A 141310-nucleotide genomic window follows, 5' to 3' on the forward strand; every position below is an offset into this window, starting at 1 on the left:
GTTGCGATCCAGAACGGTGTTCCGTTCCTATATAACAGCATAAGATGTCTACGTGGCATTCTGCACAGAGTAAAAGCTTGATTTGAAGTTGTAGATGTTTGAAGTTCCAACCAAAACGTGCCACGTAGACGCCGTACCTTATTATACAAACAGGACATCGTTCTGGTGCGTAATACGCACATTCCGGAACGCTCTAGCTTCCTCTCTTCACTGTCTTCTTCCTCTAAGAACGTCCCAGAACAATTGGAACCTTTAGCTTTTTTAAATTAACACGCAAAGCCCTCACTTTTTCCTACAATTTATAGATAACACCCTCTCCTGAAACGAAGATACCCCCCTCCCCTCCCCAAGAAACCCTAGGAGAAACCAGATTGCGTTGCAGGAATTCGTTAATGGAGACAATCCACTCAGCTTTCCAGTCCAATCTTCCATCACTGTCGAAGAGTTGCAGCAGAAGAGCTTTGTTCGCTCAGTCTCAGTTTTCTCTGAGCTTAACTGTAAACCCTAGAACTCTAAGAACCTTACAATCTTCAAAAGCTTTGAAGAAGAGTGATTTGTTTCTTAAAAGAGGGGTTGAGAGGTTCGGGAAGAGTTCGTCGCGGTCATTTGTTGTTCGATGTGACACTTCGAGCAATGGAAGGGTAATTGTTACTTTATTTGTGTTTTTTTTTTTTTCGATTTTTAATGGATTTGAGTAAAATTTTTTTTTTGTTTTATTTAATTTTAAGTGAAGTGAAGTGAAGTTGAGAAAAGTTTGGAACTTGGATGAATTTTCATCCAAGTGTTCGTTATTGAATATTACAGAAAATTGTGTATTTTTTTTATGGATATTTGTGAAATTTGTATGCTTCTATGTGTCTGGGTTGCTTGATTTCTTTGTATTTAGTTAGTGAGGAAGAAGATTTGTAAGTATTTATGTGGAAAATTTAGGCATTTTTTCATGGCTGTGATTTGGTTCTCAATAAAGATAGATTTGGGTATGGTTGAATCTTGTTCATCATTGCTGGTAATCAGAAAATGGTGTAATTTTTTAGACTTCGGTGAAAATTTGCATTTTTGATCCAAATATGTTGTAATTTTTAGGCTCCGTTGAAAATTTGCATTTTTTGTTGCAAATGTTTCCTCTAAGAGGAAGATTTCTTATGTTCTTTGAACAACTATGTATCATGTATAACTCACTTGAACTTAGGATTGAACAACATTTTTTTAAATGGTAGATTACTCAACAAGAGTTTACGGAGATGGCTTGGCAAGCAATTGTTGCGTCGCCAGAAGTGGCAAAAGAGAACAAGCATCAGATTGTAGAGACAGAGCACTTGATGAAGGCTCTGTTGGAGCAGAAGAATGGGCTAGCACGGCGAATCTTTTCAAAGGTGGGGGTCGACAATACCCGCCTTCTAGAAGCTACTGACAAATTCATTCAACGGCAACCAAAGGTAACAAACCCATTATGTAGTTTTCTCTAGTTGTATTTCCATTTGTACACAGAAATCTCCTATTGTACTCTGTTAATAAAATGAATAATGAAAGGTCCGTCTTGTCCAAATTCCCAATTATGATATTTTCTCTCCCACTTCACATCACCTTGGAAGGCACTATTCTTATAGGGAGAAATGTGCTCACATATCGTTTTAATGGCTGACTACCAACATAATATTGTGGACATGAGGGAGGTTGGATCGACCATTTGATGGGTACCACTTAAGATAACATCGAACTTCTGTGCCATTCATTAATTAAGTGGACATTGGTGATTTGGTTTTATTGCACCATTAGTCTTGTGATAATTTTAGTAGAAATTCTATAGACAGATGGTAATTATCATGGTAGGTGCCAACTTATATATAATTGTTAAAGGCTCGAGGAGTATTAATCCCAGAATATAGGTTCAAATCCTTGCTTTGCATAGCAAAAAGAAAAAAAAAGAGAGATGGTAATGATCATCCAATCAGGCTATTTTTTGCATCAGAGATTGATTTTTAAGCAAAGAGTGGTTCACTTCTCTGCTTATGTGCCACATGCGCCGGAAAAGAGTTGGTAGATTATCATTACTTTCTGGCGTATGAGTAGTTAATTTTTTTATCAGTTAGTCTGATAAATTGGACCTACATTGTTCTTAAAATGCTTTTAATCTACATCTATGTGAAATCTCTGTCTTTCTTATATCTTTGATCTTGGTGCTTATATCCTCATATTCTCTTGTCCAATCACACCACAGGTTATAAGTGAATCATCTGGTTCTATGTTAGGACGGGATATGGAAGCTCTGATTCAGAGGTCTAGGGAGTACAAGAAAGAGTACGGTGATTCCTTCGTGTCGGTGGAGCATTTAGTACTTGGTTTTACACAAGATCAACGGTTCGGAAAGCAATTGTTTAAAGATTTCCAAATTTCTCTCAAGACCTTAAAGTCGGCCATAGAGTCCATAAGGGGACGCCAAAGAGTTATTGACCAAGGTGATAATGGCTTCCCTTCTTTCATTTCATATGTCTGATCATATCTCATTCCTTAATTCTATTTGGTTAAGATTAGATCAATTGCATGAGGAGAAGAATACTTGCATAAAGAAGGGAGGATAGGGAGAAGTCATCCTCCTTTCTATCTTCACGTGTTGCACATATGGGGGATTGATCCATAATTATGTGTATCTTAACCAAGAGGTTTTATTAGCCGTAAATCTGCATCTTCATATGAATATGTGATTATAACCATCTCTTCTATTTCCTCATTTTTCTTTTCACTTGGTCATTTGTTGAAGTTTTTAGAGTGTGCAAAGTTGCCGTAAGATTTGGTTCTTGAGTAGTCTTTGGTTTAGGGGAATCTCCTAGGTGGAACAATCAAAATTAGGCTTGGAAGTTAATTACACCTAATCAACGAAATTAGGCTTGGAAGTTGTAGTGCTTTGCATGTATTATAATACTGTATATGGTACTCTGGTACCAGAATAGGGAGGGCAAGTTCTCCCAATTATCTGGTGCTGATACAACTAGTCCTTTGTACTTGTAGCATACCTGCGTCGTTAAGAATACTCGCATCATTGTTCTTGGAATGAACCTAGGTTTTAATTCGTCTGTTTGGGGTGTTGGAACGGATGGATTATGCATTTATGCATAACAATTGTTATGAAGCCCACCTATGACGTTGTCTTGCTACTTAAATTTGTTGTGTAGATGCTCTGGTTGACTTGATGTTATATCATTAAGTACTTTTGCATGCATTCAAAACCTTTTATCTTAGCCTTGAAGCATCATATCTTTATTTTCTAATTCTAACAGACCCCGAGGGGAAGTATGAATCCCTAGAAAAATATGGGAAGGATTTGACAGCTATGGCACGAGAAGGAAAGCTTGATCCAGTTATAGGAAGAGATGATGAAATACGGAGATGCATACAGATCCTCTCTAGGAGAACAAAGAACAATCCTGTGTTAATTGGTGAGCCAGGAGTTGGAAAAACTGCGATTTCAGAAGGGTAAGTGCCTACAATATTTGTTGTTCTATTTTTTTTGGTGGATCCGAGCTTGAGGTTCAGGCTTGGTTTGTCAGTAAGAAGTTTAGACATAAAAGTCTTATTTATGGTGAGCTAGCTTGGCTCGCCTGGGCCCATGCACACATTCACAAGTGGTATTTTGTATATGCTAGATGTTTATTTCAACTTTACTTTCCAACAGGCTTGCCCAGAGAATAGTGCAAGGAGATGTACCTCAGGCTTTGATGAACCGCAAGGTGTGTATTTTATCAAGAGTTCTTAGTCATTAGTTTATTGCTAATATTTTCTTATGGTTGCCAGAAAGTTGTAACTCATGTGTTACTTTATTCACTTACCACTAGAGACTTTAAAAACTAACCAAGCTGACAACTTAAAAAAAATAAAATATTATTGTATCTTATTTTTGGTGATTAAATGTTAAGAAAAGGGTCTGCCTCTTTCTTGTAGATTTTTGGGTGTTGGGAATGAGTTAATCATATTTGTTTTGAAAAAAGCCTTTTCTTTTTTGCTGTCATTTCTTCATTTTCCAGCCTTTGAATTATTATGAAATGCTTGAAATTATTAGGCTGTCGTCCTGAGCACCAAAATTCTTGAATGGTGAATAATATGGGACTTCCGGTGATGCACATTGATGGAGGTGCTTGGCGGTAGGGAATTGGCACATAAGCTCTAAAAGCCATTTCCCCCAATGCTTGAGGCACCACAAGTCTTACATCTAACATGTTTTTCAAACTTGAGCAATTCCGAGTTGGATGCCTGAATCAACTTGAATCAGTGTAATCTGGATCGAGAACTCGTCTCTTCGTGTTCATAGATGCCAAAGTCTCTACAGCCCAAATCTCATTTTGGATTTGTTAAAATAATGAGGAAAGCAAATATTACAAATTTTAAATGTTTTGTATGCGATCCACTTTTTTTTGTTTTTGTTTTTTTTGGCTTGCCAATATTTTTAAATCCAATCCAAATTATCATCATCATTATCAAAGCCTTATCCAAAAAATTTGGGATTTGCTGAACGAATCCTGTCCCTCCGTTCAATTCTTTCAAAATCATTGCCTTCTTTCAATTGAAATATTTTCTTATCCACCCTCATCGTCTCAATCCACTTTCCTTTTTAGCTGTCTTCTTGGTTTTTTTATTATTTATTATAACTTTCAACTTGCATGTTCCTTCAGATTGGACGTGTAATCGGTGTTCGTTACACGACCAAACCATTTCTATTGGTTTATCACCTATTGGGGCTACTCTTACATTTTTACAAATGTGTTCATCTATTATTTTATCTTCTCTTGTGTTTGTACTCACCAATCTTAGCATCCTTGTTCCTTGTATCTGTTACACTTAATCTACTAACTTATTTCTTGATTGGACAATGTACCACTCCGTATAGCATAGCGTTTTTGTTACCTACTTATAAAACTTACTTTTAATTTGGCTGGTTGCTTTGGTCACATATCACTCCAGAGCACACTTTCACTTTTAACCATTCAGCTCTAATTCTATGGGCAACATCCTCCTCTCTTAATCCTTATAGACTCCAAGGTAAGGAAAATTGTAGCTTTAGGGTACTTAATGGTCATCTGATTTTACTGGACTTTATTTTCTAAAGATCCCCCACCCCACCCCACCCCACCCACACCCACACACAAAATAAAACAAAAAAAAAAAAAAAAAACAAAAAAAAAAAAAAAAAAAAAAAAAAAAAAGAAGAAAAAGCCTGCAGAGTTATGGTTTTTGTATGTACAAATAACATATACAAAGAGACTTATTCTTTAATATGATCAATTAATTTATCTATAACTACAACAAATAGGCACATGCATTGAAAGTTGATCCATGGTGTATACCAATTGTCATTGGGAACTGATTTGTCACCTTACCTTTTGTCCTTAAACTAGTCACAATTCTCGTACATGCCTTTAATCTTGCAAATATTTTCACTTGGGACTCCATAATACCCACAAAGTTGATTCTGTAGGTACTTTTTCATATACTTCCTTATAGAGATTCTTCTTCTTTTCTCTGATCTTCTTTTTCATTAATTTCTTTGAGGATTTTGTTTTTAGGTGGGGGCATGTGTGTCGTGATGGTATGTATTTGCCAGTGTTTTTGGTTGTAATCCTTCTTTCTTCTTTGTCTTCTTCTTCTTTTTTAATTATTTTTTTTCTGGATCGTCCTCTTCATCTTTTAGGTAGCCCCCCTTAAACCTCCATTTCTCTGTTTTTTGAGGAAATTTTACACATAAGAAAATAAATAAGTTAGACAGGTCCATACACAAACATTGAGGAGTTTTGCTTTGAAAAAGGGAAGTTGATTATTTATGAAATTGTAAAGTTCTATTGACCACTGAGTTGAACCTGTGAATTGACTTGCGGGTTTTTTACTGGATTCCAAGTTCTTGAATGTTTGGTAGCTTCTCTGCTTTGCACTGCTTTGATGTACTTTCTAATTTGATCTGGCAATTTCTAGTTTCTTGTGTTGGCACTTGGCAGGAGTGTTACAGTTGTTAATAGGAGTTGACCACTTTGAGTCTTGATCTGACATGGTTTACTTTTTCAGTTGATTTCCCTTGACATGGGTGCACTCATAGCTGGAGCGAAATTCCGGGGAGAATTTGAGGATAGACTGAAAGCTGTCCTTAAAGAAGTTACTGAATCAGAAGGACAGATAGTTCTTTTCATTGATGAGATCCACACAGTTGTTGGGGCCGGTATGTACTTAGCATGCTTAATTACTCATATGTTTCAGATGCTTGATGGGCAAAGATTCTTTGAAAGCTTTTTGAAGATTGTAATTCATTTTTGACATATAATAATTTGGAAATTAAAGTTTAGATCTACATAAGATGGTCCATTTTCAAGGATGTTATGCTCTTGATGCTGTTTAAGTTCATTGGTTTACGCCTTTGTCAACCACTTAATCTGAGTTTTGATTAGGTTGAGTTGACTCAGCTAATCTCCTTAGTTATCGCCTTCTTGGTTGAGTTCAAATTTACTTTAAACTATATAACTTAATAGGGATTGATACTCTCCGCTTTTATACTTCAGGTGCCACAAACGGTGCCATGGATGCCGGTAATCTGTTGAAACCTATGCTTGGTCGTGGAGAGTTACGATGTATTGGTGCAACGACTCTTGATGAATACCGTAAATATATTGAGAAAGATCCAGCCTTGGAGCGTCGTTTCCAGCAAGTTTATGTTGATCAACCATCGGTGGAAGATACAATCTCTATCTTGCGTGGACTTCGTGAAAGATATGAGCTGCATCATGGAGTCCGCATTTCTGACAGTGCCCTTGTGGACGCTGCAATTCTTTCAGATCGATATATCAGTGGACGTTTTTTGCCAGACAAAGGTAACCAAAGACTTTTTTTTCATGGCACAAGTATCTGAACTGGAACTCATGAGTCACATTTTATGGTTGCCGTTAGGGGTGTGACTTGGTCCAGTTCAAACTGAGAACCAAACCAAACCGATTGCTTTGGATTTTTTTGGTTCGATTGGGAACAAGTTGTGGTTCAGTTCTGGGTTGAGAAAATGGAGAACTGATCAATTTGGTTCGGTTCTCAGTTCAAGGCTTGTATAGAACCGAACCAATTCGAGAGCCAAACACTTGTTGACTTACTACTTTGTAGGAGTTAGAACTTAGATTAAAGACTTTTTTTTGGATAGATAGATGACAATTATATAAAATTTCATGTTCATTATTTATTTATTTTCATTAAAAATATGTTGCTTCCAAGGAGGTTTTATAAGCTATTGGCAACCCATAGAACCAAACCGACCTTAGTTCGGTTTGGTCGTATGGGAAATTGGTTTGGTTTTGGTTCTTATTTAATATTACTGACCTATGTCGGTTCGGTTCCGATTTGGCTGTAAACCAAACCCAACCAAACCGAACCAAGTTGCACCTCATGGAGTGCTAATGTTTTCCATGTCTCTTCCAGCAATTGACTTGGTAGATGAGGCAGCCGCAAAACTGAAAATGGAAATTACTTCAAAACCAACTGCACTGGATGAGATTAATCGTTCTGTACTGAAGATGGAGATGGAGCGACTCTCTCTTATGAATGACACAGACAAAGCTTCAAAAGATAGGCTGTATCGCCTTGAGGCTGAGCTTTCTCTCTTAAAGGAAAAGCAGAAGGAGTTGACCGAGCAGTGGGAGCACGAAAAATCTGTCATGACACGTATTCAGTCCATTAAAGAAGAGGTATTGTATCCGTTCCTTAATTCTTTCTTATTTCTCTTGAATTTATTCTGTAATAAATGCCTTCATCATCTTTTCCTTATTTGGAGAATTGAACCGTTTTGGACGCTCCTTTTTTTAATGCAGATTGATAGGGTAAATCTTGAGATCCAACAGGCGGAACGGGAATATGACCTTAATCGCGCAGCTGAGCTGAAATATGGAAGCCTCAACAGTTTGCAACGCCAGCTGGGAGGTGCAGAGAAGGAGTTGGACGAGTATCTGAAGTCTGGAAAATCCATGCTTAGAGAAGAAGTTACGGGAGATGATGTTGCTGAAATAGTTAGCAAATGGACGGGTATCCCTGTTTCCAAGCTGAAACAGTCTGAAAGAGAAAAGCTGTTACACTTGGAGGAAGAGTTGCATAAACGTGTTGTGGGTCAATACCCTGCAGTAAAAGCAGTAGCCGATGCCATCCAACGGTCACGAGCTGGTCTCTCTGATCCTCACCGTCCAATTGCTAGTTTCATGTTCATGGGTCCCACTGGAGTTGGCAAGACAGAACTTGCCAAGGCTCTTGCTTCGTATATGTTCAATACTGAAGAATCCCTTGTGCGGATTGACATGAGTGAGTACATGGAAAAGCATGCAGTCTCAAGATTGATTGGAGCCCCACCTGGTTATGTTGGGTACGAGGAAGGCGGGCAACTCACAGAGACGGTCCGCAGAAGGCCATATGCGGTTATCTTGTTTGATGAGATTGAAAAGGCTCATTCAGATGTGTTCAATGTGTTTCTTCAGATTCTAGATGATGGGAGGGTGACCGACTCACAGGGTCGCACTGTTAGCTTCACCAACACTGTCCTCATTATGACTTCAAATGTTGGGTCACAGTACATACTTAACACAGATGACGAGAACTTGTCGAAGGAATTAGCCTATGAGACCATTAAAAATAGGGTGATGGAGGCTGCAAGGTCAGTCTTTCGTCCCGAATTCATGAACCGAGTAGACGAGTATATAGTTTTCCAACCTCTGGATCGCAAGCAGATAAACAGTATTGTGAGGTTACAGGTAAGGTGCCCTTGCATTGATACTTCATTGCTTAGACCTTTTTTTTTAATGCATCCCATCTTAGATCCCCAGATGAATAAATCTGTGGAACATATTTGCAAGTCTTGTAGTTCAGTCAATGGGTCAACTCTTTAGCTTGGCCATAGTCCGAAGATCACGCTTATTTGATTGGTAACCATCTCATAAATCTCATTCTTGCCGGTAACAAAATGCCCATATTTATATGGGACTTTTAGCTACTCATCTTGTATGCCTCGCTGTATGTGTTGAATTGGTTGGCGTGGTATTAGCTACCAGAACGTGACGCAATCAGGTGACTATGTTGGATGTGTTGCAGTTTCAAGACTGAAATTGCAATGTGTAAGAATGTGTCTCATCGGATGGATATGATCATCCAGTTGGCCTAAATTATTTTATTTGGATTTACTTGACTAGGCCATTTTTTTCTGAGAAATTTCCTTGCAGGATAGTGTTTCCTGCATGGCTGACTCATGTGACACACTTTACATGTATTGGTGGTGCATTAAAGCTTGCAGGAGTTGATGTCTGGCACATGACACCTGCAGATGTGGAAACACTGACACATTACATAAGAAAGTGTGGACTTTATGAAGTCCTTTTGGGTTAACTTTTTTCTTCATAGAATATGTGGAAACTTTTTTACCTCATTGGAGTCGTTGCTTTCTTTTTGCAGATTTTTTTTTCTTCTTCGGGCCTTCAAATTTCATTGCATATTTATAAGTTCCTTCATTCCTTTCTCTGTGTTTGCTTATCTATGCTCAGTTTGGTTTTGGATATTCAAATTTCAGTAAATAGTTGAAAGCATTCAAAACCATTTTTTGACAAATTGTCCCTCAAAATTTTGTTCATCTCTTCAACTCACCTTATGCTTACGTCCTGCCTTGCAGTTGGAACGCGTACAAAAGAGGCTTGCAGACCGAAAGATGAAAATCAAGGTGACCGAAGCTGCAGTAGAGCTTTTAGGGAGTCTTGGGTATGACCCCAACTATGGGGCCAGACCGGTCAAGCGAGTAATCCAACAAAACGTTGAAAATGAGCTTGCCAAGGGTATCTTGAGAGGGGATTTCAAGGATGAGGACGCGATCTTAATAGACACAGAGGTCTCGGCGTTCTCTAATGGACAGCTTCCCCAACAAAAGCTAGTGTTCAAGAAACTAGATTCTGATTCGGGTTCACCAGCTGTGGAAGAAGATCAGAAAGCTTTCTCTCCGACTCTTTGATTTTGATAGTTATTTTCATCTCTTCTCCTCCTCTTATGAAGCGTATATAACTAAAGGTAGGTACACGGATCATACTTCTAAACTTTCTATATCTTATCCTTGTATATGATAATCTTGGCCTGCCTTGTACCAATGTTAAATCAGAGTTACTTTCTGATCTATATAAATGGCAAAAAGAATAAGTCGTCTAGACGGCTGGGTTGAAACATCATGTGTTCTTATTAGCCGAAGAAGAATGCTATTTACAAGGAATAAATGTATATGAATTTTGTTGAGTCGTGATTTTCTGACGTCCCCTGACATGGCATGGGTTAGAAATCTTTTTCCCTTGGGATACATAATTGTATATCTCATAAATGTGTAGTTGTGTATCCCAAGGAAAAGAATCTATGGTTCTTACACATGCCACGTCAGGGGATGTATATGCAGAGGAGGGTGTCAGAAAATTGTTGTTCTTTTGTTTTTGCAACCAATTTTGGTGGTGCAGGCCATGAGATGAGATGCATGTCAAGTTCTAATCTTCATTGGCGTTGGTCCTAAGTTCCTCTATTCCATTACTGTAAGAATGTGTTTCATCGGATGGGTATGTCTTTAACTTGTAAAATAATTCATAATAAATGAATATATTTATTTATTATACAAGGTTTGTTCTATACAAGCCCCGAACCGTGAACTGAACCACATTGATCGGTTCTCTATTTTTTTAACTCACAACTGAATCGCAATTTGTTCCAAATCGAACAAACCAGTGCAAAACTTTTGATTTGATTTGGTTCTTGGTTTGAATTGGACAGACCAAGTTGCACTCTTAATTTACATATGAATTTGGGTGGTGGTAGCAAAAGTTGGTATGTTAATAGAATCTTTGTATTAATATTAGGGGGAAACATCACATATCAAGCACTTCAAATGTCCACATCACTATAGGTATGTTTGGTTTGGTTGAGCAGGAAAATGATTTTCCTTGGAAATAACAACTTTTATGTGTTTGTTTGATTGCATTTTTTTGGAATTCAAATATGCCGATGAGTCTTAAAACAATGCTAAAAACTAGATTTCTTTTTTATATTTTCCTACATGTAATCAAATGGTGGAAAACAAATTTCCATAGTACTCAATTAAGCAGAACCGTAAGCACTAGAAAAAAAAAAACTTTTCTCACTTGGAACAATTACAAGCTTGGACATTTCAATTCTTTTTAATATGTTTGTTAACACATTTGAAGTCTGAATGGAGGTGTTTCACCTTTAAAATTTAGACTTCAAAAGTCTTATTTTCGTTTATTTTGTTTCAGACTTCTGAACTAAAATTCAGAAGTTTTGATGAGTGATGGGAGATGTCGGATGAAATTTCTGAAGTTTGATTTCTATACTTCGAAAGTGTTACCAAACATAACTTAATTCATAATGGAAAATACATATGAAAAGAAATTAACTTTTAACTGGAATCTCACCAACATGGTGGTGATCACGACTGAGGATACACACCTCAACCATGGTCTTTTGTAAAAGACTAATAAAATGACTAAAATGCCCCACCTTCAACTTATAGGCAAGAATCTTTAATTTTTCTGCCTGGAGTCAAATTTTTTGGGCAGTTCTTCCTAGGGCAAGGCCCGGACTAACTTGACTCCAGGATGGGATTGGTTTTGGGCCCAACAGTTCTTGATTTCCCTCACATTCCATCTTCTACTCTTGATTTTATCAGACAGTCATTTTGGGTAAAAAAAATTAAGTCATGATAATATGACGCCCCCCTCTGACACATGCTCCCATCATAGAACCGTAGATTATTTGCCTCGGGATACACAAGAAAATATTTATGATTATGCGTATCTCATGGCAAATGATCTTCGATTATGTGATGGGAGCGTAAGGGGCGGTGTGTGTAGGGGGGAGCTCAGAAAATCATTACACAAAAAAATCATCTTCACATTCATCTCAAAGAGGTTTTTTTTTTCTTGACAAGCATGGTAGTTAGTAATTAGTGAGTGAAGGTGGGTTTTTGACTCACTTTACCAACTTAAATAATTAATCAAATTAAACCAAACTCAAAGGTTGAAAGCCTTGAAGCTAAGAGGGTGTAGATGGGGGTATTTCAATCATTTTATATTAGTCTCTCACAAAGACCATGGTCAAGAGCTCTGTTACAAGTTTGAAAATATAATATAAGGGACATCTCAAGACATCAACCTTATTATTCAATCCAGGCCGTTAAATTGGTGGACCCAAAATTTGACTAAACTGGTTGATAATCTTCTAAGAAAAATCAAACTTGCGTGGAGCATGGTTTTTAAACTCGTCCAAAATCGGGATGTATCTCCAGAGTTAACTCATTATCAGAGCTGAATGAGACCAACTCACAAAATATTTTGAGATGACTGTGTAACGTGAGATAAGCGAGTTGTCTTGGATGATATTTTTTAATATCTCAGGCAATACAAACGAGACAGCGCAGAAAATGATTAATTCACGAGTTAAAAGGGACGTATCAAACGAGATTTTCCAAATCTCGTTTGAATTAATCGAGATAAACGAGTTAAAACCTCAATCCTCTATTCTTTCACCCTCAAATTGATTTTTTTTAAATTATATATTTTTTTAGGTTCATTTTTTAATAGGCATCATTTCTGAAAATTTTTAGAATTTTTCAGATTTTTTAAATGGTTAAAAACCATTGTCTCAATGTCCAACGAGACAACTCGAACGAGAGTCAACTCGGTATCGCAACTGAACGAGACGAGACGCGATACCGAGTTTAAAAACCATGGTGTGGAGTCCTTTGCAAGCATTGGAGTTAAAAGGAGAAGTAAAGATGGGCAAGGTGATGGAAGGGATAGCGTCAATAGCTTTGCTTCCATGTGGGTCCATATCAGGCCATTTCATCCAACTCCCTGATTCTGTCTGTTATGGCCTTCAAGGCAGTGGTATGTACCATCTACACTTCAGTTCTAAACCCTATTATTTCTTTATCTGTTTTGAGTTCATATCTTGTTTCAATCATTATTAATTGTTGATTTCTCCAAGATTTCCAAATGGGTTTTCTCTCAATCTCAAAACCCTTTAACATTTTTTTATTTATTTTTACATGTGGAGTTGGTTGATTATGGATTTATGGGTGTTAGAAAAAATTGTTACTGCAAGTTAGTTAAAATGAGCTATGGGCTTAGACCCATAGCTCAGTTGGTTTGACACATTGCAAAGAAACTTTGAGGTCGTGAGTTCAAGTCCAGCATATCCATCCAAAAAAAAAAAAAATGAATTAGTGTTGTTTTTTTTTCCTTTGTGTACCACATTGGGTTTTACTTGTTATATTAACTTTGACAAGGATGCCTTATTTTCTTGTTGGGGTTTGGCAATCTGTATGGGTTTAATTGTTTGCTAATGGGTTTGTCTTCCTTTTGGAGGATTCTGTTTGATTTCCAAATGGGTTTTCTCTCAAAACCCCATAATTTTTTTTTACATGTAGGGTTGGTTTGATTTATGGGTATTAGAAAAAAAATTGCTACTACAAGTTAGTTAAAATGAAACTAGTGTTGTTTTTCATTTGTGTAACCACATTGGTTTTACTTGTTATATTATACTTTGACAAGGAGGCCTTATTTCTGTTGTTGGGGTTTGGAAATATGTTTGGGTTTAATTGTTTGCAAATGGGGTTGTTTTCCTTTTGGAGGATTCTGTTTGATTTCCAAATGGGTTTTCTATCAAAACCCCATAATTTTTTTTACATGTAGGGTTGGTTTGATTATGGGTATTAGAAAAGAATTGTTACCGTAACTTAGTTAAAATGAAACTAGTGTTGTTTTTCATTTGTGTAACCACATTGGGGTTTACTTGTTCTGCAGAAACTGAACTTGAACAATCTTGTTGAGAACTTAATGCAATCTTTTCTGTTCATACGATCCAAAGTTCAATCTTGAAAAATAAAATAACCGTTGCTTTCTACTAATTTTTTTTATGAGTAAATGCAATTGTATTAATGACGGTCGAGATGACCACAAAAACAACACAAGTTGATCACTAAACAAAACTAAGATTTTTTACTAGGTCTTTCTTTACATTAGTAGGATCAATTTTTTTTTTTTTTTTTTTTCATTTGTGGTTCCAATTTTCAATAACTTGAACAATTTTTGTTGTTGTATTTTTTGCTTTGGTAAGTGTGAAGGCAGGGTTTTAATCCCCCGTCTGTGGTATTACCACACATAGACTTACACCTCACTAAGGTGGCACCTTCAACTTGAACAATTTTACGGACAATCGCATGTGATCTTTTCATATCATTGCAGTTTTGTTTTGTCTTCTTGTATTAATTTATTTATATTTTGGTTAGATTCATAGTCCGTGTTTGGTTTGCTTATTTGGGTATGTGCTTTCCTTGAAGTTATTACTTCATCACTTCCTTTCTCTTGGGTCTTGTGTATTCTTTCTGACATGGATGCTTGAGATGGGGTTATTTCGATGTTCCTTATGGCCGGTAATCTAGTTTGTAGGATTTGAAACATTATAGATTTTATCCGTAGACATCATGCATGAAAACAAATGATCTCCCGTGAAGTTTGTGGAAGGCTCATCAAACTTAAAGAATCTTGGAGTTTGGGCTTGTCTCCACCTTCTATATAATTGGAGTTTGAAATTCAAACCATGTTATTTTTAGAACACAGCGAAACCTTATTGACTTGCCTAGTTCTAAGTTTATCGCTATCAGCTAGTTTATGAACATTTCTTGATCTGAATTCTATATTAAAACTTATAATACTTGACACTCATTCTCAATGGTTTCTTAGAAACCAACCATTGTATCCGAAGGTACGAAGTGCCAGAAATTTAGTTACTTTAAAGAGATGGAACTGTGGATTGTTGGAATAAAAAATAATGTTTTTTTTTTCTTCTTATTCTCGACTTCAGTATATCTCAAGTATAAGCATAAGAAAATGAAATTATATTTAATGGAAATCATTGGCTTTCTAAAAAAAGTTTTGGAATATTAAAACATTATTTGTTTTTCTTTTTTGTGATGAAAGAGTTGGAGTGCGAGAGGGAATGTAGCAGAGGAGAGGATTACCGCTTAATTAAGCTCACAATCATCGATTACTCTGTGAGATAATTCGCCTCTTTTCTTTTCTCTACTTGGCAAATTTCACTCGGTGTGTGTGTCCACTTCTTGCTTAACTAAAATAACTGGCCTGTTGCAGAGGAAGAGAGAACGAGTTGTCGTTGTAGAGTGTAGAGGGCATGACGCGGCTAGGTTCCAAAATGTTGACCATGCTCATGGGTATATTTTTAATGGCTAAACACATTCATTAGGAGTTTGATTTTTGTTTTTGTTTTTGTTGTACTTCTATTTGATTCTTATTTATAATTAATATCCTATGAACTTATGATTTTGTGATCTCTTTCATTAGCTAATCCTACCATACTGCTTGTAAAAATAGGTGAATTGTTTTTATACCAAATGAATTGAAATTGTTGCTCCGTTTTCTAATTAATCCATAGAGGCTTTAATTCATAAATATCCTTGTTTTACAACTTTGTTCTCTGATTATTATTTAATGTTCTTTGGATGCTATCTTAACCTCCTTTTTTTATTCGAGAGCTGCTAGTGACACCCCGACTATTACTTATTACACCTTAATTTCTTAAATTATTTATCACAACCCAATTAAAAATTAAAACACACTCTTCAAACATTACAAATGTTTGTCTCAAATTATAATCTCAACATTACAAAACAATATAACACTCGTTTAAACAATTTTAATAGCTCTTTACGATTATGATTAGGCTCATATAAAATCCTAAACCCAAAAAATACAAATCTAACCCCCCCCCCCCCCACACACACACACCCCCCACAAAAAAAGAAACAAAAAAGAGAGAGAGAGCTTCTATTGGCACTCCAACTTTTTCTTATTCTCAACTTTTCACTTATTTTCTTTATTTTTAAATGGGGTGTAATAAGGAAAAGTTGGGTGCCAATGTCATTTTTTTTCTTCTAATTTTTGGGAGTCAATACCAAACAATTAGCCTTGAGACTTTGAAAAAATTACATAGAAATTGGAATTCTAAATCTTTCCCATTATAAACAGTTGGGAGATGGATGTTGTGGGTATGGTTGAAGAGGAGCATGGGAAACACAAGATTTCAGTTTCATTTGAGTGTGAGACATTGAAGGCCGAGAAAGCAGCAGAAGATCATATCAGGCAGTTCATGCCCAATGTAACCGGACAAGATGCTGTCGGTAAGTTGTTCATGTTTCTACTTATTTTGTATCATATTTTTTCTTTCGGGCGAATAAAATGTGGACCAAAGTATTGGCTTCTCCATATCATGCATTGGCAGTAGCCCAAAATTTACTCCATTTTGATATTTTTAATCAGATTGGATGGTTAGGATTCTGTTCATGTATGGAAATTATACCCACAAATCCTAGAGAGGATCTTTAGTATTGGAGAAAAAAATACGAGATAATATGGCAAATTGATGGTTAGTTTTTTACTTGTAAAAAGAAATTAATCTGAAGCCCGAGAAATATCATCGTTATTATTTTGATATTGCCCAAAGAGAACAAGGTCTGTTTATAGTAATCCAAAGCGGTGCACTTCATATATTGACATGGGTATTACATCCATGGTTTTAAATCTCGTCCGAATTGTCTCGGTATCGTCCACCAACGAGACGAGTTGACAAATCGTCTCAAAGACATGGTTTGTTCCAATTCTAAGGCATTTTTTTTTAAATCTCGTCTGAGACAACTTGGTCTCATTCATGTACGAGACTGGACGTCAAAATGAGTTTTAAAATCATGATTACATCACTTCACACAAATTTTTTTTTAAATCTATTACTTACAAGAGGTTTAATTTCAGTTAACATTGGTAGGATGAGAATGGAGGGCTTGGATTTTGAAGTAGAGGAAAAACTTGAAGAGGAGAATGATCCATGACATCAAGACAAATGTTGCCCTTCTGTTAATTTTTTGATTTTTTTTTGTTACACTTGGAGTCTCAAGCTTATTATACTCTTAAGCTTGCTGTGTAAATTACATGTATTGTAACAGAGAAAATAGTTAATAGATCTACTGTGTGTTTTGTTGGAAGAAAAGCAATTAAAAGGCTTGGCATTTTTGTTGGGTAATTTTCACAAACCCATCGGGTTTTGTTGTATTTTTGAGAGAGAGAGAGAGTTGCTATTGCCACACCAACTGTGTAATTCTTTGGTGATTTATATAGGTATTGGTGTGGCATTAGTAAAAGTTGGTGTCGCAATAGTAGCTCTCTTTTGATATACTGTCCTTGGTTTTTTCAAATTGATGAGATGCCCCTTGACCATGGTCTTCAATGAGATTAATGACTAATGAAAAATGTCTGTAACACTTCTTTTAACTTCTAAAAAATCCTTAATGGGTTAATGCTTCTCCAAACAATCTTTGATATTTTTTCAAAAAAAAAAGAAAAAGAAAGAAACCACAGGTGAATCACGTCGAGTTGAGATTTTGAGCAAGGATTGACTAATGAAAGAATTTTTTTGGGAAAAAAATAGATCAAAGGTTTGAAAAGCAAGGTTCATCTTATGTAATATCGTTCTCTCTTCCAAATTGTCAGTCGTGCTCGTTTTGATTGCAAATAATGTGGCACTTAAAGGGCATGACCTACTGTTAAAACCTAAATTATTTACTTACCAACACAAACCATATACGAACGCAACGATGAGAAATGTCCCAAATGTAACTTCTTCATAACTAGTAAAATCGTACTTAAGCTTGATTTTTGTTTTTTTTTTTTTTTTAAATATTACTCATTCCCTCAAAGAGAATATTATTTATTTATTTTTTTCATTTTAAGCTTTGCAAAAGAAATTTTTTGAAGCCTAATTATACTAGACCTAGACGATGAGTTAGGCTCAATGTAAAAAGTGTAAGGATTTTCTAACGTCCCCATCATAGAACCGTAGATCAGTTTCCTCGGGATACGCATAACGATTAATCTTTTTTTTTTTTTTTTTCTTCTTGTGTATCCAGAGGCAAATGATCTACAGTTCTGTAATGAGGGCATGTGTTAGAGGGGGGGGGGGGGGGCGTCGTATAATCACGACTCATGTACTAAACACAACATGCCACATACAAGGGCCGCAATATGTACCTAGACTCATGGTGCATGACTGCCCTTGGGTTACGACTCATAAGACATGTAAATGACACTGTACAAGATCAAACGACGTTTGGGATTCATATTTTCCTCAAAACCTTAGTAGAACAAACTAAGAATGAATATATGAAAAGGTTAGTGACAAAAAACACATTCATATGTACCTAGACTCATGGTGCATGACTGCCCTTGGGTTACGACTCATAAGACATGTAAATGACACTGTACAAGATCAAACGACGTTTGGGATTCATATTTTCCTCAAAACCTTAGTAGAACAAACTAAGAATGAATATATGAAAAGGTTAGTGACAAAAAACACATTCATATTCTCAACTTTTCACACCATTACAAAAAGGAAAAAAATATATATATAAGAAAAGAGAATATTTGTAGCCTCAAATGATCTTACTTTGATAAAAAGAAAAAGAAACAAAGAAGAAAGAACATAAACAACTTGAAACCTAGGCATCAATTGAAAAACCCAAAAAAAAGGAATCACTTTCCTTGATTGACTATTCTTCAGATTCAAAACCAAAGCTTGCATGCAAAGCATATCTAACTTTGCTTGCCAACCTCTCAAGTTCACTTTGTTTACAACAAAACAAACTAAACATACTTTTTAACTCTTCTTCAAATAAACAACCCTCCCAATGGCCTCAACCCATCTTTCAGAAACTTCAGACAACTCGCAAGATCGATCATATTAGTCTTAAAGAATGGAAAATCTGATTAGACAAACGAGGTACTCTTCGTCTGCAGGTAACAGGTATTGAAATTATTCTCTTATAGATATTTATTTAGCAGAATGAACACTTAATTAACTGAGAACTTGGCTTTAGATGGACTTAAAACAGAAGAATAAGATTCATTCAATGGATCTGGAATTTATGAAACAAGACTTAATATGTTGATATTTGCAGTTTTATTTTTTAAATACTAAATGGTAGGGAAAATTTCAGCTCATCCCTACCAGTTATTGGTAACCTTCAAAATATTTAATTATTTTACCAAGAATATATATACATATGGGAAGCGGTTGGAGGCCCTAAAGAGAGCCAAACATTTTTCAAAATAGGGGTTGGAAGTTTCATAATGCACTATTTTTTTTGAGGATAATCTCTATGGTGAAGAGATCATCCTTATCAAAAATCAGCTCATTCCGAAACTTCTAACCCTATTTTATAAGTTGAAGAATTGTGGACTGTCCGAGCCCATTCAGAAACTTCTAACCTATACATTGAAAAAATGTTTGGCTCTCTTTAGGGCCTCTGAAGGCCATCCTATATATATATGGGTAGAGCTTGGCAAACAATCTTAGGGGGACAATGTTGGGAGACATTGTCTCTCAATATTGTACCCTTAAGATTTGTCTGCCAAACCCTCCCCTATGTATATATTTCAACATGAATCTGCATTGTTACGGTGATTTTCCTTTTAAATGTGCATGATGATATGTTATATGTTTATGCAGCTTAGCTTATCTTTCAATTGAGAACACTAACAATTGCTTTGTTAGGGTGAGATTTTCTGGTCTTACACAGGATACCCAAGAAGGACAAAACAGGTTACCACCACAAAAAGCACAACCTTTCAAAGGAGGTAGGCTTTTTATTAATATGTTTTCAGATTTGCCTCTTATCCCCCTTCCCTAAAAAAAAAAATTGTTTCTTGTTTTGACATTGACATCTCGTCTTGTCCATGAACGAGACCAAGTCGTCTCATTCAACAAAAAGATAATGGACTGACTTTTGAGAAACACATCAGGTTTGAGATGACTTGTCTATCCGTCTCATTGGTGGACGATACCAAGACAAATCGGACGAGATTTAAAACAATGCTCTTAACAACTTTTAACTGAAACCCATAATCCATGATCCGAGACACATAAATGAAGCAAAGGAAACAAAATATCAGTCATTACTTGTGGTTTTTTGTAGGAAGACAGACACAAAACTGGTTCCGAAGGCAATTTTCTAGTCAAATGGATCAGGAAAATGATTCAAGCGATAGTGACGAGTTTGCAACAGTGATTGCAGCGGCTGCATTTGCCATCAACTCTCTTGAAGAAGAAGGATTGCAGGATCGGAAAAAGATGAATGAGGGATTAGAAACTTCCCTAACCAAGAGCAAGATCAGAAATGAAGATAGCACGGTTGGATTGCCAGAGACCGGTCGACTTTCTAGATGGTTTTCTCGCAACGACGCAAACGAATATGAGCAATCTAAGGGTAATTTTCTACCCAACATATAAGTTTTTTTAACAAGCGTTACTTTCTAGGGAACAAAATGAGTGATGGCTTGTACCAGGTGAAGCTTCCATGAAAAAATCGGATGTGGCAGAGCAGAGAATGCTTGAAGGTATGAATGGTGATAGAAAAATGCCAGAAAACACTGTTGGTAGAGTCCCGACTACCAAAAAGACTCTAAGCTTTGCTGATGAGAAGTTGAATGGCACAGCTCGCTTGGATGGTATGAAACTTGGACCTACGGGCGATGCAAGATCCACTACACTCTCAAGAGTTGGGAGTCAAAAGCAGAAGGGGAACTCAACAGCAACTCGAGACGCAGATGCAGAAGCAAAAGCAAAAGCAGAAGGTTGGGAGAAAGCTGAGATGGCAAGGATAAAGAAACGGTAATTACATCATTCATGCAGTCTATTAAAAACTCGATATCACGTAATTTAAAAGCTAAGCATCTCGCTTTGGCAAGTCAAAGGGGCAAACTCAATTTCTTTACAATCGAACAAGAGAAACTGAGAAGGGCTCAAGTATTGAAATTCGAAAATTCAAGAAATCATGGTTATGACGTACACATAGTATTAAATTTCAACATATTTCCACAAAATATACCGAAATATTTCCAATTCCACAAGTTCTGACATGAAATTTAACCGACGGTTTCTTTTTGAATATATTTCAGTGGAAATCACCATTCCTCTCATTGAATATTTGATGAATAATGAGTTTCAATGGAAATTATCAAATTTTAGGTATAAAAATGCAACATTTCGGAGGAAATATTTTGATGAATAGTAAACTTCGATCGAAATATTCCTTTTTGAAAAAACTTATAATTGCTTTTATAAAGAACTTGTATATTACACATGGTATTTACTAATAAAATGCATATAACATTCATCCATTAGTACAAATGAAATATAATTAGTTAGTTATCTGTTTTATCTTATTTTAATGTATTTTAAAAGTATATTAGTATGTATATAAGCATGCATACAATCAACCATGTTTTAATTAGTTAGATACATTAGCAACTTATTATACTTATTCAAAAAATAAAAAAATATAATAACACATGAATGTAATACTTAATAGTTTTTTCATCAGTGTTTTACATATTAAGTTGTACGTAGATAAAACAACATTATTACTCTCATTTCCATGTAAAATGTTATTATTTTTCACTGTCAAACTCTTCATACTTGCACGTATGTGTAGCAAAATGTTATTGATCTTCAGTTTCACACTCCATATGGTTGTTTATTGTATTTTAATGACTTAAGTAGTGTGTTTTAATGCCTATTTTATCATTTCTTACATGGTCAATGAAAATTTATTCAATATTTCTATCATTTCCAAAAATCGTATTAATTTCCACATTGATCGAAATATTTCCATTTCCAGAATAAACCGAAATAGACACCGAAATTGAAATTTAATACCTAACACTTCCTACGACTTAAAAAACTTGCTCAGACATCTATAATATAAAAGGAGCTAGAATTGGGTCTCTTATTCAACTAACAAGCGGAAGTTTCAGGTATGACAAGATGAATACCACTATCCTTTCATGGGAGAATGAGAAGAAGACAAAAGCTCAACGTCGACTGGATAGAATAGAGGTTTTGCTTTACTTACATTTTGAACTTAATAAAAATTGTGGATGCATGGCTATTAGAAACTGATAGGCTTACTCTTTTACAGCAGGGTCAAGTGGCGAAGAGAAGGGAAAGGAACTTGCAACATTACCGCATTGAGATATCGCAAATTGATCAAATTGCAGCCGAAGCGAGAGCATCTGCAGAGGAGAAAAGAAGAAAGGAGGAGTTCAAAGCAAAAGAAAAGGTGAAGAAGATCAGGTCAACAGGGAAGGTTCCAACCACGTGTTTCTGCTTCTGAATATCGCCAACAACAATTACTAACATAGCTTCATGAAAGGTTCTGTAATATTTGTAAGTCTAGATATAAATAATTCTTTTACCTGGCAACTCAAATCGCAGAAAGGAACTTGTGCTTTAAAAGCAAAAGAAAAGCATCTGGACACAGCTTGGTCTTCTAAATTTAAGTGAAACCATCTATAAGGGAAATAAAACAAATACCCATTTATGTAACAGAACTGATTAATCACAAACAAGAAGAAATACAGCACATCGCATAAGGTGTACACCTAAGTCAAAACTCTAAAGGTATTGTGTCCCCCCCCCCCCTCATTGAGTAAGATGAGTTTTTGGAGGAAAATAGTCTCTCCTTAAAGCGAGCCTCACCCTGTGGTGAGCCTCAAGCATTAAGCTTCCAACACATTTGAAAAATCGGGTCACACAATATATATATATAGTATCATGGTTCATAGGAAGCAGGGTATGGGTATGCGATCATGGAACAAAAGGTCAATTGTAAGTAACTATCCTGTTTAGTAACCTGAGGTTTCTACCTTCCATTAGGGGTCTTGGAAAAGCTGGAAAGATATCCAGGAGAGCCCGGAAAGCTCTATAAAATTTAGTATAACATTCGGTGCCATAGTCATTGTACAATTTATATATGTATATAATAGGAATGTTCTGAAATTGGTCTAGAAGAGTCGTGAAGGGTTCTCAGGAAGATTCTAGAGATGTAAAGTTTAGGGGGTTTTTTGACGAGTTGTACTATCGTTGGATCGTCGCCATGTGGTTCATTCCATACAATCCATTTCACCTTCCCCAAGACTACATTGGGAGAGAAGGGGAGGGGTCCTCATTTGTAATCATCATCGAAGTTGAGAGCAATGCAAGTCGGCTTTGTGTGCTTGATGAAATTTAAGGTGAACTACTTCGACAACTCGAGGAAGACTGACTTGGGCTGCTTTTAGCTGATAAGCTCATGTATCGTATGGACATTAGGCGTGAAGTTAGGTCTTTGACATTTAACTCCTAGACGTTTGACTTAAATCATATATTAAGCTTGGCAGCGTGAAGATAGGATTCATGTGAGGAAACACTGAAGACAAATCCCATGCCCTGTTTAAAATGTTTAAAGGTTTAGCTACAGGTTTGCCTCACCCACATCCAAGTAAGATCCACTGCATGAAATGAGGTGTTTAGACATATTTGCAGTTGAGAACCTTAAATCGTGGTTGTTTTGCAATATTAAAAATTACTGGATTTTGTGAAGTTTTTAAGCTGGTGACCAACAAGTGAAAGCATTCCCCCTAAATCCAATCAGTTAAATGGATGAAAATATACTTGTATTTTAACAAACCTAACTAAGATACCTGTTATAGAAAACTCACAATTTCCATAAGTTACAGCACACAAAGTACATAGTAGAAATCTAATCTCACAATGGAAACACTTGACATGAAGTATTATGTTACGATGAGAGCTTATTTTCAACCGGCACAGAAGCTCTACTGAGCAGTAAAAGCCTGTAGCCCTGTATTTGGTAAAATAATTTTTTAATCTATCTCAAGAACTCAGTTATGATTTTCTTCTACAAGAGAAGAGAACAAACCCAAGTCCGATCAAACATCACATATCTCACATTCCTCCGACTCCGACAAATCAGAAATGGGGAAGAGGGTGCAGATCCCAAGCATATGCCCATTAAGGCACACATAATACTCGATGTAATCATCATAAGCACCCATCCAATGGCCCGCACTCTGTGGTATCATTTTAGCTTGTAGCATGCTCCACAGCTTTGCCTTGCAATAAGGGCACACCTCGGTTGGATGAAGCTTGGCGTCCCTATCAATCAACATCTTTCGAACTCTTGAAACTGAAAATGACTTGAAAACTCCGCGAAAGAACCCCACATCACCCTCCTCATCCTGGTCAAGATGCTCGCAAGGGTCTGACACGTACAACACATCAGTTCTGCAATGCGGTAAGAGAAAGTTTTTCCCTGAAGTCTTGGAAAACCGGGTCTTGTGAACAAAGTGGCCGGGGATTTGAATGCTATTAAACAGGCCACCACCCTTGATGCACCCCGAACAGTAAATGAGAAGCTTCCCAAGTGCCTTCCAGTTCCCATCCACGCTGTGACTTCCACTAGATTGCAGATCAAGCATCATTTTTGGAGCTCGTGCATGACAGAACTCTTTCCATAGAACCCGTTTAGCTATGTCGTCAAACCACTTGCAGACACTAGACAAAGTGGCAATCAACTTTGGGTTCCAATTCAGTTGTTGAAATACTAGGAAAATCACATCTTCACTAAGATGATCTTTTGCACAACTTGACGAGTGCATACAACGGTACTGCTTTGTTACTATCATTGTTCTCAGGTAATGCAACTAGATAGGATTCTCAAATGATCAAGACCCTTATTGGACCTTGTATCTAGGTTTCGAAAAGGTGATAATGGTCAAGTTTCTTCCAAATCAATAGCAAAGATCAGAGGCAATGATCCTGATATATGAAACTCGATCAGGAATAAGACATCAAAAATTGATTTCATAATGGACCCAAAGTGAATGCAGATTATATAAATTGCTCTAATTTCAATTAAATAAACTCAAAAGACAGTGGGATTTAGCTAAAATACATGAAACACAATCAGAAACAAGCAAGTTAAGGATTCCAAAACTTCAAAAATTGATTTCATAAAGGACCTGAAGTGAATGCAGATAATCTAGCTAAATCATATATTCAAATAGATCTAATTTCAATTAGATGAACTCAAAAGAGAGTGGGATAAGTTTCAACCAACCCAGGCAACCCATAAAAAGGGCAGAGCAGCTCCACTATTCAATTGCAGATGCAGCCTCTTTTTCATTTTGAAACCAACTCCTTGAGTGAAGTCAGATAAAAGGATTAAATGAACACCATCAGAGAATAAGATGGCATGATAATTTCCACTTTTTCTCAACTTTTGCCCCAAAAGACTTTGCCTAGTTCATAGTTATGCCACTCTCTTTTATTTCCCAACTCAGGATCTCTCAAGTTTCAAAAAATACTAATCAAGGAAAAAATAGATGTTGACAATATTTAACATTTTCCATCCAGTATGTTCCATGATATACGATAGCTAGTTCAGTTATGAAAGGAATGTCTTACTCCTGAAAAGGGAAGAAATATTTCCTTTACTTTTTTTCTGGATAAATTAATATATCTAAATAACATAATCTCTAACTAATCACAAAGATCAATAGTGCTGCTACAAAATATTGGTTGATTCCTGAGGCCCCTCTGGTTTCCATAACGCCCACGTTATAAACGTAGAGAAACCCCCTTCAGTAACACCCATGCTGAAGAGCAAAATTCTTGAAACGATTGAAAACATCAAGGGGTTCCACTTCAATGGAATCTTTCCATCTAACAGCTCCTTGATACAACCCTCTTCATTTGTAGAAGAACCTCTAATACCAGCCAGTCTAGGATTGCTCAAGGATTCCCCATTGAAATTAGTTTCAATCATACTTACAAAGAGAAAACATTAGTTTCAGTCTTCCTCTGCCCTAACCAAGCAAACTTGTTACTTGCCTTCTTGTTAACTTCTATGATAGCTTCAAGTCTTCAACTTCCAAAGCTTTCAAACACCTTCAAAATACCAGTACAACAGATGAACATACACTTACAAATTTTTTGTCTCTCTCTCTCTCTCCTTCAGATTGCCCAACAAGATGAAAGATTTGGATATCCAAAGTATCATCCCTTTCTTATCAATTCCTCAATATAACAACTAATTGCTAAGTTGATCCTTAGGTGAGATAAAACACTTCCACTTCCATAAAGAGACAAGAACTGCTTTTCTTTCTTAGAAAATGAGAAGGTGGTGGGCATCTTCTTTTTTATGTATAACATATCACACCAATGCAATTTATGTTGTCACGATCCCACCGGTGCACCTACCTTAGATAGGGAAAGGGATGCTAAGACCGAAGGGTCGAAGTGGAGTCATCCTGTGTAATAGATGGAATGGTAAGGGGAGTTGGAGTTTAGTTGCACATCGGACAAGAAAATGTTTAGAACCTAGGTTATAAGAACAAACCAGACCCTACATGGTATGACGCGTTCTCCTGAGAGTAAAATTTATCAGTGGGAAACAAAACTTTGAAGAAAGGGTTGCATGTGAGATAGGTGAAGCCGTCAAAGAGGATAATATCGTGGATGGGGCCGAGTCCGCTGTGTGACCCTGACACGGCGCGTTTTAAAGCTGTGTAGGTTTCGGCCCAAAGTGGATAATATTGGACTATCATGGGCTTGGGGCTGTACATATGTGATCACCTTTTTCGGTTCAAATAACTCCACAATGAGACTTTTTTTCCAACTCACCATGAAAATTTCAACTCTGGAAGACCCAAGAGGCAAGAATTCAGCAAATAATGGAAAGAAGAGTGTTCATCAAGCTAGTTCAAAGGGATACCCATGGACTAAATATCTAGCATTTTCCCGAATACAAATTTTTTCTATTTCACGTTCCTCAATTAAATCAAATTATTTTATGTGTGCATGGTTAGAGCACAAACTTGGGATCAAAACCTCAGCTTCAACTTAAACCTATCCAAAGAAGAAAAAAAACTTTTGAATGAAGGGAACCAAATGAAGAGTCATGGTTGGAATAAAATGATTTGATTGACAACATGCTATCACGGTTCAACGACCAAATGTGTATGTCATCTTTCGAGGAATTATAGAATAGCTACTAAGACCAGATAACAAGTTAAAAGCTAAGGCCCTGTTCGTTTGAGCTTCAGGAGCCTGTTTTTTTTGCTTTTCAGCCAAAAAAGCTAGATACATGATGTTCGTTTGGATTTTTTTAGCACCCGCAGATTTCAATTGAAACTTAAAAATAGCTCTTAAAAGAAGTCGTCCAAGAGAGGCTTCTTCAAATGATTTTTGCGGAAAGCCAAAAACGTAAAACGGCTCAAGTGTAGTTACCAAAATACCCTTCATCTTTAATCAAATTTCCAACCAAACTTAACCTTAAAAAATGAAATGAGATTACTAAAATACCCTTCATCTTTAATCAAAATTTTTAACCAAACTTAACATTAAAAAACAAAAAGAGATTACTAAAATACCCTTCATATTTACTAAAATACCCTTCATCTTTAATCAAATTTTCAACCAAACTTAACCTTAAAAAATAAAATGAGATTACTCAAATACCCTTCATCTTTACCAAAATACCCTTCAACTTTACTAAAATACCCTTTATCTTTAATCAAATTTCCAACCAAACTTAACCTTAGAAAAACAAAAGGTAACTATCAAAATACCCTTCATCTTACAAAATACCACTCATCTTTACCAAAATACCTTTCATCTTTAATCAAATTTTCAACCAAACTTAACCTTAAAAAACAAAAGGGAATTATCAAATACCCTTCATACCATTTATCTTTACCAAAGTACCCTTCATCTTTACTACCAAGACTAAAAACAATTCATCATCACTACTTTATTACCAAAACACCCTTCATCTTTATGTGAATGTTGGATGGTGTATTATGTAGGTATTTTCTTTATCAGAAAAATTTCATATGTTCATTTTTAAGAGGAGATGCTGCCAAAATTTCGATAGAATTATAAAATTTATAAATTTATTTAAATTGAAAATAATTATTTTTATAATTTTTTAATATAAATTTATTTTATATATATAGTGTAATTATATATTTATTAAGGTATTCTGCTTATTTTTTGTGCATTCTGAGTGCATTATCAATATTAAGGGTATTTTGATCATTTTACCAGAATCCAGCAATAAAAAACTGTCAAGCGAACATCAATTTCTAGCTTATGTGCTTCTGTAACGATCAATTTCTAGCTTTGGGTTTCTGCTTCTTCCAGAAACCAACTTTTGGAGCTGGAGTTGGCTTTTGTAAAGAACAGGCCCTAAATCAATTTTCCGAAGCACTCAAATTTCTACGGAAACATAAATTAATGAGATATCTTAAACATAACAAATCATGAAATCCTGAATCGGGTGATTTTTCTTATCCTATAAATCAATTGGAGCCACCAAAATTGAGCTCTATAACCTCTTCCACTCAAAATTTATATCCCCACCCTTGAAGGCAATGAATTCTCTCAAAAGAATATTAATTTCCAACTCCATACCCCGCCCCCCCCCCCCCCCAAATCATTTCCCCAACAAACCCAAATTCATCAATCATCACTATAATTTTCTACATCCCCAACTCACCATCACAGTTCTTAGGATAACTAACAACCTTCCATTCCACTATATGATCTTTATAACTGTCATCAGAATCATCCCACACAAAGCTCCCTATCAAATTTTCAAAGTGAAGATTGCATCTAAGACTTCAATTGATAATAATTGGATTTCTGATCGTAATTTTAGGCGAAAATGTGGAATTTCATGCCAAAAGCTTTTCAAAATCTAATCTTTTTTCTTCTAAAAATTCTAACTTTTCTCACTACAAATAAGTCTACATTTTGTTCTTCATAAAATCCATATAATTCACATTTTAATTCAAGCAATTGGTACCAATTACAAAACCCTAAATCAAGATCAAAATCAACCAAAACACTCAAATTCAAATAAACAAACTAAAATTTCACTTCTACATAAATCAATCGACAACAAAAGCATGAAATCAAAACCTGATTTCTCACCTTATCTGAGAAAGTATTCTCTAAATCTTCTATAAAAGAAAAAAATAAAAACCCTAACTAAAGGGGTTTCGCGTGAAGAAGCCATACAGTAAGGGCATTTTCGTCCGGAATTATGGAACTCGTCATCTTCCTCATCCTTTATCTCGTCAGCTACTTAGGCTTCTGAGAAAGAATATTTAAAATTTTAAAAAATATAAAATATCTGTCGTTAAGCTGTTAGTACTTTGTCGCGACTCGCACTGCATTCGTAAAATAAAAATGTACTCCTCGACTTTCAGAAAATATTTGAGATACCCCTGTATTTTAGAATCGATGATTGCCCCTTGACCTTAATCGCCTCTAATAGACTAATGAAAAATGACCTAAATGCTCTCATACTCAATATGTAGCCAAAGTGTAGGAAAAACCATTTACTTTAATCTTCAAATCTCTAGAATAATACGGGATTTTTAGGGGTGGCTACGGGTGGGGTAAGGCTTCTACCGACTTCGTGCCCAAATTGAAACATATACACTCATACTCGATTTCTTATCCGAATTTTAGGATAATATTCAAATCCAAAATTTTACCCAAGTTTTAGGTGGATAACCATACCCGATTTACTAATCGATTCTTAGATCACCCAAATTTTTACCCTCCAGTCTTATTTATTATTTTTTTTAAACTTTAATAATAAAAATTAATTAATTATATATATTTATATGTAGAATATGAAATTATACTTTTGTTGTTGGATAAACGGGTAATCGAATAAGACATGACATATATTCATACTCGACCCTACAAAACTTTTGGATAAATGGGTATCAGGTAACATTACCAGAATTCTTAATTGGGTAGAAAAACCTTGCTCATATCCTATTTATTCGGGTTGGATGAGTAAGGTAGATGGGTATTATCTGACCCATTGCCAATCCCAGGGATTTTTTAAAAGATAGACGACTATGAAAACCACAATGGATTAAGATGAGGTTGGAAACGATGGATTGAAGATGAAGTTGAATATATTATAAATAATTTATCATAGGGGGTTGAAGAGGTTGGAGTAGATAGAATTTTAATAGAAAAATAAAGGGTTTTCAATCAAAAGGTTGAAGATGAGGGCATTTAGATCATTCTTCATTTATCTATAAAAGAAGACCGAGATTAAGGGGGATTTCATCATTTTGGAACACAAGGACATTTCAAATACTCACAAATAGAGAGAATCACTATTAAAAATGAGCATTTTTTTCTTCTAAATGGCGGATGTTTCCAAACCCATATGTCTGACTAGCATGAGCGAGGCAACTAGCCTTTCAGAGCATCATATCTCGCCCAAATCCCCCAAGTACATGCAATACTTAACACACCACACATACTGCTAAGTCAGGATAAATTCTTGTGGGTGGCCAACGAAGGAGCTTGAATTTAAGACCTCTCAATTTTCAGAGGGAGGCCCTGACCACTACACCCAACACTCATGGTTAAAACGGCTTAAATAAACTTCAAATTCTTGACTTTCTTTCTAAAAAACTCAGTCGGCTTCAACATTCTAAGGTATAACTCTTTCACCATAGTCTTCAATCTTAAGCTTATCCTTCTACCTTCAAAATTTAGATAATTAGGGACGACGATGATGAACTTTCGATTAGAAAAATTAAGTATTGTTTGGAAAAGATTAAGACAATATTGAAATAATTCATAAGAGGTTGAAGAGCTTGAATGAAGACAACCGATTTTTGGGAGAAAAATCATTAAGGTCAAGGGGTATGTCATCAATTTGGAAGCACGGGGATTTCACATGTTTATGAACTTGTAGAGGGGCATGTATAAATTATCCTAAAAAATAGGAGAGGATGATATACAATGCGAAAAAAAAGCTCAAATTCGATGGCCCAAGGCCATTGAATTTCGTAAAATTTGACGGACCATAGCGACAAATTTTTCATTGTCGAATTTTTTCTTCTGACAGGTCGAAACCGTCAAATTAACGGAGGACGGGAGAAATTCGACGACTCTAGGCTGTTGAATTTAGGGAACATCACAAATTACGACAACCATATGCAGTCGAATTTGATTTCTAAAATTCATGGGCCTTGGCCAGTCGAATTTTTTAATTTTCACACAATGATACCATATTCCTAGGGTCATGGAGTACTCAAAGATCCTATGGCCACAAAGTTCCCATGGTACTGTCCTTTGGGCCCACTGATTTTTGAACTTTTATAACCATTGACTTGAGTTTTTTTTTTATATAATTAAATCTTAATTTTTTACCAATGATTTTGATTTTTAAGGAAGAAATATACTCTAATCACATAAGTAGAATTTTTTTTTTTTTTTTTTTCTTCTTTAGTAGTTTGTTTTGTGCATTAAACCTCAAACGCCTATTATAAATTGTGACAAATTTTATTGACACCCAAATTTTTACTTATTACACCCTTATTACTTAAATTATTTACCACATCAGAATTTTCTCCTAACTACCAGATGGGTTGGCTGGCCCGATCTCAACCCGATTGAAGGGCGAACCTGGGCTGAGTTATTTGTCACTTCCATCAAATGACGATTTTATTCTTCCCGGAATAAGAGGATGCCACAAAGGTAACTCTAAAAACAAGGGTCAATGTAATTGAGTTGAAAGAGCTCAACTAAAAGGAAAGGATATGAAAGAGAAGTCTACCCAAAATTATCTAACTCGGACTAACCCGATCTCAATCCAATTTTAAAAGTTCAAGCTCGAGTTGAGTTTGGATTAATGAACTCAGGCCCGACGGTCATGTTGAGTTGTGCTCGGGTGAGGGTTCTGCAACTTAGGTTGAGCATGGGTTTACCCTCCAACCTGTCCAAGTTGCAATCTTACACAATGTGAAAAAAGCTCAAATTTGACGGCTTTGAGCCGTCAAATTTCATAAAATTCGTCAGACCAAAGGGTCGAATTTTTCATTGTCAATTTTTTTTCAACAGGCCGAAACTATAAATTTAATGAAGGATGAGAGAAATTCGATAGCTCTAAGTCATCAAATCTGGGAACATCAAGAATTTCGACAATCCTAAACTATCAAAATTCAATTTCTAAAATTCGTGGGCCTTGGCCTGTCAATTTTTTCTATCGAATTTTCCAATTTTCACGTAGTATTTATAACCCACTAATAAAAGTGCACAAGATGAAAAAAGGGACAGAATTACACTATCCACAATATATAATCTTCTTCAAAGAATACATCAAATCCTAAAAAATTACAAAATCAATTATGATTTAGGATCAAATGTTCAATTCTCTTTCCCAAAAGAAATTCATCAATTATAATGAAATATGATCCAATCAAGATTTTCATACAATTTTGATCTACTATTCTTGATACCATTGAGGGGAAAATATTGAGACCTAACATTCACTCCTAAAATAAAAGTATGACTATTTTCATACCATTCATTAGTTCTCTTTATTTTTAATTGGAGTGAAACAAGTAAAAATATTGGGTGCTAATAGAAGTTCTATAACTTTATAATTGTTTTGGAATGCATAACTACTAGGAGGCCGCTCTATTTGCACCTACTTTTTTACGTAAGCATAAGTACACCCCCTCAATAAAAGAAAATGACATTTGGGTCCCACATTTTTTAGTAGTTACACCCACCATTACAACCAACATTTTAAAACTCAAAATCCTAATTTTCGTTCGCGCTACATGTGAAGACAAGGTCAAATCCTTTCATTTTCTATTGATTATAAGATTTTAAAAGGCTTTAAAATTCATATTTCAATAGATTACAACAATGGAGGTTGATTTATATCGAAAATTCATTTTCCCCTTCTCGTTTGTTGCTCTCGTGTAGAAGATGAAGTGAGCAATTCACATTTCATTTTTCTGATTGTTTCCTCTTGTCTAAAGCTTTCAAGTTTAAGATTTTGGAAGATCACATCAATGAAGGCAGGTTTTTACTATTTGAATTTTTCCTATGTCAAAAGGCACCTGAGCCATGTCAACAGGTGCCCGTCGACACATACAAAACATGTTGACAAGTGCATATCGACATAAAAAATCATTTTTTTTTATCTTATCTGTGTCGATAGGCTGATGTTGACATAGTTTTTGCCATGTTGATAGTCCGGTATCAACATGGCAAGATCAAATATTTGAGAGAGAGAGAGAGAGATGTCTTACCAAATTGTTTTACTTTTTTGAGGTGCACTTATTAAGTAAATACACTTACATAAAAAGTAAGTGCAAATAGAGGGCCTCAATTATTAAGGATCATTCTATTTGCACCCACTTTCTCCATTACAACTCCACAACAAAATGTGCTTTAGGTGGGTGCAATGATTAAAATGGTGGATGCAAATAGCTTGACCCAATTACTAATTATAAAGGAGAGCGTTTAAAGAACATAAGTTAAAACAATCATGTTTCAAAATATGGGTTAGAAGTTTCGGATTAAGTTGATTTTTTATGAAATATCTATAATGAAAAAAAGATCACCCTCACAAAAAATCTACCTAATCTAAACCTTCTAACTCTGTCAAAAGTGATTTAGAATGTGAACTGTCGATTTTTTACAAATAATTTGTAAAGCACCTTTGATAGATTTAGAAGTTTTAGATTTTGCTGATTTTTTGTGAGAATGATCTTCTCATCATAGAGATTAACTTCACAAAAAATCAGTTCAATCCGAAACTTCTAACCCTTATTTTGAAAAATGATTATTTTTACATATATTTTTACTTTTTGTCCCTTAATATTTATAAAAAAATTTGGATGCCCATAGAAATTCTCTAAAGTCACAATTTAACAACCGAATTGGCCCAATTATTTGGATTTGTTGTGTTTTTAACTTTATGAAACCAAACCGGTCCAAGTTGAGCAACTTTTAAAGGAAATTTGGTTCGATTTGACATGAATTATAGGTCATCAATGTGAACCAATGTTATACCCAGCTGTCCAACCATCCAATCCAACCAACTATTGAGATTTTTTTTTTGGACTTGGAGGACTCGTGGAACAAAAAGAGTCCACGGCAACGTTTTTGGCCATGGCCATGATAAAGGGCATTAAAAAGACCATTGAATCGATTCTTTTAATTAAATGGTCTCTTATGTTTTGGGCAATAATTTAAGAGTTGGAAGGTATGTTTTATCATGCATGAAAAATGGGTTCCGCATCGGGATACATGTCTTCCTTGGGATACAATTCATTTTTTTTATTATTATTATGGGAAAGTGTAATCGTGTATATCGAAACGTACAGATCTATGATTCCCAAACTTCACTACGTGAAAATTGGAAAATTCGATAGAAAAAATTGACATGCCAATGCCCACAAATTTTAAAAACTGAATTTTGACGGTGTAGGACCATCGAAATTCTATATATTCACAGATTTGACGGCTTAAAACTGTCGAATTTCTCCTATCCTTCATTAATTTGATAGTTTTAGTCCGTTGAAAAAAAAAATTGACAATGAAAAATTCGTCGTCAATTTGACTACTTTGTCCGTCGAAATTTTGGGCTTTTTTCACATTGTGCTTGTCATGTCAGTGAGCCGATTGAGTATGCCACCTGGCGAGTCATTTTATCACGACTCAATTAATATATTTTCTCTAAAATATTGTATTTTTCATATTTCAACACTAATTTGGCACTAACTTGGTAAATAAGTGTTATTTTTGTGCCATATATTTTCTTACGATGACTTAATTCGAATGAAGTATAAAGGAAAAAAAATAAATGATGAATTTCATATTTTTAAATTGATAAGTTTATTTTTAACAAGTTCAATAACATGGTGCCGACAGTATTTGAACCCAAATCTCTAGTATCATTACCCAAAGACTTTCCTGAGTTAGTTGGGACTTGTAAAACGACATTATTACCTAGAGCTAGAGGTCCCTCGAAGAATAAAAATATTGGTGCTGACACGTGGCGTCCATAGAGGACCATTTACAACTCATGAAATGATGCCACGTGGTGAGATATCTTCAAAGCTACGTGCATTTCAATAGCCGTTGCAAACATTCCTGGCAACATCCAATTGAGATTTAAGGGCCTAACTAGGTAATAGTTTGCGCAATTGAGGCTAAATATGGAATGAATAAGGATGAGAACATTCAAACCATTTGGTGATCCAATTGAACCAATCATGCTCATTCATTCTATTTTATTTGAAATTATACTTATGTTGTTCTAAGCGTGTTTATATTTGCTTTTACTTCTTCAACTTATGTTCTTTTTTATCTTTCTCTCACTCTTTTGGAACAAGCTCTTGTGTTTATATTTGTATATACAAAAAATAGAGTCCTGATAATATGACTCTCCAGATGGCATACTCAATCAACTTCTTGACATGACAAGTTCAGGATTAGTAGATCTGTACACCTAGGGATAAACAATTGCATTTACTTTAAAAAAGTGTATCTCGAGGCAGTTGTGTATCTTGAGATGCACAAATGTATGATTCCCGAACTTATCACGTCAGGGAGTTGATTGAATATGTCACCTGACGAGTCATATTATCAAGACTCTAAAATATAGCATCTCTCTCAAATATCTTATGAAAATTTTCAATTTAGAATGATTGAAATTGAGATAAACTGAGTGAAACTTACTAACTAAAGCGTCTAACACTTTAGGTGGAATTTTATGAGAGTTGACTTGAAAAGTTACAATTCATACAAATGACACAAAAAATTCAGGACCCACCATATGGATAGTCCAAGACCCAAAGCCATCCCACTTGGACTATCCAAACCATCCTATGAACAAATCATTTTCCCTGACAGGTAACCTCTGTCGTTTTGTGGCCTCTAATGTTATAAGACCCATTTAGGTGATCAAAAAAGATATTTTTTAGCATAAAATTTGTTACCAAATTATAATTTTCTAGATTAAAATGGGCAAATTGGGCATTAAATTATGGTCCAAAGTGGAGGGCCATAGTTAATTTAACACTTGGACCCCATGCATATTAGATAAGACATGAAAGTCTTAACCCATGAAATAAATGCCTTTGTAGTGTAACTCAGTAACTGAAAATGACAAAAATACCCTTTTCTAAGGTACCTCCAACCATGTAGAGAGAAAGAGAGCCAAGTATATCTAGGCTTTTTTGCTACCACATGTTTCTGGTGTAGTCTCCATCATCCAATGTGGACTTGAAAAGAGAACAAAGAAAAGGAAATAAGAGAACCAAACCCAAGTTATTCTTTATTTGAAGAGACAGAGAGAGAAAAAAAAGAAAAGAAGAGAAGAGAGCATCATGAGTGAGTGTGAAGTACCCAACTGGAATCTGAGACACCAAAGACAAGAACAAGTGGAAGTAGAAGGAAATAGATCCTCTCACTGGCACACTCAGCAACCCAATTCACTTTTCCCCATGTATGTATTTTTGGAGAATTCTCTCTTGTTCCTTGTGTTTCTATTCTTTGATCTTTATTTTATTTTATTTTATATGTTTGCTTATAATAATGGATTCTATTCTTAGTTGAGAGAGAATCCCACTTTGTGAAAAAAAATTCCCCTATTACATTGAATTCTTTTGTGTTTGAAGAACCCACTTCAACTATCCATCAAAAAAGAAAGAAAAAACACCCACTTTTATCTTTGTTTGCTTTAGTTCTTGATGCTCTTAGCTTTTTCATTTTTATTTTCCGCCCATTTTATGTTACAATGGGATAGTTTTCTTTGATGCTCTCTCTCTCTCTCTCTCTTACTTGACTTGTTTCTTTTTCATTTTAATCTTCCTTTATGATGCTGTTTAATACCTTTATTTAGTTGAACAAACCCCACATTCTCTTTTGCCATTCGTTCATGTTTTTCTATTTTAGGTGTGAATAATTGCAGAGAATATTTTCCTAGGAAAGTATATTTTTTGAAAAAATGGGGTTCTCAATATAATCTTTGCTGGTGTTTGATTGTCCCTAGAAAATGTCAAAAAAGAGAATTGGGTTCTACTTTTGGGGGTGAGAACAATTTTCCTACCCTGACAAGAAAATCATTTTCCATGATTAGGGGGGTTGGGTCAGAAATATCTTTCCTCTAAAATGGGAAAAAAAATTATTTTATCAGACAAAATAATTTTCTCACATAATGCACAAACGTACACACCTACAAATAGGCTATTTTCTCAAGCAAATTATCTTCCTTCCTCTTTTCCAATTCTAACCTTCTAGGCTTCTACCCTCACTTTACTGTTTTATTATTTATTATTTATTTTATTTTGAAATTCAGGCCTAATTATGAAGTGGCAGAATTGACATGGGAGAATGGCCAACTAGCCATGCATAGGCTTGGTGAGCTTGTACCCATAGCCCAAACAAAGCGTTCATGGGCCCAAGATGGTGACACACTCGAGTCGATCATCCACCAAGGAACTCACAACGAGCAAAATCTGAATTTCGTTGAGTTCAACGAGTATCCGATGATCGATTCCGTTGCATCTTCTGGTGGAAAATGGACTGAAGATATGAGCGAGAACCGAATGGGCCTCAGATCGAAGAAGAAATGCTCACGGGCTGAGTCCGGCCCATGTCAAAGACAGTTTAGTAATACTGTTCAAGAAGAGGGTGCAGGTACAGGTGCAGGTGCAAGTGCTAGTGCAAGTGCAACATTTTTTCGTGACACTGATACAACTATGATGACATTGACATCATTAGAATCTCTTCCCAGCTTCAAGACCAAGACCACAGAGGAGGATTCAGCTTGCCGTGGCAGACTGGTAAATAACTAAGATCCCACTAGGGTATTCTGGTCATTTAAAAAATTGGGTATCATTAATGGTCTATGTGATTGCTCAGGAAAATAGATTTTGTGGAAAAATCATTTTCCATACAAAATGATTTTAGCATATTGAAGAAAAGTATTCTCTGCCCCGATCCCCCCAACCCCTTAAAAATATGATTTCCCTATTAGGATGGACCATGGTTTTAAAACTCATTTTTGACGTCGAGACCGAGTTGTTTTGAACGAGTTTTCCGATACGTTTGAGTTGTCTCGTTCAATAATGAGAAAAATGAACCATGGTTTTAAATCTTGTCCGATACGTTTGACTTGTCTGTCTGAGACGTATTGGACGAGTCGTCTCGGTCTCGAACAAGATTTAAAACCATGGGATGGACATATCTTAATGTTATTCTCTGACCTTTTATCCTCTCGCCCTCAAAACTAAAAACCAACTCTCTTTTTGATATTTTTGAACGAGAAAGTGAACACATGTTAATATTTCTTAGGAAATCTATTTTATTGGGAATATTTTTCCACAAATTTAATTTAATTTAATTTTTTTTTTCTTTTCTCTATAATCATTCACATCTTAGGAGTGCATATTAGTGAAATTCTATTAATGTGACAACCTTGAGCTTATTGTGGTACAATTTATTTGCCAGGAAAACCAGGATGAAGAACCAGAGACCAAAGGTGAAACTGGTCGATCTCTATCCACTAGGCGTAGTCGAGCTGCTACAGTTCATAATCAATCAGAACGGGTAATTTACGCTCACTCATCAATCCTTAAAGAACACAAGGAAATACTTAGAATGACGTCAAAGAGTGTATTTTTGCTAGTGATAATGTTCTTTGGGGGGTGATGCAACGAAATAGTTATAGACACTTATAATAATGTTTTTGATATTTTATGTCTATTGATGTAGAGACGTAGAGATCGGATCAATCAAAAGATGAGAGCTTTGCAGAAACTTGTACCCAATTCAAGTAAGGTAATATAAGTTATTTTTTTAGTCTAATTTCGAATATTTTCGAATTCTTCGCATTTAGTAAAATCTTTTAATTATCATCGTCCATGAACGTAGTCCTTAGTATTGAATTAGATCAACATGTGTGATTCACTAACTTGAAGATATGAATTGTAGTAGTCTTGGATTTCTTGCAACTCTTTACAAACTCCTCGAATCCTGAATTTCTTAATTAATTTTATTTCAATTTTCTGTAACCCTAAAACGAGTTACAACAAAATTGTACATTCCTAGGTTTAAGATATGGTACTTATACCTAGATTCAAAAAATCAATCATTAAAATCTGAATACTTAATTTGTTGCCCTTTTTGAAGTGTTCTATCACTTAATTTGCAGACGGATAAAGCTTCAATGCTCGACGAGGTGATTGAGTACTTGAAACAACTTCAAGCACAAGTTCAGGTGATGAATATTAGGAACATGAACATGAACATGAACATGCCCCAGATGATGATGCCTATAGGGATGCAACAACAACTCCAAATGTCTCTACTAGCACGCATGGGCATGGGTATGGGACTTGGAATGGGAATGGGAATGTTCGACATGAACACCATCGCTCGCACCGCCTCTCAACCCGTCTCCCCTCTCCTCAACCCAACTTCAGTCGCCGCAGCTGCCACACCCACATTCGTTCCGCCTCCTTTTGTTGTGCCTCCTATGATGGCAACGCACTCGACTTCACCGATGACTTCAAACCTTACATCGAATGATCCTCGCTGCGCCTTTCTAGCACAAGTATTTAACATATACCCTAAAGGGTTATCTTCATTTTTTACTACACTTAAATGTCAAGGACTATAAACATGTTTGTTTGCTTTTTGTGCTTGTGTGCAGCAGCAATCAATGAATATGGATCTCTATAACAAGATGGCAGCAATATATCAACAACAAGTAAATCAGACGGCACAAGCGACAAGTATTTCATCACAAGTGAACCAGGTCGAACGCGTTTGAGAAGAACCTATGGTATATGGCATGGTGCACAACCGGCCCTTGTTGCATAAATTATGTGAACCAATATTTTTCGATAAGTGTCGCTATTTTGTAATATTTTTTTTGGGTAGGCAAAGAAATATTGTTATGTAAATTATATGAAGCAATTAATATTATATTTCTAGACTCCTTGATTATTGCAGAAATTGAGAATCAATGAGATTTAATGGTGCTGAGGAACTATTAAAGAAAACAATCCCAAATACAAGACATAGATTTACATGATGCACCACTTAGTTGTACAGCCGACAAACAATGGTGCAAACCATAAAGTTACCAACATAAGTTTGTAACAATGGCTCATATTGAACCCAAATATCAAGGATGGATACAATGTCCTCACATCATGATGATTACAAAAGTAAAATATCATCATCGTCATCATCATCATCATCAAAAGTCTTATTCCAAGAATCACTATCACTAAAGACATTCTTTCCCGTGTCTATGTGGATAAACTATGTGTCATGCGCCCATGCTTATCCTTTCATTCCAAAAGTCTGTATGAGCTCATCTAAGATTGTGAATGGGGGTTACTATCAACTTCCATGTGCAATTGGATGTGAGGGGACCTTAAGGCACTATTTTCTGTACTAACCCCAATCACATCTAAAACTTTAATCATATTTAAGTTTGTAGGTGTACACGCACGTGTGTGTGGTGCTTCAAACATAGAAATAATTACTAAAAGTGGGGCATAAATTTAAATTTTGATCATCTAAAAATTTAATCATATTTAGGCTCACGAGTATATATATGGTACAACAAATGATAAGATCATTGTAAAGATGACTTATAAATTTAAAATTTGATAAGATGATCACTAGCTCTGATTCCATATAGAAGATGTACACATACTAAACGTGGTTTCACTCTTACACATAAATGGTATAGTTCGAGATGATATGAGTCATTCATTAACTTTGAGAAAGAAATTATAGTTCAGGATTTCTCCTTATATCTTTCTCAGACCTTCTGAAACTTGAAATCCTCTTTCCCTATTCAATTTTACACTTTCGAAGCCCTAAAATTACACAAGCATGAATGTACACAAAATAAATTATTTGTGTATAGGTATACACTACAACACCAACTAGATTCAAGACATCTATTGCAACAAGATTATCATTTGATGGATCTTATCACCTAAATATATTTTTGATCAAATCATCCCAATCAACTTATTGGATCCCTGGCAAATAAACAAAGGAGAAGGTGTAGAAGAAGAAAGTCTATGGGTTAGATCTTTATTATCATTCCTTTAATGGAAATTTAAACTAAGAACACTTGATGGATTCCACATTACTATTGTGTACCATATGCAACATTAATAAACTAAACCCATTTAGATATTTAATGTGTGGGATCCACTTGAAGCACTAATTCAACTTCAATATTTCATGATAATCAACCATAGCTTTAAATGAAATACACCAACTTCTTCATCCCTAGAGAATTTCAATATGTTTTCATGATTGAGGATTTGCAACCTATAGGTGTCATATTCAAGCTGAGTGCATGAGGACCATTTTTTTGCTTGTTACAAGCTGGAGACCAAATTACTGGAAAATACACTGTACACTTGGAGGGCGATTCAACCACTAACATGAGAGGGTTTCTCTCACCCACAAATTCTTCTGGTCTTCAACCAAAATTGTGAATAAATGGTCCTGATTGCATCATTGTCGGATAATTTCTAGTCGGCTCGCCAACAATTTTAATGAAGTATCCCCAAGTCCCCCGACCGAAGACTTTAATGGTTGAAGATACTGATGGTCCAATGCCGACAATAAGAATACCTGAATTTTCGAGAAGATATGGAAATCAAGAACTCGCTACGTGCCCAAGTTAATTTGTTAGGCCAACACGCTAATGGTTGACTTATCATACATGGGATTAGAGGATTGGAGCTTGTACTGAGTAGTCTGAATCGAAGCTTGTTGGGTAGTTTGCATGTTATTTATGTGTGCGTGTGTGTGTGTGCATGTTTATGATTAAGACACCTAAATAAATTACCAAGTTGATTTAATTGATGTATTGTGGCATGTTGAGACACTAATTTTGAATAAAAATTGAAAATTTTCATCTGACACGCTTGCAGTGATGAACTAATCAGATTAAAGAATCCTTTAAATTTACTATTCTTAATCAAAATCGATTTCCTAATGTGAAAACTCACTACCAAATGCATTCTACTAATCTTTGGGAGAATGTAAGTGTGATGCATGTGTTGCTTAAGTAAAATATCATTGTTTTATATTATTTTGTGACAAACAGATTTTCTCAGTAATAAAAAATGTTTTAAGAAAAAATAATAATAAAATTATTATAAAGGTGAATGGATTGGTAGCATAATTATATTACTTTTGTGTAGAACATCAAATTAATTTTAAAGGTGTTATAGAAAATTTTCATATTTTATATAGATATACAATAATTCTATATCTAAATATCACTATTATTGTGAGCTTTCAAATTGTATCAATTTTATTGCAAACCAATTTAAGGATTGACAATAATAACATTTTGAAAAATACAAACAAAACAAGACAACTTTCTTTCTTCCTCCTTTCTTAAGGGTTTTCAAATCTCAAAATAATTGTTCCAAGAATATTGTCTTTCATTCCAAACAAGTTTGAAAATTAAACGATAAATTTGAGGTACCCCACAAGCACTACAAGAAAAAGGCTATTTTGGAACATGAGGATAAAACGGATTTTGGCTGTTTCTAATAAAAAATGTTTAAACCATTTTTTATGTTAGGAACCGTTTCTAAATCGCGATCCACTCATTTTAACCTGAACCAAGACTGAAGAAGGATCGACCTCATTCTCTCTCTTTTTTTTTTTTTTTTTAAAAGGTCAACAGGGTTAAGGCAGACCCAAACCAGCTACAACCTTAAGAAAAGAAAACCCCTATGATCCTTATCAATGATAGAACCGAGGTTACAAGAGAGAACTCCACTATCTACTTCAAAACATTCCATAAAGTCTTAAGAGGATGCAAGATAATCCGCCGCTTAGTTAACTTCCCTGAAAACATGGTTGAAAGTGTACCTATGAAAACTAGGAATGAGCCTTCTAATGGAAAGGACTAAGTGTATAACACTCCATGGAGTACTCTATTGGTTGTTAAGAATATTGACAGCCATTAATGAGTTTGCTAGAACCCGAATGTTGAGGCAACCTTTTGCAATACACAACTTAAGCCCTTCAAGGATAGCTTGTATTTCATGATAAATGATTGAGACTGGGTTCATCCGGTGTGCAATAGCAGCAATTACCATTCCTTCATGATGTCGAATGATAGCTCCAAGACTACCTCGAGTGTCCGAGAATGAGTCATCAGTATTGAGTGCCCACGTGCCAATGTCTGACTTTGGCCAGGAGCAATAAACTCTCCTAGGTTGAGAAAATCTCGCATTAAATTTTCAAGCTTGAAGGAAGTGCCGATTGTAGTCAGTATCCTCGATCTCTTTCAAGGAATCTTCAAACTTTAATCGAATTTCTTCTTGAATCATAGAGACAATAGTGTTGTGGTTGTTAAATTTGTTTTGAAATATCCTGTTGCACCTCTCTCTCCACAAGTGATATATGAAAGCACAGAAAATGACTTTTTTGATATCTTGAATGGTTGAGTTGCCCTTGAAGCTAGATGTGACCCACATCACCTCTTCTTCCCAATTGCCCGAGGTACAATTATGCATATATCTCTTAAGGATTTCGACCTCATTCTCTCGTTTTAACAAAAATGAAAGATGGAAAGAGCTAGAGTCAAGAGAAAGATAAAGTTGCTCGAAGTTATGTGAAAATCCCTTCATTTCAAAAAGAAAATCCACTCGTTTCTTGACGAACTTAGGATTGATGAAAATTTATCAATTTCAAAGAGAAAATCCACTTCATCCCTCAATGTCAATTGATTTTTCGTCTAAGATCTGTGAAACCTAAGACTGAGATCGTCAAAATCCCCTTGTCTCTCAGGTAAGATCTTGCTTTGTTTTAATTTTCTCTACGATCTATCATTTTTTATGATTTTGGAACCCTATTACGCGATTCTTAGTTAGATCTGATTTGATTTGCTAGTTTTCGACTACGATCATTGCATTTCTTAGGTGAAATTCCAATCAATATAGGGTTTAATGTCTTGTTTGATGTTTTTAGAATATTTTTTGTTCCTTTATTTAGGATTTTTGTTTTGATTAAATTGTCTCAGATCTCCTGTAGATTCTCTCTAAACACAGAGGTAAGCTTGGATCTAAAACTTCGATTTGATTTTTCTTTTGATATGCTCTAGCCTCTCTAATTGAAGAGAACTTCAATCCTTTAACTAGGAAAAATAGTTACATAAGTAAATTTTATGAAATAATTAAAGGAAAAAACAACCACAAACCAGTCTAAAATATCCATTTATCAATTCTCTAGATTTATTATTAGTATGCATTTTGGGTTTTGATGTGTTGGGTGCACACAACATGTAAACATGACTACTATAAAAAATGTGATGGGTTTCGAGTTGGGCTGATAGATCCACATGGGTATGTAATGGTAGGAAAGGAGATGTCATCTTTTTTAATAATATAACGAAACACACTACCCTCTAGTTATAAAGATTGGATCTTTTATTGATTTGGAAAATGTAGGTAATTCCATCTTACATTTATTACAATCGAATATCTTCCATGGAATAATTCGCATATCAATGTTTGAGTTTTTCAATATTGCTTGTATATATCTTGCCTCTTGTTGTTTCTCTTAATTAAGTAGTTTCAATGTTTTCAGCAAATAAAAACAATAATTGAATTTTATGGTTGAATATTGCATACTTAATTCAAAATTGTATGATATTGTCATATGGTAGAACTTAGAGGAAGATATGTGGATTTCATTGGCCAGGTTAATTAAGTTGGGAAACATTATAACGAATTTTTGGGATATGTTGAAATTGTTTTAGCAAATCTGAATAGTAGACATGTTTGAAAGTTCTATTTCATTATGTCAGTTGATGAAGAAATGGAAACTTAAGATTATGGGAGACTAGACAGATTGACCTTTGTAGGATCAAGGTATTCTTGAAAAGAGATCAAATTACTTTACAAAGAGTCAGTAATGAGGAAGCCAAACAGTTGACTCGTATTCAACTGCACAACCACAATTTTCTACAAAAGAAATGCTATGCGAACTATTGGATTTGGAAATAAATGTTGTTGCAATTAGAAAAGCGTTTATAAAGACTACCCCTTCTATTGTACATGGGCATCCTCTGGGTGAAGACGATGCCAAGGTTCTTATTAACATCATTCGTATGGCAAACATCCCTCTTACCCAATGAATCGGCTTTGCAGGGACTCTAGGAGAAGTTGGAATAGGTGGATTTATCATGTGGCTGAAATTTTTTATTAGGGTTATCTCACAATAATTTTATCTATGATTTTTATGCTTCTTGCAATGTGAACTGGTCATCCTTCTTTTGACATATGTCTAGATGCTAAGTGGTACTAATAGTTGTATTTGAACAACCTTCTAAAGTTTTACTACTACTTGCAATGTGTCCCTTCTATTAGTGTGTCTCTTTTTGTTGGTTGAGCACATTTAGGGCAATGGAATTGTGAACTTGAACACTTACATATGCATAATGTTCTTCTTCACTACAAGGTCATTATCCTTATCGTTTCAATTTGCTCCATATATTTGATTTGTATACTTAGTCTTATCTTTTTTTGGTTAAGTTTGTTGATGTCTTTTTCAGGCTTAAGCAAACCTTACTCTCTCAATGCTAGAAAATGGATATGGTTAGCTCATATTCACTTTGTCTGTGATGGTAAGAAATCATTCATTTCTTTGAATGGATTAGCTCTGATCGATTTTTTTTTTTTTTGTATCAGTCAGGAATTTATTAAAAGTTTGTTGCAGAAAAATCTAGAATTTCAACCAAGTGTACATGCAATCTTGATTTTATGTACATTAGTCAGACATGCATCTAATATTCATAGGTTATCTTTATGTGATGTTAGATTTTGATGATTTTCCATCTTCTTCTGTCTTGGCATAAGTTTCAGGTTAGAATATAGAGTTTTGTTATATGTCAGATGGTTATTTAATGGATATTAGTCATTTCTATCTGTTGTAGAGCTTGTTTTATATATATAATACCAATGAGGTCATGTTGATCTTCTAAGAATTGCTTTATTTCCTAAGCTTCTTAATAGTGAAGAAAAGCATAATCTTGCTTATTCATGATATTAATCGCACTGTTGCAAATGATCGATTAAATAAAATAAAAATAATTATACTTACATGCCCTACCATAAACATCTATTTACATCTAACACCCTAAATAACTAATTAAACAAATAAGGTCCAAATGACCCTGAAATGCTGAAAATGATATGGATATTAAACTTATAGGCTCATTTGGGATTGATTTAGGGCAAGAGTATCAAACTTACCCTAAAATGATATGGATACTTTAGAATCTTTGGATGCCAAGGCCTTTAACCTTATTTTTTGGGGCGGCCAGGAAAGCAGGCTCGATTGACACCCTTAGTCACATATTTTATTGTTCCCATCACTTCTATATTAATGGTTAGGTCTCAAATATGCGATAGAGCTCTTAATAAAATTTATGCGTAAATCAAACTCTACATTGTGACTATTTTCTAGCAACACCAAGGTCTTGAATAAAAAGAAGAAACCAAGATATCTTTGTAGCAATTTTCCTCACTTTCTTTAATAAATTTTTGTTACATCCCTTACTCTAAGGTACGGTCAAATGGTGATTTTACTCATCTCTAGTAGAAATATTTCTGATGTATTTGTTTTTGCATGTATGTTTTATTTGAATGAAGCCGTAGAAGGCTTGCATTGCATGGTTGGAAAGAACTCGGTAATGACACATGAACCCTAGCTTCCTTGGTTTAGGGACCGAATCTTCTCAATTTAGTGGGAAATGGTTCTAACAGTTGAAGTCAGGTGTGGTATGTACTAGCTCAAATTAGTTTATCCAAACCGTGTTGAGAGAAAGTACGTAAGTGCTCTCTTATTTGTTTTCATTGAGGTATATGGTATATTCAGATATTGCTTACCTAGTACTCGCCTTCTACTCGGTTATAAAACCCAAGTCTAGCCTTCCCAAATTATATCTATTTTTTCTTGCTTATCCACTTATTAAAGGAATTGTATGCATATGTTTAGCAGAAGTTGGTCATTTTATTTTTTTCTAGCATCTGATGGAATCCCTTCTTCATCTCTTGTCTTTATATTTCTATGATGATTACTCACAAAATTATTTTACTTCTGATGTTTTTTATTTGTTGTAAAATATAGGACTTGATTACTTATATGTTGCTACATATGACAATTTAATTCCTTCACATCATCTTTTTCTAGAAGACAAGGTAAGATATTTTCCCCTTGATAAATTCGGATATTCTTTTAGCTAAACTTTTGCCTAGTGCTTCATTCATATAATTGAATTCAATCTTTTAACTAACTTGATTTTACAATCTTTAAACTATAATGCATCATCTGTTTCCACACTCTTTGTTGTGTATTGGTGTTTAAAATATTGCCTTGAGCACTTCTGTTCAAGAGGAGCTTTTTTCATTTTTTGTATCAGCTTTGCAAGATGATAGCAGTGAAGTCAAAAGAAGGGCATTGTTTGGCCTGAAAGTTGTTGCAAAGGTAATCATACATTGGCATTTCTTCTTTCACGTAGAAACCTTTTTTCCCCCTTTTGACAGGAACTTTCATATTAGAACCTATGTATTTGGAATTCTTAATTTCATGACATAGTTCTCACATGAGATTTGAGCAAACAAAATTTTGAATTGAAAACACAAGGCATTCATGAAAATTATGATCCATTTTTGTTATTTAGCATCGTAACTCACCCGCCTTGGAATTCTATTTTATCATAGTTGAGTTGGGCATGTTCAGTTGATTCAGAGAAACAAACCAAGGAGGAGTTGTTTGACGTTCTTCGACAAAAACTTGGGTTAGTAGTAGTGTTGCCTTGTGTATTTTTTCTCTGCATGTTGACTGAAATAGCAAAGTATCCCTCAATAAAGATGCATAATAATTGCACAATAATATTTGCTTCATTTATATGTTTGACGTATTAGCTAAAACTCATATATATATATATATATATATATATAATAGGGCTTTTATTTAGTTTGACCATCACATCTTAGTTTTTTTTTCTATTCCAACCGGGTGGAATTATTTTTTCTATGAAGCATCTCTCTATTTCTAAGTTGATACCGCTGGGTTTGATTATATTGGTTGGACTATGCAGTTGTGGACAGGTTCAAATCGGTTCCTTTTTAGATTTTGCAACTCCCCATGGTCTATTTGGGATAGGAAGAAGATGATGGAGAGAGAGAGAGAGAGATGCTGCTGTGAGTGGATGTTGATGATGGCGTTTGGAAGAAGATGATGGCAAGAAAGAGAGACGCTATTGTGAGTGGATGTTGATGATGGTGTTGGGAGAAGAAGGATATGTGTTGTTGGTGGGGCGTTGGAGTCTGGCTGAGAGAGAGAAAAAAAAAAAAGGTGAGAATAGGGGGCTATGTGGCTGAATGTGAAAATGATGAGAAATAGGTACTGCAGGTTGTTGTTTTGGGGTGTTAGTGGAGGTGAAATAGGGACTATAAGTTGTTATTGGGGTTGTTGTTAATGGAGATGAAATAGGGACTACAAGTTGTTGTTGGGGGTGTTAATGGAGATGAAAGGAAAAGATTGCAGGTTGTTGTTACTACAGGAGATGAAAGAGAAAAGGTATTGAGAAGAGGCATTGACAAAAGGTGAAGAAAACGAAAAGGAGCTGTTGTGATGAGAAAAAAAAAGAGAAGATCAAAGAAGATGAAGAAGAGAAAACAAGAGGTACGTTAATGGTAGGTAAGTTCTTTTTTTTCCTTTTCTCCCTATTTTCTCTTTTACTGTTGCCTTCCAAATGAGAAAGAAAATAGTTATCTCTCTTTCTCTCTTTGTTGTCTCTACTATTGTAAGAGAATTAGTCTACTATATTTTGTATTATTATGCTTGATCAAGGTCTAGAAAATCGTTTCTAGAGCCCTTATTACATAGACTTTATCAATAAATTATACATTAAATCCCCTCATTAGACATAATGCATAATTAGTCCATAATAATTATTGATTTCAATTAAATTATGCATTTCAGAACTAATTACTATTATTTACGTGTAACATGAATTATTCGCGAAGTTTTAAAGCGAATCAAGAAAATCCGAAATTACCACTGTGATCTACGATCCAAAAGAAGACCGTAGACCAAAATTCAAGTCAATTGACCAAAATTTTATGACAGCGCCATGGTCAACGGTAGTGACACGGTCAACTAAGAAGGTCAAGCTTCGAATTTCGTACTGAAACTTGGTGGCTGCATACCATTCGCAATAGATTATTTTTAGTATTTTTTGTAAACACAGAATGTCTCCGAAATCCTAATTTTCATAGAAAATCCTAATCTGGTCTCTCTATAAATAGAAAACTAGACCAAGAGTTGAGGAGACTGGATTTTAGAGAATTAGTTTAGTTTTTTTTTCCTTCTTTTCTGAGTTTTATGAAAGTTGTAAGGACGCTCTGTCAGTTTCAAGTCAAGCAATAAAGATAACTTTTTTTTCATCTCTTTTTTCTCTCAATATTTTCTTTATTTTATTTTTGCTTTATTGTTCTTGTGATGACTATTAGTTAAATCTCTAGTAGATCGGTTGAGGAAGCCTAAGTAAGATTTGTTAATGTTTTACTGTTCTCGTAATGATTTAATAGTTTTATCGTAATAGCATAGGTATTTATTATTAGATTGAATATTAATTATTTTCAAAGTTTTGATGGTCTCTTTTTTTGATAAGTTCAAGAAGAACCATGCTCTACAGAGAATAGTTAATGTTTACCTAATAATCTCGGCCTAAATTATTGCATACTTTCAATATCGTTTATATTTTAACTGCTTGATTTTTTCGATCCACAAACATTAGTTTTGTTTAGTGGATCAAAATAAGTAAAGAATCAGAATTCACTGATAAAGCTTGTGAAGGTGGATCCAATTGATCTACATTTCTCTCTCATATTCTTAAGTTTCTTTTATTTTAGTAGTTTATTTTAGATAAATCATCTCTTACAAACTATTTTTAAATCACTTGTTAAAATTGAATTGGATTGGAAGTAAAAAAAAATTACTTTGGATTAACGTTGTCTTTGTGGTTCGACCCTTGCTTGCCAAGGTTTTTTTTTTGTTCATTATTTTATCATCATCTACAGTTCGAACAATGTTCCAAACTTGTACGTTAGATCCTCCTCCTTTTGGTGTTATCTCCTCCTTCCTTTTTCGTTTTATGCCTTCTATCCCTTTTTCTTTTGTTTCTAGCAGAATTACAAAAAAAAAAAAAAAAAAAAGGGACATAAGAAAGGGGGGAAATCTAGAGGGTTTCCTACAGCCAAGGTTCATATTTGAAATCGACGTTCAAATTCACATTACCTTTGGTGTGTGTTTTCTAACCAACTCTTTTGTGTTCAAATATTTATTTTTGGATTATATTTTTGTTGTTTTCATATATATATAAGATCATCTCACTAATTATAGTATTATGTGATGATTTTGAATATGGGGAGGTGATTGACTCAAATTCAAATCTAAAGAGAGGGGCATTTTTTTCAACATTGAGAAGTGGGTGCCCAGTGTGTTTGATGTGTGTTATGCCTTAACAAAACAATTGAATAACATAGCATCAAGATGATGACATCTTAATAGTAGGGCTTTTATTTGTAAGCACGGTTGGTTAAGAGTATTGATGGTAAAGTACTTGGTCATTGTGTAACTTATGACTTATTGTAACTCTTTTTGTGTATAAATTAATGTGATAGAGAACTTCGATGTTCTCTATTTGAGTCTATTTTGACCGCGGGTAATAAGTGTGTAAAAAAAAAAATTAATTTTTTTTTTAAACTTTAGATATCGGTTTTTAATCGATGCTTAAAGTCTCAGACTTAGGGCATTAGTATAATAGACATTGGATTTTAAGACTTAGGGCATTAGTATAATAGACATTGGATTTTAAATCGATGTCTAAGGTATTTTTTGTTCTAATGCGTTATATTTTATAAATACATATTTGGAACGACTTTCAACCGTTTGAACTCATTAATGACACCTCAATAAGTAACGGTCTTTCAGCCGTTTCGGATAGGCTTAGGAACCGTTATAAAGCCGTTCCTAATTGCCATTTTTGTTATAGTGAAGGTTTTTGATAAAAATTAGAGATACCTCCCAAAGTTTTCAAACTGAGGAAATACTCCCTTAACTTTTGTCTTGAAAGAGAGACTAATAAAAAAGGACCAAACATTGTTTTTCCCCCACCAAATCACATTGTCTTCAACCTCTTTGCAAAAAGACCTTACTTTTATTCTCAAAAAATCTATCAGCTTCCATCTCCCTTAAAACCTAATCTTGTTTTTTAGATCTAATGGTTTTGGAGGTGATGTAATTGACATGTTGAAAATGAGGGTAAAATTTTAGAAATTTGAAGATTAGGATTTTGGGGATAAGTCAAGGGATTTTGGCCAAGGTTGAAAGTAAGGTCATTTCAATCATTTTATACCAATCTCTATCAAAGACTGAAGTTGAGGGGTGTACGTCATCAATTTGAGAAGACAAAGAGGTAACTCTATTTTTCGTCCAAATCTACCGGGCTTCCTCAACTCAACCTTAAATAAATGGTATACTTATATAATCTTTAAAAATAATAATATCATCTAAGGTATGATTTTATAATAGAAGATTTGTATTCATCATGGTTTTAAATCTCGGATTCTCATTTTTTATTTTTATGACGGGGTGTATGGACCCGTAGGCCCAACTAGCAGGGATGAGGTAAATGGGCTCTTAGAGAACTATATCTCATCCAAATCCGTCGAATACATGCAATACCGCCACAAGCCCCACATATAAAGCATCTGCCTCGTAGAGCACCATATCTTGCCTAAATCCCTTGGGTACATGCAATACCCCACAAAGCACACATACCAGATAAGTCGAGATAAATCCATGTGGGTGGCCAACGAGAAGACTTGAACTCAAGACCTCTCTCTTTTTAAAGGGAGGCCCTGGTCACTATACTCAACACTTGTTGGTTTGGATTCTCATCTCGTTTGCTAGTAAAACTGAGATAATACGAACAAGTCATCCAGTTATCTAGGACAAGACGAAGGCTTTTTGCAACTTTGTGAGCTAAAAAACAACAAGAAGAAGAAAATGGCACATCTCGACCATGGGGTCTCTCTCATTCAGGAGGATACTGAGATGACTCACCAATCTCAGCCATGGGGCGTTCATGAGCGATAGCAAGATGACTCGAGTGAATCATATCAGTCTCAAATGATTTACAAAACTATGGTAGTTAATTTTGGGATTATAGTCATAGTAAAATGTTGTGCTACTATCACACCCAATATCTAACAAAGCCCAATGGGCTTGTTAATAAGGCTAAATCCAATCATAGATCAATGATCAGGTCCATTAAAGTTAAATCCACCCATAGACACACTATTTAATTACATATTTGATTTGAGATTGATTAGTCATTCTGTTGTTTAGTATGGCACATCTGTAATGCCCTCTATAATTTTCTTATACATAAAACCATTTGAGAACAATTTAAGCTTGGTTATTTACTTAGGATAAAATTAAAATAAAAGAAAAAAAATCCATAATTATGGGGAGAACATTTGTATTCAAAGCTTAGATTCTCTAACATAATGGACATAAACATAACCCAATTACAACACATTCCTTTGCAGAGTCTTTTATGGTTATTCGAACTCAAATAAGCTTTCAACATACTCTCAACGTTTCAAATACATGATTCTAACTCATACAATCTATAAAAAAATCCAATAATATCTTAATCCACTCCAAATCAAATAAAAAGCAGGAACAAACTCAACCACATTACACTATTTGAGCTAATTTGTGCTCAAGTAATGCACAAAAAGGTTAGCTTTAAAACTTTAACACTCCTTAAAAATACACTCAAATGTCAGCTTTAAAACTCTGGGTATTTTGGATTATTATTCACAAAACCAAATTATGATAGAAGAAAACTGAAAAAAGAAACTCCCTCCTGCACCTCAAGCACTACTAGTGGTAGAAGGTCTGGTCTCTTGGAGGGAGATTACGGTTTCAAAAGCACCCACCAAGGCCTTAACCTTACTCTTCCTCGTCTCCGCGAGCTTACTTGCTGTCTCTTCAATAACATTATTGAACAAACCTTGAGCGTCCTTCTTTCCTTGCGCGTCTTGGTGCCTTAGAACCACATTTCGGGAATCGACTTTGTTACTATTTGTGTCAACGTTGCGCTCTTCTCTCCTCCTCCTAAAGCTTCTCCTCCCGATGTCACCTCTCACATTTGGGTCATCTCCTATAACTCTTCCTTGCCTAAATTTGAGTCTCTTCGGGCGATTGTTCTCAGCTTGAAGGTCAACCACCTTGCCTCTCCTGAAATTTAGCTTATGGGGCGAGTCTTTGCCTTCGGGGTGAACCATTGCAACCCTTTTAGGTCTCCTCATTAATTCCTCTTTCAAAGTTTCTCCTTCGGTTTCGTCATTGTCAGAGATTGAGATGTTTTCTTCACTAAGAGTGGATTCAGAATCCCCTTGCTGTTCTTCTTCTTCTTCTTCTTCTTCCTCCTCAACTGATGCCAAAGATGGAGATGGTGGAGATAAAGAAATTGATGAAGATGGAGACGATTGGATCACAACGGGTCCCAAACTTTTGTTCTCTTGTATCGGCTCAACGACATACACGTTTTCCCCGAATTTATCGTCATTGGGTAGTAGCATGGTTTCAACTTCTCTAACTTTGATTTGATTCTTCAGAGGAGAGGCAGCTTCCACCGTCCTATATTTACTTGTACTTTGGTTAGCAATTCTGTTTAGAGTCATTTTGGGGGACAACGAAGCTAGGGGCACCACCAATACTTTCTTCTCACTCATTTTGGAGGTCCGGGTGTTACTGACTTCCTTGATGCCACTGTTTCTCCTACTACTTATACCCGATAGAGATGCAGGCACCACCAATGTTTTCTTCTCCCTTATTTTGGAGGTCGGGGTGTTACTGATTATCTTGATGTCACTGTTTCTCCTACCGCTTATACCCGACATAGATGATTTTGCTGTCACAAGGTTTGGCTTTGAAGAAATTGCGGGTTTTGCTCCGACATCTATTTTCTTGGAAGGAGACAACGAAGCCACTTTATTGATGATTTTCGTATCTCGCTTGATGACTTTGGGTTTATCAGGAACCTGGGTCTTTGGCTCATGTGAAGGCGAAGGCTTGGGCTTTACTACTGGTTTTGTATTTCTCCGCATTGGAGTTGCATTTTTTACGGGTTTTTGTTCTTTAGTTGGTGGTGTTGTCGTTCTTATCGGCATGGGATGCTTTCCCTTTGCTTCGAAAGTGTGTCTCCTTCCATATTTACAGAAATCATGGCAGGAACTTGTCGAAGCTCTGAGATAATGGGGGAGAACCTTTTCTCCACTGTTTGATGTAATTGTTCTTCCTGTTGAATTCCTCCTTGAATTGCCATCTTTGGGTTTAGTTCTTCTCTCTGGGGTCATTGTGATCTCAATCCTCTCCTCGGCCATTAGAAATAGGATCGGAGACGATACCAAAAGAAAAAAAGGAAGCCCGCTATCTGCAGCAAATCAAAATTGTTGTCAGATGGAAACATAAATAAATAAAAGAAACAGGTAGACTTGAATTTGGTATATATTTGGGTTTAGTTATGGGGGAAGTTGGGTTTCAATTTTACTAATAACTCAAAAACTTGATAGAGTTCTTGAAGAATTCAAGGTATTTAAAAAAGTCCATCTAGTACAGGGCCAAGCTTTCCGTTTACTTGGATTTAAGCTCAATGGTAGAACCTGTTGAATTTGATGTTTTAAATTCTTAAGTTTTAAATTAGAATTTTCTGTCAATAACCCATATAAAATTGAGGAATGTATCATTCTCAATCAAAGTTTACTGCTATCTAATTCGATTCAATTATTACATATAAGCAAAAGAAAGATAACTCACCAGTTTTTAATCTGATTTTGTTCCGAAGTAGACTATTTTGATTCCAAATCTAGGCAAGATTGTTGATCTGAAAACAATAAGAAAATGAAAATTTAAAAAAATATATAAATTTTGAAATCTATTGAAATACATAAATCACTCGAACTGGTTTTTTTAAACCAATATATAGATACAGGAATACAGGATGAAATCACAACAAATAAACAAAAAATCTAGAGAAAAAAAAAAGGCAGAAAAGCCTAATCACCATCAACATAGTTGACATTGACAATACTTTAATCCCAATTATTTGGGGTCAGCAACATGAATCCTATTTGTCCATTTAATTCTAACAAGAGCTACATCTTCTGTAAAGGCACGCGGCTTTCAGAATTTTTCTTGCTTCAGTCCACGTCATTTTTTTGGCCTTCCTCTCACCCCTTTAGATTCTTTACCTCAACTAATGGACTTCTACGTGAAAAATCTTTAAAACTTCCAAGTTGATTTGACTTCTTTTCGGCCAATTTTTCCAGAAATTTCATCAGATGACGACTTATACTTTATAACTCAGAAATTAAAGATGCATGGTTTTTTGAACAACAGAAATTTTGTATGTAATAATTGAAAGATAAATAAAAAGTACTGAAAAATAGTATCGAAATGTAGACCTTTCTACTGTATCTTGCACCAACAAAGCAGTAACAAAAAAAAAAAAAAAAACATAAATGTCAATGTCCAATCCAAAATTACATCAAAATCATCAAATTTGATAGATTTGAGGTATATGAACCTCTTTTATAGAATCAAAATAATCAATAAAATCTATGTAACGAAGACACAGACACGTGTATTAGCACTAACTGCCACAAACACATTACACCATCACATCCATACAGTTTATTTGAAATATTGAGGTGTTTTCTTAGATAATTTATCTCATTGTATAATATAGAATGAATGTACTTAGGAAACCTATTATACAAGAAACTATATAAAATTTATAAATAATAGATGAAAACACAATACTTGAACAAAATGAGATTTGTTTATATAATTGTGTCATCATGTGTCTGACACATGAGAACGACACTCTGTTTGACACATTAATTTCTTATAAAATGGATTGTCACTCTCACATCAAATAGAATACAGAATATCCATCTAAATTTTACATTTCTATAGTTCCTTGAAAAGAAAACCAAGGGGGAAAAAAAAAATGAGAGTTGCTATTGACACACCAATTTTTACTAACGTCACGCCAACTGTGTGCAATTCTTTGGTGATTTATATATGAATTGGTGTGGCACTATTAAAAGTTGGTGTGGCGATAGTATCTCTAAAAAATGCATTAATCTAAACTTCCTTCCACCTAAACCTTAGGATTGAAGGAAGTCAGGAAATAAACAAAGCTATAGTTTTAACAAAAATGAAACCATGAACATCAGAACACCAATAAAAAATTAAATAAATAAATCTTCCTAACTAACTCTTGCAACAATACAATGAAAGAAAAAGATCATCTCAGGCTAAGAATTAAAGGATTCTTTCGTTTTTTTGTGAATTTTATGAAATAATTCAGGAAAAAACAATCAAAATCATAGATATCTATATAACAATCTATAAAAATCCCCACATCAGAGTAAATGAATTTGATAAAAAACAAAAACCATCAAGATCATACAAGAGAAGCTGCTTTTCTTAATGGGTAAATAAATTAAAACTAATAAAGCAAACAAAGACTTTAGTACCTTTCAGTAATCACTTAAAATAAGTGATAAAATCAATTAAATTCACTAAAATGACTTATTTCCTGTCAAATTAAATTTTAAAAAAAATCCAAGAAGAAAAAAACCCAATAAAGATCATACCTTGCTGCAATCCCAAGCACAGAAATGGGAGAACAACACAACCCTTTTCAAATATACCAGAAAGAGACTCTTTAAGAGGCGATTCCAATAAGAAAAAAGCTAAAACAAAGAAACCCCACCAAAAATAGGACAAAACCCAACCAATTTCATCTTTAACAATGCTCCTTTATTCCTCTCAAATCATGAACAAACTTGAAATATCCCATCAATATTCTATCTTTCTGTAACTCTTCATCTCCGTTACAAGAAAGAAAGAAAACCCAAGAGATCACTACACAGAAAAGCTCATTTTTGGGACAAACTTAGTGGTGAGACTTGAAGAGAACATGTCAAGATCATGCCTTTGTGCTACTTTTCTACACATGATAGGCAAAAGAAGGCAAACCCATTAAAGGCCTCCTCTCCCCCAAAAAAACCCATTTTTTTCTTCGAAGATCGTGCCAGCAACCAGGGCGTGAGAATGCGTGCTTGTTGCAGGAAAAACGCAAAAGAGAGAGAATTCGGCTTCTATGGGACCAGGACTATATTAAATTCTATGTTACGTTTTTCATTGATGGACACCTCACATTGTTATAATTCTTAAATCAGTTGAATAAGAGATATGGCCGTAATGGATCAGATTCGAAATATGATTTATTATTCGAATCGGATACTTTGGATCAGGATCAAGGATTTGGGTTCTAATAAGAATCCGATTTGATGGCATATTGGATTGGTTTTGGATCAACCATGCCCCAATTCGATACATTAATAAAATTTAAGAAATTATGTAAATTGGATGACCTCAAGATTCTACCTCATATCGCACATCATGACGTGAAAGTGTGCAGGAACTATAGATGTTTTTCATCGAGATACGAATCAAAAGCGTCTATGATTCCTACACAGTTTCAAGTCACAGGATGTGTGATATGAAGTACAATCCTAAGGTCATTCTAATACAATTCTATTTTTTAAATACAATACAAGATATCTCTAGACAATCGCACATCTTGATCTCACAAAAATTTCTCAACGTACAATAGGGTAAATTTGAAAATTACTCAATATCGAATCCAAAATCAAAGGGAACAAACCCTTATCACTAATTTTTCAAATGGACAGAAAATAATGTGATCTACAAAAATAAATCAAATATTTCTTTTTTGCTAAAAGTTGAAGATGAGAGTAATTAAGTCATTTTCTTGGTCTTTTGGGAGAAGTCCTTGGTCAAGGGGTATGTCACCAATTTCAAATAAAGAATTATCTTAAATATTTGCTAAAACAAAAATTAATGAGATTTTCTTGGATTATTATTCTATGGGATCCGTTACACAATAGCATATAACTCACCAAAAGAGAAAATGTGAAACGCGAAAATAAAATGAGAAAAAAAGTGTGAAGATGGTAGGACTAGTATAGAAAGTCAAAAAAGGAAGAAGAGAGTTTCTCGTCAATTTAACATCTCGTGAGAATTTGATTATTTGATAACGGGTCAAGATTCTGGTTTGGGCAATTTTGGGAACCTATCTACCCGAACCGAAACAGGTACATATCAGTTTTGTGTCCCTTTGACTATGACACTGGATGGTAAAATAACATGTTTATTGATATAAAGTATTAACTAATTAATATCTTTATAATTTTTTGTGAAAAATAATTTGATAAGGAAAATCGATAACTCGGAGTTCTTAAGATCGAGAGGTAGATCAGAGAGGAAAATGTGATTAAACAAAATTATTAAATTAAGATAAAATAGTTACTTTATGATGACAACTTTGTAAATATCAGAAGAAGAAAGGGTTTTTATGTCTTAAAATAATGAAATGATAAATTTAAAATTACAATAATGTATTTTGATAATAAATTAAAATATCGATAATTATTTGGTAAATTTTGCTTAAACCTATAAATAAAATAAATTTATATTGGTCTACGGGATAAAATTTTGAATTAAAAAATAACGAATATAACTTAAGTACCAAAAGTTTGTTTGCAGGTATCACATTGTTACTTGGAGAAACAAATTACGTTGGACATGGAGCATTGGTGATTTCGTGGTATTGGGTCCACGAAACAATCCTCGACAATATATATTAAGTAAAGTTGATATTATTAATATTATAATGTATTTTGGCCTTTGAAATATAAATTCTATGTTTGATTGATCATAGGTGGTAAAAAATAGAATGTTTACACAAGTTTGATTTTTGTTCCTATATATATTTTATTTATGTAGGTTTAAGTGGTAAATTATGTTAAGTCGAGATCTCGGGTTTTTAGTTATTTTTTAGTATGATTTGAGTAGTTTTCATCAACCATTACACAAAAATGAGTAGTAATAATTTGACGCTCCCCTCCCCTCTCACAGAACCGTAGATCATTTGCCTCGGGATACACAAGAAAAAGATTTATGGTTAAGCGTCTCTCGAGGAAATGATCTACAATTTTGTGATGAGGGCATGCTTCAGAGGCTTTGAAACACATTTGAGTTCCACACAAATATACATCAAAAGAAACTCTAAGAACAATAATCTCATGGATCTTAGTGTTGTAAAACATGCTAATTCGTCAGCTAACAATAATTTTTCCCCTTATAATATATTCAATAACAAAATGGAGAGTATTTCACAATTTAGGTAATCTTGGGCTCCTTGATCGATTTCGTAAGTACAACTTACCCATAAAAAAAATTCTATTTGGATCTTTTAAAATTTATGTATTTTTAGAGCCTTAATATAGTGATTCGAAATAACACTCAAGTAGCATGGAGTATGCAAAAAACCATTGATTTTCCTTGAGTGTGTAACACTTATATCTCGAGAAAAAGCATCTTTAATTTTTATATACACCCTTAGTGTTACTTCAAGTGTTATTTCAAGTCACTTTTACAATTTCCCTTGATTTTATAAATATGATTATAATTAAAATAAATAAATAATATAAGGGTGAAAATCTCTTATTGAAAATTGAGGATTCAAGAGTGAAGCATGTATATATACAAGGAAAATTGAGTATCAAACGAAATCAATCCAAGGACAATAGAAGAAAGTAAACTAAGATGAAAGCATATAAGAAACAAAAAGATTTAAGTGGTTCTCTCAAGATTGAGGTACGTCCACGGATCCACATCGATTCTTCTAAGAAGAGAAAACTCATTATTACAAATGACGCCGTTTCATCGAATTTAGAGAAATATATACACCCAAGAAATATGACTAGGATATTACATAATACCAGTAAAAGTACAAAAATATTGTTGAATGATTAACAGTAACTCCTGGCACCAATGCCACTAGGCACTACAAACCTAAATAGCGTAAAGTGAGAATTTTAAAAAGGAAAAATTATTAAAAAAAGATTAAATATTTACACACAAAAAAAATCTATTTTTTCAAAAATTACCAAAAACGAACTAAGTCACTGGACAGTCTAGCATTTTAGTAGTTCGTCGGACTATCCAGCATTTTAATAAGTAAAAATAAATTGCTTTAACAAAAATGCCCTTAGAATGCTTAAAATGCTAAGTGTCGAGCATTTTAATAACTTGTTTTAACACCTCAACAAGTTAGCCTCTATTTAAAACACTAGACTATCCAACGACTTAATTCATTTTTTATAAAAAAAAAAAAATTTAAATAGATTATTTTTTGTGAATATTAAAATATTTAACAATCTTTAAGTAATTTTCTCTTTTAAAAAAATTAATAATAATTAAACTTAACCCTAACTAAGGTAGTGGAGCATTGACATTGTTAGGAATTTAATACCAAAAAAGTAGATATGAGATTTAGAAATTAGGGCCTCTCTAATGTTTTGTGCTTTTCTCCTCACCGACATGGTTAATCTTTAAATTACTTTCCCAAGAAACGTTCAATCTATCCTTAATGGGTGGTAAGGTCCCTTTATTTATTTATTTATTTTTATCATATTAGTTAAGATGGAGAAATGGTAGCTGCCAATGGATCGGGCTCAGATTCAATCGGTTCGGTCTTGGACTGATTGGATCCTTATCGTATTGGGTTCATATCAAATTTTAATATTGGGATCCAAATCCAACTCAATGATAATTGAATTGGATCGAGATCCGATTAACTATAAATAAATATATACATCAACATTTAAATAAAATATATAATATAATTTATAAATATTTTTACATATTATAAACCGGGTCCCCATCATATCAAGGAGTCGTTGATCCAACATCGATCCGATATATTAAAGATAAAAAAGAAAAAAAGAAAAAAAGGAAGCACCTTGGATTCTCTCCCTATCCATACTTTAATGTAGGGTGCTTTAATATGTAATAATGAGATTAAAAGAGCTAATCCTCTTATCAATCAAGTACATGGTCTCTATTTCTTTGAGAATGAAATCTAACCCACAAGTAGAGAAAGGTTGGTTGAAGAGGGAGACCCACCAACCAAAAAAAAAGGTAATTTTATGGCTCTAATAAGATCAGTACTATTGTGGGATCCATTTAATTTCTTTTTTTGTTGAGAATTCAATGTAAATGTAATCGAATCAGTCTTTCTTGACTCCTACATAGCTTTTTAATGTTAGGCAAGAAAATAACCATTACCATCTGTTTCCCTTGCTAATATATTTTCTTGGACCCTACTTGATAATAGATCTTCATCTTCCTCACCAACTTTTCAACAACTCTAACAAGGTATTGTTCATCTTTACTCAAATGTTTTTTTTATTCGAAAATTTTCACTCTGTCTGTACTCGATTGGCGTGGCAAGAGCACAGAACCGTTAATCTTTTCCTTGTGTATGTTGAAGAAAAAGATCTATGTTTATGTACTCTTGTCACGTCAACTGAGTATAGACCAAGTGCAAGTTTTTGAATAAAAAAATCACGGCTCTTATCTTTTAGATTTTATATTTAAAAGAAATATTTTGCTTAGATTAAAGATACAAAGCCCGAGGTTGCATGGTAATTATAACCATTGACGTTATAATTTTATGATTAGTTTCAATGTTTTCAGACGCTAAGGTGTGAAGTGATGCATTTGGTTGACGAGTGCCTCAAGGTGATATCCTTTCATACCTTCAAAACTTTGGACATTATGATGTTGGTCCACTAAGCCAAAACAACTTTGGCACTTTCAAGAGTTTATATTGTCAAATCATATATTTTTTGAAAAGATACCCACTCCATTTTCATTTCTTCTTCAAAAAAAGCTTCAATTTGGATTTCTACTTGGGGCAAAAAAAATATTTCTTTGAACTCTAAAGAAATTGATTATGAAAAAGTGAATAATCGAGTAAGAAGTATATGATTTATTGTTGAGTTGTCATTTTAGTTGATCCCTTTTTTCTTGTCAATTTACTCTTTGGTTAAAAATTGTCTTTTTTGTTTGTCTATAACTATGTTTGGTGTGTTAATATATAAATTTATCAATTAATATATTATAAAAAGAATAAGGATTTTCTGACTCCCCCTCTAACATACTCTCCCTTACTCTCATGACATGGCATGTGCTAGAACCATAGATTTTTTTCATGATACACAATTGCACATATTTATGAGGATGTGCAACTAGAAAAAATATATGGCTCTTGCCATGTCAAGAGAGAATGCGGGAGTATGTCAGAGGAGGAAGGGGAGTCAGAAATCACTACACTCATAAAAAACAAAAGTTGGTGCATTCTCTCTTTTCTTCTTCAATTTTTTATTTTTTTTTATTTTGATAATTATGATAATTTGACTATCCCATGTGGCAAACTCAATTGACTATCCTGACATGACAAATTTGAGAAATGTAAATTTGCGCTCCTTGGGATAAACAGTTGCACTTCCCCATAAAAGGTGTATCTCAAGGGAATCGTGTTTTTCGACGAGTGCAGATCTACAATTCTCGAACTTGTCACATCAAGTGGGGTAGTCAGATTATCATGACTCTTTTTAAAAATAATTTGACCATGCATTTATTTGTTGTTTTTCCCTTCACTTTTTTTCTTTTATCATTATGTGTAATGATCCTCGTAAAGTTAAAATAACCTTATTAGGTCATGTTCGACTTTGGAGCGGGCAGCCCGCTTCAAATTTTGAAGGAACCCATCTTGTTACAAGACACGTGGGGTTTTAAATTTATTTCACTCCTTAGATTTTTATCAAAATTTGAATCACCTTCTTGAAAATGTCACATGTAATCCAATAGAGAGGGTTCCTTCAAAATTTTGAAGCTGGGCACCAGCCTCAAAGTTTTTTCCTATTAGGTCAACCCAGCAACAATAAGAGCAAATAATGAGGCATCTAAAAAGGGTTATTACAGTCTTTCAGCCTCTCAATGAAAAGATTTAACTATAATTGTCAATTTGAAAGGGACCCATCATTCCCAATATGCCCCTAACCAACCCATTAAAGTACCATATATGTCACCTCATAAGCAAATATCCATATACTTCCCACTCTCCAAAATACATCCTTCCCCTCTCATTAAGTAACCTCAATTATGAGGAGTTGTGACATACATGGTTTTAAATCTCGTCTGAGACGTTTTGGTATCGTCCACCAATGAGACAATTAGACAAGTCAAATGTATCGGATGAGATTTAAAACCATGATTCATTCTTCTCATTTTTGAACAAGACAATTCAAACGTATCTGAAAACTTGCCTGAGACGACTCAGTCTCCTTCATGGACTCTTGAGATGTAAAAACGAGTTTTAAAACCATGGTAACATATAAAAAGTACACCCATTTCATATTTTTCTCACTAATATCAATCAAAGGAGGAGTAGAGCAGAACAATAGGGCCCATGTGATGTGGTAATACTTTCTACACTACATTCATATACACTCCATGTTAGTGTGTGTGTGTGTGTGAGAGAGAGAGAGAGAGAGAGAGAGAGAGAGAGAGGTTTTACAAGGGAATTTACATCCTCATTTTGCACCACTATGCTTTTGGCAAAACTGGACTTTTTTTCACAACTGGTCAAGGATCATAAATCATGGTTTTAAGTTTCGTATCGTTTTCACATATCTCGATCAAGATTGGAAAGAAACATTGATTATAAAGCCAATCACTCACCTATAGTTCAATACTGACATTTGTAAAAATCACAAATATCAAATGAAATTTCATAAAAAATTATTGGACCAGCCATATTTTAAAAATATTTGTATGATCCTTTAGGGGCTAAGGTTATGGGTCATAAGGCCACAACTATATTTAGGGCTAAATAAGTTTATAAAGCTAAATTCAATTAGATGGATACTTTTTTGGAAAAAAAAGTTTGTTCCTATGAATTGGAAAGGTATATTCAATTTAAAGTCCATTGAGCAGATACCCATTTTGGTAAAAATAAATTAAAACCAAAATATATATGACCCTTTTTACAAATGTTTCAAAATGAGGCTGGGGGCCATCTTGGTAAAAAGCACTTAAATGAAATCCCTATGATTTGTGACTATATTGAACCCATAAAGGAGAAGGAGAAGGAGCCCTCGACCCGTAAAAGGGGAGGATTTAAAGGCCCAATGAATCGGAATTTTCATATTGGGCCGGGTCATTTCAGGGCAAGAGGATCCTTTACCATAAAGAGGAAGAGCTTTGAGAGAATGATTCGGAGTTCTTGCAGAGTGGACCCAAGCAGTACCAGACACGAGATAGATCTTCCAAAGAACAAGGCTTTTCTCGAATAAGCCAATTCATTTGGGACACAGCCCTTTGTCTCTAATACATATATGATTTTAATTTATAATCTCAATTCTCATTCTTGTGAAGGTTTCTTCGGCTCTTTTCCATGGACAATTAATCGACTTTCCTGTCTTCAACATTAGATCAGATGCAGGATTAGTATAATTATGTCTTCTTGATGCATTTCATTTGGATAACAGTAGGGCCCAAAACAGTTGAGGCTTGTGGCCCAATTCACATTTGGGCTAGGCTTGGACTAGAGGTGTAGGTCGACCGGGCAATCTAGCCTAATTGGTTGTACTTCAATGTCAAGTTTTAAACTTTAAAAGACCTTATTTAAAAATGGACTTGGCTCAGCCCAATTTATTTAATCCTGTCCACTTAGTTTAGGCCCGACAAAATTTTTAACCCAATAAATTATTAGTCCTATCCATTCAGTTTAGGCCCAAAAAATATTTAGCCCTCTAGGTTTTGCACGGGCTTGGTCCATTAATGTATATAAGAGGCTGGGCCATCTTAGTTTGGCTACTAGATTATGATTTGTTTGCTCTGATACCAAAATTGGTGCAACTTTAGGAACCAATGCTATAATCAAAGATAATCGTGAAGGGGTCTTGGTGGAATTAATTTTTGGATTTATTTAAGTTTATTTGATTTATTTTTAAATAAATTAGTATTTTTTTTAAAAAAATTAGTGGGTTAGTTGTTTGCTTTTGGTGAAGTTTTGAATCCACAATCCGTCTTGAAAACAAAGTTTTGTTTGGTGGAAAATATTTCGTTGGGAAATCTTTTTGTGAAACTTTTTTGAAAATCAAAACCATCGAATTTCTTTATAATTTTTAGTCCCACATTCAGATATCTCTGTCTAACTTATACAAAGGAGCGCCCCTTATACTCTTATGGTGTGTTTTGTTACGGCTTTTTGTTCTTTGAGCCAAAAAAAAAAAACTAGAAAAGCACGTTTGTCGATAACAGCTTTTGCTTCAACAGCTTTTATGAGAAATCCAAAACTATGTTTTTGAAAAGCCTTGCTAGGACTGCTTTTGTGCTAGAGCCACTATGAAAAGCCAACACCGAAAAACGTATGTGGGTGAAATCGTCATTTCACCGCTCATTCTTATTAACTCATCGATTAAACAACAATCAATTTGACTTCTCTCGACTACTTCTACTATTTTTATTTTTTTTTGTCAGCTTCAGTAATAAACAAGATTCTCCTGGATGTAGGTTCTTGGACTTTGAACTTCTGCTTCTCCTAGACACAGGATCCTGTAGCAGAAGCTAAAATACATAACAAACAGACCCTTAGTTATTCAATTGTGGGAACTAGAATTTTATAAGGGATGTACGTGTGCCTAGTGCACTTGGGCAAGAACAAGTTTTAACCGATTCCACTTTAAAATCTATTTTAAAGAAATTACAATTATTCGGTCTTTGAAAGTATATTTATTTTTTTGACCTTCAATTTTTCCCATATTTGAATTATATTTAAAACATCAACACCACCAAGATAGGGTAAAATGAATAATACAAAAAAAAAAAAAAACATTCATTTCCTTGAGGAGAAAGCAACACTATTATCTTTATCTAAATTAGAAAAATTCCTAATAAAATTGAAATAATTTCTAATTTATCATAAGTAAAATATATTTTAAGTCTATAAGAGTTGCAAGTGTATGGAAAACCCTAATAGGGCCACTTAGAAGGGGGAGAAAAAAAGAATCAACATGGCTAACATCTCGAGGTTGAGTCTATATATGTTTCAAATTAATCTCTAATTTGGTTTTTTGTTGATGATCTTTATTAATTTCCATTGGAAAAACGAAAAAATTGAACTTCTAAGCACAATCTTTCAACCTTTTGAGTAGTTATTATTTGTAGTATAAATTTTATTTACTACTATAATGAGATAATGGTGAGTATTATTCACACAAATCCACATTATTTACTTTCTTTAAAATTATAAAAAAAGAAATTCTTTGCATATTAAATGGTACTAATATGTTATATAGCTAGCCTACTTCGAAATTTCTAAAACCTATTAATTCAATTATAAATACATTTTGACCTTACATAAATTTTACTTTTCGTAACTTATTACGGATATATCACAGCTACTACGGTCACTATAGAAACACGATTTCTTTTTGAGAAGCGAGTCAAGATCTGATTCATCGGATCACAGAAGGGCTTAAGGAACTATCAGCAACAGAGATTTTCTCGGACCTACCGAGCTCCAAGACTCACAGTCCACCGTACTAACTTACTGGTACAAGTATAAGATATAAGAAGAAAATTTTGCAAGATAGTAAGTACCTGCAAGGGTCCGAAGGAGCTGATGAACTAGGAGGATACTAGAGCACATGATGTTCGAATTCGGGTTAGAAGCAAATGTGACCTCCTTCGCCTCCAGCTTGGATCTTAGTCAAAATCCGATCCATTGTAATCTAACAATGTCGAATATGGATTGAGGATTGGGGTTTTGATAGGGATGATTTGATAATAACGTATCAGATCGATTTTGAATCAACTATTTTGATTTGATTTAATGTGAGAAATCATGTAAATTATTCTATATATTATTTAACTATCAGTTTATGATCTTATTTATTAGTCCCACCACCATACAAGATGATACATACCACACAGACAACACAATTACTATATGATCTAAACATTTCTCCTTAATCGATAAGGGGTACGTATTATACATGATTCCTACACAATTAAATGAATCACACATTAACTCTATCATATATTACATGATTTAATGTGTGTAGGATGTACTAGACACTCTAATCATGTCATGAATGATCATCAATTTAGTGAATCCTATCGATTAGTTGACATACGTAATTTTGTGAATATGTGTATTTTAATCCGACAATGTTGAGAATTCACTCGGTCTCAATCAAATCCATTATGACTCGACCAAGTTAGATTCTTGTAACCAAGAATAATGAGAGCCAATGCTATCATGAGCATGAACACGACTGTAATTAGCATCCATCCAATTAAGTTGACGTGCAAGCGTAGAATAATTGTAATTATAGATTACGTAATAAGTAATAATTAGGCCTATAATCTAGAACTTATACTTATATTCATATTTTACGAAACTTTGAACCAAATTATTCAAGTTTTCAACTAAATCATGAACAAATATTGCTAGCCATTTGCCTTAATTAGTTGTAGTGTAGAAGCAACAAAGTACTTAAATGGAAACCATGACTTGGAACATGATCACAATTCCATTGAGTTTAACCACAATTAAAGTCATCAATTTATTACTAATAAATCAACAAAGTTCATTGTTTCCATTGTCAGTAATGATTTATTAATTTTTCTTGAGAAACCTATTTTTCATTTCAATGAGAAAATATTCTTTGCTCCGATCTCCCCGAAAAAATGATTTTCTCATCAAGATAGGAAAATCTTAATGTAATTCTCTCACAATTCTCTTTTTTTCTTTTTTTTAATGATTGGTGTGTTATCAAACACCAGGCATGTTTTTGAAAAAAAAAATGATTTTCTAGAAATATTTTTCCCAAGAAATTTAATTTTCGGCACCCCAAGATCTCCCTTGTTGTAATGTGGAAGCAACGAGAACCAAAAAGGTAGTCTCATGGCTTGAACATGATCACTATTATATTGACTTTAAACACAGTTGAGGCAAATAATAATGAGTCTATCAACATGATTACTATTCCTTTTGACCCTCTTTTTCAACCATTGGTTTGTACAATTGAGTGGGAAAATGGTATCCAAGGGGGAAAAAAGCAATTTGTATGTGTCTAATTGCTCTTTTCATGGGAAATTATTTTCCATTTTGGTGGAAATATCTTCTCCAACCCGACTTACAACAAAAATGAATTCCATTAGGGTGGGGGAGTCCTAATGTTATTCTCTCACAATTACCCCGATCCCCAAAACTAAAATTCAAATCTTTTATTGCTATTTTCACTAGTGCAATCAAATGCCAGCACACATTTTCCTAGGAAAGTTATCTTCTAAAAAATATTTTTTCCCATGGTCACACACATCACCCCCTCAGAAAGTCCTGCGTGCAACAAGTTAAGTCAAGGGTCAACTGACCGTGGAGGGTGGCCCCAAGGAATTCATAGTTTTGTGGGTTTCGAACACTTGACCAACCCTTCCTGAGAAGCTTATCAAGGCTTGGCTTGCACTAGGCCAACCCCTTGGTGTTAAATTATTTTCTCTAAATCAAACAAACAAAAAAAAAAGTTGAAAAACTTGTCTAAAAGAGGGCTAACTTTATTTGTTTAATTTAGAGAAAAAATAGTTTTCGTAAACAAATATGAATTTTTGGTGTATGATTATGCATTTCAAGCAAAAATATTCTCCGACTCGGTACCTCGGGAAAATCCTCATGTTATTCTCTCACAATTACTTCTACCCTTAAAAAAAAAAAAAAAAAAAAAAATCTAACTCTATTTTTCTTAAAACTTTGATTTGTTCAACTAAATATTTTCCTTACAACCTTATACACGACACCCTAAAATCAAAATATCAATACAACTTATTTTCCCCTTGTAATGTAGAAGCAATATTCTCCAAATCAATTCCTCTAGAAAATCCGAATGTTATTCTCTCACAATTAAAACTAAAAACTAACTCTATTTTTTTTTTTTTTTACAAAATTAATTTTCTCAAGAAAATATTTTCTTTGCAGTCTTCACACCCTAAAAGCAAAATACCTATGCAACACATTTTCCCATATTGTAATGAGGAAGAAACAAATACCTAAAAGAGGGACATGGATTGAACATGATCCACCATTTCATTGAATTTAACAACAATTAAAGTCAAATAATAGCCACAATCTATCAATATCAGGAGATTTTTTTTGTTCACAAAAAAATCAATCGAGATTTGATAGAATCTTAGATGACCAATTACATTAATCCTAATGAGGGTAGTTATGTAAATTGGGTATGCCCTCAATGTGGATCCGCGTGATTGATTGATTGATCTGGGATTCTACAAAATCCCAGATTGACTTTTATGTGAGAAAAAAAAAATCATTAATATCTCTCTCAAGTTTTCAATTAAAATCAAAAGGAAAAAAACAAAAAATGTAACCCATATGCCCTTTGTGTAAAGTAGAAGCAAACGCGGGGTGGGCATAGATTGAACATGATCCACTGTTCCATTGAGTTGAACTACAGTTAAAGTCAAATGATAACTGTTTCTACTAACTCATTGGTTTTATTGTCCATTGATTTTATTGTCCTTCTCTTTATTAACATTTGTTCCCTTGACTTGAAGAATGGGCAAACTGCAGGCAAGCCATCATGATTTTTTATTTTTTTTCAAGTTTTTAACTTAAGTGAATAGTTTATATGAAAAAAATTACATTTATATATATAAATGGGTATTTTAGATATGCCTCTTTAATTTATGTTATTTTATTACATTTTTTTTTTTCAAGTTCTTATATAAATTTAAGAGTTGGTGATAATATGATGCCCCCCCCCCCCCTCCCTCCCTCCCTCCCTCCCTCCCTCCCTGACACAAACCTCCGTCGCAGAACTGTAGATTAGTTGCTCGGGAGACACAAGAAAAAGATTTATGATTATACGTATCCCAAGGCAAATGATCTACGATTCTGAGTTGGGGGCGTAGGGGGGTGTCAGAAAATTATTACACTATATTTAATAATGCAATATTTCATTTTTGGGTTTCGACCCATGGATCAGATTGTCTTTTAGATCCCAAGTCCAACTTTTAAAACATTTCTTCTATTAGGTACTAACAAAAACCCTTGATTTTTCTCCAAAGTCTATAAAACTTTGATTAGTTCATATAAGAACTCTTGTTGTTTTTCTTCCCATTAGAATCCATCATCTTCAATCAAATAATTTAGAAGATGAATAACATCCGTTGAGTCTACTAAAAATCAAGCATTATTTGAGGAAATGGGGACATAACTTTTTATTTATTTTTCTCGCAGGGACCTCTAAAGTATGAATTATTACCTCTTTTTACGTGAGGTCCAAATCCCAAACATCTCCGACAATAATTTTAAATGTCATGCGTGTGTGTCTCCTTGTTGGTAAACTGTCTCTATTCAACATAATTTGATACATGATTTTAAAACTCATCGAGTCAATTCAAAACTCAGATGAGTCAAGTTGACTCAATTAGATTTATTTCAGGTGACTCAATCTTAAAACTTGTCCGAACTCTGAACCAATTATACGAGTCAATTAGGTAAATCACTACCTTAAGAAGAAGACTGATGAAAATTTAAGACATTTTCTCTTGAGCGACATTCCTTTTTGGATCGGTAAGCCTGTTTTTAATGAGTTCAATAATTTGGTGTTAACAAAATTTGAACCTAAGTTTCTGGTATGACCACCCAAAGACTTTACCAACTAAACTAGTTGGCACCTGCTAGAATGACGATTCTTATTCGTCAATTAACATTGACAAATTAGAGATGTTGATTTCCCTTCTTTTAACATTCTTCCTTCCTTTTGATGTGGTGATAAGTTGGATTAGAAATTTGATGGAATTAAGTTGTAATACTAAAAGAGTTGAGATCCGTTGACTCCTAAGAATGACTCATAGAAAAAATATGATCCCAACCCTTTAAACATAAAATCCAATAGTCGAGATTTAAGCGTATCTTGATAACACAAATCTAAGACATACTTATTCTGAGGATAAATCTCAATCATTAGATTTTGCATTTAAAGGGTTGGGATCGTGTGTTTTTTGTTATGAGTCATTCTTAGGAATCAAGGGATCCTATCTCATACTTAAATTAATTTCAAAATATTAAAATCAATTTTAGTATTTATTAAATTTAGAGACGTACTATTGCCACACCAATTTTTACTTAGAACACCGAGTTGAGTCATGAGTCATTGAGTTGACTCGACTTGCTAGACATTTTGAGTAGGTGAAAGTTTTAAAGCTATGATATATGATTGGTCCCTTTGCATGTGTGATTTAAATTCATCTATAAAAAACAACCCTCCAAAGTCTACCCATTCATCCCACATACAATACCACCAACCACACCCTTCCCTACTCACCTGAAAACCACCCAAAAACCCAGCCTTGTAGGAAAACCACCATGGTGTCCGACAAAAAATTCTCCAAGTCTGTATGCGTGATCGGTGCTGGTCCTTCGGGACTTGTCACGGCACGGGAACTCAGGAAGGAAGGACTCACTGCAGTAGTCCTAGAACAAAACCATGACATTGGAGGGCAATGGCTTTATGACCCTAAAGTTGAAAGTGAAGATCCCTTAGGGAAGGGTACTACCCTACAAGTTCATAGTAGTATATATGCTTCACTTAGGCTTATTTCTCCTAGAGAGATAATGGGTTACACTGACTTTCCATTTTTGTTTAAAAATGGTAGAGATATGAGAAGGTTTCCAGGACATAGGGAACTTTATTTGTATCTTAGGGACTTTTGTGAGTGGTTTGGATTGAGAGAGATGATAAGGTTTAATACTAAGGTTGAATATGTGGGTTTGTTGGATTTTGCCAAATTTGGTAAAGAAAAATTCGTTGTTAGATCTAGAGAGAGAAAGAGTGAGAAAGTGATTGAAGAGGTTTTTGATGCAGTGGTTGTTGCTACAGGACATTATTCTCAGCCTAGGTTGCCTAGCATCAAAGGTATGTTAATTAACTTCCTTCTCTAACCATGGTTTTAAAACTCGTCCGAGACGATTTGTCCAATTTGTCTTGGTATCATCCACACGAGACGGATTGGCTAGTCGTCTCAAATCTGACTTGTCTCTTAAAAGTCAGTCGATTGTATCATTCTTGAACGAGATGACTCGAATAAATTGAAAAAGTCATCCAAGACGACTTGATCTCATTCATGGACGAGATTAGAAGTTAAAACGAGTTCTAAAATTATGTCTCTAACTGGCTATAGGCCCATGGCTATGTTGTACTCCTGGCGTTAGGTAAGTCATCTCTTGTGCAACCCGTTTGATGGACAAGCCTAGGTCGAGTTATATAAACCATAAGTTGAGTTAGAATAATTCAATTTGAACTTAATTCGGCTAATTAAGCTCAATCCGAATCCAAAGTAATATAATAATAGATACATATTTTTCTATTAATTACTTATTTTTATCTATTTTTAATTATTTCTTATTTGGGATCTAAATTTTTTATTTTTATTAATTGTATTTCTTATTTAAAATATAAAATTTCTTTGCTAATAAGAACAAATTAGACTAGTTCAACGAAACCAACTCGTCTAGTGTGCGTGTGCAAAACTATCTAACTCAGGCTAATCTGAGCTCAACCTAAGTTTAAAAGCTCAAGAAATCCTACCGACACTTGGTAGATACTTATTAAAAAAAAATTTACTTTAAAAATACTGATATATAATATTTTAAAACTTTGAATTGTATTATTTTCTATTTTTCAAAAACAAAAAATTAAACATAATGTATAACCCACCTAAATTTAAAAATTGACTCAATGACTTGATTCAAAATGGGGCTTTAGTACCAAGTCAACTCAAAATTCAATTAAGTCCAATTGATTTGGATGAGTTTTAGACTTCACAAGTTCTAAAACATAGATGTAGATATTTCGATCTATCACATATTTAATGTAGGGCTAAGAAGAATACGACAAAGGTTTGGGACAGAAACATTAGAGGTTTGTCTTTCCTATTCAATTCTTGCTTAATATGATTTAAAGGCTGATCATGGTTTTGTTCATTTGTGACATTATAGGAATGGATACATGGAAAAGGAAGCAAATGCATAGTCACGTATATAGGGTTCCCGAGCCATTCCATAACGAGGTGAGACATGGTTTTAAAATTTGTTTTGGTGTGTCGTCTCGTCCGTGAACAAGACCGAGTTGTCTCGGATGAGTTTTCCGATACCTTTGAGACATCTCATTCAACAATGAGAAAAATGAGCGTGAGTTTTAAATCTCATCCAATATATTGACTTGTCCGTCCGTTTTGTTATTGGGCAATACTGAGACAACTCGGGCGATACGTCTCGGTCTCAAACGAGTTTTGAAACCATGATCTTGCCCTGTTGCCCGTAACATAGACAAAAAGAAAAAAAAACTATTGTGTGAGCGGATCGATAATTAGTATTGAAATATTTAGTCACTATTCCCATTAAATTTCCCATAATGCAGGTGGTGGTGCTTGTTGGAAACTCATTTAGTGGAACAGATATATCAATGGAGCTCGTCGATGTAGCAAAAGAAATTCATTTGAGTGCCAAGTCCCTTGAGATCTCTTTGGGTTTATCAAAAATTATTTCTAAACATCACAACTTACACCTTCGTCCACAGGTTTTAATCCTAATCCACAACTAACCACGTACATTTAACAAAAATATACATTTGATCTGATTAAATGATCGTAACCATCGGATTGAACTTTATTAAATGCAGATAGACTCATTACATGATGATGGAAGGGTTCTATTCGTTGACGGCTCATGGATCGTCGCTGACTCTATCATTTATTGTACTGGGTATACACTACGTGAAAACTGAAAATTTTTACAAGAAAATTCGACAAGTCAAAGCCCACAAATTTTAGACGGCTTAGAGTCATCAAATTTCTTCCATCCTCTATTAATTTGACAGTTTCAGTTCCTCGTAAAAAGAAATTTGACTATGAAAATTTTGATGCCTTGGTCAGTCGAATTTTATGAAACTCGTCCGCCTAAAGCCGTCGAATATAAGTTTTTTTCACGTTGTGATATATTTATCGTCAAATGGAGAATTTTTACCAACCATTTGATTGGTCCCATCTTGGTCAAATGACAATCTGATTGGGTGATCATAACTATGAACCATACCATGCAATTTCATGTAAAGAAATGAAACAAAATGATGAAATTTTGTAGTAATGATGTGTAGGTATTCATACTCATTCCCATTTCTTGACACCAAAGGTATGGTGGAGGTGGATGATAATAGAGTGGGACCTTTGTATGAGCACACCTTCCCCCCATCACTTGCACCATCTCTCTCTTTTGTGGGCATTCCTAGAAAGGTAAAACAAGTTCTTTAAGACCCTATATTGTTCTCATTGTGCTTCAAATTAGTCCCATATTATTTGCTTTAAATCATCAAGAAAGGGTACTTAGAACCATTTTATGTTACAAATTTAATTTAATTTAATTATTATCTCTTTAATTACTCATTAATTAACAGTTTTCTTAAAATTGATTTAGATCATTGGGTTGCCTTTCTTTGAATCACAAGGAAAATGGGTAGCTGAAATCCTGTCTGGGAAAAGAACATTACCATCATGGGATGATATGATGAAGTCCATTAAGCAATTTTATCATTCAAGAGAGATTGCTGGTATACCAAAGCGCTATACTCACGATATCGGCGAATTTGAGGTGATGATGATCTCTACCCTATCAAACATTTGATGTTCCTTGATTAATTTGATGGTTAATCCATATATGTGTGGGGTTCATCAAAAGCACTTTTCGAAGTTAGAAGTGTGTTTGGTGGGCACTCACACTACATGACGCTAAGGTCGGTCAAATTTACCCCATTTTTTCACCTAGTGTCGGCACCTGACTTTGGAAAAAGGTAGAAACCAAAAATGGGGGAGAAGTCGAAGCTACCTTATTCTATTTTTGGTTTTTTGTTATCGATGAAAACCGGACATAACGAAACTAATAAAACTTTGAGAATGAAAATATCGTCATTTTTTTCTTATATAGTGAGAAAAATGTTCTAAACCATATATAGTCTTTTCATCTTCACTCTTCACACATCAAGAAGTTCTTTGATTTTACTAAATGTCCTACAGTTTTTAGAAGCATTCACCCGACAATTGTTGTCGCAATTCTTACAAAAACTGATTCCGTAGAAACACTTGGATTGGCACTTTATTTTTAACTTTGCCCCAATTATAGAGAGATTCTTTTTTATCGTGAACTCGTATCCAAACAACCCCTAATCTACAAGTGTGATGTTGAATTATAACTTCCTCAAGATTCTAGTCCTATTAACTTCCCATTCTAGATTTTGTACCCTTGTTAGATCCACTATATAATATATAAAATATTATTCACATTAATGATACATTAGCCTTCAAAATCGCCTCAATCTCGAAAAAATATATATAATGGACTATGTTTTGATGCAATTTTATTTTGCTTTAATTTCTTGCAGTATTGTGATAAGTATGGAGATCACTGTGGATTCCCACACTTAGAAGAATGGAGGAAGGAACTCTGCGTTTCTGCTTTAATAAATGCTGAGTCCAACTTGGAAAATTATCGTGATTCGTACGATGATCATGAATTGCTTGAGGTGGCCTATCAGAGCCCCCATTTCACCCAACTTGGACCCAAAAACTTTGCTCCATAAATCCAATTTGTTTTTATTTTTATTTTTTATATTTATTATTATTATTATAAATTGAGTTATTAGCATTGTTTAATGGGTGATACAATATGTTTTCATCATCTTAAGTTTTGAATATTTGAGTGTAATGAGCAATGCCAAAGATCTGGGTTTTGTTTGATTGCAACTTCAAACCTGACCTGACGTAGAATGGACTTGGATTCGACCCATTTGATCTTATTTATCGTGTAATGACGAATTTGAGACCAAGAAAGAATCAAGGGATAAGTAATTCGACTCATTCGCCTACAAATCAGGAATATTTGAAATTCATAATATTACCATCCGAGAATTATTTTTCAGAAGGCACATCCAAGACCACAATACGCACTCATTCTCTATCCCTAAGAAAAATAATCCTGACACCGAAGGAACAATAGGACAAAAGAAGGGTTTTGTTAAGACTTAATCTAGCTATAATTCAAGAGAAATCACTTCCTATTCGGAACTTTTGTAATTGATCTAGATGAATTCCATTACCTCAAAGGCATAGGGTAAAGGAAAAAAAAAAAAAAAACCCTAACTCCGAGGGGTTGGTTCAATGGTAATTTCATATCGAGAAACGATTGATGCCTGTAGGTCATGAGTTCGATACCCAGTATGAGCATTAATTCCTTCAGGGCCATCTGTGAGGGCACACCCTTACTTACCTAGTGCGTGTGATGTGCAGACGTTGCACGTACCTCAGGACTAATTCTTAGACTAGGCAAAGGCCAGATATGGGCTTGGTCTGCTGTCCATCGATTATCCAAAAAAAACCCTAAAAACCCATTATTAGGTTGGGAATAGCTTTGTCTGAAGGATACCATATCCCTGCATTTAGCATATTAGCTTATATAAATGGGGATAGCTTGTTCTTTAAGTTCATCTAACCCAAAACATGATTTTTGCCTTTTAGGATAAGTGTATCCCCCTTCATTAAGTGTGGGCAAATTGGGTTAAAGCTTAAGAGTAAACCTATGACGACATGTATTGTTTGGTAACAAATATTAAGTTGCCCTGCCTAAAAGATTGACCCGTGCTTAAATTGTGAAACTGCAAACCAGGTTTTTGGTGAACATGGAATCAATCACACGTTATTGCCTTGAAATCAAGTTCAATCCTAAAGTCTCCTATGATGCTATCAAATTTGTCAAAGGATTGGACAACTTAACTTTGTTACCAAACACCTGGGATACATACTCTGTTACAAATAGAACAAATACAAATTAGAATCTTTTGAGTTTGGTCTTCCATGAGAGACTAATGAAAAATGACTGAATTGCCCCTCCTCATAGTCAACTTCTTATTAAAATAAAAACCCTATTAATTTTTTCTCAAAAAAGCACCTTGTCTTGAACGACGATTTCAGTCATTTTGATCAATCCCTTTTTTCTTTCTTCAAAACCTATGAAACATATTTAATCTTTAACCCCTCGAGAAAAAAAACTTGATCTTTCTTCCCCAAAGCCCATTTTCTTCAATTGAAGATGAGGTCATTTCAGTCATTTTGATAGTCTGTTACGAAACGATGTATATCATAAATTTGAAAACCCAGGAGGCACCTCCAATTTTCACCAAAACCTAGTGGGTTACCTCAAAATTACCCAAGAAAAAAAAAGAAATATTGTGACATTTTCATGATCAATGTCTTGGCAAATTTCTGACTTTCTTCTATGCTTATGTGATTAAAAAATTCTATAATTTCCAAATTTTAAATACTTTGAATTCAAAGTTTCATTTTGATATTGATTGAAATCGAACTATCTCATTTCCAGATGGTCGAGAAAATCAAAGCACACCATGGATTGGGCCGGATTAGGCCAAATCACATGGAGATATGAACTGGGTGACGTGGAGGAGAGAAAGACCCTCTTCGATTCCACGATATTTTTGGGGGTACAATTCAAAACCCATTGACAATGAGTGGAGAGGCCGAAGAGCTTATAAGGAGAGAGACAAGGCAATTAGTGTCAGACGTGGGACTAAACTCAACATTTATGGAGGCAGATCCACTTTGAAATATAATCAATTCAAGTGGATTCGGTTCAGGTTATGAGAGTTTTAAAAGTATGGTTCAAAGTGTCTGTCATCTTCATTGTAACATTATCAGATGTTTAATGAACTTAGGTAGATTTCTGAAAAATAAAAACTTAAATGTAACTCATGATCTTCAAGAATCTGTTACAAGTTACTATCATTTTACCTACTTGGAGTACGCTTCGTTCACGACTAATTAATCACCAAAAACATAAATATTTGCAAATTCAGTAAACTTCATCCTTGAACATAACCATATAACACTTGAATTTACTCTAACAAGTCTTAAAACCACTTTTTTCTTTAAAATATCGCTTTAATTCGCATGAAATGGTATATCAAATACATGTTGACCCCCACACGTTTTAACAATTCCCAACTACATCCACTATGAAGCCATGCAGCCATTATATAAACCCACACACACCACAAGCTTCTATCATTCATCTCTTCCCTTAGAATCCAAATTACACTCAAATGGATCGAAAATTTGTGCTGGTTATCGTTCTAGTCTTTGTCTTGCATTTGAGTTACTCGGGATGGATTAAGTTTGGGGAATGTCGTAATGATTGCGATTGCCGCAAAGTTATAGACCGAGGTTCCCCGAAAAATTTGTTTGAAGCCATGAAGCCTAAGTTTACTCCAGTCCCTCCTTCTGGACCAAGTTGTCGATGCAACTGACCATGAAGTTTACGTTACATGGCATGTGTTTATGAGTGTGTGTTATGTTCTCTCATTTGTGTCGTGTTCTAGATTGTGTTGGTACGGTGTGTTATGTCATGTGTGTGTTTGTTTGGGTTGGTGATTGTAGTATCTATCTGGGGATTTAGTGTACTTGTGATGCATAATGTATCTATTAAAGCACTTGAATGCTTAAAACATCTTATATTTTAGATTGAATAACGTTGAAGTGACCTCAAGATTGGACCTCACATCCCACACCCTAACATGTGAAAGTGTATGGGAACCATAGATGTTTTTCCTTGATATGAATGAAAAAGCATCTATGATTCCTATCCACTTTCACACCAAGATGTACCATATGAGGTCCAATCTAGAGGTCACTCCAGCACGGCTTTTTTAGATTATTCTCGTATGTGGTTATTGGTTCAATTTTCGGGCCAAGTCCTACCTGATTCTAGGCCCATTCCAAAATTCCTTCCAGCCCTGTCCTTCTAAGCTCAACCCGAAGCCCGTTACGACTAGCGTGTCCCTCCCTTCACCCCCAAAACCATCTTTTTGAATTTTTTTTGTTTTAAATTGGCTCGACCCAAAACCCACTATGTACCTGACCATGGGTCTGGTTCAGGCTTAGAACTTGGCTTAAAGCCTAACTCAAGAACGTTTAAGTACGACCTGGCTTGGTTTAACCCCAAATTTTGACATACCCCTCCAAGTTTTGGTGAATATTTGCGACAGGAACAGATAATCGAAAGAAAAAATTATAAAAATTTATTTGACAGTTCAAATTCTGATTCCATTAATTTGAGAACCGAAATTGGAACCAACCCTTAAACTTCACGGGCAATAGCGATGCGAAAGGACTGGACCAGACTAATCTTGGGTTGGGCTTCAAATTGGTCAACTTTAGTTGGTCTTAAACTAACCCAAACCTAACAAATAAAACTCTTGGGCTGGGTTGGGCCAAATTTAAATTTTTTACAAATCAGTCCAGTCCCCACTGTTTGCTCTTTACTAGAGAAGAAGATAGAGATGGGACCTTAGTAACCAACATAATAACCAAGTTTGGATAATTTGAACAAAGTTCTCTGAAATTTTTTTGGGAATTAAACAAATGATGTTTTTGGATTTCTTCACAAAATATATCATCTTCAACCATCCTTAAAATCCCATTTTGTTCTTGATATTTGAATGTTGAAGAAGATAAAATTTTGAGGTTGAAAAATAAAATTATTATCATATTCAATAATTACTTAATAAATCATCGATTAATTCGTCAATTTGTACGTTTATTGATTGATCTACTATCATCGATTTATTTTTAAATTTGTTTATTTAATCGATCAATCTATTAGTGAGAGAATTTTAAGATTTTTGTGCCTATGGTAACAAAACATAGATGTACTAAACTACTTAATATAAAAACTTATATTAGTAAAATAAACAAAACAAAACAAAACAAAAAAAACTAATTTAAGTTTTTTTTTTTTTTTTCAAATACCCCTAATTTTATTCATAGTGAGTAAATAATTTAGTTAATAAAAGTGAGAATTTAAGCATAGATTACTATGTGAGAATTGAAAATTTCGACAAGAAATACGACTGGCAAAAGCCCATAAATTTTAGAAACCCAATTTTGACGGCCTATGGCCGTTGAAAAATTTTCCCAATTCGATGGCTTAGAGCCATCAAATTTCTCCCATCCTCCATTAATTTGACGATTTCAGTCTGTTGAAAAAAAAATTTAACAATGAAAATTTGACATCCCAAGACCGCCAAATATAGGTTTTTTTCAAGTTGTGGAGCTAAATATATCTCCTTTTTTATAAATATTATAATAATAATAATAATAATAGTAAAAAAAAATTATTAAAATTTCTATTAGAAAGATACTTTGTGTGAAGTATACCTTGTCCAATGGAGAGGTGAATCCCTCTAATTTCAACCCTTTATCTTTAGAATATTAAATTAATAGGTTTCCTACATATTCTACAAAGAGTTATTCTAGGATGACTAACGTAATAAGGATTGTTGGGCCCACATGGATCACAACATTGGCAATCCTCCATAACACTTAGATTTCTTGGAAAAACTCAATTTTAAAAATAATTTCTTTTACACTTGATCCAAGTTTTTGAAAATGGACTATTACCAAATTCTCAAATTTAAAAATAAAAGGAAAAATTACTTAAAAGACCCTAATAAAGGGATTTTATTTTTAAATATTCCCTAAGTTTGGACGATTACTTGATTGGACATTTAGTAAACATTTTATTTCTTAATAGTTCTCATTATTGGCGAACTCATCATTTTTTATTGTTTGTCGAGTTCACCACTTTTTATTTATTATCGACAATAAATAAAAAGTTGTGAACTCAACATTGGTAAAACCGACCTATTTTTGAATTTTTTCAACTAAAATACATAGAAAGATTAACTAAAAACCTGAGATAACGATTTGTTTAGATAATTTTAACCTAAAAGAATCATTCTTGATTGATTTTCATCCAAAAATTAAGAAAAAAAAAATTTTAAAAGAAAAACTTATTAAATGAACTTAGGGATTATTTTTTTTTAAAATCCGTCCATCCATCGATGTCCTTTTAAGTAATTTTTCCAAAATATTTTTTTTTTCCAAAGTTATTAATTTTGTTCAATCGCCGGTGCATCATATCATTGTTTTGGATGCCACGTGATGTGGAAACTTTCCTTAGAAAGTTAATATGGAAAGTTTTTTTTTTCAATTACAAAATATTAAAATTTAAAAGGGTATTTTTATAATTTTGAATTATCTAAGTTAACATGGAAAGTTTTTCTTTTCAGGGTCAAAATATTAAAATTTAAAAGGGTAATTTTGTAATTTAAAAGGGTAATATTAAAAAAAAATTCAGGCAATTTCTGCAATCCGAAACTGTATTGGACTGCTTTACAAACTCTCCTTGTTAACGAAGAACTCGTTTTGCATGCTTTGATCTCTGCTACAATTACTTATGTTGTCTTCTTCAATCCGAATTGTTTCTTAATAAATCCAATCTCCAATACCCAATTTTCAAAATCCGCCCAATTTCATCTCTCCTTCTCCAAATCGGACTCCAAAAACCCTAATTTTTAATACTCCTATATAAAAAAATCTCTCTTTTCTACATCAGCAATCCTTTCTAATCTTTTCTTCCAACCCTATTTCTAAAATCCTAATCTCCAATAGGCAGATTCAGTAACTTCTATTTTTTTCACTTTTAGGAAGAATTTTTGATCGAGAATTTGACCTAAAAACCTTTAATTCTCCATACCCGTTAGCAGAAATCTTTGTTTTTCACTGTAAATTTGATCTTCCATGGCGACTCATAAGCCTCAAAGATCACCAGCAGAGGTCGAAGACATCATTCTTCGGAAAATTTTCTTAGTCTCGTTAATCGACTCGATGGAAAACGATTCTAGAATCGTGTATTTGGAGATGACAGCAGCTGAAATTCTCAGTGAGGAAAAACCCCTTTTGCTTTGTCGAGATTTGATGGAACGGGTTCTGATTGATCGCCTTTCTGGCGAGTTCCCTGTCTCTGAATCACCTTTTCCTTACTTGATTGGGTGTTATCGTCGTGCTTACGACGAAGGGAAGAAGATTAATTCCATGAAAGACAAGACTTTAAGGTCTGAAATGGAATTAGTTGTCAAACAGGCGAAGAAATTGGCCGTTTCTTATTGTCGAATCCATCTGGGCAATCCTGACATGTTTCCCAGCAATGAGAATTATTCGAATAAGTCCACAGTTTCTCCTTTGCTTCCATTGATTTTCGCTGAAGTTTCGAGCTCAGTTGATGCGTTTGGGGGAAGTAGTGTTAATTCGGTGCCTGGGTTCCTAGATGAATTCTTTCGGGACTCGGATTTGGATAGTTTGGATCCAATTTTGAAGGGCTTGTACGAGGATTTGAGGGGAAGTGTGCTTAAGGTATCTGCACTTGGGAATTTTCAGCAGCCCTTGAGAGCATTGATGATGTTGGTTAAATATCCGAATGGGGCAAAAACTCTAGTGAATCACCCGTGGTGGGTTCCAAGAGGGACTTATGTGAATGGTCGTGTTATTGAGATGACGAGTATATTGGGTCCTTTCTTTCATGTCAGCGCTCTTCCTGATCATACTATCTTCAAGAGTGAGCCAGATGTTGGGTGAGCTAATTTCTTTCTTCGTCTTTCTTTATGGAAAATGTTCAATTTCTTTTAAAAGGGTTGTAGATTTGTTTGCTGTTGGTGTTTTCTATGTTATTTGGAGTGTCCAAAATGTTTGGTGCATTCGTGTTGAGGCTTCAATTCTATGTTTATAACTTATAAGTAGTATCTTCGAAGGACGTCCTAAATTTTTTCGATGGATAGGCTTCATTATATGTTTTGATGCCTTGCACAAATGCCATTTTAGAACATTGTCTTTGACTTAGACCAACGCCAACCCAGGTCTCTAAATTTTGGCTCCAAATGGGCGTCTTCTTTAACTTCTCTAAACTTAGAGAAGATGCTCACCTCCGAACTAATTTGAACTCCAATCAGCCCCTTATCTAAAACAATATTCGTTCACTTGGAAATGTTGAAAAGTGAAGAGGACAAAAAATATGGTATTTAAAACATATTTCAGGAAAAAAGAAGGTTAAAATGGCATTTATGGAAAAATGGGGACAAGATAGGTATTTAAAAAAGGTGAATAAGATTTAGAGGTGGTTTCTCTAAAATAGAGACCGGTTGGTGTTAGGTTTGGAAGTCTCTATGTCTAAATCTAGAGTTTTAGAGACCGGTTGGAGTTGCTCTTAGTGAAGATGCTCTATAAAACTGACTGCTAATTTAGATATTGAGACTGATTTGATCTATGTTTCTCTGCATATTTATCCCATGTGTTGAAAAACCATTGCATTTAAAAAAAATTGGTAAGTCATTTGTAGGAATCTTCGAGCATCATTGCTTGAGAAATTATTTATATTTTTGCTTACATCCTGCTTTTCACATTCTTTGAGATTACAATAATTTGCTATCCTTCTCATTGGGTATTCCAGCCAACAGTGCTTTGCTGATGCATCAACTCGTCGACCAGCTGATCTATTGTCTTCCTTCACAACTATTAAGACTGTCATGAATAACTTATATGATGGCCTCGGAGAAGTTCTTCTCTGTCTCCTTAAAAATACAGATGTACGGGATAGCGTTCTTGAGTACCTTGCTGAGGTGGTTGAGAAAAACTCGTCAAGGGCTCATATACAGGTAATATTTGTTGTGAGCATGATAATTTTTATGTTATAAGAAGCTTTTTGGGCAAAACAGATGTATATTGACGTGCTTGCTAATTGGACTTCTTTAGCTTTCTTGGTGTTATCTTTTTATACTTAAGAACTAAAAAAAATTGATTTGAAACAAATATTGTATCTTGAACAAGTGGACATATAGGGTTTTGGGAGATGAACCATAAGCACAATATGCCATTAGCAACCAGTATATGTGGCTCTGGCTGGTGTTACTAACAAGATCCCCAGAAAAATTAGCTTCATTTGCTGATAGCCATCGAACTATGACCGTCAAGAGAAAGAAAGTAGGATGAATGATTGTATGGGAAACCTCTACAATGAATGGGTATATAGTGACAAAAATCTGTGATTTTTTGAAAAAATTGCGATTTTAATAGTTGATGATTAATTGATTTAATAGACAATTTTTTGAAAAACATCTGTGATTATTTTTGTTTTTAGGATTTTTAAATATTATTTTTTCATCCAATAGATAAAATACATATATTTTTTACATTTTTATACTAAAACAATTATTTTTACTTTTTAATTTATTTGATGGTTTCCCAACTTTTTCCAAAGCTTTCTCTTGCCAAATTATTGCCAGACCCTGACTTTGTCACTTTGAATGGGTATAATGATTGTATCAAGTTTTTGGCTACTTACCAAGAAAAAATTCAAGCTTTTGGAAAGTTATGTACTGCATACACACATATGTGGTTGCTACTCTGTGTTAATAAGCTACTATACATTTTGGATTCCCCGAAAAAGATATTTGTTCAAGTCAATCATGTTCTGAGTTTTATGGACTTGCTTCTATGCACTATTTGGTTGCAGGTCGATCCATTATCTTGTGCAAGTTCCGGCATGTTCATCAATCTCAGTGCTGTTATGCTTCGGCTTTGTGATCCCTTCTTAGATGCAAATTTGACAAAAAAAGATAAAATCGATCCAAAATATGTATTTTACAATACCCGTTTGGATTTTAGGTGAGAGACTCTTTTTCTCAATATCGGCATAGATTTTTTTTCTTGGTTCTTTAATTTTACTGCCTTATAATTATTTGTGATCAACTTGTATTAGAGAGTTGACAGCTCTCCATGCATCATCGGAAGAAGTTGCAGCATGGATCAATAAAGATAACCCTGAGAAAACTGATGGCTCCAAACAACACAGTGATGGAGAGAACAGGATATTACAATCTCAAGAAGCTACTAGCTCTGGAAGCAGTACTGGCATAGCTTCTGTCCTCTCTAAAGCCAAGCCAATGTCGAGTTGTGGAAAAGTCAAATACACATTTATTTGTGAATGTTTCTTTATGACTGCAAGGGTGCTCAACTTGGGCTTGTTGAAAGGATTTTCTGACTTTAAGCGTCTAGTTCAGGTAAGAGTGTACTTTCTTATTAAGGTACTAGAGTTTGCCCATGCCTACATCGCGGACATCTTCTTTGGGGTTAAAGGAGTAAACGAGGAAAGATAATAAAATTGGAGGGATATTATTGAAAAAGGGTTTTGGGGGGAGGAGGAGGAGAGGAAAGACAATAAAGTTGAAGGGGGTGAAGAAGAAAGGCAAAAAGTGGGGTTGTGTGGACTTTACTCCACTGTAGTTGGAGTGGGACCTTTATGCCCTGCAACTATAGTTAGAGTGGGATCCCACTCACCATTGTGTTTTATTATATAAACTTCTGCATTGTCTTTTCTACCATGGAATTTATTTTGGAAAAAAAACAACTAATCAGTTTAAGAATAACTTTCAGGACTTGTCGAGGTTTGAAGATACTCTTTCCACATTTAAAGCTATGTTGGGGCAAGCACCCTCTCCACAACTTGAGCTGGATATAGCTCGCCTTGAGAAGGAAATTGAGTTGAATACACAGGAGAAGTTTTGTTATGAGGCTCAAATATTGAGGGTATGTGAAATTCCAATGTTTTACTAATCCATTGACGTTGGCATTTCATCCCTTCATTTTGTGAATTTGTATAATTGTATGACTTTGCCTTCGGTTTGAGCTTCTATAATTTTTTAGATAGTACAGCACCCCATGGGTGGGAAATCGTTCCCCAGGTCGGTGAATGCTTGAAATTTTTATTTTTATTTTTTCAAAATAAAAAAGGTTTGGGTGAGTCTGATACTGAGTTAAAACTTAGAAGTCAGTTCTTATTCAGTATGAAGTTCACTTAGTTGCCTACTACAAGTTGATCCAGTTCTGAGTTGTTGGTGGGTTCAACATTAATTCAATTTTCAGAAATTCAAAGTTGATTGGACACCAGTCTCCTAGAATTTTGATGTTGTGTAGTTAACTGTGAGCTTGGATTATCGATTACATCGGCTAAACTTTGGATCTTGTTATTTGAAAATTTTCAGAAAGCTCTGAAGCAATGTTTTTAAGATAGTGCTTAATGAGAAAGTTTTTAGTAACTTTTGCATACATCACCATTTTTTTTTTTATCATAAACATTTCTAATCTAATTGTTCCCTCTATTTGAAGGATGGAGCATTTCTTCAGCGTGCACTATCCTTCTACAGGTTAATGGTGGTTTGGTTGGTTGGACATGTGGGCGGGTTTAAAATGCCTCTCCCTTCCAGTTGCCCAATGGAATTTGCTTGTATGCCCGAGCACTTTGTTGAGGATGCCATGGAATTGCTTATTTTTGCTTCTAGGATCCCTAAAGCTTTGGATGGGTTCTTCCTGGTAGGTCTATCCCTTCAATTTAAATGTTCTTGCCTTCTAGATAATCAACAGATGATCTTATGAGCTTCAACATCTTTGAATCTTATTTTGTTCATTTCTTTCTTGCAAGGATGATTTCATGAACTTCATTATCATGTTCATGGCGAGTCCAGAGTTTATTAGAAACCCATATCTAAGAGCAAAGATGGTAGAAGTCTTGAATTGCTGGATGCCACAAAGAAGGTGATTGGATAATTTCCACTTTCGTACATATCAGACATAACTTTATTTGTTCTTAATTTGTATATTTACTCTTATCTTGTTTATTTATATTTCAGTGGTTCACCTGCAACAACTACCCTTTTTGAAGGGCATCAACTCTCTCTAGAGTATCTTGTCCGGAATCTTCTGAAGCTTTATGTTGACATTGAGTTTACGGGTTCTCATACACAGGTCATTAACACTCGTAACTGTGAACACTCATTTAAAAACCCTATCCGTTAAAAAATTTAAAAATAAAAAATGAAAAGATTAAGTAAACAAAGAGTGTCCTCTTTCCCTTCATTCTGGCTTGGTTTTCTGTAAGTTACATGGTTATACCAAGCAATATAAGTTCAGAACAATTTACACTTTTCTATTTTGTTAACAGTTCATTCCATTTTTGTGGCTTTTACCTACTTTTCATTGTCTCAAATAATCATCCATATCTATGTAACAAGAGAGCTTCTATTGCCACACCAACTTTTGCTAACACCACCCCAAGATGTGTGCTAATTCTTTGGTGATTTACATATGAATTGGGGTGGCATTAGCAAAAGTTGGTGTAGCAATAGAATCTCTCTATAACAAAACACAACGGTGGGTCCCCCCCACTCCCGCTACAGTTTTGTGGGTTTATAAACATCCCTCTCTAGCTAAAGTGGAGTGGGATCCACACTACCTGACTTATAGCCTTTCCTCTTTTACCCCCTTTTTCAATAATACTCCTCCTAACTTTACCATATTTCCTCTTTTACAATCACCCAAAATTGTCTTTAAATAATGGAAACTATCAATACTTGTTTTAATTCTATCTCGACTTGATTCTTATTTATCCAACTATGCAGTTCTACGACAAGTTCAACATCCGTCATAATATTGCCGAACTTCTTGAATACCTATGGCAGGTCCCTAGCCATCGGAGTCGATGGAGGCAGGTAAATAATTCTGAAAGTACAAGTTTTGTTTCGACTATTTCTTGTTTGTGCGTTCCAAGTTTATACTTGAATGAAACTCCATGACACTATCACTAATTTCAGTTATTCGTATGCATTGTTTCAGATTGCTAGAGAAGAGGAGAAGGGGGTTTATTTGAACTTTTTGAACTTCTTGATCAATGATAGCATATATCTTCTCGATGAAAGTCTTAATAAGATTCTTGAACTCAAAGAGATGGAGGCTGAGATGTCTAATACTGCTGAATGGGAGCGAAGACCGGCTCAAGAGAGGCAAGATCGAACCCGTCAGTTCCACTCCCAAGAGAATGTAAGCTTGATTGATTTCATTAAAGTTTCGTTTTCTGTAGTTGGTTAAGGCTAATCGGAGTTTCTAATCTTTACTACTATAAATGAGAGAAGGCGGAGTAGAAGTGGTTTGACGCCAAAATTTGAGCGGTCATGAATGCCCCTACTTTTATATTTAAATTTAATATAATCAAAGGTCATTTTAGTCAAAACCTCAGAAAATTGCAACTCACGACCCTATAATCATGTTGCTTAGTTTCCAAAATTACAAAAATATCATTTTTTTTATTATTATCTAATCTACTACAAAAACCCTTTAATCAATATTTTAAATTACAAATAAGCCCTCTTGATACATGTGTGTTTTCACATGCCTCCTAGTAAGAAATAACTCGGATTAGAATTCAATATGTTTAAAATGAATGTGCATTCTTGGATGTTTCCAGATTATACGAATTGACATGAAATTGGCGAATGAAGATGTGGGTATGCTGGCATTTACTTCAGAACAGATTACAGCTCCTTTCCTTCTTCCAGAAATGGTAATCTTTTTTTTTTCTTTATCCTTGGAATAGTATACTCTTAGTATACCTTACTCATTCCCCAATTTCAAGCTGTTTTTTATTTTTATTTATTTATTTATTTTCCTCCTTCCAGGTTGAGAGAGTAGCCAATATGCTTAATTACTTCTTGTTACAACTAGTTGGCCCCCAAAGAAAAGCCCTTAGTCTGAAAGACCCTGAAAAGTACGAGTTCAAGCCAAAACAATTACTTAAGCAGGTTAGCATCGTACATGTTTCTCATTTCTTGTTTTGGGTTTTGTATCTTACATTTAATTAACAGGGTATGTCTTTGGTCTGATTACCGTGTGTGGGTGATAATTAGTATCTGTAAACAAAATACCATGATATGTTGGTTTAAATCAATTTAATTGGGTGATTAAAAACATCTAATCAAAGTAAATTTTGTCCTGGATCATGCTCTAGATATGGCTGGGTAGAACCCTCCTCATGTGGACTCCACACGTCTGTGTCAGCATGTGCTGACCCCCTATGTCAGTTACCTTTACAAGGCATCATGATTCCCAAAACAAATAACTTCATCTGACATTGTATATTACTGTGGGACCATTCCTGCCATTTATCATCTATAATATTCTTTCGTCGACTTTTAACCATATCGAAAGGCATCCCAACTAATTTTGTGTATGTTTTGTTGGTAGATTGTTGACATATACGTTCATCTGGCACGTGGAGATAAAGAAGGAATTTTCCCAAGTGCCATCTCAAAGGATGGTCGATCTTATAATGAACAGGTAATTCAAACGATACTTGAATTTTTTGAATAATGGAATGCTTATCCTTTTTGCCTAAATCAAAAGTGTCGGTTTTATGTAATCTGACAAGTTTGGATATGCTCCAGTTGTTTACTGCTGCAGCAGATGTTCTACGAAGGATAGGTGAAGATGGGAGGGTAATTCAGGAATTTGTCGAGCTTGGTGCAAAAGCAAAGGCCGCAGCTTATGAAGCAATGGATGCTGAGGCTGCCCTTGGAGAGATACCAGAGGAATTCCTTGACCCAATTCAAGTATGTTTTTAATTCTGTTTGTAATTTTGATCAAAACCCATATGTTTTAACCGTTCCCCCATGTTTTTCCTCGACATTGTGATTGAAAAAGAGCTGATACCTCTCTTTCTTTTTTTTCTTTGTAGTACACGTTAATGAAGGATCCCGTGATCCTACCTTCTTCGAGAATCACAGTTGATCGACCTGTCATCCAAAGGCATCTTCTGAGTGATAATGTACATCCTCTCATCTTAACTGCAATTTTAGAGAGATTCTATTGCGACATCAACTTTTGCTAACGCCACCCCAATTCATTGGCTAGTCACCAAAGAATTAGCACACATATTGGGGTGGCATTTAGTAAAAGTTGGTGTGACAATAGAAGTTCTCTTATTATTCTTTATAATTTCTTCTTATCTACTATCCTAATTTTCGTTCCATATGTCATACAGAGCGATCCATTCAATCGTTCTCATCTTACTCAAGACATGCTCATCCCCGACATCGAGCTGAAGGCAAGAATAGAAGAGTTCATCAGAGCCCAAGATTTGAAGAAGCACGGAGGTGGTGGTCTAAGCATACAAAGCACCAAAGCAGCAATGCAAACTGGGAACGCTGAAATGACTTTAATCGACTAGAATCTGATTCGAGAATTCCCGAAGTTTGGCTTGGTGAATTGGGTTTGTTTATTTAGTATGACTTTATCAGAAGCTTTGGTGAGAGAAACTCAAAGTTGTATTCAAATGTATGCTTCCCATTTCATTTTGTATTAAATGTTTATAAATTCAGAATTATTAAACTCAATAGGAATTATCAGAACTTATGTATAAAATAGTTGTAGTGGAACTTTTGTGGATGATTATTGTAAGAATTGTTCATTAATGACCTTTTGATGGATTATATATATAGGGGGCGGATCAAGGGACATATGTAAAAACAATGGTGGTTCAAAATGTGAGTTAGAAGTTTTGGATTGAGCTGAATTTTTGTGAGGATGTTCTCTATGATGAGAAGATCATCCTCACAAAAAATCAATTCAATTTGAAATTTTTAAGTCCATCAAAAGTGGTTTACAAATTATTGGTAAAAAATTGACGGTTCACATTCTAAATCACTTTTGATGGGGTTAGAAGTTTTAGATTGGACTGATTTTTTTAAAGATGATCTTCTCATCATAGAGATCATCATCACAAAAAATCAGCTCAATCCAAAACCTCTAACCTATATTTTGAATTTGTTTTATTATTACATTGTTTTTACATGTCCCTTGATCTTGACCTATATATATATATGGGGGCAGGTCATGGGACATATGTAAAAACATATGATGAGAAGACCATCTTCATAAAAAATCAGTTCAATTTGAAACTTCTAAATCCATCAAAAGTGATTTACAAATTATTGGTAAAAAATCGATGGTCCACATTCTAAATAACTTTTAATGGGGTTAGAAGATTCAGATTGAACTGATTTTTTTTTTCGAATGATCTTTTTATCATAAAGATCATCCTCACAAAAAATCGACTCAATCCGAAACTTCTAACCTATATTTTGAAAATTTATTAATGTTACATTGTTTTTACATATGTTTTTTTGTCCCTTGATCCGGTCCCTATATATATATATATATATATATGAGTGGCGTTCAAACGTCCTAAAGAGAGTCAAACATCTTTTCAATATATGGGTTAGAAGTTTCACAATGGACTGATTTTTTGTGAGGATGATCTTCCCATCAAAAGTGATTTACAAAAATATGATGGCCCACAATTCTTCAACCTGTAAATTAGGACTAGAAGTTTTAGAATTGGCTGATTTTTTGTGCGAATATATAACACATAACACGTGACCAGGATTTTTTTTTTTCAAGGGAGCCAACTAACTTATTTAAGTCTTTGGATAATGACACCAGAGAATTAGGTTTAAATTCCATCGTCACTGAATTATTGAACTTATCAAAAGGTCTTGTTTATTAAAGTATAATAAATACACTTTGGAAATTATAATTTGAGGGTATTTTGGTAAAACATAATATTTTCAAGGGGATTTTCGGTACAAAATCCAATTTTCAAAGTGTTTTTATTACACTTTAACGTATGCCCTTAGGACACACGTTAATAAAATCCCTCAATATAAACAAACTTAAAGAATCAAGAATTTCCTACAAGTGAAGTTAAAAATGATACACATCCACGGAACAGAAGGGTGATTTTGAAAAGAAAAATCAAGCGTTTTTCTCCTTTGTTTATTTATGTTTATAATTATTATTTAAAAATAAAAAATAAAAAACCTGACTCTTCACTAACCAATCTTTAAATTCGATATAACCTGGTCAAACCAATGACTTGGTCCAATTTTTTTTATTTTTTATTTTTTTTTAAATGCTGTAAAGAAATAAAAGCCTAACTTCGGACACATTTTCTCAGAAAATTCATCTTGACCATTTTCTCTAGAGAACATCTCTCTCTCCAATCATCACAAACAAGATCATTGGGTGCGTCAAGTATTATTTATATTTAAATTTAATATAAATATGTATAGATAAAATCTTTTAATCTTTTTGATTTCCCTCCATATTTGTAGTTTGGAAATTAAATTTTTTAAAATTGTTGATTTTATATTTTTAAATTTGTTTGAATATTGATAATTTGAAAATAATGCATGTGTTTGGATCAATTTCGGATTAAGGATGAAAATGAAACGGATCGGATAATCCAATCGGATCGGGTAAATGTATATAAAAAAAAATTTGGAGCAGTATTGGAGTGGTACTAGTCCGGTTTGGACCGATCCCTTGCCAGCCCTACCACCAACACGTGGTCCAATGTCTAAGAGACGACGTCACTATCACCAACAACTAGTACGTTTTATGGCAACACTCAATGCACATGGAGACAAAGCAGATGACAACATCCTCCCCAGTGTGAGGGGGAGAATGTCCACATAATTACACACTGAAGTCTAATATCAAACATTATAAAAGAAAACACAGAAAACACAGAAACAACTCCAAACATGCAATCAAGCCCTATTCCCATCCTCTCTCTTTCTCAGAAGAACCCATATAACATCTAATAGAGTAACCCCAAAGGAGTGATACCTGAGAACACATGTGGTGGTGGTGGTGGTGGTGGTGATGCTTCTTCTACAACCTTTCCAATTCATTTGTGTTCTCAGGTCACCCCTTTGGGATTCCCCTGTTCACATGGCGGCACGACAGCATTCTTTCTTTCTTTTGCTTTTTAAGATTATTTTCACATCTATTTTAGATCAATTTTGATAATTACTTATTTGAGTGCAGGAAGGAAACTCATTTCAAGCTCGGGTCACAGAAGAATGATGGGTGGAACTGCTAACCTTCTCTGCAAGCTCTACATGGTGTACTTACTAGACCTGAAATGTATCAAAAAAGACACAGAAGTAAAAACATCTACTTATTAGTTTTGTTTCTCATAAATAGCAAAGATAAATTTTTTCTTGGTTCTGATCTCAAATGAAGTTCTAGAAAGGATTGTCGCAACAATTAAAGTAGCGGAATCATTTGATCCATCTAACAAAAGATTTGTTAAAACAACATTTGTTTGTTTTATAATTTAATCAATCAACAATGATACGTTGAACAAAGAGATACGTATACAGAACAATTTTCACTTGATGTGCATCACACTAAGATGGATCAGGTTTGGGGTTTGATGATTTACATCCAGACGAGCATCCATGTTTATCATCCTCGAACCACTCACCTATCAAATAAAACCATAATAATGATTGATTTCAATTAAACAATCAAAATAACACACGTTGTAATGGCATAACGAGCTTGAGTTGATCAATGAGTTACTTAATTGCATGTATGGTCTGAGGGTAAGGTTCTTGAGTGATGGACCTCAATTCCATCATTAGATGATCTCGTAGGAACAGGGGTTTGATTTATTTCATTGAAAAATTCTATTATTACTCGGTAAGATTTTAACTCTTACTAAGGGTCCTTGAGATCAAATGGATTACCACATTAGCAATCCAACACCACATCTCTCTAGATTACATGGAAAAACTCAGATCCCAAACAAAGAAACAAAAAACAATTTCTTTGCTGGGCTTGATCCAAGGTTTTGAAAATGGACGGCTACCAAACTTCTACGGTACACCCAAATTTAAAATTAATTGTTTTTTTTTATATAGGTAAATGCTTGATTAGTCGTTAGTAACAGGTAATCAGGTTAATGGTTAGAGTTAGTGGTTAGCATAAGAAGTATGGGTTCAAGCGTTTGAACCTAAGACGTGAAAAATAACATTTTTTTGAATTTTTTTTTCCAAAGTTCGTATAATTGTGTCCTTTACAACCCAGTGACATCGGATCATGTTTTTCGATGCCACAAGGTGAGCTCAACAACACTTGGTGAAAGTTGAAATCTTAGTAAGTCTAGTCGGACTCTTTTTCATTCAACCTTAAATACCAATGTACATTACAACTTAAACAAACCAGTAATTCATCAATGCTGGATCAAGACATAGTGCTGCCTAAAACTAGTGTAATTTAGGTGTTTTTGGGACTACAAATGAACAAAGAAACTCATACAATGTATAGTACCTGGAAGATGTTATGAAGTTGGATCGTGTTCCATGATAAGATTATAGATTATAATGTGTCCCAATCAAAGCTTAGGCATGGGCCCACCTGCCTTCCGCAACGCAAACTCATGAGCAATGCTGATTGCACTCTTGCTGTGACGCAAAGAGAACTCTGCAAGTAAAATTTGGCTTTCTTCCAATGTTAGATCACAGTGACAACCCTGCAAATGAAATATGAGTCATTTGGCTAACTTCCACATACTGGAGTAGATGTATCTGATCAGTATAATATAAACATCCTACATAAACTTTTCCCTCAAAGGTTTTCTGACCAAAAAAAAAGAGTTGTGCTGGAGTGACCTCAAGCTTGGACCTCACACCTTACACCCTGACATGAAAATGGATAGGAACCATAGATGCTTTTCACTCTTATCTCGAGGAAAAACATCTATGGTCCCCATACACTTTCACGCCAGGGTGTGCGATGTGAGGTCCAATCTTGAGGTCACTTCAGCATTATTCAAAAAAAAAAAAAAATTATCAGCTGGTTAATAATCCAATTAGCTTAAGGAATCCAATGGAAAAGATCCAAACTAAAACACAAGCCATCGGAACATGAAGAAATACCAATACTGGATTTGAGCTCCAATACCGGAGAATGAGACTAATAAGACAAGCATCAAGTGCAAGTGTTTCTAAAAATTGTAAATCCTACTCAGTACCTCTCTTTTACTCTAACACAATAATTCGGAGACAAAAAGAAGAAAAAAAACTTGATTGGGGGAAAATAATAAGAGTTGTGATAATCTGACCCCCCCCCCCTCTCCTGACATACACCCCCATCACAGAACCATAGATCATTTGCCTCGGGATACACAAGAAAACATTTATGGTTCAGTGTATCCCGAGGCAAATGATCTATGGTTATGTGATGGGGGCGTCAGAAAATCATTATTAAAACAATAATACATGCGTAAACTACTTTTCACGATGATTTTAGTTAGTTATTCTTCCATGTCTGAGAAAATTGTTCAGCTATTACCAGGCGAGAAGTCCTATCACAAACAGCATGGTGCATTAGGATGCCTGCAGCAACTGAAACATTGAAGGAGTCCACCATGCCTTTCATAGGAATGCTACAATGCAAGGCAGACAACTCTAGAGCCTCGTCACTTATGCCCCTGTAGTCAGATATACAACCATTATCCTTATTATTTGTCGGAATTATAACCGATAGCATAATAGTAAGGAATATGATTCAATTGGTGTCAAAGATTTTTCTTTATGAACTAAAGAATAATACTAAACTGACTCAAAGATATACGCATTCACCCAACTGACGTGGAATGTGCACAGAACCATAGATTTTTTCCTTGTGTATCTCTAGGAAAAAAAATATATGGTTCTCTGCACATTCCACGTCAGTTGAGTGTATTTGAGTATCTTTTTTTTTTTTTTGAGTCAGTTAGCACGGCTCATTTAAAAATCTCGAGAATATATAACATGCCTCAGTGCTCCATAACTATCCGTATAAAAATTAAACAAGTATCGTTCTCTCCTCGACAGTCTCAAGTCACATCTTTCAAATTGTGTGGATGAACATAAATTCATGGTCTAAGAATAGAAAAAAATAGTCATTGTTTTCACCTGAAAATGTGCTCCATTGTTTATTCAAATTGTAAGATTTGAAAAAACAAAAGATTCCAATCATAAATTGTACTTTAATTATAGAAAAAGTACGAATTTTATCTGAAAGAATTCATACATAAGATTCAAATCGTCTGGGTTAATATTCAATTCAAATTGTAGGATTCAAATAGTCAATCATAGCATTTTTATAAAACTGTATACAATGACACATCTAATGGCAATGAAAATACTTAAGTTAGGAAGTGAACAATCTGTGCCCCCTGCTTCCGTCTTACCACATGCAGGGCAGTTGGGCCGAGCATTCAATGGTTCCAACCTTGAAGATACACTAAGCCAATATCAAGTTGATCGGATGATCTTCAATCACATCCACTCAGATAATCAGAAATGGCAACAGTTCAGCATCGTCAGACAAATATTTGTTGATTGGATTGATATTTAAAACCATTTGATTGGCTCAATTTCCAACCATGAAGTTCTCCTCTCTAAGACACATCATATGGTTGGCCTCCTGCCCTGCTACATGTGTGATGTTGTGTCCGTAGATTGGATTGTTATTAATAATTATTATAACATTATTCCCAATTTTAAATCTGAACCTTGCGGAATGTGAGTGCAAAGGGAAGATGGAAAATGCTTACCTACTTTCATTTCCAACAACTATTGCTGTTGGACATGACCAATCCATGTCGTAAATGGAAACCTAGGAACAACCCAAAAGAAGATTTATTTAGTCATCATGATGAAAGAACTAAATATGATTTCACAACTAGAAAACAAAAAACAATAAAAAATCAAATTCTACCACTACAATAATTATTGAAGAGGGGAAATTGAGCTTTCCTGGTACTAAGAAACTCATGAAATTAAGAAAAAAGTTCCTCGGGAACAGCTTAAACAATAATTTATATGCAAACTAACACAAATTTTGCCCATTATTCAATTTATAAACAATATCTATAATAAAAGATGATGAGTATAAAATACTTCTTGTACGTTATTTGTAGAATACGTAGTATTCATAGGGAGAGTGGATATGGAGTACTTACAATACTAGAACCATGGAAGGATACATTAAGAGTCAAGGGGGGGGGGGGGGTGGTTTCTATTTCAGTGAGCCTAAGGCCCTAGAAATTGAAACTCTGTAGAAATATTTTGATCAATATTTTGGGTGGGAATGTTGCCCATAGAACTAGATAGGTGACTTAAGCAGAGATGCACTTCTAGAGTGTTGTGAGTTTGTTGTGTTGGATTAAACTAAGGTTTAATCAAGTAACAATTTTACAAGATCACGTCATAATTAATTCTGATTTCAAGGGCCAAATATTGGTCAATCAAGAAACAAAGGCCCCAGAATGAGGATAAAAGAAATGAAAATATTGATATGAATACATAAAGGTAAAAAAAATTGTAATTGCAGTGTTTAATACAGTGTAAAACAAAGGCAGTCGAGCATTTTCACCTATCTCCCAAATTTATTAAATTAAAGGTAAAAAAATTTTAATAAAAAACATTGGAATTATGTTTTTCAAAATTTTGTCCTGGAGAAGTTGAAGGTAAATTTCTGAGTCCAACTTTCTTACTAAGTAAGGATATCACCCTACGTACGCATGGTTTAAAATTTCATTTTGGTTTGTTTTGGCCGAAACGTTTCGGTTTTCCAACTTTTCGGAAAGAAACACCCATGCAATCGAAATAATCAACGGAACTTTGGTATTTTGGTTAAAAAACTGCAATTTCTCTTGTATATGTAAGAAAGAGGTTGAGTATGATAAATAGAGATCTAAAAGATCTGGATGAGATGGAATCTAAGAAATCCAGATCTAAAAGATCTAGAAGAGATGAAACCTGAGAAATACAGATTTGAGAGAGAGAGAGAGATTCAGACTACTTGGATCACTGCCGGCGGAGTTCAAGGTAGGTTGGTTAAATCTTCTTCTCTTTTTTCTTTTCTTTTTTTATATTTATGATGATACAATCGCACAGAGGTCTTGAGGAGATGACTTGCACTTGACCGCAATTACCTCTCAAAGATTTGTGGATTTAGGCAAACCCCCTTCATATTTGGATAAAATTTGAGACCCAAGTATTTTCAAAGTGATTACATGTCCCTTGACCTGGGTATCCTTTGAAAGACCTAGTTAAATATTTTGATCGTTTCGAATGTTTTGGTTTCGTTTTGTTTTTTGAGAAATCCAAAACATCGAGACGAAACAATATGTTAAACCTTGTACATAAGAACATAAATGTGCAAAGTTTATTAGGGCTAAAGAGATCAATACCGCATCTATTCCCAAGTGAGTTGTAGCAATACGATAACCGCGTGATTTTAACACCTTAAAGCACTCTTGGGTGGAGTTCCAAAGTTCAATGTCCAACCATTTCTCAGCACCCATGCTAACATGACGATTGTCTCTATACCTGTAACAAATGTAAAGAGTTTTTTTTTGTTTTTTTATATTTTTTTTAAAGTGGGAAACACCACTTAAAGTCCAAAGAATCCATCTAAATAAAAATATCCAATTTAAAAAAGTACTCCTAATCAATGCACATACTATCCCTCAGTTCATCACATAAAAACCTTTAGCATGTACTTACCCATATATATTAGAAAACTATTGAAATTGGTCATAAGCACTGTCACAAAATTGTCCGATTTTTTCAGAAAATTCAGCAAAGTTCTCCAAATAAGGGACCAATGAATAAATCAATAAAACAATGAATTAATCAGCAGTTTAACAATTAACTTCTTCAACCTTTGAATCTAAAGAACAAGAGAGGATTTTTAGGGAGGTTGAAGTCTATGGGTTTTTGAAAAGATATCCAACAACATGATATCTATGATGCTCCAAATTTTCCCAATTTTTTCCAAAACTTTCCTGGAATTTATCCAAATTAAACCAATTAATTGCCAAATCCAAACTTGGTCACTATGGTCATAAGCAATAAAATTGAAATTAAAAATAACAAAACAAAGGCTTTTCACCTCAAATCTGGTTGCACCTTTTTGTGCTGTCGCAGGAGACCACATGAACCGATTGAATCCCAAGTGCATCAGCCGATCGAAACGCAGCCGAAACATTCCCGAAATCAGTGAGACCTTCCACCACCAAACAAACAGAATAGCTTCTGTTCTCCACAACCTTTCTCATCCTCTCCTTCCTCACATCCAATATATAAGGATCCAGAGCTTCGAGTACTTCACTACTACTTAGAATCGAATTTCCCGATTTAAACTCATCGAGATACGGAAACCAACGGCTCTGACTTACAGTTTCAGATCTTCTTTCCATTTTCATTAACCTTTCAACGTCATCTCTGTTTAATAGCAACTCTTCGACAGTATCTTTTGTTGAATCTTCGAGTGATTCTACGGATGTGTTGCTTGAGATGGAATCGTTTAAGAGATCTGTAGATTCTTGTGAAATTGCTCCTACAACTGAACCATACGATCTCGAACGATCTCTTTTGGGATTAAACCCTAAACCTAGGGACACAATTACAAATGCATCAAAAAGATGAATGAAAGAAAAATAAGGAGAACTTAAGATTAAAAAAATTAAAAAATTTAGATGCGAAATCTCCTAGCTTTAGACTTACTCTGATTTGAAGAGCGAATACATGAGAAAAAGAGATTGGGTGAAGTAGCAGAGAACAAACGAAGATTTCGAAGTGGAGACGAAGGAACATTTCGAAGATTATTTCTTCCTACTTTGGATTCCAGAGAGAAGAGAGATGTACGGACTAGGGTTTTGCAGACGCTCATTGTTGCAGAGAGAAAGAGAGAGGAGGTGGCGTTTTTTCGCGCCAAGTGGGTTTCTTAAATAGCTCGTAGAGTTAGAAGGGGAGGCCGCCGTGGATGCTGGATGGATAGTGCTCTAGGTTTAGTTGTCGGGAAAGGTTATTTTCGTCATTAAGAAAACAAAAATGATAGTGTTAGACGCACCCCAATTATTACTAAGGGCGCTCTCAACAAAAATCAATCCTTTCTTAAAAATCAACTTATTCTAAGACTATTAACCCCATCAAAAGTGGTTTACAAAAAAAATGGATAATTTACAATTCTTCAACTTGATTTAATGGGTTAGAATGGATTAATTTTTTGTGAGATGATCTCCTCACCATAGAGATAACCCTCTCAAAAAATCAGCTCATTCAGAAACTTTTAACTCATATAAGACTAAAAAAACAAAAAAATTGGTATATGGTGTGGGCTCCTTATTAAGAATTGGGGTGACTTTTAACTCTACCCAAACAAGAAACAAATGTCTTTAAACTAGTGGATTCTTTAACACTCTTTTGTGAATAATTATTTTGCCAAAAAATTATTGTAGGGAGATTTTGTTAACACAACAACTTTTATTTGTAACACGCCAATCTAATTGAAAATAACCATTCTATGTTGCCTTCAGTGGACATTACGTTGGCATTGTGTTCAAGACCATTGATTTTTTTCACTCGTATATAAAGGAAAAACATATATTTTTTCACACTACCAACGAGATGTCCAATGAAATTAGTTTGACATTTTCTAATTGAAAAACATTTTCCTTTGTAAGAGTTCAAATCTAATTGAGGGTTGTTGAGCTCAAATGATTACTAAATTGGCAATCCAATATCAAAACCCTCTAGATTTCATTGAAAAATTCAAATCCAACACACACACCAAAAAAAATGGAGGCTTGATCCAAGGTTTTGAAAATAGATGTCTATAGAACTCCCAAATTTAAACTTAAATTTAACGGTGAAAAAAAAAAAAATTAAGTTCATAGAATTTTTGTTCTCTACATCCTTGTGACTTCATATCATGTTTTTGGATGCCACAAGGTGAGCTCAATGACCCTTAGTAGGATTTGAGATTTTACTAAGTTAGTAAGTTTAGCATTTACTCGTCTACATTTTGACAATCCTTTAATTTCAAATAATATAAATAAGTGTGTTATTAATAAAAGTTGGTATGTGTAGCTACATGATTTTTGACTATAGAAAACCTCGTTACTATGAAAGTTTATGGTCACCGTCGTTATTTTTTAAAAATGGTGTGAATGACCACCAAAAAGATGTTTTTGAAAACTTGATTTTTCATGATATTGTAGTGACTCACTAATGAAAAATGAATAGTCAACCTAGAGTCTAGATAAGGAGATTCAATTAGGTGGTAGTGTTAAGCACTTCACTCTATCCACCCTAGGGTGTTGTTACCTTTTAACTTGGCCAATAAAAAAAGTCCTAAAAATTAAAGAAGGTAAAAGAGATGAAAGCAAATGCATGCATAAAATAGAAATGCATGAGCATTGTAAGATTTCTAACTAAGTGACGTGGGTGTGTATGTGTATGCATATAATGCTCCCTTAAGTCGTGGAAAGGGAGTTTAACATTGGGAAGAGAGCAAAAGATTATCCTATGGAAAAAATATGCATGGATGCACGAGAATGTGATCTAGCCTTTTAGGAAATTCTATGTATGATATTTTTTCAATGCATCAGTCATTTGTTAACATAATGCATGAGAATCATCTCATTAAGTGAAAGTTTCATGGTATTGTAATGCCATTTATGTATGCATGCATGTCATGGCTAGAAATTTGGTGAATTTACTCCAAAAAAATATACACATTTTTTCATTATTACCATATATGTGTGTGTTGTGTGTACATTATGATAAATGATGAAATGGGTTTAATAAGGTTTTAACCCATATCATTTTCAGTCAAACCTTCTTACATATTGCATGCATAAGATTGAAGTTCAACCTACTAGGTATGAAAGAGGGTTCTTCATTATATCCTAAGACAATATTAAAAAAAAATTAAAAAATAGGAGAAAATAGAAGAGAGATAATGGATGTAATACTTAAAAGTAAATCTACTCTAACCCACCTTGGAAGTTTGTTTCTTTTGTTATTCTCTAACAGTTTTAATGGAGGTTAGAGTACAAGAGATAAATGTTAGAAAGTTGGGATGAGAGAATTCCGAGTGTATTGAGATATTTTAGCATAAGTTTGAAGTTAAAAATGGTGTATCTCAACTCAATAGGGGTCTCCCCTTTTATAAAGTTTCGAGACATCTTTTATAGTTAATCCATTTGCATTGAGTATTAGGTGAGTTAAAATGAGTAAATTTTAATTAAAAGAATAGTAGTTGAAAGGAATAGATTTTGGTTAGAAGAATGGTAGTGTGAGGGGGTGACTTGTGATGAAGGATTTAAAAGAAATGATAGGGGTAGGTTATGACATGGGTGTTGGTTGACATGAAGGTATGCTAGGTTTTTAGAGAAAAGTGATGAGGTTGGTAGATGAATTATGAAGGTGGGTTGTGGTGATGATATGTGTCTCATTTTGATGATCATTGGTGATTGATTGTGATTTTTGGGCTTGGATTGAGATTTGGACTTAGTATAATGGTTTTTTGTTGAATTTGGTCAAGGTTAGGTTGAAAGGTGAGGTGATAATGGTTATGTGCGTGGAAAATTCTTATCCCATGGGTCAAGTAAAAGGGAGCCTAGACTATTTATTCGAAAAATAAACTAGTTTTTTAAGGGTTTGAATTTTGGGGCGCATTCCAATTTTTAAGTATTTTTGGACATTTTGCATTGAGGGTCTGTTCAAATTTGAGTGTTTGCAATACTGAAGTAACCTTCAGCCAGAACCTCATATTGCACTTCTTGACGTGAAAATGTAGGAGAACCGTAGATGCTTTTCATCAAGATACAATTGGAAAAACACTTATGGTTCCTATCTACTTTCATGTTAAGAAGTGTGATATGAGATTCTAATTTGAGGTCATTCCAACACAACTCAAAGTTTATATATGCAAAGGTTGGGGCATTTTGTGAGATTCGAAATTTGGTGTCCAACCACTTCTACTGCGCCTTCTATCATTATTATAGGGATGTGCTTCATTTATTTTGTCTGTTATAATAAAAAGTCGGTGTGTCAATGTAGATTATCTTTTATAATTAGATAATTTTCATTCACAGACCAACTTTTATTTATAACACACCAGTTTAATTTGGTGTAGCATAACCAAAAATCGGTGTACCAATAGAATCTCTCTATCATTATAGTCATTTTCGTCGGATCCGAGGTTTTAGTTCTCTGGAGAGAACTAGAAGTTGCAGAACCTAAACCCTAAACAGCAACTGTTCAAAGGATTTCAATCTATCGCCATGGAAATGGAGATCGATTCTTCAAAACCAGAAACCCTAGTAAAGGACGAAGACTTCTTCATAGCGTCAGAGAAAGGAGACTCATCGATCTTCAAATCTCTTTCTCAAGATCAGCTCAAGAAAGCTCTCTCTCTGCGTAACGAAGACAATCGATCTCTCCTTCACGTAGCTGCCTCTTCAGGCCACATTGAGGTTACTCTCCAAAATCAATCTCTCTCATCTTTGATTTTGTTTCATTTTAATATCAGATGAGAAGGTTTCAGATTTCTAGGGTTTCGAATTAGTTTTTTTTTTCTTTTTTTGGTACAGATTTTTAGGTCTCAAAACTGAACAAATTAATTAAGCAAGCATGTCCTCGTGTATGGAACCAGGTGGTGAGTATATTATCGGCTGTCGATCCATCTATAAGTGGCGTAAATAGTACCGATGAAGAAGGATGGGCGCCGCTTCATTCTGCGGCTAGTATCGGAAATGCGGAAATTGTGGAGAAATTGTTGAGCGGAGGTGAGGCATTTAATTGATCTCTGCTTAAAATGTCCCAAACAAACTTCTTGATCATTGATTTTGCTATTTGTTTACAAGTGGATTTTGGTCATTTGGTTGTGATTTTTGGAAAGGGTAGGTTCACGTGTAGTTTAGCTAACAAGTATTTGGGGGTTCATCACGAAAATCATGATTCAATCGCACATGTTTTTAAGTGTTATATTTTGTTCATAAATTTGTGAGCATTTTTGTTATCTTAGTTCTATTTTCTAGAAGGATGTAGAAATATGGAGGATTTTGTAAATTAAATTAGCGTTGGATGGTTAGATTGGGGTTGTGCTTTTGGGGTTCTATCCAACAAAACTTCCCTATCAAATTAAAAGTGAAATGTTAGAAGACGATAGTGAGAGCAGCTATGCTTTACAGAGTTGAATGTAGGGCAATGAAGAAACATGTACAGAGATTGAGGGTAGTAATAATGGTGTTGAGATGGATGAGTGGAAAGACTAAGGCATGGGGTGGTACCTCAAGGCATAAGGCGTAAGCTTCATGAGAATGAGTTTCTTAAATTGAAAATAATCATATATGCAATGAATAAAGGGAAATTTTCAATAGAAGAGAAAATCAATGAAAACTAAAGAAAAATGATGAGAATTCATAAATTTACATTCTAAAGTATAATGTCCAAATCCAAGTTATAAACTCACCAAAATCAAATCAAAACTGAACCATATTATATCGTTTCATACTTCCAATTTTTTTTTTGATAAGATAAAATTTATTAATGGGAGGACGAGTAGTCCTCAAAAGGAAAGATACAACGACAACTACTCCCTAATCTTGGCATCCCACCTAAACAAAAAGTCTTCAAAGAAATAGCTTGTAAACTTCTTAAATTCATACTTCCAATTCTCCAAGTTGTAATCCCTTAAACAAAAAAGAAATACAACAACTACTCTAAGATTAGTTTCACAAGGAAATATGGTCAGGGCTAGTGCTGCCTCTCAACTTCTAGGTGGTGGTTACCCCACTCATCAATTAATCACTTTTGGATGGGCAATTACCAAAATTTAACTCCATAGACAATCCCAAACATACATGAAGATAAATTAAGATATATATGCTGAGATTGACTCAAAATGATAATTAAGTTGTGGAAATCACTGTAGCCTGCTTCAATTTTATATGTTTATGCCCATCCATAGAGGTTCTCAATTGATTGGATTTTCTAGATTGATTGGTGCTCATCAATTTGTGATGCTTGGCGACATTCATAGCATTAAATTTCGACATATTTCCACGAAATATTGCCATTTCCACGAGTTACAACACAAAATTTAACGAACAGTTTCTTTTTGTATATATTTCAGTTGAAATCACTATTCATTTCACAAAATATTTCGAAGAATATTGAATTTTGACTGAAATTATCAAATTTAGGTATAAAAAATGCAATATTTAGGTGGAAATATTTTGATGAACTGTAAAATTTGACCAAAATATTCTTTTTTGAAAAAACTTACAATTGCTTTTAGAAAGAACTTATATATCACACATAGTATTTACTAATAAAAAATTGCATATAACATTCATCCATTAGTATAAATGAATTATGATAGTTAGTTATCTATTTATCTTATTTTAATGTATTCTAAGCATATTAATACGTTTATATAGGCACGTACACTATAAACCATGTTTTAGTATTTTACATATTAAGTTGGTTTGACACATTGCAAATCAACTTTGAGGTCGTGTGTTCAAGTCCAGCTTACCCATAAAAAAATATATATTGTTATTTCCAAGGAAATATTTAGTTGGACTTCAAGTTCACAGTTGGACTTTGAATATATGTGTAGGAAAATGATGTTGATCTTCAAGATCACATTTCATATGGTTGTTTATTGTATTTTGATGGCTTAATTAGTGTGTATTAATGTTTATTATATCATTTCCTATATTTTCAATGAAAATTTCTTCAATATTTCTGGAATTTCCATCATTTCCATCATTTCCAAAATTGTATTCATTTCTATACTGATCGAAGTAGTTCCACAAAATATTTCCATTTTCTGACCCACTGATTAATACCTTGGCGACATTGCATCATTAATATTTTGAAGCCTCTGCCCCCACAACATTTCCTCTAAATTACTATGATTTTACTTACACCTAGAGCTAAACTGAAAATAACCATGACCAGGAGCTGATGTCAATTTGAAAAATGATGGAGGTCGCACTGCTCTACACTATGCTGCCAGTAAGGGATGGTTGAAAGTTGCTGAAATCCTGATATCCCATGGTGCAAAGCTTAATCAGAAGGACAAGGTTTGTAACTTCATGCCAAAAAAAATTCTCTTTATTTTAACTTTTTTCTAATATCCGTACTGCCCTTCGCAAACCATGTTCTATGTGTATGCTTCTTCTCTCCATCTTTGACATCTCAAAGTGCATTGCATATTTGTGTTCAGGTTGGTTGCACACCATTGCATCGTGCAGCAAGTACAGGAAACTCGGGTTTATGTGAGTTGTTAATCGAGGAAGGAGCAGAGGTTGATGCTGTTGATAATGCAGGTCAAACACCTCTTATGACTGCGGTGGTAACCTATAACAAAGAGGTAAATTGTGTGCATAATTTAGGAAAGTGGGTTTGACATATTAGGTTCTTTTTTTTTTTTTTTTTTTTTTTTGGGGGGGGGGGGGGTGTTATCCATGTCAATCCATCGATTCCCCGTGATGGGGAGGATGGGAAAAGTAGTTGCCACTTCCTTTCCCGTGTAAATGCACACATTCAAGGTGATGGAGACTCACTATTAGATGGCTTTCACATAGAACATCGCCTATGCCAAAATTCAATGCCCATCAAAAGATGCTAGTGTTCAATTTGCAGACCTTATGTTCTGGTTCATTAGATGATTTGTTTTGTTTATTTTACCTCTATGGCTCTATCTAGGACCACCCTTTGTGATGTTTGATTTTTCCTAAAATTCATATACTAGCGACTCATTATTATACTATTATTTAGGGCAGTATTGTATTTTATAGAGGATCCTTTATAGGCATCCAAGTTATCTAAAATGTACAATATTGCCAAGCTACTTCATTGCAACAATCCATATCTACCTACAGAAGCTCTCGCCAAGGCTTTTACTATAGTATCCACATTAAGTATTTTATGTAAATATAATGTTCTTATTTACATTAATATGTCCTATAATATAGTCTTAGAATATTTTTTTTATACAAATATAAAAGTAATGACCTATTTACCTTTTATAGGCCCCAGTTGGTTTTTGGCTATTTGAATGTAAGTGTACTTGGACGAAAGAAAGCGGATACCCAGATCAGAAAAGAAACATGTGTTTTCTATAAACTCTGTTGGTTTGTATTTGGATGGCAGGTAGCTCTACTTTTGATAAGGCATGGAGCTGATGTAGATGTTGAAGATAAGGAAGGATACACAGTACTTGGTCGAGCTTTAGATGATTTCAGACCATTACTGATTGATGCTGCCAAAGCCATGCTTGAAGGTTAAAATTTGTTGGGAGTTAAATGGACTTGGAAAGTACATATATATATATATATATATGTATGTATGGTCACAAAGCTTGATTCATGTAGTGGAGAATCATGGAAACTTTGAATTCATGACCAACTTTAATGTTGCATCTCTCTTAGTTTAAAAATTGTGAATGAAATTTTGTTAAGATCTAAGTTGATTAAAGTCTAAGAATGTTGATACGTGTTTTCCGATCAAAAAAATAGTTCATTTTTTTTTAAATCATTGATATTCTGCACTCCTCGTTAAGCCAAATAAAAATTTATGAAAGTGTCTGGACATTTGACTCTGGACTTCATTGGCACGAGATCGTTCACACGCAATGTCCGTTAAATTAGTTTACGGGATGGAAGCTGTCCTCGCCATTGCTCTGATTTCCAAACAAAGAACCATTTTTTTTTTCTCTAAAATAAAGACAAACTCTGGAGTCCGATCAATTCAGATTGTCGATTGGTGGGCTTGAAAGGATGGTAAAAAATAATTCAAATCAAGGTTTTAAATCTAGTTCGAGACTGAGATGACTCGTCAGATTCGTCTCAGTATCGTCCATCACTGAGGCAGATAGACAAGACTTGCCAAAACGAGTTTTAAAATCATGGTTTAAATCCAACGGCTAGAAATCATCCATCAAACTGAGTTTTGGTGGTTAGTCCCACCTTCTGCTTGCTAAATTAAACCAATGCGAAGATGACATGTGGATCAGTTAGAAAATTTTGTTTTAGAATGCCACAGCTTTACTATTTTTTGTTTGAGTTTACCACAATTTCTTCCAATGAGAAGATGACACGTCATTTAAATTCACTGATAGTCAATGAAAGAGAACAGTTAATTACTCTCTCCATATCTGTTATTCTGAGTATATGTGTCCTCATATAATATCTTGCTTTCTCTTTTTTCCTCCTCTCGTCTCGCGGCGTGTAGAGAGAGAGAGAGAGAGAGAGAAACCAAGCATGGTTTCCTCTTGTTTTCTTCCATTAACTCATCCTGTCTGTAACCATTTACAGCCACTTAAAGTCTCAGAGAAGTTCAGAAACTCTCAGAAAAATCTCAAAATTTTGTTCACTAAAAGACCCCTCACTTGTGTTCCTCTCTCTTCTTCATCACAATCTCGACCTCTTCAGAACTCTGTTCCTTTGGCTGCTTCACTTGCCATTCTTTTATGGTCAAATCCAGGTAACCCACTTCGAATTTTCAATTATTTTCTCCTTCTTTGGTTATTGGAAAAAAAATTAATTTATAATTTTCATTAATTAAGCAAAAATAAATAAATAAAAAAGATTGAAAATTTCATATTTTGATTGGGTTTTTCTTCTTTTCCACTAATCAAGCAAAATAGAGGACACCCCAGATTGAAAATTCAGATTTTTTATGAACAAACAAAAAAACAAAAAAAAAAAAACAAAAAAATCTCCTTTATGGAGATGGAGTGATATATTCAGGCAGTTTTTATTATTTATTATTATTATTATTAGAAAAACAGGCCGATTTATTTTTAATGCACATATGACATGAATACCCTTGACATATGCCTATATTCCTTTTTTAAATGGAAGTAGATGTACTCTTACACAATCACCAAAATTTGAGACATTTTAAAAAAATTCGTCATTAAATCATGTATTTTTCCTTCATTTTCAATTAGTCATGATTTTTAGGAACTTTGTGAGTAAATCAGGAAAAACGAAAAAAATGGGTATTTCGGTATTGTTTTCGTAATTGTAGAGTATGTCAACCTGGATAAAATTTCAGTTTTTCTATATCTAATCCCATATGATGCATTAGTAAAATGAGATGACATTGATAAGATGATGGTGACCATTTTACCGATGAAGAATGAGGATATATTGAATTTGATGATTTTGATTGGATTATGGGATATATGATTTACTATTGTAGTTCAATATGGGATTTGATGATACCTTAGTAGGAAGAATTACATAGCCTTAACCCTGACCCAATTTATTTATTTTCTCGAATTTTCCCCTTAGTCAACTTTTCCGAATCCAACTTGGTGATTATGCTCTTACTTGCATTTAGTTAATGAGTCGCGATCCAAACGGTGTCTTGTTCCTATAACAACGTTAAGTGTGTACGTGGCATATTTTAATTGAATTTCAAACACATGGGGCTGCGTGCACGTCTGGGTTAAGAGCCCCAGGTATTTTAAACTCGAACAAAAACGTGCCATGTAGACACCTTGTCTTTATTACAGGAACGAGACACCGTTCTGGATCCCCACTCTTAATCAATTAATCCTCTCGAATTACCTCATCAATGGAGTCTCATTTTCTCCCCATTTTTGTTTATTGACAAACTAACAAGAGTTAGATTTTTATTGATAATACCTATGGTGTTGCAGTTAATGCTGGAATTCTCTCAGGGTTCTCGGGGTTAGAATCGATTCCTGGTCCTGAGTTACCTCAAATTGATTTTCTTAACAAATTCAATGGTTTGTTTTCGCTCCTTAAATTTTTGGTCTTGATGTTTATTTTTCCTTTTTTATGCATTGTCTTAGTATGATCTCGAGCAAGTTACCTATCTATTTTCATTGTTGCAGAAGAGAATCAGAAGAAATACGCGGAATTTGACGAAAGATTCAAATCATCTCCACTGCTTAAGCAATTTTTGGAAAAATCCAAGTTGAATAAAGAGAAGTAAGAATTATTGGTATCTTATTGATTAAGCATAGAGAAATTTATTCAAACCAAATGCCAGTAGCATAGGGTAATATTGTGATATCCCTAATGGTTTTGGCATATATTAGACATACTACGACTTTTCAAATGGATAACGTACCCTGGTTTTATGTGAGTGACCAACAAAAAGTGATTGAAATACCCTTGTCTTCGGCCTTTTTCCAAGAATCCTTGATTTCCCCAGCCCTTCCAAAAAAAACCCATTGTCTTTGATCTCTAGGATGATGTTTTTTTGCTTGTCTTCAACCTCAAGATTCCATCATTTTCTACCTTAAAAATCTAAAGAACAAGATAGTCTTTTTTGGAGGGGTAGGGGAGGGGGTTGTTGGGGACATGGTTTCAAAACTTATCCAAGACCGAGACATATCTCCTGGGTCGTCTCCGTATCAGGCATGGATGAGACGGATGGACAAGTCAATTTTTTAGTCGAGATTTAAAACCTCACGTTCATTTTTCTCATTTTTGAACGAGACATCTCAAACATATCGGAAAACTCGTCCAAGACGACTCGGTATCTAGATGGAAGAGATGCGAAACCGAGTTTTAAAACCATGGTTGGGGAAGAAAAGTCAAGGGATCATGGCAAAGGTAATGAGTAAATTTTTTTTACTGATTTTTTTTGGGAAAAAATTAAAGGTTTTTAACAACTTGTTGAAGATGAGGGTATCTCAGTCTTTTGTTAGTGTCTCAGCGGTCAAGGAGGGGTATGTCATTAGTTTGAAAGCCTGTATTTTGATAATTCCATTTGGTGTCCTTAACAGGATATTCCATCCGGTGGTTCACTATTGGGTTTTTGTTCGATGGCTTCATGCAAAGCCTGAACTTTAATGAGCTCCACATGGAGCCTAAGGTACACCTTTGTCCAAAGAAACAGAGACCGAAGACCATCCACCCCTAGTTAACAATCTGTTGCATTAGTCGAGTCTAGGTATAATACATCTATGATTGGGATAAGGCTTTGTTGTTGTCATTTTACCAAATTTAAATGCTGAAATCAAATTAGGCTTGAACTTGATTAAGGTGTGTAAATTCTAACAATGTTCAATAACATGGCACATATTATTCGTGGCAATCGACCAACAATGCCAAGCATATCGGCAGATTTCAGAATTCATGCTAAATATATATCAAATTATTGTGGAAATATCAGGAACAAACAGGAAATTCTAGACAAGTATTGCATACGAGGAGCAGAATGGGGTGTAGGAGACTGTTCGACAGATGGTATGACGGTGGAGGATAAAGAGAATTTCATTGCAATGTTGAAGCAGAAAGCCGGAGTTAAATGATACTAACCAAGTCGCTAATGCTCGAGGTAAAGACACAAGAACTGATTTAGCTATGTAGATCTCATGTTACAAGATACCTAATTTTTCAAACTATATGATTTTTCGTTTTCTGTTTTTGGATGTATTTTTATTTGTCGTGTAAATGATACCCAATCGATCAAATTTTATACAAAACTAGGAGTTCTTGGGCCAACCTCAAAATTGCTCTGCAATGTGTCTAACCAACTGAGGTATGGGGGCCAAAAGCCTGGCCTTGTTCTTGGTTGTTTTTGTTATATTTGTGCGTATTTGGAACGTCCAACTTCAAAAAGTTATGATTTTGCAGCTCGTCATAACTCTTATTTTTAAGAAGTTATAACGCTTGCCCCATATCAAGTAGGTTTACCCCAAGTTTCGACTTGATGTGGTTGAGGGAACTGTTGATCGTTCTTCGATTTTGAGGTCTGTAGATTCATAGAACAGAAGAAGAGTACGTGCCTTACAAGTTACAACTAGCGTGTCGCCCATTAATTGAGTTAGAAGAGAAATTTGATTATTCATTATTATTTGCAAATCTATTTTAAGACTGATTGATGGATTTTATTTACGGAATAGAAATCTAATTATTTTACGAAATGGATCTCTACTACACAAGATTTGATGAATTTCTCGATTTTCACTCTAAAGGGTTGGTGAGATGGTCAAGATTATACTTCAAGAAGCAGAGGTCTTGAGTTCGAATCACTCTTTAAGGGTCAGTCTTAGGGATTTATCTTAAAAATTACTCGGTGCGTATTGGATTAGTTGGGTGCTCTAAAAGGTCTGGATACCTTAGTTAAACAAATGATGTTTTTATCGTATAATATTTAAAAACTCAAATTAAAGAATTTTTTAGAAAAACTAATTTTGTTTTGCTCAAGAGATCAAAGGGTTATCAAATGAAAAATATAGCTGCTATTGCTAGACATACTTCTAATTATAACACACTAGAATATATCAAATTAGAATAGATGAATTATTAGATATCTATCTTTCAATCTTTGCCACCTAAGATTTGTCTTTTCTTCTTTCCCAAAGAAATTATTTCTCTTTGTTCATCCTTCTTTCTATATCTTACATCTCTTAATCTTATTTAATTTTGCTTTATTTTTTTTTAAGTCCCCTCTCTCTCTCTCTCACTCTCTCTCTCTCTCTCACTCACACACACACACACACACACACACACACACTTAAAGACAAGGTAATTTGGTCATTTTATGTTAGTCCTTCTTAAAAGATCAGGGTCAATAGGTGTGTCACCAATTTGAAAACACACAGGTGTATCTCAAATATTCATCAAATCTGGAGGGGTATGTGTAAATTGCCCAATTATAAATGTTTTTTTTTCCAATTATTCACATGTAATATGTTGTGAAATTGACAAATTTAGAAAAATTAGAGAAAGTAATACACTCTATTTGCACCTATCATTTGTTGCAAGTGTAGCACTTTAATCGAAGAAAAAAAAATCAGATATCAAACATGTTCCCCGATTTTCGATACGTGCACCAACCAATTCAAAGAGAAGTCTTAACTAACCTCCTAGTTTGCACTTCACATGAAGAAGTGAACAACTCATATTTTTTTTCTTCAATTTGTTCCATCTTTCTAAAATTTTCAAGAATAAGATTTTAGAAGATTATATCAATGAAAGTAGAATTTTAGCGTTTGATTTTTGTAAAAAAGAAATTGGATTTTTTTTTTCCTTTGTCAATAGGTGCTGCCGGTTCACCTGTTGACATAGCACAAAGTCATGTCAACGTATCATTGTTGACACATAAAAACCATTTTTTTGTCCATGTTGATGAGCGAATATTTATATGATCAAAGGTATGTCAATAGTCAAATGTACATGGCTAAAAAGCCATGTTGACAGAGTCCAAGCCATGTCGACACAGACAAAATTGAAATATTTTTTTTCTCATATTTTAAACCGTGTTGAAAATTGATTGAGGTTACTCATATTCTAATGGTATTGTTTATTGTATCATAAAATCTTTATTAAAATTTTTATAGATGCATAGAAGAAGGAAGAAAGAAAGAGAAGGATTTGATTGGTAGGTGCACTTAATGGGGGAGGCATAGTAATCAAGTTTTATATCAACAACGACTAAAAAAAAAAATAATGGGACAATGAGCACAAAGACCTATTTTTTGAAAATATGTACTAAAAAGTCCCTTTGAAAAAAAAAAATATGAACACTTTAGTGCTTTTTTTTTTGTTATATTTAAATATTAGTTTAAAAAGGATTTTTGAAGTAAAATATTGTAATTACTTTTCAACGATTTTTGATATTTAAAGAAATATGTTTATTTGAAAATATTTGATGTACTTTTATGTTTTAAAATTAATGAAAACCACTTGAGTACGGTCATCTCTTATAGAATAATGAAAAAAGAGATATAAATGAAAAAACAAATCCTTGTTTTTTCTTCCCAAAACTAATAATCTATAACGCATATAGATGATGGTGATGACTATAACAAAGATGATGATGATGGAGGCCATCATCATCATCACCATCAAACTGATTTGATTTATTAAAATATATAAATAATTTTTAATAATTAAAACATAATTTTAAAATTCAACTTTACTGTTCATCGAATTAATTCAAGTAAAAAATTAGCAAGTTGACTTAAATGAGTCAAATAAAATTATATTGAATTTATGAATAATTTTTAATAAATAAAAATATTTACTTTTTATTTTTCACAAAAACATTAATAATCAAATAAATTGGTCAAATATTTTTTTTTTTGACTCGATATATTTTTAGATTAAACTACTTTGATTATTTATTAGGGGACTATTCGGTACCTATTCTCAATAAAGAGTTTCATAGTCATTGTCCTAAAAATAAAAAAGTTATATTATACTTTAAACCCTTGTAGTTTGTCACAATTTCATTTTAACTCTCTAATATTTTGTTAATTGTACATAGCTCTCTTATAATTATCTAAGGGGTTCACATGCATCCTACCGTCAAATTGCTGTCAACTTAATAGTTAAATTTCATTTTGCCCATCTAAAATGTTATTCTTTTTTATAAATAAAAATAACCCTTCAATGAATGTCCAGGTGGGAGCATTTTAATTATTATTTTAAAATTTATTTTTTTTAATAAAAAATAACAGAAAATAAGAGTGTAAAATACTAAAATAACATCTAAATTTTAATCCGTCAGTAAACTGAAAGGGGAGGTAAGTGCAGTTATCAAAATATTAAGGGTTCAAAATGGAATTATGCTAAACTTCGGGGGGTCAAAGTGTAATTTACCCAAATAAAAATAAAATAATTAAAAAAAACGTGTATAATTCATTTAAACAAAAGGACAAAATTATCAGTGTTGCTATCAAGGACAATTTCCTCTTGGTTACGGCTCTAATCATTGGATGATCCTCGAAACGTTATCCCGAAGATCAGTCAACGGTGAGAATCTTAAAACGACTTCCTCTCGATGACAGCAAAATCGTGAATGATCAGAACAGCAAGAACAGTTGTAATCTTCGAAGCATCGCAAGGTCTCAAAGGGGATTACAAAAAAAAAAAAAAAAAAAAAAAAAAGGTATTTTCCCTTCAACCCATTTAATTTCGAGCTCAAAATCTCGTCTCTCTTGTTTCATCTTTATAATTTTTATTTTCCCCCCAATTTTTTTTTTGCAGAATTGAGCTTCCCAGTTCCCATATATCAGATTAGGGATTGTTATAGTTAAATAGTCATGTTTTTCACTCGAAATTTGCATAAAAGGAGGTAGATTTATTGGAATTATGTATTGATCGCATCGAATTTTGGTGTTGTTTTTCTAGATTCAAATTGGGTTTTTTTCTTACAATTTTATTTGAAATTATATAAAGTGTTTTTCTAATCATGATGAGTTCTGTGATATCATGTAGTATTTAACGAAAATTAATAGAGTTTTAGCTATTTTTAGAGGAATTATTGACATGGGTGATCTAAAGGTGTTATTTTGATGGATTTTTTGGGAATTTGTGGATATAATTTAGGATTTTCTTCCGTTCTTTGGTTTAATTTAAAAGTAATTAAGTATTTTTGTTTTGCAGGTGAGGTTCTGAATCCTAAATAGGAGTGGGTTCATAACAAAAGGGAATTCTAGGGTTAGTAGATTGGGTTTCAACAAAATCAATAAGTAGGGGAGAAAAGATTTGATTTTGGGGTCTGGAAAATGTACCGAAGTGTGGCTTCGGCCACTACCCGGGGTGGATTACCGACAGATAGTGGAGAAAACGTGGTGGATCTTGATCAAGTTCCCCGATGGATTGATGCGGAACAGAGATCTTCTTCAGCTTACGAGAATGAGGATCACGCGTTTTCTAGTTTGTACTTTTTTGATCCTTTAACTTCATCTTCTGGAGCTGAGAGTGGTACCAATGGGATAGTATCAAGGTTTCCTTACGATAATGAAATCAACTCGAAGATATATGTGTGGCATGGAAACCCTTGGAATCTCGAGGTAGATGCCGTTGTTAACTCCACAAATGAGGTGAGCAGTCAATACTTAAAAATGCAAAATTGTATTGTGTTTAATGTTCTATTATTCATGCTTGATTTGCTAACTAGTGTAGTGTGGGGGACTAATGATCGAATTTGACTATGATATTCATTCTTGGGTGAATGCTTCAGAGTTTGGATGAAGCACACAGCAGTCCTGGCTTGCATGCAGCAGCTGGTCCCGGTCTGGCAGAAGAGTGTGCGGCATTGGTAAGCTAAATGTACTTAATTTTGTTGGTTTAGCTATGATTTCTGTTGAAATTCTTTCAGTTTGTTTATTTGGACTTCGATGCAAATTTTTGTTACTGTTAAACAATGTTCAGAATTGTCCCTCATAATGACAAACGGAGAGTTGACAGTGCCAGTTGTGGCCGTTATGACATTGTTGAACTGCAATTGTGGAGCCCACTGTTCATGTTACGAAATACTAAAAGGAAGAATGAAATAAAAATGGAATGACATTTAAATGTGACATTCAAAATTTAAATTTTCCTCCAACAAGTAATATGAAAGTAAGTTATAGTACAACAAGTAACATAACGGGATTGGTGCATTTACCTTTATAAGAGCTTTTATTGTGGCACCATGGTGTTAAGCATGGACATGAGTTGTTAGAAATGGAGAACCCTGTAGAGAACACATGACACATTTGTAGAGTATACAAAGATTAGTATATAAGTAATATTTTAAAATATGCGTACTATTTTTAAAAAAGCAAAAAGAGTGAAGCATACTTTTTACCTTGGTTATGTTGGTTGGTTTCCAGCATGGCGCTTTTTTTCTTTTTTGGAAAAATGGATTGCCTTTTATGCAAAGCACTTCTTTATTTGTATTTATGTTGGATTAGCTGCAAAAGAGCCTTTTTAATTGCAATGATTTGATCTGCCTTCATTTTCTTTATAGGGTGGATGCCGAACAGGAATGGCAAAAATTACCAATGCACATGATCTCCCTGCTCGGTAGGTTTGTAGGTCTTTTTTCTTAAATATTTCCTACGATGCTCTAAATATAGAATTATTAAAAGGCAGAAAACTACAATCCCAACAAGGTCGAGGAGGAGACCTAGTTCTGATGCGCAAACAACTAATGATCATCACCCCTTAAAACCATATACAATCTAAATACAAAGTCTTCAAAAAATAGTCCTCGACAATTTAAATAATTCGAACTAAAGGAAAAAATAAATTCTTAAGAGAATCTCTTGGGCCTCTTCCTCCTTTCCATCAAACACCATTTTGTTTGAAGCTTACTTTCTCCCTCTCCTATGACACCCTCCAAAGTCTTCTACTTAATTTCTACTTTTTGCAAATATATACCTAAAAAACCATGGAACTTGATTTTTCTAGAGGACATTCATGCCTGGTCATCAGAGTGACCTTATATAATGAGATGCAACCTTATCATTTGTATGTGGTGATCTTGAAATCGACAATAGTCAGAAGTTCAGGAATATAGGTAAAAATAATCTTGTTGGGTGGGATGTCTATTCTTGGTTATCATACTTGTTATAGGAACATTTATCAAAATTTGCTTAACCCGATATTTCTGTGTTCATGTTGCATTTATCTTCATTTATAATTTTGCTCGACTTGTAACATAGTGTCCATGGTACAACACACGGCATACTTCTATCATGTAAGTTGAATACAGATGCTTGAGTAATGTAGAGATATGTTTTCTGAATGATCTGTCAGGAGGGTTATTCATACCGTGGGTCCAAAGTATGCAGTCAAATATCATACTGCTGCCGAGAATGCTCTGAGTCACTGCTACCGCTCTTGCCTTGAGCTTCTCATCGAGAACGGACTTCAGAGGTATCTTGTGTGGTAGACGCTACATATCATGTGTACTTTTGCAACTTTATTTATTTCCTGGGCCTATATCTTGTGGAGATCATGGAAATTCACACTTGGCTTAACTTTCTTGAGCACAGCATTGCTATGGGCTGTATATATACGGAGGCTAAAAATTATCCTCGTGAACCAGCCGCTCATGTAGCAATAAGTAAGATATCTCCTTACATGCTCTTAAAATGTTTTTTCTATGATCTTTTGACATGTTGTTACTTCTATTGGCAAAATGCTTTAAATGAATTTGTGTGTTTTACTTATGTATATATATTTTTTTTGATGACCAAACTTTTATTTATACATAAGTAAAATGTTTTTTTTACTTATGTATATTTATACATCTATATAATAAAAACACGACGGTAAGTCTCATCCTACATAACTGTAGCAACCTTAAGCTACAGTTTTGTGAGGTATAAAGATTGAGACAAATGAGTAGAGTCCACAGAACCCCACTTTATTGTCTTTCCTCTTCTTCCTCTTTCCAAAAAAACCCTTTTTAACTTTATCCCCTCTTTCAATAATATATGCCCCTTCAACTTTATTTCCTTTCCTCTCCCCCCTGCATTTTCAATAATACCCCTCTAATTTTACTCTCTCTCCTCATTTACCCCTTTAATCCCAAAGAGGATGCCCGTGCCGTAGGCATGGGCAAACTCTAGTTTACCTACATAGTACATGCGTATACTGTTGGGGTTTTATGTCTATCTTTGTGTATATGTGTATCCCTTTACTTCATTTTATTGTTCATATCCATCTGTTCAATCCTGTTCTCTCTTGTCATCTTATCTTTAATGTGAAATTGATCAGGGACCGTTCGACGCTTTTTGGAGAAGCAGAAGGATAAAGTCACTGCCATTGTTTTTTGTACTACTACATCATCCGACACTGAGATATATAGAAGGTAATCCTGTTTCACAGTTCGTTTCTCATGTCCTCTTAGTGAATTAGTATTATTTCTTTGAATTATTATGCTAGCCTTGGCACCACAGGCCTTATTCCCCGATATAATTCTACAATGCAGATTGCTTCCTCTTTACTTCCCTCGGGATAAACATGAGGAGGAGGTGGCATTGTCCAAGCTTCCTGCGGATGTTGGAGATGAGAATGGTGAGACAATAATAGATGAACGCAAAATCCGAATAAAACCATTGCCAGCTGTAACAAAGACCATTCCTAAACCTCCCACAGCTCCAGTAGATCTTCCTATCAGTGACGTTGGATTGACAATGAGACGGTTGGTGAACCTATCACAAACTTTGGAATCTTATTTAAATCTTTTAAATTTGTCATTTTTAGTAAGAAATTAAAGTCTGCTAAGTGCCATTTATTACTAATATTGGAATGTATGTGCCAATATTTTGAAAACAGAGTTTTTGCCTGCCACATTTTTCTTTACCAACTTGTTCATTGAACAATCCATGCTGATATCAATTTTTTAATTTCTTTAAATTCACTACTAAATTTTGTTATGAAAACTTATATTTTGATGGTCAATCCCTTTCTTTGAACCTTGTTTCATTTATTGACTGATTTTACGGGCAACTGTAATCATAACAGGAATTCATCATATTTGGATTCATATCTGGATCCTGCATTCATGTCCTTAATTAAAGATCCAGATCAGAGACGCCAGGAGCAATGGGAAAAATCTGCTCAAGTGCAGAGTGGTTTTAATTGTGCTAAATTGCTTGGGTTTGGTGATCTTGGTGGCCCTCCATTGTCTGCTGCTGAGGAATACTCACTTCATTCTAGATATCTTGCTAAAGCAAATTCTATTAATCTTTCTGAAATTGCAGAAATGAAAATTGTGTAAGTATTTATGTTTTACATTATATTCACATCCACATGTTAGGGTTTTTTTTTCCCACTTCATTTACTTAAAATTTGTACTGGATTTGAATCTCGAATATTGTAGTTAGTTATATTGGTCATCATCAAAACTTTATCCTAAAGATTTGGGTTTGGCTAAAAGAATCCTATTCCTCCGTTCAATTGTGTCATTGGGGGGGGGGGGGGTTGTTTGGTGCTTTATACCACAACTACAGTGCTCGTGCCTACTGGCACGGGCATCGTCTTTGAGGTTTAGGGAGTAGTTGAGGAAAGACAATTAAGTTGGAAGAGTACTGTTGAAAAAGGGGAGAAGAGGAAAGACAATAAAATTGGAGGTGTATCCTTGGAAAGAAGGGTAGAAGAGGAAAGGGTATAAAGTTCGAGGGGTGTATTCTTGGAAAGGAGGAGAAGAGAACAGGAAATTAAGGTGAAGAGTTGTCCTTGAGATTCATGGGGAGATTAACTCCCCATTTCCAACCCCTACTTATTGGGGGGATAAACATTCGGAAGTGAACCGTTATGTTTTATTATATAGATATGTAGCAATAAAATTAACAAGGTCTACTTTTCATTGTTGGATGTATATAGCTGGTTTGGGCGATCTTAGATTGCACTTTTATATCCTGATTCCAGACCTTTTATGTGCTTTTTCTTTTATATTTCAGCTATCGTGGTGGGTTTGACAGTGAGGGACGCCCTGTAATGGTGGTTGTAGGAGCTCATTTTCTTCTGCGATGCCTGGATTTGGAGCGCTTTGTGCTCTATGTAGTAAAGGTATCCAGGATATGAATTGCTTCAACATGGGATTTATCAACCTCTAGTAGTTTTCTGTAATACCCACCCAAAATTAGCTATCCACATTGGCTGTTTTGGTACTCATCATGTATTCTGTGAAAATACTCAGGCGGCTCAACCCTGATGTCCTTTCGTGATATTTTTTGTTGGATTGAGTGTTGTGGATCCATGCCACTCCCGATGCTTTTATGCTTGGGTATTTCTATGAATGACAATATTGGGGATTGCTTGCTGGCACTGAAACAATTCTTTTGATAAATATATTTTCAGGAGTTTGAGCCCTTGATACAGAAGCCTTATAGCATTGTTTACCTCCACTCTGCGGCTTCTTTACAGCTGTAAGTATGCTATAATTGACTTTAAAAATGGATGGAACAAAGTATGAGATTTTTAGTACTTTTCTGTGAAAGATGTAGTTCAGTATCATACCAAGCAAGATTGAAATAGATCACATGTGGATTCTCTTCTCGTATTCTCTTCCTTTGATTCTTTGTAGATTTGTTACTAATCCAAAAACAAAAAATAAAGAGAGAAAACAAGAGATTTATGGCAGCAAACAGTTGATCACGTCTTTTAGTCCTTAATTGTTCGATTAATGAAGTTCATTGACGATTTTTTTTTTAAACTTCCAAATAGAAAAGTTATGTCTCCACACAAGGGGAGACCTACCTAATTTATATTGGTTTCTAAAACTTAAATATAAAAAAATAAAAATAAAAATAAAATAAAATAAATCTTTCTGTACTCTCATTTCGGTCACTAACTTCCCATTTTGATCAAATGCAATATGGAGTGTACAGTCAACCAGACTTGGGATGGATGAAGCGATTACAACAAATACTTGGTCGGAAACACCAGCGAAACCTGCATGTATGAACTTGTTTTTATACTATCCAAGTAGAAATCACATGTATTTGTATTTCAAGTCTGATTTTTCATGCTATACAGGCAATATATATCCTCCATCCCACATTTGGACTGAAGACAGCTATCCTTGCCTTGCAATTGTTTGTAGATGGAGAGGTACGTCTAACCATTTTGCATAACTCGCAAAAATATGCATCTTAAAAACCAAATTGTTTTTTTTTTTTTTTTTTCCTTCCTCTTGAAGAAGATATAATTTAACTCTGAAAGCTCACAGTGTCTAAGGTTCTGGTCTTACTTTCTAGGTGTGGAAGAAAGTTGAGTACGTCGATCGGCTTCTGCAGCTCTTCAAATACGTTCCTCGCGAACAATTGGCCATACCCGATTTTGTTTTCCAGTTGAGAGTTCAAATGTTTTTCTCTTTCAATTTATTCAATTATCTCATCAAACATTGGTTTGGGGTTGGGCTTCAACTCCATCAATTATGATCCCACACCTACCCAAAAAATAAATACTAGAAATTAGAAGCCATGGATTTCAATATCTAATGATGTGGTTTATGCAGGCATGATCTTGAAGTTAATGGAGGGAAGGGTCTCATTGTAGACCCCAGAACAAAATATGTATATCACCGGCCATAGGCGTGCAATCGTTGAAGTTTCTTCAGCCCGTTAAATGTTCTACAGAATTAAGATTTCTTTATTTATTATCCCTTTTTCTTTGGTAGTTAAGAGTGGGAATACTTATTGATTGTTCTCTGTATAATTAATAGCTTGTTCCTTTAGTTTTTTGATTCAATGTTCTCTGCAACTTCCAAAGATAGAAATAAATGCCTTTCTTTTCTCATCTAAGTGAGTTTCCTACTTGTTTAAAAGTTTCGAGCATTGGTGAAGTTGGATGAACACTGTAACTTGGAGGGTCATTGGAGAATTCCATTCCCAATATATGTTTTTAAGTGGGTGCAGTGAGCACAAATGGTGGGTACAAATTAGCCCTAAAGTGAACAATATATATATATATTACTCAACTCATGTGGAATGTGCATGGAGCCATAGATTTTTTTTCTTGTGTATTTGAAGGGGGAAAAAAAAAATATGGTGCTATGCACATTCCACGACAGTTTAGTGGATTTGAGTATTTTTTTCTTTTTTTAAGTCAATAGGGGTGGCAATCTTAACATGATTCAAACAGATTCAAAAATGCCAAAATTAGTGGATTGGGGGTCAAGTATAATTGAATTTGGTTCATAATAGTGTCAACCCGTCTAAGATAATTATTAAACGGGTTAGGGGTGAGAGATGTCAACCCATTTTACATGTTTGATTATTGTGTCATTAACGTGCTGTTTTAAATCATAAAACTTAGGAGGTATCTCAAAATCAATATTTATTTAAATTTTTTAAAAATTATCTATTTTTTATTTAAAAAAATTAATACAATTTTTTTTTTTAAATTATAGAATATGCTTTAAGATATTTTTCAAATGATTAAGGATTAGATTTAATTTGCGTTCTAAGTTAGTAAGGAAAGTTTGCATTATTTTGTGGTATCCAAAAATATAATCTGGCACCACAAGAATGTAGGACAAAATTCCAAGAACATTGATTTTTTTTTTTTTTTTTAAAGTAGAAATGGAATTTATTTTTTTCCATTTGAGATCAGAATTTTGCAGAATGGGTTATAAAGGTTGGGTTAGGTTACATTTTTAATAAATGTTTTGGGTTTAAATTTTTTACACGATTATTAAATGGATCGGGTTTGGATTGGATAAATTTTAGAATACCCTTACCTCTACATTACGCGATCCGACCTGACCCGACCCATTGCCTACATGTTAGTGCTTGTAAGTTGTAACTCTTAAATATTTGGTCAACCTTCTTTGGGCTTTTCTGTATTAATTGGGTCTTTCCTCATAAGTTCTCTTCGTTGTTAGAAGAATGGACTAGTAATGCTTCCGCATCAGAGAACAGTTCTTATGGGATATGCTTCCAGCGAAAATTGCTTGAGGGGTTTGGAACGAAAGAAATAATAGGGTGTTCAACAATAAGAAGACTAGTAGCCCTTATGTTGGTTTCTTGAAGATGTTGAGACTTTTATACTTTTGGTCCAATTAGAACATAGAATTCGTGAGGATTACTTTTGATGATTTTATTTTTAAATCAAACTCTTTATGTAATTACTGATGTTATAATTTACTTTTTTTCGTTGCTCTTTGTGAGGTTTCTTGGCCTCCTTCTATCTTTTTTTCCCTTTTTTTTAATATATTATACTTATCAAAAAAGAAAAAAGTTGTAACTGTTATTTCAAGATAAACATTGTCGCGTTTATAAAAATATATTTAAAAAAAGAAAAAGAAATTATTGCCACACCAACTTTTTCTTATATAGACCAACCAGGCTAAGAAGGGAAAAACTGAAAGTAAGAAAAACTCACTTAGCTCAGATCAATTTAGTAACAGAAAGAACGAGATTCATACTCGGCTCAGACCCAAAGTTCCCTCAAATTCAAAAACCGAAAATAAAGAACTATAGGTACTAAACACAAAAAAAAAAAAAAAATATGACACTTTACATGCCCCTCTTCAGATCCTGCACAACCCCAAGAACACTCTCACAACTTCATGCCCATCTCTTCATATCTGGGCTCCATAGAGATACTCTTGCTTCCACCAAGATAATTGAATCTTATGCCAAGATGGGTAACCTTGAATCTTCTAGACTAGTCTTTGATACCTTCCCAACTCCAGATTCTTTCATGTGGGGTGTACTAATCAAGTGTTATGTTTGGAATCTTTTCTTCAAAGAAGCCATCTCAATCTATCATGAAATGCTATATAAGGAGAAATCCCATATGTGTAGTTTCATATTTCCTTCTCTTCTTAGAGCTTGTTCAGGTCTAGGTGCTATGGGTATTGGTGGAAAGATCCATGGAAGGATAATTAAGATTGGGTTTGAGTCTGATGAGGTTATTGAGACTACATTGCTTTGCATGTATGGAGAGAGAGGTAGCTTAGATGCCGCTCGTAGGATATTTGATGGAATGTCGATGAGAGATGTGGTTTCTTGGAGTTCAATGATCTCATCTTATGTCCATAATGAAAAAGCCCATGAAGGGTTGGAGATGTTTCGTCGAATGGTTTCTCAAGGCGTTGAAACCGATTCCGTGACAATGCTTAGTGTAACAGAAGCTTGTGCTGACTTGGGTTGTCGTAAACTATCAAAATCGGTTCATGGTTATATCGTTAGAAGAGAGATTGAGAATAATGGGTCATTGGAGAATTCTATTATTGTTATGTATAGTAAATGTGGTAACTTGGATAGTGCAGAGAGATTGTTTCGGAAGGCGTCTTGCAAGAGTACTTCTTCATGGACTACGATGATTTCTTGTTACAATCAAAGGGGTCACTTTCAAGAAGCATTAGACATTTATGTTGAGATGCAAGATTGTGAAGTAGAACCCAATTCAGTAACCATGTCGAGTGTTTTGTTCTCTTGTTCTCAATTGGGATTGCTTAGGCAAGGAAAATCGGTGTATGGGTTTGTTATTAAACGAGATACAGACCCAGATTTCGATTTCATTGGACCAGTATTAATAAACATGTATGCCAATTGTGGGAAACTTAGAGATTGTCGAAAGGTGTTCGATTCCATCCAAAATAAACATATTGTGTTGTGGAATTCACTTATAACGGTTTATGCTCAGAATGGGTTGCCAGATGAGGCATTGAGACTTTTTGTTGAACTTCGAATAAAAGGACTGTTACCCGATTCATTCACCTTGGCGAGTTCTCTCTCATCGTGTGGAAACATTGCTTCTTGTCAACTGGGGACTCAGATCCATGGTCACATTGTCAAAACAGGCTTAGAAGCTAGTGAATTTGTTCAGAATTCGCTCATAGACATGTATTCTAAATGCGGATTTGTTGATACCGCGTACAAGATATTCAAAAAGATGCAAGGGAGAAGCATTATAACATGGAATTCCATGATTGGTGGGTTCACTCAGAATGGTAATTCGGTAGAAGCAATCAATCTTTTAGATCAAATGCACTCCAAATGTCTTGAGATGGACAATGTGACCTTCTTAAGTGCAATTCAAGCTTGCTCTCATTTGGGTTATTTAGAGAAGGGGAAATGGTTTCACCATAAGTTCATAATTTATGGTCTAGAGAAGGATCCGTATGTCGATACAGCTCTCACCGACATGTATGCGAAGTGTGGAGACCTTCGAATGGTTCAAAGAGTCTTCGATAACATGTTAGAAAGGAGTGTTATAGCTTGGAGTGTCATCATAGCCGGCTATGGGACGCATGGCTGCATCGATGTTGCAATCTCACTCTTCTCTCAGATGGTAGGTTCAGGCATAATGCCGAATGAGGTAACCTTCATGAGTATTTTATCTGCGTGTGCTCATGCAGGTTATGTGGTGGAAGGGAAATTCTATTTTAACTTGATGAAGGACTTCGGCATCAAGCCCAAGTTAGAACATTTTGTTTGTATGGTCGACATTCTAAGTCGAGCTGGTGATCTCGATGGTGCATTTGGGTTCATAAAATCTATGCCAATCCCTCCAAGTGCAAGCATTTGGGGTGCTTTTCTTAATGGATGTCGTATCCACCGTAGGCTGGACACGATCGAAAGCATTCAAAGAAACATTTTAGATCTCAAACCGGATAACTCAGGGTATTATATATTACTATCTAATATTTATGCTGAGGGAGGAAACTGGGATGAATTCAGAAATGTGAGATCAATGATGAATGATATAGGTCTAAGGAAGTCCCCTGGATATAGCACTATTGAGGTAGAACGAAGGATCTATAGATTTGTCGCTGGAGATTCTTCCCATCCTCAAACGAAGGAAATTTACAGATTTTTGAAAGATCTCAAATGTTTGGCACATGAACATGGTTATATGTCGGAAAAATATTCTCCCAAGGATGAAAATGTTCAGAGTCACAGCGAGAAACTCGCCATTGCTTTTGGAATTATGAGTACTAGTCCTGGGACAACACTTCGAATCTCAAAGAATCTTCGTGTTTGTATCGACTGTCATACTTTCACAAAAGTTATTTCGAAGATCACAAGTAGGGAGATTATCATGAGAGATTTGAATCGATTCCATCATTTTGTGAATGGGAGTTGCTCTTGTCGAGATTATTGGTAACAAAAGTCTTGAGTGCATCATAGACAAAGTAATGGCCGTCTGATTTGTTGTATGTCAATTGGGTCTCTTGAATTATGTCTCTTATTATTATGTTTGTGCCTAATATTCTACTAGAGTTTGGATGTGCCTAGCGTGGACATCCTCTTTGGGGTTCAGGGTGTGAAAGCAGAAAAATAATAAATTTGAAAGGGTACTATTGAAAAAGAGGAAATTAATATAGAAAATTGTGCGGGGTGTTTTCGAAAAGGGGTAGAAGAGAAAAGACAATAAAACTGAAGGTATTCTTGGGAAGGGGAAGAACATAAGACAAAGGAGGATGGACAATCATCATCGAGATACGTTGTTTATAAGGTATAAATCTTGAGACAAAAGAGTGGGGTCTACCATAGATTAGTGATATCATATGGGTAGAATAGACGGTAAACCAAGAGCGATCCCGTCAGGAGATTTTTGGGTTTCTATGAGGGATCTCAATTTTAGTTAAAGAAGTGACATTGAGAGATTGTAACCCTATTTTTCACAGAGATACATAATGAACGGATCTCATCATTGCCCGTCGACGTACGTAGGCAATCTGCCGAACCATGTTCTATTCTCTTTATTTTGATTTGTGTTTTTATTCACACTAGAATTCTATGCCTCAGTCGCGGTGGCTGTGGCCCTACAAATTTGTATTATATAATGTTTTCAGTCACATAATTAGTTCTTTGAAGGATAATATTATTGAAATTATTAGTGTAGGATGGTGATAGATTCTTTTGATAAATACGGGATGATGTCTACAAAGGTAATAATATCATGTAACTTCTATCCCTACTCCATTAATGACTGAAATTGTTGAACCATTTTTTTTTTTTTTTTAAAACTTTTTTTTTTCCTTTTTTTTCCATTGGGCGTCTGACCCATTTTGATGGTTGAAAATTATGTAATTATTATTATTTGGAAAAAATTCAACATAATTACAAGCATTTTTGTTTATTAAGAAAGTAGTATTTAGTGTTGATAGAACTATCTCCAGGATTGACACTTAGAGAATGATTTGTCAACATTACGTGATAACTTTGTAAATACATGTAACACTTTCAATATTTTTGAAAATTTTGATAAATGTTTTAGAAATTTTATTCATCTTTTTATTATAATTATTTCTTCTTAAAATCATGAGTTATTTTTGTAGGGTTGAAAAGTAAATGATTTTTTTCAGGTTAGATTAATTTTCTGAAAAAAAAAAAGTATAAAAGATCCAAAATTTGTCGTATTATCAGCCGTGGAAGCAAAAGTTACCGAAAAGACTTGATAATATTGTTTGAGAGTTGCTATTGCCACACCAACTTTTACTAATGCCACACCAATCACTATGTTGCCAATAAGATTGTGCCAAGTGTAGTTAAAAAACCTGGAAACCTTGGCAGCCAATTTAACCTTCAAGAATATTTCATCTTCTAATTCATTTTAATAGGGTTTGAAGTACCACCAATTTTTTGTGAGAGCAAATGTTTGACCATAATAGTGAGATTGTGTGGCTGAAAGTTGAGAGACTGAGACCTTTAGAATATAGAAAAAAGGATTTTTTTTGAGGTAGCCCTCAGGATTTTGGTGAAGATTAGAGATACCCCCTGATATTTGAACTTGATAGACATGTCCCTTGACTTGGGAAAATATTTCAAAATGATCAAAATACCCTTGTCTCCAACCTCCTATTAAAACCAATTGATCCCTTGTTATCAACACAAAGAGATATGGGCTTAACTTTTCATGTATCACTAGCATCTAGGTCAATCATTTTGGTGTATTAGTTTGAATTAGTGTGCTTTAGTAACATGATTTTAAAACTCGTTTTAATGTCTTGTCTCGGACGAGCGTACCATTTATTTGAGTCGTCTTGTTCAATAATGACGCAATCGATTGACTTTTGTGAAAAACATCAGGTTTGAGACAACTTGTCAATCTGTCTCGTTGGTAGACGATATCGAGATGAATCAAATGAGTTGTCTCGGTCTTAGACGAGATTAAAATCATGTTTGATACTGAGAGTCAGTATTGTTCAAATTTTGTATGTAGGACAAGTAGCAAAATCATGGTCAATGAGGTCTCGAAGTGAGAATCTTGCGACAAAACTCAATTTTGAATAGAAATGTTTAGGTCTTCAATCCAAACAGACGCCTATTGTTTTGATAATGGGAAGTTATATTGACACGCTACTAAATTCTTAGGATGAGCCAATTTCAAAAAATAAAAATAAAAATAAATTAAAAGAACCCCTTCTCCGTAACCTCTATGTCTTCTCCGATGAATCAACACGCCAACCAACCATTCTCTCTCTCTCTCTCTCTTCTTCTTCTTCGCCAATTTTTCTCTTTCTTCTCTCTCTCTGATCATCGAATTCAATGGAGTCATCAAAGTCGCAAGAGTTGCCCTTTGACATGGAAAGGGTGACTGGGAAAATAACTGCTTTTGACTTTTGGGTACAGAAAAAAGATACCAAAAAATGGAGTCCTAAGGGTTTAGGGTAATCATAAAAGCATTGCACGAATTAATAAGGGCAACCTAGACCATAGCCAAATTGTTTTATCTTATATGGGTTAAAAGTTTTGGAATGAGATGACTTTTGGTGAGGATGATCTTTATGATGAGGAGATCATCCTCACAAAAAATCAGCCCATTTCAAATTTCTAACCCCATTAAAATTGATTTACAAAAAAAATGGACGATTTATGATACTTGAACTTGTTTTAATGGGGTTAGAAATTTTAAAATGGGCTGATTTTTGGTGATTATGATCTCCTCATCATAAAGATCATCCTCATAAAAAATCAGCTATTCCGAGACTTTTAACTCATATAAGACAAAATAATTTGGCTAGTGTGGGTTACTCTTATTAATTCGTTGGGTGTTTTTATAATAACTCAAAGGGGTATCTCTAATTTCAAAATATTAAGGGGTATCTCTAATTTTCACCAAAACTCAAAGGGTAGTTCAGAAAACCTTAAAAAAGGAAGAAGAAGAAAAGACTGGGACCCTAAGAAGTAACAAAGGGACAATCAGTAACCCAAAAAGGTGTAGGGGATGTAAATGGAATCTTATCCTCAGTACAAGAGCTAGAAAAGGACGTGCAAGTATCTTCTATACTATTAGTAGTATTATACTAGTATAGCTTGGAGTTGGGATCCACTTTGCAAGAAAATTCCAAAACTTAGATGTCACAATGTAACATCTAGTGTCGATGTTGCAAAACTAAGGAATGGCCAGCTTTGCATGGGAAAGGTGTAATCTACAATATTTAAAGAAGTTACTGTGGAACACTTATTTTGTACACCCATTTTGATGTTATGTACTATGACATCCAATGTCATTTCTATTTTAGGGGTGTTTGGTAATAGATGCATTTCTGTTCCAAGTTTTAGAATAAACATGAACGCTGGGGGGCGAGTCTGAGCTACTGCTCGCTTCTGTCTTTTTACGACTTCCCATCGAGGGAGGAAGCACTTCTCAGATCTTTACCAAACATTATTTTGAACTCCAAGAACATTTTTGAGGACGAGAAGCACTCTCCAAAAGCACTTCTAATAACTATGGACATGTATATATGAGAATGAAAAGATCATGCTCATAACCCAATACCCACTCCTTCAATTTCCAGCTTGTCACATTCATAGTTGAAAATCTCTCTCACAGAAGAATTAATCCAACATTACTTAAATGAATTATACAAGAAGTTAACTCAAGACTCAACATCAATGGAACCCAAACTTTGGGCTAAGAAATGTACAAAGGCAATCCCCATTTCAGTCTTAAGTACACAAATCATAAACCAAGGCCTCTCTCTCTCTCTCTCTCTCTCTATGCTTGGGTTAAAGAAATAGGAGTACCAACTGGGAATCTCTGCCGTCGGGGCCGTCTAGTAGTCTTCCCCCACCCTTTCAAGCTTCTCTCCTCAAGTCCCACTTCCCCATTAGTAGGTTGCTGCCTCGGCGGTGAGCATACAGTGCTCGCTGCCACAATGGAGTGGTCAGGGCCCTGTGAGAGCCTCTTTGCTCTTGTCGTGTTCCTTCTCGCTAACCTGGTTTGCCAAGGATGACCCATAGCTCTCATAAGCCCTCCAAGCATCTGTAGGTCTTCTGTCACCTCATGTCTCGACAAAGAAACAAGACCCGGAAGTACATCCCTTTGGAAATCCTTCCGTTGCCTACCCCTCCTTGCTTGGCCCCTTCGACGCCGAGTCAACAATAAAGCCGCACCCATTTCTTCCACCTTTTGATTCTCGGGCACCCAAGGCTTATAATAACATTCATCCACCTTGCTCTCGGTCAACTTAAGTGTCATGGACTCAAAGCAATCAATCCCATCGGAGAACTCATCATGATCACTTCTGTCCTTCCCCACCTCACTCTTGGGATCAGCGATGTTTGAAGTAACCATCTCCGCAAACCAATGTAGGGAGTCCGTAGATGCTTCCAATGGGTGACAAATGGCATTGTCCGAATCATTATGAACACGTGATGATGATATTGTGACTATGGCCTCCGCAGCGACTTTGACAAGTTCATCGGGTGTCTCAAGTTGGTTTCCTGAAGAATCTCCCATTCGAACAATACCCTCCATGGCAGAAGGAGCTACCGGGACCTCCAAATCTATCTCATTTGTACACGAATTCAAATTAATGTGACACAGAGAACCTGAACGGTCCTTATCAGGTCCCTTGTCTGTAATCAGATTCTTTGACAAGAGCTGCCCATCTAAATCAGGTAATGCAGGATCACGAGATAAATCAATATTCAATATTCCAACTTTCCCACGATTTTGAATCTCTTCTACTTCATAAGGGTACTGAAGAGACTTCGAGGAGGGACTAAAAGAAGATTGGTCCTTGGAAATATGAGGCTTGTCTAAAATGGTAAACCCAAGAGTCTTTTTATTACTCCAACAATCACCCACTTCAATCCTTTGAGGTTCAGCAACATGGGCACTTGAAACTGACGGAAAATCCTGAATAGAACTCAAAGTCGAAACCTTTTTCTGCGAATAACACTGTAAGAGATCCAATTCCATTTGGTTTGAACCCCTAAAATACTTTGTGGGGCCATCATTTTCTAAGTGTTCAACACTGCCGTTAAGGTAATCAAACCCAATTGAAGGGAAGCGAACATTTGATGCAGTGGACTCTGCATTGGACCAATGACAAAAGCCATTTCGATATGATACTTCACTTCCAAAACTTGAGTTTGATGCCGAATTGCTACTAAGATGCCACCTGTCTCCAATAGGCCTAGGGCTTTGGACTGACAACTTGGAACTAGTGTTAAAGCAAGAGCGCGCTTGAGCTGATAATGGGTTCTGGCTCAAGTTATTTGTCGGATTTAACCAAAATGAAATGGATGAAGATCCGGAAATTGCATCAGATTTGGGAACACTTGGACATGCACTTGATAAATGGGGCAGCGCAAAGGGACCCAAATAGTTATTGTTGGAGAGATTTTGACATCTTTCAGAGATTTCTACGCCACAAAACACTTTTTCTCTCCATGGTTCTCTCTTACTATGATTAGACAGAAGAAACGAGGGTAGTTCATGAGTTGTCTTAAGTTCAGCCTGTATTGATTCCGATTGTGTGGGCGATTTCTCTGGATAGAAACCTTGAGAAGAAGAATTCAAGTTGCTTCTACTTTGTCCTGTAAAGAGAGGCAATGGCCACATGAAATCATCAGCAATTTCATCGCACATGATACAGAGTTCATGAAAATTTTCCTTAAATGATTTTTTTTTAAGACTCACTACTCAGATTAATTTCACAATCTTCACGATAAATCCTTATTCCCCTCGTTCTTTGGGAACAAAAAGACCCGTTTTTCAAAGTTTGAATTTTGGTATTCCTGATTCTACTTTTCATCTTCTTTTATTTTATTCCTTATTTCTTTCTTTAGTTTTTAAAATTTGAATATGTAAAGAAAAAATAAAATTGAACAACAACCATAACTTAAAGTCCAATTTTCTAGAACAAAATAGCAAAACCGAGTAGTGATACGGTGCCAACACTTTCCAAAAACATGTTGAACATCTCAACCGCATCATGCCACATAGAAAGAGGGCAGCCCCATTCCCCCTTTTTTCACATGGAGAGATGTGATTGGCCCGTCCAACTTATCCATTAGATAGCCGAGTAATGGTATCATTTTCCTATACTTTGTAAAAGGCCAAATGAATCTAAATGTTATCATTTCAAATTGATGCAACTTGGATAAAGAACACTTACCAGCTTCAAGATTAAATGATGGCCATTCCTGACTTTTCCTCTCATTCTCTGAAGGTAGCACATTTTCTTGAACCCCATTATCCCTGCCTTTCTGGGTATTTTGGAAAATTTCCCGGGGTAAACCTAGGAAGAATGAATTTGGTTTTGCGAGCAAATCTTGCCCTTGAATCTCCCTAACAGAAGCTGGATCTATTGCCACCTCAACTTGGACAGGTTCGTTCAAGTCGGCCAATCCATGCTGGTTTACATCACTCTTGGGTGCAACCTCACAATTTCTCTTTAGAGAATAACTATTGATCGCAGATGCTTGAAAAGCTTCTTCTTCTTCTCCAAGTACCCCTTCTTCACAATCGAGGTACTCACTGGCCGGAAGTTGAAGGTCAAACCCTTTTCTTGAAACCTTCTTGGATTTAGATTCCAACAACTTGTCATCCTTTAAACTGCCCCCATTTTGGGTTGGAACTGGAACGGCTTGTATGCTACTCTCTTTTATGAAATTCAAATGAGATTGCATGTTACTACAAGCCGAATTCACCAAGGGCGAGCCTGGGATTTGCCACAAATTCTGGGCATTTTCAGATGGCGTTAGACATGAAAGTGAATTTGATTGTGAAGCTGTCACAGGTATCGGATATTTGTGTAGTTCTTTCCTTTTAAGTTCATCAATCAAGTTGCGCTGAATTCTATAAAGACGGTGGAGTTCATAGACCTACATGACAACAACAAATTAGGTAAGTTCTAAGTGTTTAAGAACCGAATTAGATGCTCAAGGGAAACAAGTCATTTCGGCTTGACCTGGTCGTTTATTCTAAAACTCAATTGAGTACTCATGAAATTACATGAGTTCGAAGTACAAGTATTCTAAAAAAAGCATATCATATCATAATTACCATCAATATAACAAGGATGTTGACAGACTAGAAAATATAAAATCATAAATCGATGCATTCTTGAAAAATGTAAGATCAACCCCAATACGTGATAAGGGAAATTCAACCAAGATGGTTTCTTCATGCGCAACAAAGACTAAAAACAAAGTCTTGACCCCAAGATACGGGGTCAGCTAAAAGAATCCTATTCTTCCATTCCACTTTGTTTAGAGCCAACCAACACAAGTATTTGGGATAAGGCTTTGACAACAATCATTATCATCATCGACGCCATATCCCAAGGATTGATGTCAGCATCAAGAATCCTTTTTCCTGGAGAGCTGCTATTGGCACCCCAACTTTTACTTATTACACTCCAATTAGATTTTTTATATATTTAAAGTCAATGGTTGAGAATATGTAAAAGTTGGGGTGCCAATAGAAACTCTCTCTCTCTCAATTTTTTATTTTATATTTCTATTTGTTAGATTCAGGATTTTATATGGGCATAATCCTAATTGTAAACAACTGTTGAAGTTGTTTCAATTTGTTATAACGCTTTGTATGTTGAAATAATAACTTGAACCAAACTTGTGTAATGTTTGAATGGTGTGTTTTAATCTTTAATTAAGGTGTGATAAATAATTTAAGAAATTGGGGTGAACAAGTAAAAGTTGGGGTGTCATTAGCAGCTCTCTTTTACTACTTAATTCTGTCTAAAGCTACAATCCTGCCAAGACATGACTGCAGATCATATCATAAGGTCCCAAAATCTAGTCAAACATGCATTATAATGAGATTTCATAGTTTGACATAGAAAGTTGAGGCCATGCGCACCTGGTTCTTGAACATGGCTTCTTGCTTAAGCATTGTTTGCTTCAGCATTTCCTTGTCATACTCTGAATATGCATCTGTTGCTGGCCTTCGCAAGAAACAGTTGTAGTATGGCCCACTCTTTAAGGATTTATCTTCATAACATAGAGACCAGCTACTACTACTAGCATCCTCATTAAGATCCCTCATGGAATAATATTCTGGAGAGTAGCTTGTACACTGTACCTTTGTTCCCATTCTGCCAATCACCCAATAATGACACATTAGCTACCAAAAACATAAACATATTAATTTAATGCAAATCTATCATTAGTAATTGAATTTTTTCAGATTTACTAAAAAAAATAGAAACCTGGTAGCATGATGGACATTAACATTTAACTAGCAACAAAGGGAGAAGGATGGAAATTGTGGTTTTCCTTTATCGAAGTAGAGAAACAAGAAGGGAGATCGAGATGCCTCTTTGTGTTTAACCTTGTAAACCGAGTAAAGGATGTAAAAGATACACTATTAAATAGAAAAAACTAGAAGAAGCACCTTGTATATGATTTAAACATGATGAAAATATATTTGTTAGGTAATTGAACATGCCAGATATGTACTCTGAAATACCTTAAATTTATGTAGGTTCATTTCCTCTTAATCAAAGGTGACTCCCTCAAAAATGGTTTAATGGGGCAATTGAAAGATGATTCCCTTAGGCGATTCATTGAGGTTGCCGAAGAGATTTTGGATTGTTGTATGTAAACGAGTTAACAATACCAAATCGAGTATTTATCCAAAGAAAAGTCCATTTTTTAAGCCATTAATGGATCTCATTAGAGGAAATCGGAATGGCTATAACAGAAAACCTCAAATAGCATGTTAAATAGGCAAAGAACAAGCGACAAAGGCATATCTTTTTATTTTAATGGATAAGGTAGACTTGAACACATTACCTCAATTGTTGCATTGCAATATGTCAAACCAAATAAGCTATGGCTCCAATCCCACAAATCTTCTAAACTTTCTAGTTCCAAAGGAATTAATCAAGTCAGAGTCTCCAACCTACTTTACTATATATAAAGATTGGTAATCATTAAAGGCTCATTAAATCCCAAGAAACTCCAGCAAATGTTGTAACTATGAGTATATCCCAAAAACTCTTTCTTCCATACAACTTTCCCAGCCACTATTGATATATTCAAGTTCATATCCTTTGCATGCAAAAACAAGTTCACGATATTAGGAGCATGAAGCATGTCATGCATGGAATAACAATCAATGAAAAAGACAACCAATTATTACCAATTCAAATCTAGTGCTTCTAGTGGAATGATAAAAATCTCTACTTGGTCACAAAAACGTAGGGATCAGTGGGGTATCAGGAGTCTAAGACTTAGAATAGAAAAATTGTAATAGATTTTTTGAACCAGATGATTAGGAATGAAACTCCCCTCTAATTGTTGGTAGCGACATGAGGATCAACAGAGTAAAGGAAGTCTGAAAGTAGAGTGCAAATTCCCCATACGTTGCTGTTGATACATATTTATCTAGAAAGAAAGAGCAATGAAGAAGATTTGCTAAAGGGCAGATACGAAAAGATAGTATCCCAAATGCTACCCATTAATATTCCGCAGTTGGGACTCTCAAACCCAATGTTATAAACATCCCAATGTTGCTCACCACCATATACTCTGAATCATTTAATTCAAAATTATTTGCTTGACAAAGTCTTTGAATGGAATCCAGTTGTGCATGCCACATTTCCAACATTTGATCTTGTACGGGTACAATAGATGTCAGCACAAAACTACCTCAAACCTTCAGACTCAATAAATTTTATGGTTCCTTTAGATTTTCTTACCACAACTTCCACTGAAGAACTTCTTGCCTGTGTGCCTATTGTTCACATAAAGATACGAAGCTATAGACCTAATGACTGTGTAGTTTAATCTATAATCTAACGCTAAGATGGCTTGGCAATTGGCATAAAATTTATATCAACAGCGAGCAGAAAAAATCTGTCAAACACAAGTAAATAAGCACCAGAAGTACATTAGGTCTTAAGAAAAATAAATGCCGTTCAGAAAACCAAAATCCCCGCATTTTTAGTTGGTCAAAAAAGGAACATCATCGTAAGGAACTATTCCATTAAATTATGATAAATGGGACCATGAAGGTTCATCTATAACTTTCCAAAACTTAAGTAGTATGGATAGCCAAAGGAAACTCTTCTAACCTAATCTATGCTACATGAACACAACAGGACAACATAATGGATGCAGCATTTTCATTTAATAGTGAAATGTCGGAACACGAGCATGTCTTCTGTTTTAAGAAAGAAATTCTAAAGCAAGTTTTTACTCATTAAACCTACTTCGGCTACTTTGCCGTGAAATAGCTCAAATGACCCCCACATTCAATCAACCCACAAGATTTATTTATTATTATTATTATAGCTTAATATTTGGCATGAATTTGATATCCAACAATAAGATAAACAGGTAATCATTCAAACCAGTATGTCATCTCTCATTATGAATTGATGAAAACAATCTTACTCTCACATCTAAGTATCTCACAGATACCAGTTCTATAAATCATCAGAGCTACCTAGAGAAGGATGGAAAAAAGTTTATTAGCATCACAATTACAATCACAATACAGCATAATTTCAAGAAATCCTATCATCATGAAGGGGAAAAAAACATTTTAAAAAAATCTAAATTGAGAAGAAGAAAAAAAGGAACAACAACTAAAAATAGAACAAATAAACAAAAAACAAACCACCCATTAAAAAAATTAATAATGCAAATTGCACCAAAGAGAATTTATCAAACCTAAACAACACCCAAATCACCCAACAGACCCATCAACAAAAAAAAGGATGATATAAATAAAAAAATTGCATAAATCCAATAACCCAAATCATGATGAAAAAAATAATCCGTCAGCTCCTAAACCCCCAAAGGAAATGAACCTCATCAACCAAATCACAAAAAACCCACAGAATTCAAACAAAAAATTACTTGAGCAAAAAAAAAAAAAAAAATCCTTTTTTTTCAAATCAGAATTTACCTCAGACCCACATCATTTTTATCACCCATCTTCAAAACCCAGCAATGGATTCAACAAAATCTTGACAACGACCAGAGAACATCCCACAAACCCAATCCTCTCCATGCAAATTCAGCGTCTTGGGCTCCCACTTATTGCACCAACAAAGAAAAATATATCTGTAACACCATTGAAAGAGCTTAGATCATCATCTCAGGTGTTAAAAAAAATATTTTTTGGTAGATTTTGATCTAATGGGCCAGTCCCAGAGAGAGATCCCAGATAAGAAATCCCCACAAAACAAACGACCTTCCAAGAACAGTGACATAAACTTTGTCAACATCCCCACATCAAGTCTCCTTTTGTTCTCTGCTTTTTCTCATAACTCTATGCAAATCTTTCCTTTATTTATTTATTTATTGCTTTTTGAGATAGAAGAAGAAGAAATGTGGATTTCTAGATTCTCTCCACCTTCCTTGCTTTTGGGTACAAAAATTAAAAGACTCAAAAACTCCCATTTTATCAGTCAAACTCTCCAAAATTACCATTTTTTTACATAAGTTTCCAATAATTATTAATTATTATTTTTTTTTAATTTTAAATTTGATTAGAAACTTAGAATTTTATATTGGGTCCCACTGAATAACCAAAAGATGGGTTTCTCATGGCTTTAGGTAATTTCATTGAAACCCCTGGTATTGTACTTAATTAAAATAAGACACATAAGTCTTTTGTTTTCATTGGTTGCCCCCTCTCTGCCCTAAATCTTACCCTAAATTTCCTTATTAACTTCTCTCTATTACACTAATACAAATAAATATAAATCCAATTTAGATATGGTTTAAAATAAGGCACTTAACTCTTTTGTTTTCATTGGTTGTCCCCTCTATGCCCTAACCCTAACTTTCCTTGTTAGCTTTCTTGTATTACATTAATACAAATAAATTACCCTAACTTGAAATTTAAATATGGTTTATGTTTTTTGATTGATAGGTCAAGCCAAGATTTTATTTAAGTGGGGAATCCATAGTGTATCATATGGGAAAATTATGTTTTTAATGAGTGGGGGTGGAAAAATCATTTTATAAAGAAAATTAATTTGAGCTAAATATTTTTTACGAAGAAAGCATAATCGTACACCTGAAATTTGTATTTTCTAAAAAAAAAAATAATAATTTTCCTACTTATTTTCCATGCTTAATAAAAAGATTAATTCGATAATTATGTAATATTTCTCATTCTTTATGAGTCATGATAATCTAACACACCCCCCCCCCATCACAGACGTAGATCATTTGCCTTAGGATACACAAGAAAAAGATTTGTTATTCTACATATCCCGAGACAAGATTTATGATTTTGTAGTGGTGGTGTTATCAGAGGGGCGGCTGAAAATTATTATTCAATCTTTTTATAACTCCACATAGGCAGTGTTTCTTCGTACGAGAATAAAAATAAAAATAAAAAGATTAAGTAAGTTTGGTGATTGGTTTAAAAATTTCAATAAAATAATCATCATGTTTGTACTGTGAATCCCAAGGATTTAGAGATGATGTTAGATTTTTTTTTTTATATAGTAAACCCTAGACTTTAGTGTGGTCCATGTCCCCCCACCACCTTACCCTTGTCAACATCATGAAAAATGTGTGAAGCCTACCAAGGCAGATATGAGGGTCCCATGGTTTAGTTATGGTTAAGAAAGGGATTATGTTGAGTAGACTTTATCACACAATTTCTCTTTTTGTGTTATAACCAGCATTGATTGCTAAGGGATCATAATAATGGTCCTTACCTGACCAGATCTTGAGTTCCACTTAATCTCCTTTTCATCCCAACATTCAAATTCAAACAGTCCCTTAAAAATTCCTATATATGGCAATATTTCAAGAAATGGGTTATTGGATCCACTCTAGCCCGTATCCGGTTTGAACCGGCTAAGTCAATCACTCCCTAACTGGTTCAAATATATTCACCATCAATTGAAAATTATTTATGTATTTAAATTTGAAAATAATTATTTTATTATAAATTGTAATAAATGCAATAATCATAAAAAATTATCTTATACCAATCATAGGTATTTAAATTCTTAACATTAATCAATATTAAACCAATAGAGCCATGATTTTCTGACTTGAAAATTTTCACTCAGTCAACGAGGCAAGGGCATAGAACCATAAATATTTTTCTTCAGGATACACAATGAAAAACATCTATGGTTGTATGGATTTTCCATATCAATCAAGTGAAAATTTGAGCCAGAAAATCATTAGTCTAAAAAATAATAGGATAAAATATTTTAATATTTACAATTTTTTTTTTTTTTTTAAATTAATTAAGTCGCTGGACAGTGCAACATTTTAGTAACTCGTTGAACTGTCTAGCATTTTAATGTGTTAAAAATACATTGCTTTACCAAAAACGCTCTTTTAATGGTAAAACGTTGGACTGTTCGGTGTTTTAACACCTCACAATTTATTTTATTTTATTTTTTTGGGTAGTCCAGGGACTATCCCCACCTTTGGTGAGACTAATCTACTTAGGGCGCATGCACCATCCAACACCATGTCACATGTAACAACATTTAAGTAGTCACATTTCTATGGAGGGGCATGTAGAGATTCGAAGACATGACCTCACTAATTTAGCCTCCATTTAAAATGCTAGACAGTACAATGAGTTACGAAAATGTGGACTGTCCAGCGATTTAATTCGTTTTTGGTAAATTTTTTAAAAATAAATTCTTTTTTGTAAATATTAAAATATTTTACCCTCTTTTTATAATTTTCCCAAAATAATAATAATGAACCAAATCCAAATCTGTTGACTCATCCGAGTTATCGGGTTTTCAAAAAATTGGACGATTTGTGCTAAAGTTTTAAGTGTGTGAAAGTTAAAACCATTTCATCAATATCGTTGTCATGGTCATGGTCATGCTTGGTGATCTCAACTTCAATCACTTCGCCGGGTTAGTCTTATAGACATTAAAAGGGAGATATAATGTTGTAACAAAACATTTGTGTCATCGTCACCAAAGCCTTATCCTAAAGGTTTGGAGTCAACTGAATGAATCATACTCTTTTCTTTAAATTGATCTAGAGCTAAATCTTCCATTATTGAAAACGTGTTTATATCCTCGTCCACTAACTCAATCCACATTGTTTCTATAGGAAATCTTTAAAATAATCTCTTAAATTAATTATAAAGATAATTTTAACCTTAAGTAAATACTAACTTTTGTAGCTCAATAGCAAGTGCACATCCCACCCACTAGTTACCAATAATAAAAGAGTCGAGATTTTCTAACTCCATCATTGACAAACTCACCCCCCCCCCCACACACACACGACTGTGTATAGAACCATAGATTTCCTCAAGATACACAATGACACATATTTATGGGACTATGTGATTGTGTATCCCGAAGAAATCTATGGTACTATGCACAACCACATGGGGAGAGTTTGTTAGAGGAGGGGGGGGGGTCAATTTATCATTATTCATAATAAAGTAATGGATGATTTAAATATACCTTTTCAAAAAGTCGTCATCTCTAAGCTTTTCAACTTATATGGTAAACTATTTTTAATCCAATCAACCTTATCTTTCAAATAATCCTCTTGAACCTTTACATTAATCCTTTATGGAAAAACCTTTGAATTTTCTGTGTAAAATTTCATAATCAATAATTCTTAAAAAATCCTATCTTACGTTGATGTTTGACGATGAAATAGATACAATCCTAAGGTTGAAGATGATGATAAAATATTTTACCGAAAAACTTGAAACTAACTGATTTTGGAAGGGACATGTCAAGGGGGTTTGGCTAGAGGTTAAAAAAAGCATTTAGATCATTTTATAGTAGTCTTTCAGATGAGACCTAGTATCAAAAAGGAAGTTAACCGATTTAAAAATATAGAGGTGTATCTCAAATATTCGAGTATGTCTAAATCACCCTAAAATAAATTTAGAGAGCTAATATTTGTACTCCAACTTATACTTATTACACCCCAATTAAAAATAAAAGAATAATTGAATAGTTGTGAATAAGTAAAAGTTGGGGTGCCAATAGAAGCTCTCCCTTTTGCTAGATTTATATTTTTTGGGTTGAAGATTTTATATGAGACTAATCATAATTGCAAACAACTACGAAATTTTTTCTAATAAGTGTTGTAATGTTGAGAATTCGGTGCAACTTGATTCGGTTTGAGGTCAAATGGGAATCGAACCAACATAGGTTGGTTCCACTAAATAAGAACCAGAACTGAATCAAATTCCATTGGAACCAAAGCAACCCAAACCAAACTAAAGTCGGTTTGGTTCGATTCGGTTATATGGATTGTCAATATTCTATAAATTATAAGTAATATTTTTTAATGAAAAAACAAATATATAATAAACATAAAATTTTATACAATAATCACTAATTTTTCCTTAAAAAATCATTAACTTATCCATAAAAATCACTAATATATATTTTAACTCCTAAAATAATTCATAATAATTATTATATAC

General features: G+C 34.5%; 14 protein-coding genes across 26 annotated transcripts; 10 read left to right on the top strand and 4 right to left on the bottom strand.

The window, feature by feature from the left end:
- Window positions 1–231: 231 nt before the first annotated feature.
- On the top strand, window positions 232–10269 carry CLPB3 (casein lytic proteinase B3). Its single transcript, XM_086454460.1, has 10 exons — window positions 232–641; window positions 1218–1436; window positions 2219–2456; window positions 3276–3471; window positions 3671–3725; window positions 6049–6199; window positions 6537–6845; window positions 7438–7703; window positions 7827–8753; window positions 9662–10269. The coding sequence occupies exons 1-10, from the start codon at window positions 393–395 to the stop codon at window positions 9992–9994; spliced, it is 2943 nt and encodes a 980-aa protein (XP_086310586.1). The 5' UTR covers window positions 232–392; the 3' UTR covers window positions 9995–10269.
- Window positions 10270–11953: 1684 nt separating this feature from the next.
- On the top strand, window positions 11954–17127 carry LOC147394703 (uncharacterized). Of its 2 annotated transcripts, none has more exons than XM_086454462.1 (5): window positions 11954–12920; window positions 15015–15088; window positions 15186–15265; window positions 16080–16231; window positions 16873–17127. In XM_086454462.1, exons 1-5 carry the CDS (start codon window positions 12761–12763, stop codon window positions 16875–16877), a joined length of 471 nt encoding a protein of 156 aa, XP_086310588.1. In that variant the 5' UTR covers window positions 11954–12760; the 3' UTR covers window positions 16878–17127. The 2 variants fall into 2 exon arrangements, with proteins under 2 accessions (XP_086310588.1, XP_086310587.1); XM_086454461.1 differs by having other exon boundaries at window positions 12644–12920; window positions 16860–17127.
- A 1641-nt stretch (window positions 17128–18768) lies between these two features.
- LOC147394704 (Remorin family protein) lies at window positions 18769–22365 on the top strand. Of its 3 annotated transcripts, XM_086453075.1 has the most exons (7): window positions 18769–18906; window positions 19657–19739; window positions 20078–20368; window positions 20448–20498; window positions 20598–20772; window positions 21918–21999; window positions 22082–22365. In XM_086453075.1, the coding sequence occupies exons 1-7, from the start codon at window positions 18857–18859 to the stop codon at window positions 22274–22276; spliced, it is 927 nt and encodes a 308-aa protein (XP_086309201.1). In that variant the 5' UTR covers window positions 18769–18856; the 3' UTR covers window positions 22277–22365. The 3 variants fall into 3 exon arrangements, with proteins under 3 accessions (XP_086309201.1, XP_086309199.1, XP_086309200.1); XM_086453073.1 differs by having other exon boundaries at window positions 20448–20772; XM_086453074.1 differs by having other exon boundaries at window positions 20448–20772; window positions 22085–22365.
- A 1262-nt stretch (window positions 22366–23627) lies between these two features.
- On the bottom strand, window positions 23628–29141 carry EDL1 (EID1-like 1). Of its 2 annotated transcripts, none has more exons than XM_086454416.1 (2): window positions 29029–29141; window positions 23628–24762 (listed from the first exon to the last, which is right to left on the bottom strand). In XM_086454416.1, the coding sequence occupies exon 2, from the start codon at window positions 24627–24629 to the stop codon at window positions 23874–23876; it is 756 nt and encodes a 251-aa protein (XP_086310542.1). In that variant the 5' UTR covers window positions 24630–24762; window positions 29029–29141; the 3' UTR covers window positions 23628–23873. The 2 variants fall into 2 exon arrangements, with proteins under 2 accessions (XP_086310542.1, XP_086310541.1); XM_086454415.1 differs by having other exon boundaries at window positions 28942–29096.
- A 6978-nt stretch (window positions 29142–36119) lies between these two features.
- LOC147394706 (transcription factor UNE10-like) lies at window positions 36120–39793 on the top strand. 3 transcript variants are annotated; one of them, XM_086454713.1, is made up of 6 exons: window positions 36120–36298; window positions 37151–37637; window positions 38305–38403; window positions 38569–38634; window positions 39008–39409; window positions 39512–39793. In XM_086454713.1, exons 1-6 carry the CDS (start codon window positions 36180–36182, stop codon window positions 39626–39628), a joined length of 1290 nt encoding a protein of 429 aa, XP_086310839.1. In that variant the 5' UTR covers window positions 36120–36179; the 3' UTR covers window positions 39629–39793. The 3 variants fall into 3 exon arrangements, with proteins under 3 accessions (XP_086310839.1, XP_086310838.1, XP_086310840.1); XM_086454712.1 differs by having other exon boundaries at window positions 36121–36298; window positions 39509–39793; XM_086454714.1 differs by having other exon boundaries at window positions 36160–36298; window positions 37171–37637; window positions 39509–39793.
- Window positions 39794–52574: 12781 nt separating this feature from the next.
- LOC147394707 (Plant calmodulin-binding protein-like protein) lies at window positions 52575–57107 on the bottom strand. Its single transcript, XM_086454380.1, has 3 exons — window positions 56610–57107; window positions 54763–54829; window positions 52575–54379 (listed from the first exon to the last, which is right to left on the bottom strand). The coding sequence occupies exon 3, from the start codon at window positions 54327–54329 to the stop codon at window positions 52815–52817; it is 1515 nt and encodes a 504-aa protein (XP_086310506.1). The 5' UTR covers window positions 54330–54379; window positions 54763–54829; window positions 56610–57107; the 3' UTR covers window positions 52575–52814.
- Window positions 57108–71247: 14140 nt separating this feature from the next.
- On the top strand, window positions 71248–75750 carry LOC147394708 (Flavin-binding monooxygenase family protein). Its single transcript, XM_086454726.1, has 7 exons — window positions 71248–71897; window positions 72980–73050; window positions 73401–73559; window positions 73662–73744; window positions 74136–74271; window positions 74453–74626; window positions 75414–75750. Exons 1-7 carry the CDS (start codon window positions 71348–71350, stop codon window positions 75609–75611), a joined length of 1371 nt encoding a protein of 456 aa, XP_086310852.1. The 5' UTR covers window positions 71248–71347; the 3' UTR covers window positions 75612–75750.
- Window positions 75751–81246: 5496 nt separating this feature from the next.
- LOC147394709 (U-box domain-containing protein) lies at window positions 81247–90219 on the top strand. Its single transcript, XM_086454775.1, has 16 exons — window positions 81247–82511; window positions 83384–83588; window positions 84446–84597; window positions 84692–84992; window positions 85366–85518; window positions 86098–86301; window positions 86411–86523; window positions 86619–86733; window positions 87387–87476; window positions 87601–87804; window positions 88229–88324; window positions 88440–88562; window positions 89005–89097; window positions 89205–89369; window positions 89495–89584; window positions 89801–90219. Exons 1-16 carry the CDS (start codon window positions 81682–81684, stop codon window positions 89984–89986), a joined length of 3120 nt encoding a protein of 1039 aa, XP_086310901.1. The 5' UTR covers window positions 81247–81681; the 3' UTR covers window positions 89987–90219.
- A 1891-nt stretch (window positions 90220–92110) lies between these two features.
- On the bottom strand, window positions 92111–99427 carry LOC147394710 (tRNA/rRNA methyltransferase (SpoU) family protein). Of its 3 annotated transcripts, none has more exons than XR_015181797.1 (7): window positions 99171–99427; window positions 98574–99057; window positions 97853–97991; window positions 96212–96273; window positions 94963–95101; window positions 93940–94141; window positions 92111–93091 (listed from the first exon to the last, which is right to left on the bottom strand). XR_015181797.1 is itself a non-coding variant. In XM_086454776.1 (6 exons), exons 1-6 carry the CDS (start codon window positions 99334–99336, stop codon window positions 94004–94006), a joined length of 1128 nt encoding a protein of 375 aa, XP_086310902.1. In that variant the 5' UTR covers window positions 99337–99427; the 3' UTR covers window positions 93631–94003. The 3 variants fall into 3 exon arrangements, 1 of the variants encoding a protein (XP_086310902.1); XR_015181798.1 differs by having other exon boundaries at window positions 92114–92741; XM_086454776.1 differs by lacking the exon at window positions 92111–93091 and having other exon boundaries at window positions 93631–94141.
- Window positions 99428–102647: 3220 nt separating this feature from the next.
- On the top strand, window positions 102648–106960 carry LOC147394711 (Ankyrin repeat family protein). Its single transcript, XM_086453899.1, has 5 exons — window positions 102648–102928; window positions 103108–103240; window positions 105423–105547; window positions 105691–105837; window positions 106620–106960. The coding sequence occupies exons 1-5, from the start codon at window positions 102737–102739 to the stop codon at window positions 106752–106754; spliced, it is 732 nt and encodes a 243-aa protein (XP_086310025.1). The 5' UTR covers window positions 102648–102736; the 3' UTR covers window positions 106755–106960.
- A 702-nt stretch (window positions 106961–107662) lies between these two features.
- On the top strand, window positions 107663–110956 carry LOC147394712 (uncharacterized). Its single transcript, XM_086453900.1, has 4 exons — window positions 107663–107951; window positions 109138–109227; window positions 109336–109432; window positions 110625–110956. Exons 1-4 carry the CDS (start codon window positions 107729–107731, stop codon window positions 110761–110763), a joined length of 549 nt encoding a protein of 182 aa, XP_086310026.1. The 5' UTR covers window positions 107663–107728; the 3' UTR covers window positions 110764–110956.
- A 3429-nt stretch (window positions 110957–114385) lies between these two features.
- On the top strand, window positions 114386–121488 carry LOC147394713 (appr-1-p processing enzyme family protein). 3 transcript variants are annotated; one of them, XR_015181399.1, is made up of 15 exons: window positions 114386–114536; window positions 114848–115287; window positions 115428–115505; window positions 116199–116254; window positions 116990–117109; window positions 117229–117299; window positions 117956–118049; window positions 118170–118382; window positions 118706–118957; window positions 119644–119752; window positions 120044–120111; window positions 120567–120643; window positions 120722–120796; window positions 120943–121034; window positions 121203–121488. XR_015181399.1 is itself a non-coding variant. In XM_086453753.1 (15 exons), the coding sequence occupies exons 2-15, from the start codon at window positions 114970–114972 to the stop codon at window positions 121276–121278; spliced, it is 1692 nt and encodes a 563-aa protein (XP_086309879.1). In that variant the 5' UTR covers window positions 114388–114536; window positions 114848–114969; the 3' UTR covers window positions 121279–121488. The 3 variants fall into 3 exon arrangements, 2 of the variants coding, with proteins under 2 accessions (XP_086309879.1, XP_086309881.1); XM_086453753.1 differs by having other exon boundaries at window positions 114388–114536; window positions 120574–120643; XM_086453755.1 differs by lacking the exon at window positions 114386–114536 and having other exon boundaries at window positions 115158–115287; window positions 115370–115505; window positions 120574–120643.
- Window positions 121489–122675: 1187 nt separating this feature from the next.
- On the top strand, window positions 122676–126537 carry LOC147394714 (Tetratricopeptide repeat (TPR)-like superfamily protein). The gene has a single exon (XM_086454886.1). The coding sequence runs from the start codon at window positions 123197–123199 to the stop codon at window positions 125801–125803; it is 2607 nt and encodes an 868-aa protein (XP_086311012.1). The 5' UTR covers window positions 122676–123196; the 3' UTR covers window positions 125804–126537.
- A 2935-nt stretch (window positions 126538–129472) lies between these two features.
- On the bottom strand, window positions 129473–137252 carry LOC147394715 (uncharacterized). Of its 3 annotated transcripts, none has more exons than XM_086454646.1 (4): window positions 136817–137252; window positions 133760–133994; window positions 132054–132762; window positions 129473–131472 (listed from the first exon to the last, which is right to left on the bottom strand). In XM_086454646.1, the coding sequence occupies exons 1-4, from the start codon at window positions 136843–136845 to the stop codon at window positions 129644–129646; spliced, it is 2802 nt and encodes a 933-aa protein (XP_086310772.1). In that variant the 5' UTR covers window positions 136846–137252; the 3' UTR covers window positions 129473–129643. The 3 variants fall into 3 exon arrangements, with proteins under 3 accessions (XP_086310772.1, XP_086310774.1, XP_086310773.1); XM_086454648.1 differs by lacking the exon at window positions 136817–137252 and adding an exon at window positions 134808–135686; XM_086454647.1 differs by lacking the exon at window positions 136817–137252 and adding an exon at window positions 134369–134727.
- Window positions 137253–141310: the final 4058 nt, after the last annotated feature.

The sequence above is a fragment of the Akebia trifoliata genome, chromosome 9 (genome assembly GCF_017979445.1).
Source record: "Akebia trifoliata isolate Shusen 1 chromosome 9, ASM1797944v1, whole genome shotgun sequence".
NCBI classification, from domain to species: domain Eukaryota; kingdom Viridiplantae; phylum Streptophyta; class Magnoliopsida; order Ranunculales; family Lardizabalaceae; genus Akebia; species Akebia trifoliata.

Excerpts from the sequence above, each read along its gene's own strand:
- EDL1 (XM_086454416.1), bottom strand. The coding sequence starts at position 24,629 with ATGATAGTAACAAAGCAGTACCGTTGTATGCACTCGTCAAGTTGTGCA.
- LOC147394708 (XM_086454726.1), top strand. The coding sequence starts at position 71,348 with ATGGTGTCCGACAAAAAATTCTCCAAGTCTGTATGCGTGATCGGTGCT. Across the intron at positions 71,898-72,979 it reads TAGGTTGCCTAGCATCAAAG|GAATGGATACATGGAAAAGG; the intron begins GTATGTTAATTA and ends GTGACATTATAG. Across the intron at positions 74,272-74,452 it reads TTGTGGGCATTCCTAGAAAG|ATCATTGGGTTGCCTTTCTT; the intron begins GTAAAACAAGTT and ends AAATTGATTTAG.
- LOC147394713 (XM_086453753.1), top strand. The coding sequence starts at position 114,970 with ATGTACCGAAGTGTGGCTTCGGCCACTACCCGGGGTGGATTACCGACA. Across the intron at positions 115,506-116,198 it reads CAGAAGAGTGTGCGGCATTG|GGTGGATGCCGAACAGGAAT; the intron begins GTAAGCTAAATG and ends TTTTCTTTATAG. Across the intron at positions 117,110-117,228 it reads ATCGAGAACGGACTTCAGAG|CATTGCTATGGGCTGTATAT; the intron begins GTATCTTGTGTG and ends TCTTGAGCACAG.
- LOC147394704 (XM_086453073.1), top strand. The coding sequence starts at position 18,857 with ATGGAAAATCTGATTAGACAAACGAGGTACTCTTCGTCTGCAGGTAAC. Across the intron at positions 18,907-19,656 it reads TCTTCGTCTGCAGGTAACAG|GGTGAGATTTTCTGGTCTTA; the intron begins GTATTGAAATTA and ends TTGCTTTGTTAG. Across the intron at positions 20,369-20,447 it reads CGAATATGAGCAATCTAAGG|GTGAAGCTTCCATGAAAAAA; the intron begins GTAATTTTCTAC and ends GGCTTGTACCAG.
- LOC147394706 (XM_086454712.1), top strand. The coding sequence starts at position 36,180 with ATGAGTGAGTGTGAAGTACCCAACTGGAATCTGAGACACCAAAGACAA. Across the intron at positions 37,638-38,304 it reads CAGCTTGCCGTGGCAGACTG|GAAAACCAGGATGAAGAACC; the intron begins GTAAATAACTAA and ends TTTATTTGCCAG. Across the intron at positions 38,635-39,007 it reads TTGTACCCAATTCAAGTAAG|ACGGATAAAGCTTCAATGCT; the intron begins GTAATATAAGTT and ends CTTAATTTGCAG.
- LOC147394709 (XM_086454775.1), top strand. The coding sequence starts at position 81,682 with ATGGCGACTCATAAGCCTCAAAGATCACCAGCAGAGGTCGAAGACATC. Across the intron at positions 85,519-86,097 it reads ATGAGGCTCAAATATTGAGG|GATGGAGCATTTCTTCAGCG; the intron begins GTATGTGAAATT and ends CTCTATTTGAAG. Across the intron at positions 86,734-87,386 it reads TTACGGGTTCTCATACACAG|TTCTACGACAAGTTCAACAT; the intron begins GTCATTAACACT and ends CCAACTATGCAG.
- LOC147394707 (XM_086454380.1), bottom strand. The coding sequence starts at position 54,329 with ATGGCCGAGGAGAGGATTGAGATCACAATGACCCCAGAGAGAAGAACT.
- LOC147394712 (XM_086453900.1), top strand. The coding sequence starts at position 107,729 with ATGGTTTCCTCTTGTTTTCTTCCATTAACTCATCCTGTCTGTAACCAT. Across the intron at positions 107,952-109,137 it reads TCTTTTATGGTCAAATCCAG|TTAATGCTGGAATTCTCTCA; the intron begins GTAACCCACTTC and ends ATGGTGTTGCAG. Across the intron at positions 109,433-110,624 it reads TCCAAGTTGAATAAAGAGAA|GAACAAACAGGAAATTCTAG; the intron begins GTAAGAATTATT and ends TGGAAATATCAG.
- LOC147394703 (XM_086454461.1), top strand. The coding sequence starts at position 12,761 with ATGGTGTGGAGTCCTTTGCAAGCATTGGAGTTAAAAGGAGAAGTAAAG. Across the intron at positions 15,266-16,079 it reads AATGTTGACCATGCTCATGG|TTGGGAGATGGATGTTGTGG; the intron begins GTATATTTTTAA and ends CATTATAAACAG. Across the intron at positions 16,232-16,859 it reads AACCGGACAAGATGCTGTCG|TTAACATTGGTAGGATGAGA; the intron begins GTAAGTTGTTCA and ends GTTTAATTTCAG.
- LOC147394715 (XM_086454646.1), bottom strand. The coding sequence starts at position 136,845 with ATGGGTGATAAAAATGATGTGGGTCTGAG. Across the intron at positions 132,763-133,759 it reads AAGCCATGTTCAAGAACCAG|GTCTATGAACTCCACCGTCT; the intron begins GTGCGCATGGCC and ends GTTGTCATGTAG. Across the intron at positions 131,473-132,053 it reads ATCATTTAATCTTGAAGCTG|GACAAAGTAGAAGCAACTTG; the intron begins GTAAGTGTTCTT and ends CTCTCTTTACAG.
- LOC147394714 (XM_086454886.1), top strand. The coding sequence starts at position 123,197 with ATGACACTTTACATGCCCCTCTTCAGATCCTGCACAACCCCAAGAACA.
- LOC147394711 (XM_086453899.1), top strand. The coding sequence starts at position 102,737 with ATGGAAATGGAGATCGATTCTTCAAAACCAGAAACCCTAGTAAAGGAC. Across the intron at positions 102,929-103,107 it reads CCTCTTCAGGCCACATTGAG|GTGGTGAGTATATTATCGGC; the intron begins GTTACTCTCCAA and ends GTATGGAACCAG. Across the intron at positions 105,838-106,619 it reads TGGTAACCTATAACAAAGAG|GTAGCTCTACTTTTGATAAG; the intron begins GTAAATTGTGTG and ends TTTGGATGGCAG.
- CLPB3 (XM_086454460.1), top strand. The coding sequence starts at position 393 with ATGGAGACAATCCACTCAGCTTTCCAGTCCAATCTTCCATCACTGTCG. Across the intron at positions 3,726-6,048 it reads AGGCTTTGATGAACCGCAAG|TTGATTTCCCTTGACATGGG; the intron begins GTGTGTATTTTA and ends TTACTTTTTCAG. Across the intron at positions 8,754-9,661 it reads ACAGTATTGTGAGGTTACAG|TTGGAACGCGTACAAAAGAG; the intron begins GTAAGGTGCCCT and ends CCTGCCTTGCAG.
- LOC147394710 (XM_086454776.1), bottom strand. The coding sequence starts at position 99,336 with ATGAGCGTCTGCAAAACCCTAGTCCGTACATCTCTCTTCTCTCTGGAA. Across the intron at positions 99,058-99,170 it reads TATTCGCTCTTCAAATCAGA|GTTTAGGGTTTAATCCCAAA; the intron begins GTAAGTCTAAAG and ends TTGTGTCCCTAG. Across the intron at positions 95,102-96,211 it reads GTTGTTGGAAATGAAAGTAG|GGGCATAAGTGACGAGGCTC; the intron begins GTAAGCATTTTC and ends ATCTGACTACAG.